Below are 144,179 nucleotides of genomic sequence, written 5' to 3'. Positions count from 1 at the left end.
TCCTGTATATCCTGTATATATCCTATATTTGATTCTGACTCCAATTCTGGATGGGCTAAAGTTGTAAAACCTATAAAGTGCTTTTCACATTGCTGAGCTGAACAGAGCTGCACTCACAGCACTGTCTCTGTGAATAGGCTGGTGGAAAATGAGTCTTAAAGCTAGTCACAACCTAAAGAAAAAAATCACACCTTTGACGATTAACATACTGTGATGTGTTTACACCTAGCGAGTATAACTGAAAAGCACACGCATACATCCAGGGCAACATACCTTATTAGTCAAGAAGGCGTGAGATAGTAACAATTGGACATCAATTGGCATCACTCTCGGGAACGTACATATTCACAAGTGATACTCACATGTTGCTGGTTAGAATGAAGCTCCTCACCCAAATTTCGTAAATAAATAGTTTGGGTAACACTTTGTGAATGTTGAAAATGTCATCATGTTTAACAACCTTCATATTTTAACATTATTCATAAGGAACCTTCAAAATAAGTTTTTTTTTTCATTACAGTAATTTATTAAGTTATTATTAAGTTAAGTTGAAATAATCTGGTCTGAGTGAACAGTATTGTTGCTGGTGTCACTGACTGGATTAGTCCTGTGCACCACAAGGCTGTATTAGTCTTTGCTGAGCTAAATCCACTGCATAAGCTTCTGGCTCGATGGGGTTTATGTCAGTATCAGTAAAGCAACTCCTGACCACCGCTGATGTAAAAAGTGCTTTATAAATTAAATGTGATTGATTGATTTGATTGGAGCTAATACATATCTTCAGGTATCAGGAAAAGTTACTCAACACGTTACAATGCCATCAACTGCTCTGACCTGGGTTCAAATAGTATTGAGCCTGTCTGGAGTGAGTGCCAGAGGGGCCAACGTATTGGGATCAGACAGTGAGGTATTGGAGGGGGTCAGGCCACACCTCCTTGTTCTTCTCTCTGTACACTGTGACACATGGCATACAAGAACACTGCTGCACATCAACACTGTGTTCTTTTGGGACTACGACAATAGTTTCATTGTGCCAGGCAAGCTAAATCATCAACTACAGCTAGTTAAAGTATTTGAAATATACTATTTACAGCCAGTTCTGGTTCCAACCCTTTTGCCCTTGTGGCCTTGAGCAAGGCACATAAACCCTTAAACTGCTACCTGGGTATTGCTCTGAGGCTTACCTGGTGCTTCCAGACTGTTGTGTGAATAGTGTGTCAGAGGGTTGGGTACTTTGACAAAAGAAATAAACATGTTTGTTGTACTGATAAAGAAATAGCTTTTCGAGGGGACTTATATTTAGCATATTCCTCAAGAATGATGTTGAATAAATGTGTCATAGTTGTTATGAATGATACTGGAACACTCATCAAGGTGTTATGTATACCCCGCTTTGTTTTAGATTAGCTAATACAACATTGGGATGCAGAAGATTCCCCTTAGTTGAGATTCCTGAAGAAAAAGAGGAACTCCCTGGGAAAGACAGGAAAACTGTGCATCAAGGTTTAACCCTGAATAAAGTGATACTGACAGTCAGCTGGAGAGGGAAAACCTGCATACTTCAGATGCACATTAGTGTTGCCATGAACCTTGCAGACGTTAAATATGCACCCAGAAATAGGTCAATACTGTTATGAAACTGCATTCAGATGCACTGTAATTCTTTTACAAAAAGGTAGTGATCTGAGCTTACATCTTCAATCTAGCAGGTCTACAAATATTTCACTCTGTAACGGCGTTCGTCGGAAGAAGGGGACCAAAGTGCAGCGTGGTAAGTGCTCATGATTTTATTTAACTATGAAACACACAAACAAAACAAAAAGCCAAACCGTTCCATCAGGTAGCGAATACAAAACAGAAAACACCTACCCACAAACACAGGTGGGAAAAAGGCTGCCTAAGTATGATTCCCAATCAGAGACAAAGAGAAACAGCTGCCTCTGATTGGAAACCATACTCGGCCAAAACAAAGAAATAGAATACATAGAATGCCCACCCCACACCCTGACCTAACCAAATACAGAAAAAACACGGCTCTCTAAGGTCAGGGCGTGACACACTCTATAAAATGAATAGGGTTGGTAAGATTGAGATGCAATTAGCTGTGCAGGTGTTACAAAAATAAATTGATAATCATGACAACCTTAACTTTTTGATAGCTTTAATAAAGATTTCAGTTCTTAGACCCTGAGTCCTTAAAGGGGCAATCTGGGATTCAAACAACAACAAAGCAGACACCCCCCCCACCACTTTAGTAAACTTAACCACTCTCAAATTCATAGATGTAACTATGAATGTAAGGACTGACCATCATGATATCAAAATGATGAGGACCAAGGCACCCTTCAAAATACTGAAACACTATTGTAGGTTCATGTTAATGTGAAATAGAAAAGATTTTAAAAACCTGAACACATTTCATTATTATAGAGAGATACAAGTCCTTAAATACAAAGTTTTTTTAATTCAGCCACAAGATACACATTTTTATTCATTTCTCCAAAATATATTAACTGTGAAGTCCGATATGGATAATAATTCCTTCAAATTAAAGCTGACAATCTGCTCTAACCTCATAGTCATTGTATCATTTCATATCCAATGTGCTGTAGTACAGAGCCAAAACAACAAAATTGTCACTGTCCCAATAGTTTTGTACCTCACTGTATAGGCCCGGTCCAAATACTTTGAAAAGGCATTCTAACATGTCTGAATTGATGAAAGCTAGCATTAAAAGTTTTCAAAGGGCCATTATGTACCATTATGTAGAGTTAGTGCTTGCAATGCCACGGTTGTCGTTGGTTTGGTTCCCACTGGGGTCAGCCACGCAAAAATGCATGCATGCTCTACTGTATGTTGCTTTGATAAAAGCATCTACTAAATTATAATATAAACTAAGCACTAACACCATCTCCATGTCATACCATGGCATTCAAACATATAACAAGGAGGATGTTCCTTGTTATGGATGTAGAGGTATGTTCAATAGAACAGATTCTAAAAGAAACTCGAACACCTTTCAACGTCATACGAGACGTCAGGGAGACGTCAGGGAGTGATACAACTCTTTAAAAAAACATGCCATCTTATCATATGTCATCTAATGACAAACCAGACCAGTGTTTAATCAACCATGATCTCTTAGGGTGTGGCTAGTCACAGAACAGTGTAGTTATTGGTGGACGGCAACACCAAAGACAACAATAAATCATCAGAAACACAGTTCAAACATCCAAATAGGGTCAAGTGTAAGAGTAAGTTGTACAATTCACATCTGATAAATATAAGTTGTTAAGATTGGGTCAATGCAAATCGTTAGTTGGGATATGTGCCAAAAAAAATCACTGATCAAAACACTGACATGGGAAGCAACTTGCCAACACTTTCTGACTGGAGATTTTTGCCTCTGCAAGATGACAATAAGTTTTCTCTAAACTGAATACATTTATACCAATACATGTGTTAGTTTCGTTGACTATAGCAAGTAGCCAATATATTAACAGGATGGAGTTCTATGGAAATAATTCACTTCACAGAGGTGTAACGGAACGCATCATGCCAATTTTGTTAGTTGAATAGTATAAATAAAGGTTATAAATGCACCTGACTGGTTAAGTTTAAGGAAAAATCCTTTATATCCTGTATATATCATATATTTTTTGGATTCTTACTCCAATTCTGGATGGGCTTTTCACATTGCTGAGCTGAACAGAGCCGCATTCACACCACTGTCTCTGTGAATAGGCTGGTGGAAAATGAGTCTTAAAGCTAGTCACACACTAAAGAAGAAAATCACACTTTTGACGATAAACATACTCTCTAAAACCTGTGATGTGTTTACACCTAGCAGTTATAACTGAAAAGCGCATGCATACATTCATGGCAGTCAGTGGTTATTATTCAAGAAAGCGTAAGATAGTAACAATAGGTCATGTTGAGTCAGGCATCACACCGAGGAATGTACATGTTCACAAGTGATACCCACATGTTGCTGGTTAGAAATAAGCTCCTCGCACAAGTTGCGTAAATAAATAGTTTGGGTAACACTTTGTGAATGTTAAAAGTATCATCATGCATAACAACCTTAATATTTTAACATCATTCACAAGGAACCTTCATTAGTTATTTTTTAATTCCAGTAAGTTATTATTAAGTTAAGTAAAATTATTTTAAACCAGTATTGTGAACAGTATTGTTGCTGGTGTTACTGACTGGATTAGTCCTGTGCACCACAAGGCTGTATTAGTCTTTGCTGAGCTAAATCCAAGCCATAAGCTTCTGACTCGATGGGGTTTATGTCAGTATCAGCAAAGCGATTCCTGACCACCGCTGATGTAAAAAGGGCTTTATAAAGTAAATGTGATTGATTGATTTGATTGGAGCTAATGCATGTCTTCAGGTATCAGGAAAAGTTACTCAACACGTTACAATGCCATAAATTGCTCTGACCTGGGTTCAAATAGTATTGGGCCTGTCTGGATTGAGTACCAGAAAGATGGGGTTTGCTCTTATGGGACTACGACAACATTTCCATTGTGCCGGTCAAGCTCAATCACCGACCACAGTCCCTTAGAGTATTTGAAATATAGTATTTACAGCCAGGTCTGGTTCCAAACCTTCTGGCCTTGTTGTCTTGAGCAAGGCACATAAACCCCTAAACTGCTACCTGGGTACTGCTCTGAGACTTACCTGGTGCTTCCAGACTGAATCGTATGTCAGAGGGTTGGGTACTGTGCCAGGAGAAATAAACATGTTGTTGTACTGATAAATAAATATCTTTTCGAGGGGACTTATATTTAACATATTCCTCAAGAATGATGTTGAATAAATGTGTCATAGTTGTTATGAATGATACTGGAACACTCATCAAGGTGTTATGTATACCCCCCTTTGTTTTAGATTAGCTAATAAAACATTGGGATGCAGAAGATTCCCCTTAGTTGAGATTCCTGAAGAAAAAGAGGAACACCCTGGGGAAGACAGGAAAACTGTGCATCATGGTTTAACCCTGAATAAAGTGATACTGACAGTCAGCTGGAGAAGGAAAACCTGCATACTTCAGAAAAGTCAATTAAGTACAATGAAGCACGTTTCTGATTAATTGTATTTGTCACCTAATCAGTTTTCAATAAAATAAGGTCAGTACATAACTGTTATAATACTCTCAAACAGATTCTTTGCCCCTCCCTTTCTTTCAATAATTTCTTGTCCATCACAAATCTTTTGCCAGAACACCAAACCAGTTTTCCATACCACGTCAGTACCTGGGGATATTTTTTTTTTAAGCTACGTACCTCTCACATGCATTCCTCTGTCCCTCCCTTTTTCATCACCTTTATCTTGTTAACTTTGGTGCCTCCCAAAATATTACGTCACCTGAAATATAGTAATAGAAGCTAGAAATACATTTTCATGACAGTATGCCTACTGTATCAACAATTGTAAGCTACCTCATCCCCATATTGTTATTTATATATATATATATTTATTTTTTATTTTTTTTGTTGCTCTTTTGCACCCCATTATCTCTACTTGCACATCGTCATCTGCACATCTATCACTCCAGTGTTAATGCTAAATTGTAGTTATTTCGCCTCTATGGCCTATTTATTGCCTTACCTACCTAATCTTACTACATTTGCACACACTGTATATAGATTTTTCTATTGTGTTATTGATTATCAGTTTGTTTATTCCATGTGCAACTCTGTTGTTGTTTTTGTCGCACTGCTTTGATTTATCTTGACCAGGTCGCAGTTGTAAATGAGAACTTGTTCTCAACTAGCCTACCTGGTTAAATTAAGGTGAAATAAAAAAATATATATAAAAAAAAGCTTGAAATAGTTAACAGAAAAAGAAAGATAATGAGATTTTAGAGTAGATAAGGTAGATATTGTGATTGTTTATTGTCTTCACCAAGACCTTCCTCAATTGCTATTTGGAGAAATTACAGAAATAGGAGGCTGGCATTGAAGTGTTTGCTGTAGGAAAGTAATAACCTTTACTGTATAATGGAATATATACATGGAAAAGCTTTGATACATTTAAAAAAGAAACTGCACACAGTACAAAAAAAAGAAATACATACAAATATAACAAGGTAAAATGGTCTCATACTTTCTCCTTTTTGAAGTAACAGTTACATGATTTACAGTGCCTTCAGAAAGTATTGATACCTCTTGACTTATTCCACATTTTGTTGTGTTACAGCCTGAATTCAAAATTGATTAAATGAGAGATTTTACAACATTCTCAAACAGAGAATTAGTGAACATAAAAGTTCAATCAGGAGAAACAACAGGGATTATCCAGTCGCAGTACATTTTAATGATCTACCTTTACATTTTGAGGCATAGAGAAAGTCAAGATATCAGACCAGGGAGTTGATATAAATAATACTCTGAGCAAAAGAGAATGTTTTGGGATTTTCACCCTCCAGACATGATGAAATGCCCATGCATGTTATGTAAATGTAAACATGAGTTAATGCCGCCACTTCAGATCACTCTGACGTTTTTTCTTGTACAGTACCCATTGATTTATGAAAACTTACTTGATAGGTCGATGTCCTCATTGTGGTTTCACTGTCTTGTTTAATACGTTTTATGTATACACTTTATTAGAATTATAAGAATACTTATGAAATGCACATTGTTATGTTTGGTAACATATGCTTGTTTTCCTTATACTCCAATCCCATTCAATGCATTGAACAGATGTGGGTGGAGCAATGTCTACATAAGGGTTCAAATTAAAAATCTCTGACGAAGGCCTCGAGGCCTATATGTAAAGCTTAATACAGAGCAGTGATATTATCAAGAGCAGTGTGTGGGTTTCTTATTTTTTATCATCTTTTGAAGAATATAGAAATTGGATTGGTAAACTTTTGATAGCCAAGATTAAATACTTATGTTTTTTAAGCAGTAAAATGCTGATTTCTCCTGAAAAATTGCAACGCTAATGTGGATTATAATATATTATTTTATGTATTATATTTTATATTACAAAAAATATCCACTTTTGATGAACTACACGAATTACTTTCACAGAATATGTATAGAATTCAGAATGAATTGCTGGGCGGTGGCAGACCATTTGAAAATTTGAAATTACTTTTCCTCTTTTATGAAGTAACATGATTGACGTGATGCAGTAATAGGCTGATTTCTCATGGAAAAAATGCAATGCTGATCTGGATTTTACTGTGTAATTTCACTACGGTGTATAAATCCATGTTCACAGCAGTTATAGTGCCTATTGTGAAATTATTCACACCCTTGAAAACTTATTCACCGAGATGTCTAGCATGCGTAGTTATTCACACCTCTTGATCTGGCACACATAAATGAGTTCAAATCCATTTAGTTGCTTAAAAAGTTACAGATAAAGTTGAAAAGTGTCTACCGTTGCACATTAATAGTGGTTCAAATTACCTGTCAATAAAATTGATATTTTTCTTTCCATTCAGAAAACTGCATCAACTGAGTCCAAAAAAAGACACAGAAAATGACAGCTACTTTTTTTTTTACCATGGTTAAGTAGTACACTGAATTTCATTCTGTGTTTATGTTTCTAACTCATTTTTTACTAAGTGCAAACATCATGCCAACTCGTGTATTAATCCTGAATCAAAATATTAGCAACCAAAAATGCTAGATGGTGACAGAATAGACCATATACATTTGGATAATGTAATCATAATAATGAGCAATGATGTACATATTCTTTGCATATGATGTTACAATGCCTATGATTTTTTTTAAATATGTTTATTCTGACATTTCATTGGGGCAATTTTACATTTTGCCTTGTCTACTGTCAAAAGTCTCACCTCGAATTAAATACATTTGCAAAATACAAAAAAGGAAAATGACTAAGTTGTTAGCGGTATTGTCAGGCGGTGGGTGTAGCTGGTGCATGAAGTCAGGCGCAGAAGAGCAGAGATGAGTGAACAACGCACTTTACTTGAGAAAACAGCACAAAGTAACAATACCAATGTGCGAACAATAACGGTTGCCATAAAACACGGGCGTTACGAATCCCTTTGGCCCAGCAGTCTAGGGGGGATGGATACGAGACCCGTAACATAAATCATGCAAATTATAGTGATAAAGAACAGTGAGAACCAAAAACCACAGACAACTGAAATCTACTGTCAAACTCAAAAGGTTTATTTTAAACACACGGTAAAGGGGTGTGAGAAAAGGGGCTGAGCTGGACCCAAGCAAAGAAACAATAATCAAAAACACCCCTAAGCTAGACTAGCCTATTTCCACAACAGCTAGCTAACTAACAGGATACACACCACACACAAATACAGGATACACACTACCTGTATCCGTAACAACGGGTGAAAACAGCACCCGGAAAAAAACAGCCGGAAACGTACCAACCTTAACAATAAACAATCACACACAAAGACATGGGGGAAACAGAGGGTTAAATACATGACCAGTAATTGGGAAATGAAAACAAAGGTGTGTGGGAAACAAAGACAAAACCAATGGAAAATGAAAAGTGGATCGGCGATGGCTAGAAGACCGGCGACGTCGACCGCCGAGCGCCGCCCGGACAAGGAGAGGAACCAACTTCGGCGGAAGTCGTGACAGGTAAACATTATCACACTGCTGTAACGTCTATTAGTTGAATTATATTACTGTTAAAAAAATACAACTCAGGTGTGGTAATCTCAAAAAGGTATTATAGGTAACATTATTAACAATCAAGGGAATTATTTATGTAGCTATAAATTATAATTGTTTATTGTATATAATAAAGATGTCAAAAACTGCACCATGTTGATGAAAGGTAATCTTGGAAATAATGATATTGTGCGCAATGAACATATTAACCATTCATCTCATAAACCACAGTGTTTTTATGGTGGATTGTCCTTGGAGTTCCGACCACAACTGCAGTTTACACAACTGCAGCTCCTACTACAATGACCACAACTGAAGCTCCTACGACAACTGTAGCTACAACTACAACAACAACTATAGCTCCTACTACAACAACTATAGCTCTTATGACAACCACAACAACACCTTCTACAACAACCACTGCAGATCCTACTACAACAACGGTAGCTCCAATGACCACTATGAATACAGTACCTACTATGACAACTACAACTGCAGCTCCGGCGACAACGACAACTGCAGGACCTACAATGACAACTGCAGGTCCTACAATGACAACTGCAGGTCCTACAATGACAACTGCAGCTCCTACAACAACTACAACTGCAGCATCTACTACGACCACTACAACTTCAGCATGTACAACAACAACTGTAGCTCTTACTACTACAATGACAACTGTAGCTCCTACGACTTCTCCAACTGAATCACTTACCACGACAACTGCAACTTTAGCTCCTATGGCAACCACAACTGTAGCTCCTTTTACAACAACTTTAAATCCTACGACCACGAAAACAGAAGCACCTACAACGCCATCTGTAGCTCATACGGCCACTACAACTGCAGCACCTACGTCAACAACCACTGCAGCTCCTACGACCACACAAACAGTAGGCCCTACAATGACAACTACAAGTGAAAATCCTACGACAACCACAACTGCCACACCTGCTACGAAAACTAGAACTGAAGCTCAAACGACCACTACAACATCAGCACCTACTCCTACAATGATAACTGTGGCTCCGACAACAACTACAACTGCAGTACCTACTACAACCACTAAAACTGCAGCACCTACTACTACAATGACAACTATAGCTCCTTCAACAACTACAACTGCAGCACCTACAATGGCCACTACAACTGCAGCACCTACAACAACAACTGTAGCTCCTACTACTACAATGAAAACTGTAGCTCCTACGACTTCTACAAATGAATCACCTACTACGACAACTGCAACTTCAGCTCCTACAACAACCACAACTGCAGCTTCTTTTACAACAACTTTTAATCCAACGACAACTGTAGCTCGTACAACAACCGCTGAAGCTCCTACGACCACTACAACTTCGTCACCTACTTCAACAACCAGTGCAGCTCCTACGACCACTACAACAGTAGGACCTACAATGACAACTACAAGTGAAAATCCTATGACAACCACAACCGCCGCACCTGCTACGAAAACTAGAACTGTAGCTCCTACAACAACTAGAACTGTAGCTCCTACGACAAGAACTGTAGATACTACGACAACTACAACTGCAGCACCTACTTCAACAACCACTGCAGCACCTACTACTACAATGAGAACTGCAGCTCCTCCTACAACAACTTTAGATCCTAAAACCACTACAACCAAAGCAGTTACAACGACAACTGTAGCTCATACGACAACAAATATAGCTACTACTACAACAACCATAGCTCTTACGACCACTACGACTGTAGCACCTACTACGACAACTACAAATGTAGCTCCTACGACAACCGCAATTTTGGCTGAAGCTACAACCACAACTATAGCTCTTACTACAACCACAACAGCAGCACCTACATCAACCACTGCAGCTCTGACTACAACAACTGTAGGTACTACGACAACTACAACCACTGCAGCTACTTCGACCACCACTACAGCTTCTAATACAACAACTGCAGCTCCTATGACAACCGTAACTGCAGCTCCGACTATAACAACTGTAGCTCCTACGTCAACTGTTGTGCCTATGACCACTACATCTACCGTACCTACAACAACTACAGCTCTTACTACAATAACTGTAGCTCCTACAACCAGCACAACAACAGCTGCTATGACAATCAATGAATCTCTTACTACAACAACTGTAGGTCCTAATACTGCTACAACTGCAGAATCTACTATGACAACTACAACTGCAGCTCTTACGACAATCACAATTGCAGCTCCTATGATAACTACAGCTCTTACATCTGTAGCTCCTTTGACAATAAGTGCATTTCCTGCGACAACCACAACAGCAGCTTCTACGACAACCAAAACTGCAGCTCCTACGACAACATACAACTGCAGCTCTGACGATGACAATAACTGCAGCTTCTGCAACTACCACAGCTCCTACTACAACAACCACATTATCATCCCTTGTGGCATCGCTATCATTCTGGTACCCCTGTGGAACCTGCTATGTGTTCGTATAGGCATGTGTTCACTTGCGTACTGTGTATACTGTTTACATATTTTACAGTGTATTTATTTAAAAAATATGCTAAATCTCTGCAATGATTTGATTTTACATGTGCATCATACTTCTCCATCTTTGTTCTGCAGTGCATTTTATGTGGCTGCTGTGCAGCTTTAAGGAAACGCTGGCACAGACGCAGATCTTACAATGTACAGTACACCAGAAGAAACGGTCTCTTCTGAGGTGACAATGCTAACATCTGTGGCCAATTGTAATCACAAGAACAGCCAATCATCTATATCTGCTAATCACGGGACTTTAATGCATGGAAAATCACTTGACTACATAGGACTGCATCTGAGAAGATCAAGTGAAAATTGATAATAGGCTTAAAAGGCCACATGTTTTTGTGCAATGTACTACTTTTTATATTATGCATCTGATTGTTAATCAAAGTTACAGCTGAGCTGAAAAAAGTATTTTTTTATATTTATAAGTTATGTCATTTGTGGTTTCAAGCTGTGCTGTCCACTTACTAAAACAGTTATCATTTATTTATTTCATGTATAATAAGCTTCATTCCAATATTTATTTTTTGTTTGTTATTTCCTCTCTTGATTAACTATGAACTAATTTATTTTAAACTTCAATACAGTACATGTTTCTTCAACTTATAGTTTGACAAATGTAATGAAAATACAAACCAGTATTACGATCAAATTTTATGAAAAGGTTTGACTCCAGGGTGATTATAGACAGCACATCTACACATCAAAAGTAGTCAAAATTGTTCGACCTGGCACCTTGAAAATCTATTTAAAGCCCCAGGGCTATCTTCTATTGCCCCACCCCTACCTTGTCACAAGACAACAGATTGGCTCAAACGCATTAAGAAGGAAAGATCTTCCACAATTTAACTTTTTACAAGGCACACCTGTTAATTGAAATGCATTCCAGGTGACTATATCATGAATCTGGTGGAGAGAATGCCAAGAGTTTTTAAAGCTGTCATCAAGGCAAAGGGTGGCTTCTTTGAAGAATTTCAATTATACGTTTTTGGTTACCACATGATTCCATATGTGTTATTTCATAGTTGTGATGTCTTCACTATTAGTCTACAATGTAGAAAATAGTAAAAATAAAGAAAACCCGGGAATGAGTAGATTCTGTATATTACTGTTCTGTACTTTGTCATGTATATGTACATTTTATGTGGACCCCAGGAAGAGTAGCTTCTGCATGCGCAGTAGCTAATGGGGATCCTTATAAAGTAAACCAAGAAGACAGTGAATATTCCTGAGTGGTCAAGTGACTTAAATCTGCTTGAAAATCCATGGAAAGACCTGAAAGTGGTTGTCTAATAGTGATCAACAATCAATTTGACAGAGTTTGAAACATTTAGAAAATAATCAAGGGCAAATGTTGCACAATCCAGGTGTGGAAAGCTCTTAGACTTACCCAAGACTCACAGCTGTGATCGCTGCTGCCAAATGTGATTCTAATGTATTGACTCAGGGGGTTGAATACTTATGTAATCAAGATATAATTGTGTTTTATTTTTCATACCATATAGAGTATTTTGGTAGATATTTCACAAAAAATGACATTTGAATCCATTTGAATTCCAATATGTAAGACAATAAAATGTGGAAAAAGTCAAAACTGACACATTTTGATGGGGATTTTTTTGTAGTGTAACTTATTTTGACGGACTGGTGCATCAACTGACTCTAGAGGTTAACTATTTAGCAGTCTTATGGATAGGGGGTAGAAGCTGATCAGGGTCCGGTTGGTACAGACTTGGTGCATCGGTACCGCTTGCTGTCAGGTAGAGGAGAAAATAGTCTCTGACTTGGGTGGCTTCAGTCTTTGACAATCTTTAGGGCCTTCCACTGTTCTGACACCGCCTTTTTGTAGAGGTCCTGGATGGCAGGGAGTTTGGCTCCAGTGTTGTACTGGGCCGTACGCACTACCCTCTGTAGCGCCTTGTTGTCGGATGCCAAGCAGGTACTATATCAAGCTGTGATGCAGCCAGTCAAAATGCTCTCAGTGGTACAGCTGTAGAACCTTTTGAGGATCTGCCAAATATTTTTGAGGGGGAAGAGGCACTGCCATGCCATCTTCATGACTGCGTTGGTGTGTGTGGACCACATTAATTCTTCAGTGATGTGGACACTGAGGAACTTGAAGCTCTCAACCCATTCCACTACAGCCCTGTCGATGTGGATGGAGTCATGCCTGGCCCTCCGCTTCGTGTAGTCCACGATCAGCACCCCTTGTCTTGCTGAAGTTGAGGGAGAGGTTGTTGTCCTGGCACCACACTGCCAAATCACTGACCTCCTTTTTATAAGCGGTCTCATTGTCTTTGGTGATTAGTTACTAATGGGTAAAAAGTATACAAGAAGGACCAAAGTAAGAATCTATTTAAAGTAAAGAAAACTGTGGCTCTGCCACTTGGTAAATAGCTGAGGGGTGAGGGAAATGTAACCTCTCTCAGGCATTTTGTCTAGTGCAAGGACTGACAGTCCAAAGATGAAAATTATATTTAACTGGTTTAAGATATCAATTATTTACAAACAATGGAGTTAAACAAGCTTCATTTGAAGTGTAATGAAGACAATAGTGAATATAGCAGAATGTTTATTAGTGATGCAAACTATATCATAATATATATAAATATGGGTCTTTTATATTTATATTTTCAAAAATATTTCGGACAAACGTTGAAAAAAGCTGTGAGTTTGTGAGATTATGTTAGCTTCAAATGTCATGACGAAGTTGTTTATTTCTCTCAGACATAACAAAATGTAGTGTAAACTAAATATCCAATCTGTATCCAGCTATCAATCCAAAACGATTTGGATCGGACTCTACAATGCATTCTTTCACACAGGATTGTGACATTTTTAACTCAAGTGATGCATTTCTCTTCAGAGGGGAATATCTTTCTCTGTGAGAGGTACAATCACACTGTTTTACATCATGAATGCTTATAGATTTAAGAGAGTCACTGAATATTTTTACGATGTCTAAAATCCCTGATGTAATTCTGGATTGGAAGACCAAGCTTTAACTTCCTGACTGATGTTTTGAGATGTTGCTTCAATATATCCACATCATTTTCCTACCTCATCATGCCATCTAGTTTGTGAAGTGCACCAGTCCCTCCTGCAGCAAAGCACCCCCACAACATGATGCTGCCACCCCCATGCTTCACAGTTGGGATGGTGATCTTCGGCTTGCAAGCCTCCCCCTTTTTCCCCCAAACATAACGATGGTTATTATGGCCATAAAGTTCTATTTATGTTTCATCAGACCAGAGGACATTTCTCCAAAAAGTCCGATCATTGTTCACATGTGCAGTTGCAAACCGTAGTCTGGCTTTTTTTATGGCAGTTTTGGAGCAGTGGCTTCTTCCTTGCTAAGCAGCCTTTCAGGTTATGTCGATATAGGACTAATTTTACTGTGGATATAGATACTTTTGTACCTGTTTCCTCCAGCATCTTCACAAGGTCCTTTGCTGTTGTTCTGGGATTGATTTGCACTTTTCGCACCAAAGTACGTTCATCTCTAGGAGACAGAACGCATCTCCTTCCTGAGCAGTATGACGGCTGCGTGGTCCCATGGTGTTTTACACTTGCGTACTATTGTTCGTACAGATGAACATGGTACTTTCAGGCGTTTGTAAATTGCTCCCAAGGATGAACCAGACTTGTGGAGGTCTACAATTATTTTTCTGAGGTCTTGGCTGATTTCTTTAGATTTTCCCATGATGTCAAGCAAAGAGGCACTGAGTTTGAAGGTAGGCCTTGAAATACATCCACAGGTACACCTCCAATTGACTCAAATGATGTCAATTAACCTATCAGATGCTTCTAAAGCCATAACATCATTTTCGGGAATTTTCCAAGCTGTTTAAAGGCGCAGTCAACATAGTGTATGTAAACTTCTGACCCACTGGAATTGTGATACAGTGAATTATAAGTGAAATAATCTGTCTGTAAACAATTGTTGGAAATTCCTGATTTGGAGGTATCTGAAAAAATGTGTTGTTGGCATGTTAAACTTACCCTGTAATTATTGAAATGAAGCTAAATAACCATCAATGTATAAGTTACCAATTGTTGTGAGCCCCTTCTCCCTCCACTGTGAAAACACCATATCATCCAATACAGGGTGAAAAGCATGATTCAGGCAAATCGGGCTGTCAATGTATATAGTGGGTATGTTAAGAAAATACCTAATCTGTTTCTAGATCCTAAGAGTATGAGAAATGACTGGTTTAGAGTCATACGTGGCTTTTTTCACATATGCTAGACTATTAACAAGTGCAGGGAGTGAGGAACGTTGACAGGAGGCCTGCTCAATCAAAAGCCATGAAGGCATATCATTCTGTCGCATCCCAGGTAAACTTTCCCTCCAGAAAGACACAATGTTCAGATTAGCAGCCCAATAATACAGTTTAAAGTGAGGAAGGCCAAAGCCCCCCCTCTATCTTGTACTTGCATAAATGCTTTTTTGAAATTCTGGCTGCCTTGTTATCCCATAAAAATGGAATTACTATTGAATCCAGTTTCTTAAAATAGCTTTGTGGTATGAAATTGGGTTGATATTGGAAGAGGTAAAGAAACCTGGGTAGGACAACCATTTTAATAGCGTTTATACGACCAACCAAGGAGATAGGCAGAGTATTCCAAAAATCTATATTTTGTTTAAGCTGATAAATGTTCATTTCCAAATTCGCTTTCAATAGCTGATCAAGTTCTCTTGTCACCGCAATGCCAAGGCTTGTGAACTTGTCCATCACTGTTTTAAATGGGGTAGATTGCAGAAATTGCATATCCACAGTCCGTGATATCGGCATCAATTCAGTTTTTTGTCCCTCTTTGTTTCTTGGGACCTAGAACAAGCATCTCAGTTTTCTCTGAGTTTAAAAGTCGAAAATTTGCCGCCATCTACTTCCTTGTCTGAAACACAGGCTTCCAGGGAGGGCAATTTTGGGGCTTCACCATGTTTCATCGACATGTACAGCTGGGTGTCATCCACATAGTAATGAAAGTTAACATTATGTTTCTGAATGACATCACCAAGAGGTAAAATATATAGTGAAAACAAGAGTGGTCCTAAAACTGAGCCTTAAAGGACCACCTGAAATTTACAGTTGATTTGAGGACAAACCATCTATAGAGACAAACTGATATCTTTCCGACAGATAAGATCTAAACCAGGCCAGAACTTGTCCGTGTAGACCAATTTGGGTTTCCAATCTCTCCAAAAGAATGTGGTGTTAAGAAGACATCACCATGGAATGTCTACAGTGAGGGAAAAAAGTATTTGATCACCTGCTGATTTTGTACATTTGCCCACTGACAAAGAAATGATCAGTCTATAATTTTAATGGTAGGTTTATTTGAACAGTGAGAGACAGAATAACAACAAAAAATCCAGAAAAACGCATGTCAAAAACATTATAAAATGAGCTGTGAGCTGTGAGGGGAACGGCACCTCCGTACCTTCAGGCTCTGATCAGGCCCTACACCCAAACAAGGGCACTGCGTTCATCCACCTCTGGCCTGCTCGCCTCCCTACCTCTGAGGAAGCACAGCTCCCGCTCAGCCCAGTCAAAACTGTTCGCTGCTCTGGCACCCCAATGGTGGAACAAGCTCCCACACGACACCAGGACAGCGGAGTCAATCACCACCTTCTGGAGACACCTGAAACCCCACCTCTTTAAGGAATACCTAGGATAGGAAAAAGTAATCCTTCTAACCCCCCCCCCCCTTAAAAGATTTAGATGCACTATTGTAAAGTGGTTGTTCCACTGGATATCATAAGGTGAATGCACCAATTTGTAAGTCGCTGGATAAGAGCGTCTGCTAAATGACTTAAATGTAAATGTAAATGTTATTAGTCAAGGCGGCATGAGATAGTAACAATTAGACTTTTTTATTTTACCTTTATTTAACTAGGCAAGTCAGTTAAGAACAAATTCTTATTTTCAATGACGGCCTATGACATGTTGAGTCAGGCATCACACTCCAAATCTACATGTTCACAAGTGATACCCACATGTTGCTGGTTAGAATGAAGCTCCTCGCCCAAAATGCTAAATAAGTAGTTTGGGTAACACTTTGTCAATGTTAAAAGTATCATGCATAACAACCTTCATATTTTAACATCATTCGTAAGGAACCTTCAAAATAAGTTTTTTTTTCATTACAGAAAGTTATTAAGATATTATGAAGTTAAATTATTTTAGTTTAAATAATCTGGTCTGAGTGAACAGTATTGTTGGTGGTGTTACTGACTGGGTTAGTCCTGTGCACCACAAGGCTGTATTAGTCTTTGCTGAGCTAAAGCCAAGGCATAAGCTTCTGGCTCGATGGGGTTTATGTCGGTATCAGTAAAGCAATTCCTGACCAACACTAATTTATAAAGCTCTTTTTACATCAAATGTGATTGATTGATTTGATCTAATACATGTTTTCAGATATCAGGCAAAGTTACTCAACACGTTACATTGCCATCAATTGCTCTGACCTGGGTTCAAATACTATTGAGCCTGTCTGGAGTGACTGCCAGAAAGATGGGGTTTGCTATTTTGGGACTACTGCAATGGTTCCATTGTGCCAGGCAAGCTAAATCATCGACCACAGCTCTTCTGGCCTTGAGAAAGTTACATAACCCCTAATCTGCTACCTGGGTACTGCTCTGAGGTTTACCTGGTGCTCCCAGATTGTTGTGTGATTAGTATGTCAGAGGGTTGGGTACTTTGACAGAATAAATAAAATATTTATCAAATTCCTCATGAATGACGTTGAATAAATGTGTTCTAAAAGTTGTTATGAATGATACTGGAACACTCATCAAGATTTTATGTATACCCCCCATTTGTTTTAGATCAACTAATGCAACATTGGCATGCAGAATATTCCCCTTGGTTGACAGGAACTCCCTGAGGAAGACAGGAAAACTGTGCATCAATGTTTAACCTTAAATAAAGTGATACTGACAGTCAGCTGGAGAGGGAAAACCTGCATACTTCAGATGCACGTTTGTGTTGCCATGAACCTTGCAGAGGTTAAATATGCGCCCAGAAATAGGTCAATACTATTATGCATTTACTTTTTGATAGCTTTAATAAAGATTTTAGTCCTTAGACCCTGAGTCTTTAAAGGGGAAATCTGGGATTCAAACAACAACAAAGCAGACACCCCACCACTTAAGTAAACGTAACCACTCTCAAATTCATAGATGTAGCTATGGATGCAAGGACTGACCATCCATGATATCAAAATGATGAGGACCAAGGCACTCTTCAAAATACTGAAACACTATTGTAGAAAATATTTAAAAATAACTTTAACAGTCTTAAAATATGTATTTTTTTTTTATCCAGCCACAAGATACACATTTTTATAAATTTCTCCAAATATATCAACTGTAGTCCAAAAAATATAAGGTATTTCGCACATAATATTTTATCAGAAATTTATTTTTTGTTATATTGTTAAACATTTATTTATTGCTTTTCAGCAGGTACACACATATGTTTAGGTGTCAACATTCTTCATTGTAAGCAATCATTTTTGTAAAATTATTTTAGCATCTGGAAAATGCTCCCCATAAAAGCAGAAATCCAAGATGATTTCCTCCATTGTTGGGCTCACCATGTGGGGTCATTGTGACCCTCAATCATATTTACCAGCTGATTACAACCTATCTTGACACCACTTTTGTTAGAGATTCATAAACTGAATCTACTGTTAAAAGAAATAAAATAAAATGTATTTATATAGCCCTTCTTACATCAGCTGATATCTCAAAGTGCTGTACAGAAACCCAGCCTAAAACCCCAAACAGCAAGCAATGCAGGTGTAGAAGCACGGTGGCTAGGAAAAACTCCCTAGAAAGGCCAAAACCTAGGAAAAAACCTAGAGAGGAACCAGGCTATGAGGGGTGGCCAGTCCTCTTCTGGCTGTGCCGGGTGGAGATTATAACAGAACATGGCCAAAATGTTCAAATGTTCATAAATGACCAGCATGGTCAAATAATAATAATCACAGTAGTTGTCGAAGGTGCAACTAGTCAGCACCTCAAGAGTAAATGTCAGTTGGCTTTTCATAGCCGATCATTGAGAGTATCTCTACCGCTCCTGCTGTCTTTAGAGAGTTGAAAACAGCAGGTCTGGGACAGGTAGCACGTCCGGTGACCAGGTCAGGGTTCCATAGCCGCAGGCAGAACAGTTGAAACTGGAGCAGCAGCACGGCCAGGTGGACGGGGGAGAGCAAGGAGTCATCATGTCAGGTAGTCCTGAGGCATGGTCCTAGGGCTCAGGTCCTCCGAGAGAGAGAAAGAAAGAAAGAAAGAAAGAAAGAAAGAAAGAAAGAAAGAAAGAAAGAAAGAAAGAGAGAATTAGAGAGAGCATACTTAAATTCACACAGGACACCGGATGAGACAGGAGAAATACTCCAGATATAACAGACTGACCATAGCCCCCCGACACATAAACTACTGCAGCATAAATACTGGAGGCTGAGACAGGAGGGGTCAGGAGACACTGTGGCCCCATCCGATGATACCCCCGGACAGGGCCAAACAGGAAGGATATAATCCCACCCACTTTGCCAAAGCACAGCCTCCACACCACTTGAGGGATATCTTCATCCACCAACTTACCATCCTGAGACAAGGCCGAGTATAGCCCACAAAGATTAAATAAGGAAACAACAATGTTTTTAAAAAGATATGGGAAGTAGCACATGTGTGAATGTAGAACTGTTAAATAGAAAAAGGCTGACTGCTTACTTTAGGCCACTGACTAAATTAAATGAATGGCTCCAAAGTTAAGTCAATTAAGCACAATTATACAAGTTTCTAGCTACAGAAAATCTTTTACAAAATGTATTTGTCACCTAAACAGTTTACAATAAATTAAGGTCAGTACATAACTGTTATTATACTCTCAAACAGATTCTTTGCCCCTCCCTATTTAAAAAAAAAAAATTGTCCACCCCAAATTGTTTGTCCCGAACACCTAACCAGTTTCCTATACCACGTCAGTACCTGGGGGAAAAAATGAAAGCATTATTAGGCTAAGAACCTTCCACTTGCATTCCTCTGTCCCTCCCTTTTTCGTCACCTTTATCTTATTATCTTTGGTGCCTCCCAAAATATTACGTCACCTGAAAGACAGACTATTTGGCATCAAACCAGCCCTATAGTAATATAAATACAGACTAGGAATACATTGGCATGACAGTATACACAGGAACAGTTCAATTGTAAGCTTGAAATGGTTAACAGAACTAGACAGATAATGAGATTTTAGAGTTGATATAAGCTAGATATTGTGATTGTTTATTGTCATTAACCAAGACCTTCATCAATTGATATTGGGAGAAATTACAGAAATAGGTGGCTGGCATTGAGGTGTTTGCTGTAGGTAAGTAATAACCTTTACTGTATAATGGAATATATAAATGGAAAATATTTGATACATTTTTTTCAAATAAATTGCACACAGCACAAAAAATGTAAATACATACAAATATAACAAGGTAAAATGGTCTTATAAGAAAAGATCAAAATCCAAAATGGATAATGTAAAGCAAAAACATTGAAACTATGAAGATGATGGTTATTATGTACACGTTATATGTAAACACCCATACACTTTTGATTAACTACTAAGCTGTCACAGAATATGTATAGGAACATGTAGTTAATTGCTGGCAGACCATTTGAAAACTTTAAATTTACATAATTTACAGTGCCTTCAGAAAGTATTAATGCTTCTTGATTTATTCCACATTTTGTTGTGTTACAGCCTGGTCTTAATGATGAAATGCCCATGCATGTTATGTAAATGTGAACATGAGTTAATGCCGCCACTTCAGATCACTCTGACGTTTTTTGTACCCAATGATTTATGACAACTTCCTTGATAGGTCAAGGAAAGTGTGTACATAAAATGTTTTATGTACACACTTTATTATAATTATTATGAAATGCACATTGTTATATTATAGGGGTGTCAGGTAGCCTAGTGGTTAGAATATTGGGCCAGTAACCAAAAGGTTGCTAGATTGAATCCCTGAGCTGAGAAGGTAAAAATCTGTTGTTTTGCCCCTGAACAAGGCAGTTAACCCAATGTTCCTAGGCTGTCATTGTAAGTAAGAATTTGTTCTTAACTGACTTGCTTAGTTAAAGGAAGGTTAAATAAAAAATATAAATATTTGTAACATATGCTTGTTTTCCTTATACTCCAGGATTTTGTGAGTGTTTTTATTTTGCACACTTATGTAGACATTGCTCCAGCCACATCCGTTCAACGTGTTTAATGCTTGAGGCCTATATGTGAAGCTTAATAGAGCACTGATATTAGCAAGAGCAGTGTGCAGGTTTCCTATTTTTCTCATCTTTTTAAGAATATAGAAAATGGATTGGTCAACTTTTGATAGCCAAGTTTAAATACTTGTGTTTTTTAAGCAGCAAAATGCGGATTTCTCCTGAAAAATTGCAACGCTAATGTGGATTTTACTATTTCATGTATTATATTTTATATTTGAAAAAACATCCACTTTTGATGAACTACGCCGATTACTTTCACAGAATATGTGTGAATTGCTGGTCGCTGGCAGACCATTTGCAAATTTGAAATGCCCATTCCTCTTTTATGAAGTAACATGATTGGTGGGATGAGGTAATAGGCTGATTTCTCATGGGAAAAAATGCAATGCTAATCTGGATTTTACTGTGTAATTTCACTAAAGTATATAAATCCATGTTCACAGCAGTTATAGTGACTGTTGTGAAATTATTCACACCCTTGCAAAAGTTTTCACATTTTGTTTCCTTATTTTTAACAATATTCTTCACAAGCTACTTTTATTCACAGAGATGTCTTGAATTAATAATTATTCACACCTCTTGATCTGGCACACCTAAATGAGTTGCATAAATTTGCTTAACAAGTTGCAGATTAAGTTGATAAGTGTCCACCGCTGCACATTAATAGTGGTTTATGACCTGTCAATAAAATGTATATATTTTTCTTTCTATTCAGAAAACAACTGCATCAACTAAGTCCAAAATGAAGACACAGAAACTGACAGCTACATTTTTTACCATGGGTATGTAGTACACTGAATTTTAATCCGTGATCATGTTTCTAACTAATTATTTACTATTTGCTAACTTCATGCCAACTCGTGTATTAATCCTGAATCAAAATATTAACAACCAAAAAGGCAAGATGGTGACAAAATAGACCATATACATGTAGATCATGTAATTATAATAATGAGTAATTATGTACATAGTCTTTGCATATGATGTTACAATGCTTATGATTTTTTTCTAAATATGTTTATTTTGACATTTCATGGGGGCAATTTTACATTTTGCCTAGTCTAATGTCAAATGTCTCACCTCGATTAAATACATTTCAAAATATAAAAAGGAAAATGACTCAATTGTAAGCGCTAAATATTATCACACTGCTGTATCCTCTATTACTTGAATTATATTACCACACTACTGTAATGAAAAATGTACCATCTTTTCAACAACAAAAAAATGCAACTCAAGTAGCTCCTAATCTCAATAAGGTATTATAGGTAATATTATTAACAATCAAGGGAATCATTTCCGTATTTAATTAATGTAGCTATAAATTATAATTGAATATTGTATATAATAAAGATGTCAAAAACTGCACCATGCTGATGAAGGGAAATCTTGGAAATGTTGATAGTGTGCGCAATAAACATATTAACCATTCATCTCATAAACCACAGTGTTTTTATGCTGGAATATCCATGGAGTTCCGACCACAACTGCAGTTAACACAACTGAAGCTCCTACGACAACTGCAGCTCCTACGACAACTGCAGCTCCTACGACAACAACTGTAGCTCCTATAACAATAACTGCAGCTCCTACTACAACAACTGTAGCTCCTATGACAATAACTGTAGCTCCTACTACAACTGTAGCTCTTACAACCACTACAACTGCAGCACCTACTTCAACAACTACAACTGAAGCTCCTACGATAACCACAACTGCAGCACCTGCTTCGACAACTACAAGTGAAGCTGCTACGACAACCACAACTTCAGCGCCTACAACGACAACTACAACGACAACTACAACACCTACTACGACAACTACAACACCAACTACGACAACCACAACACCTACTACAACAACCACAGCTGTATCTCCTACGACAACATCTGTAGCTCCTATGACGACTACAACTGCAGCACCTACTTCAACAACCACTGCAGCTCTTACAACCACTACATATGCAGTTCCTACAACAACGACAACTGAAGCTCCTACGACAACCACAACGGCAGCTCTAACTACAACATCTGTAGCTCCTACGTCCACTACAACAGCAGCACCTACTACAACAACTACAAATGCAGCTCCTACGACAACCACAACTGCAGCTCCTACTACAACTTTAGATCACACGACCATTACAACAGAAGCACCCACTACGACCACTACAAACGCAGCTCTTACGAGAACCGCAACTGATACTCCTACTACAACTTTAGATACTACGACCACTACAACAGCAGCACCTACAACGACAACTGTAGCTCCAACGACAACCACAACTGTAGCTCCAAGTACAACTGTAGCTCCTACCACCACAACTACACCGCATACTTCGACAACCGTAGCACCTACGACCACAACTACACCACCTACTTCGACAACCGCTGCATCTGCTAAAATAACTACAACTGACGCTCCTACAACACCATCTGTAGCTCTTACAACCACTACAACTTCAGCACCTACTTCAACAACTACAACTGAAGCTCCTACGATAACCACAACTGCAGCACCTGCTACGACAACTACAACTGAAGCTGCTACGACAACCACAACTTCAGCGCCTACTACGACAACTACAACACCTACTACGACAACACCTACTACGACAACCACAACTGTAGCACCTACGACAACATCTGTAGCTCCTATGACCACTACAACTGCAGCACCTACTTCTACAACCACTGCAGCTCTTACAACCACTACATCAGCAGCACCTACTTCGACAACTACAAATGCAGTTCTTACAACAACGACAACTGAAGCTCGTACGACAAGCACAACTGCAGCTCCAACTACAACATCTGTAGCTCCTACGACCACTACAAAAGCAGCACCTACTACAACAACTACAAATGCAGCTCCTACGATAACCACAACTGCAGCACCTGCTACGACAACTACAACTGAAGCTGCTACGACAACCACAACTTCAGCGCCTACTACGACAACTACAATACCTACCACGACAACTACAACACCTACTACGACAACCACAACTGTAGCTCCTACGACAACATCTGAAGCTCCTATGACCACTACAACTGTAGCACCTACTTCAACAACCACTGCAGCTCTTACAACCACTACATCAGCAGCACCTACTTCGACAACTACAAATGCAGTTCCTACAACAACGACAACTGAAGCTCCTACGACAACCACAACTGTAGCTCCAAGTACAACCGTAGCACCTACGACCACAACTACACCATCTACTTTGACAACCGCTGCATCTGCTAAAATAACTACAACTGACGCACCTACAACACCATCTGTAGCTCTTACAACCACTACAACTGCAGCACCTACTTCAACAACTACAACTGAAGCTTCTACGATAACCACAACTGCAGCACCTGCTACGACAACTACAACTGAAGCTGCTACGACAACCACAACTTCAGCGCCTACTACGACAACTACAACACCTACTACGACAACTACAACACCTACTACGACAACCACAACTGTAGCTCCTACGACAACATCTGTAGCTCCTATGACCACTACAACTGCAGCATCTACTTCAACAACCACTGCAGCTCTTACAACCCCTACATCAGCAGCACCTACTTCAACAACTACAAATGCAGTTCCTACAACAACGACAACTGAAGCTCCTATGACAACCACAACTGCAGCTCCAACTGCAACATCTGTAGCTCCTACGACCACTACAACAGCAGCATCTACTACAACAACTACAAATGCAGCTCCTACGACAACCACAACTGCAGCTCCTACTACAACTTTAGATCCCACGACCATTACAACAGAAGCACCCACTACGACCACTACAAACGCAGCTCTTACGACAACCGCAACTGATACTCCTACTACAACTTTAGATACTACGACCACTACAACAGCAGCACCTACAACGACAACTGTAGCTCCTACGACAACCACAACTGTAGCTCCAAGTACAACTGTAGCTCCTACCACCACAACTACACCACCTACTTCAACAACTACAACTGAAGCTCCTACGATAACCACAACTGCAGCACCTGCTACGACAACTACAACTGAAGCTGCTACGACAACCACAACTTCAGTGCCTACTACGACAACTACAACACCTACTACAACACCTACTACGACAACTACAACACCTACTACGACAACTACAACACCTACTATGACAACCACAACTGTAGCTCCTACGACATCATCTGTAGCTCCTTTGACCACTACAACTGCAGCACCTACTTCAACAACCACTGCAGCTCTTACAACCACTACATCAGCAGCACCTACTTCGACAACTACAAATGCAGTTCCTACAACAACGACAACTGAAGCTCCTACGACAACCACAACTGCAGCTCCAACTACAATATCTGTAGCTCCTACGTCCACTACAACAGCAGGATCTACTACAACAACTACAAATGCAGCTCCTACGACAACCACAACTGCAGCTCTTACTACAACTTTAGATCCCACGACCATTACAACAGAAGCACCCACGACGACCATTACAAACACAGCTCCTACGACAACCGCAACTGATACTCCTACTGCAACTTTAGATACTACGACCACTACAACAGCAGCACCTACAACGACAACTGTAAATCCTACGACAACCACAACTGTAGCTCCAAGTACAACTGTAGCTCCTACCACCACAACTACACCACCTACTTCAACAACTACAACTGAAGCTCCTACGATAACCACAACTGCAGCACCTGCTACGACAACTACAACTGAAGCTGCTACGACAACCACAACTTCAGTGCCTACTACGACAACTACAACACCTACTACGACAACACCTACTACGACAACCACAACTGTAGCTCCTACGACACCATCTGTAGCTCCTATGACCACTACAACTGCAGCACCTACTTCAACAACCACTGCAGCTCTTACAACCACTACATCAGCAGCACCTACTTCGACAACTACAAATGCAGTTCCTACAACAACGACAACTGAAGCTCCTATGACAACCACAACGGCAGCTCTAACTACAACATCTGTAGCTCCTACGACCACAACAGCAGCATCTACTACAACAAATACAAATGCAGCTCCTACGACAACCACAACTGCAGCTCCTACTACAACTTTAGATCCCACGACCATTACAACAGAAGCACCCACTACGACCACTACAAACGCAGCTACTACGACAACCTCAACTGATACTCCTACTGCAACTTTAGATACTACGACCACTACAACAGCAGCACCTACAACGACAACTGTAGCTCCTACGACAACCACAACTGTAGCTCCAAGTACAACTGTAGCTCCTACCACCACAACTACACCACCTACTTCGACAACCGTAGCAACTACGACCACAACTACACCACCTACTTCGACAACCGCTGCATCTGCTAAAATAACTACAACTGACGCTCCTACAACACCATCTGTAGCTCTTACAACCACTACAACTGCAGCACCTACTTCAACAACTACAACTGAAGCTCCTACGATAACCACAACTGCAGCACCTGCTACAAAAACTACAACTGAAGCTGCTATGACAACCACAACTTCAGCGCCTACTACGACAACTACAACACCTACTACGACACCTACTACGACAACCACAACTGAAGCTCCTACGACATCATCTGTAGCTCCTATGACCACTACAACTGCAGCACCTACTTCAACAACCACTGCAGCTCTTACAACAACTACATCAGCAGTTCCTACAACAACGACAACTGAAGCTCCTACGACAACCACAACTGCAGCTCCAACTACAACATCTGTAGCTCCTACAACCACTACAACAGCAGCACCTACTACAACAACTACAAATGCAGCTCCTACGACAACCACATCTGCAGCTCCTACTACAACTTTAGATCCCACGACCATTACAACAGAAGCACCCACGACGACCATTACAAACGCAGCTCCTACGACAACCGCAACTGATACTCCTACTACAACTTTAGATACTACGACCACTACAACAGCAGCACCTACAACGACAACCACAACAGCAGCACCTACAACAACAACTGTAGCTTTTACGACAACAAATATGTCCCCAACCACTACAACGTCAGCAGCTACAGCGAAAATCACTTCAGCTCCTACTACAACAACTGTAGCTCTTACAGCCACTACGACTGCAGCACATACTACAACAACTACAACTGAAGCGCCTATGATAACCACAACTGCAGCACCTACTACGACAATTATAACTGAAGCTGCTACGACAACCACAATTGCAGCACCTATTACGACAACTGCAGCACCTACTACGACAACTGCAGCACCTACTATGACAACCACACCACCTACTACGACAACCACAACACCTACTACGACAACCACAACACCTACTACGACAACCACAACTGTAGCTCCTACGACAACCACAACTGTAGCTCCAAGTGCAACAACTGTAGCTCCTACGACCACAACTACACCACCTACTTCGACAACCGCTGCAGCATCTGCTAAAATAACTGCAACTGACGCTCCTACACCATATGTAGCTCTTACAACCACTACAACTGCAGCACCTACTTTAACAACTACAACTGAAGCTCCTACGATAACCACAACTGCAGCACCTACAACAACAACTGTAGCTTCTATGACAACAAATATATCCCCAACCACTACAACGTCAGCAGCTACAGCAAAAATCACTTCAGCTCCTACTACAACAACTGTAGCTCTTACAACCACTACGACTGCAACACATTCTACAACTACAACTAAAGCTACTACGACAACCACAACTGCAGCACCTACTACGACAACGACAACTGCAGCACCTACTACGACAATGACAAATGCAGTTCCTATGACAACCACAACTGCAGCTCCTACTACAACAACTTTAGATCGTACGACCACAACAACAGAAGCACCTACAACGACAACTGAAGGTCCTACGATAACCACAACAACATCTGTAGCTCCTTCGCCAACAACTGTAGCTCCTACGACCACTACAACTGCATCATCTACTTTGACAACCACTGCAGCACCTGCTACAATAACTACAACTGAAGCCCCTATGACAACCACAACACCTACTATGGCCATTACAACAGCAGCACCCATAACAAGAACTGTAGCTCCTATGATCAATACAACTTCAGCACCTACTTCGACAACCACTGCAGCACCTGCTACAATAACTACAACTGCAGCTCTTACAACAACCACAACTGCAGCTAAAGCTACAACCATAACTGCACCTCCTACTATAACATTTTTAGCTCTTATGACCCCTACATCAGCCGCACCTACAATGAAATCTGTTGCTCCTACAGCAACTGTTGCGCCTACAACCACTACATCTACCATACCTACAACAACAACTAAAGCTCTTACTCCAATAACTGTAGCTCCTTCAACCAGCACCACAAAAGCTGCTATGACAATCAATTCAGCTCTTACTAAAACAACCATTGGTCCTACCACCCCTACAACTGCAGCATCTACTACGACAACAACTACAGCTCTTACAACAACCACAATTGCAGCTACTATGATAACTGCAGCTCCTACAAGTGCAACTGCAGCTCCTACAGATGCAACTGCAGCTCCTACAGCTGCAACTCTTACAACTGCATCTGCAGCTCCTACAACTGCAGATGATAATGCTGCATTAATTAAAACAGCTGTAGCTCCTACAACCACTACAATGGCAGGTCCTTCAACAACCACAACTCCAGCTCCTTCGACAACCACAACGAAAGCTGCTACAACAACCACAAATATAGCTGCTACAACCACCACAACAGCAGCACCCACAACGACAACTGTAGAAGCTACCACACCACCTCCTACTCTTTTGCTGACCACTCCTTTCAATACCACAAGTGGAGGTTTTCCTGGCTGGGCTCTGGCCATTATCATCCCTTGTGGCATCGCTATCATTCTGGTACCCCTGTGGATCCTGCTATGTGTACGTATAGGCTTGTGTTCACTTGTGTACTGTTTACATATTTATTCAAAAAATATGCTAAATCTCTGCAATGATTTAATTTTACATGTGAATCATACTTCTCCATCTTGTTTTGCAGTGCATTTTATGTGGCGGATGTGTAGCTATAAGGAGACGCTGGCACAGACGCAGATCTTACAATGTACAGTACAGCAGAAGAAACGGTCTCTTCTGAGGTGACAACGCTAACATCTCTGGCCTATTGTAATCACAAGAACAGCCAATCATCTATATCTGCTAATCATGGCACTTTAATGCATGGAAAAATTACTTGACTACACAGCATTGCATCTGAGAAGATCAAGTGAAAATGTATAATAGGCTTAAAAGGCCACATGTTTTTTGTGCAATGTACTACTTTATATATTATGCATCTGAATGTTAATCAAAGTTACAGCTGAGCTGAACATAGTATGTTAATATATTTATTAGTTATGTCATTTGTGGTTTCAAGCTGTGCTGTCCACTTACTAAAACAGTTATCATTTATTTATTTCATGTATAATAAGCTTCATTCCAATATTTATTTTTTGTTTGTTATTTCCTCTCTTGATTAACTATGAACTAATTTATTTTAAACTTCAATACAGTACATGTTTCTTCAACTTATAGTTTGACAAATGTAATGAAAATACAAACCAGTATTATGATCAAATTTTATGTAAAGGTTTGACTGCAGGGTGATTATAGACAGCACATGTACACATCAAAAGTAGTCAAAATTGTCCGACCTGGCACCTTAATCTATGCAAAACTTATTAAAGACCAAGTTCAGTCAAAAAACGTGATTTTCTTATGTTTTGTATTCAGTGCCTTCAAAACGTATTCACACCCCTTGACTTAAAAATAATAATAATTGTGTTACAGCCTGAATTTGAAATGGATTAAATTGAGATTTTGTGACAATGGCCTACACACAATACCCCATACTGTCAAAGTGGTATTATGTTTTTAGAATTTTTTACAAATTAATTTAAAAAGTAAATATGTATTCAACCCTTTTGTTATGGCAAGCTTACAAAAGTTCACATAACAAGTCACATAATAAGTTGCATGGACAATCTGTGTTAAAAAGTAGAATTTAACATGATTTTGGAATGACTTCCTCATCTCTGTACAACCACAAACACCAGGGAGGTTTTCCAATGCCTCGCAAAGAAGGGCACTTATTGGTAGATGGGTTAAAGAAAAAAAACAGACATTGAATAGCCCTTTGAGCATGGTTAAGTTATGAATTACACTTTATGTGGTGTATCAGTGCACCCAGTCACTACCAAGATACTGCTTCCTAACTCAGTTGCTACAGTGGAAGGAAACCGCTCAGGAATTTCACCATGAGGCCAATGGTGACTTTAAATCAGTTACAAAGTTTATTGGCTGTGATAGGAGAAAACTTAGGGTGGACCAACAACATTGCAGTTATTCCACAACACTAACTAAGAGTGAAAAGAGTGAAAAGAAGAATGCCCATATAAAATGTAGCAAAGGCATTCACCTTTTGTCCTAAATACAAGGTGTTATGTTTTGGGCAAATCCAATACAACACATTACGCCAAGGACTTGGGAGTTTTTCAGGATAAAACATAAATGGAATGGAGCTAAGCACAGGTAAAATCCTAGAGGAAAACCTGGTTCAGTCTGCTTTCCACCAGACATTGGGAGATGAATTCACCTTTCTACAGGACAATAACCGAAAACACAAGGCCAAATCTACACTGTCTCTTGGTGTCTTTCACACATACATAAACATATACATATGTATTTAAACGCAGCAAAAAAGAAACGTCCCTTTTCAGGACCCTGTCTTTCAAAGATCATTCGTAAAAATCCAAATAACTTCATAGATCTTCATTGTAAAGGGTTTAAACACTGTTGCCCATGCTTGTTCAATGAACGATAAACAATTAGCTTCTCTAGGGTAGGGGCAGTATTCGGAATTGTGGATGAAAGGTGTGCCCAAATTAAACTGCCTGTTACTCGGGCCCAGAAGTTAGGATATGCATATTATTAGTAGATTTGGATAGAAAACACGCTGAAGTTTCTAAAACTGTTTGAATGATGTCTGTGAGTATAACTCATATGGCAGGCAAAAATGGAGAAAAATCCAACCAGGAAGTGTGGAAATCTGAGGTTGTAGTTTTACTGGCCTATCCTGGCCTATCCAGTATACAGTGACTTAGGGTTCATTTTGCACTTCCTAAGGCTTCCACTAGATGTCAACAGTCTTTAGAATGTTGTTTGAGGCTTCTACAGTGAATCTTGAGCAAACAAGAGCTCCTGGAAGTTGACTCAGAAAATGACATGAGTTCAGTGGCGCGCATTCACGTGAGCGTTAGCTGTGTTCCAGTTCATTTTGAAGACATTTGAATCATCCGGTTGGAATATTAATGAAGATTTATGTTATACATCGTTTGAATTGTTTCTACGAACGTAAATATAACTTTCTTTTACTTTTCGTCGTGACATTTCGGCGCGTTTCCTAGATTTGGAGTAGTGGACTGAATGCACGAACAAAAAGGAGGTATTTGGACATAAATTATGGACTTTATCGAACAAAACAAACATTTATTGTGGACCTGGGATTCCTGGGAGTGCATTCTGATGAAGATCATCAAAGGTAAGTGAATATTTATAATGCTATTTATGATTTTATTATCTGTATTGTTTGATGTTGTTGTCTGAGCGCAGTACTCAGATTATTGCAAAGTGTGCTTTTGCCATAAAGCTTTTTTGAAATCTGACATAGCGGTTGCATTAAGGAGAAGTTTATCTATAATTCTTTGAATAACAGTTTAATATTTTATCAACGTTTACGATGAGTATTTCTGTAAATTCATGTGCTCATTCACCGGAGGTTTTTGGAGGCAAAATATTTCGGAACATTATTGGCCAATGTAAAATGTTTTTTTTGGATATAAATATGAACTTTATCGAGCAAAACATACATGTATTGTGTAACATGAAGTCCTATGAGTGCCATCTGATGAAGATCAAAGATTAGTGCTTAATTTTAGCTGTATTTCTGTTTTTTGTGACGCCTCTCCTTGCTTCGAAAATGGCTGTGTGGTTTTTCTTGTTTCTGCGCTGTCCTAACATAATCTAACTTTATGCTTTCGCCATAAAGACTTTTTGAAATCGGACAATGTGGTTGGATTAACGAGAAGTGTATCTTTAAAATGGGTTATAATTGTTGTATGTTTGAGAAATATGAATTATGAGGTTTCTGTTGTTTTGAATTTGGCGCCCTGTTATTTCCCTGGCTGTTGAATAGTGTGTCCCGCAGGTGGGACGGTAGCGTCCCACATACCCCAGAGAGGTTGAACATGCAGCAGTGGAATGGTCGTTACGACACTAACAGCTTACAGACAGTAGGCAATTAAGGTCACAGTTATGAAAACTTAGGACACTAAAGAGGCCTTTCTACTGACTCTGAAAAACACCAAAAGAGATGCCCAGGGTCCCTGCTCATCTGCGTGAATGTGCCTTAGGCATAATGCAAGGAGACATGGGGACTGCAGATGTGGCCAGGACTGGCAAAAAGTGCTCTTCACTGATGAGTCGCGGTTTTGTCTCACCGGGGTGATGGTCGGATTCGTGTTTATCGTCGAAGGAATTAGCGTTACACCGAGGCCTGTACTCTGGAGAGGGATCGATTTGGAGGTGGAAGGTCCGTCATGGTCTGGAGTGGTGTGTCACAGCATCATCGGACTGAGCTTGTTGTCACTGCAGGCAATCTCAATGCTGTGCGTTACAGGGAAGACGTCCTCCTACATCATGTGGTGCCCTTCCTGCAGGCTCATACTTACATGACCCTCCAGCATGACAATGCCACCAGCCATACTGCTCGTTCTGTGCGTGATTTCCTTCAAGACAGGAATGTCAGTGTTCTGCCATGGCCAGCGAAGAGCCTGGATCTCAATCCCATTGAGCATGTCTGGGACCTGTTGGATTAGAGGGTGAGGGCTAGGGCCATTCCCCCCAGAAATGTCAGGGAACTTGCAGGTGCCTTGGTGGAAGAGTGGGGTAACATCTCACAGCATGAACTGGCAAATCTGGTGCAGTCCGTGAGGAGGAGATGCACTGCAGTACTTAATGCAGCTGGTGGCCACACCAGATACTGACTGTTACTTTTGATGTTGACCCCCCTTTGTTCAGGGAAACATTATTCCATTTATGTTAGTCACATGTCTGTGGAACATGTTCAGTTTATGTCTGTTGTTGAATCTTATGTTCGCTGAAAATAAATGCACTTGACAGTGAGAGAACATTTCTTTTTTTAATGAGTTTATATAGATGGGCAAAAGAACACAGACACTGGATAGAAGAACTCTGCCTAGGTCAGCATCCCGGAGTTGCCTCTTCACTGTTGACGTTGAGACTAATATATATATATATATATATATATATATATATATATATATATATATATATATATATATATATATATATTATATGACATTGAGACCATTTACAGTTGAAGTCGGAAGTTTACATACACCTTAGCCAAATAGTCGTGGCCAAAAGTTTTGAGAATGACACAAATATTATTTTTCACAAAGTCTGCTGCCTCAGTTTATATGATGGCAATTTGCATATACTCCAGAATGTTATGAAGAGTGATCAGATGAATTGCAATTAATTGCAAAGTCCCTCTTTGCCATGCAAATGAACTGAATTCCCCCAAAAAACATTTCAGCCCTACCACAAAAGGCCAGCTGACATCATGTCAGTAATTTTCTCGCTAACACAGGTATGAGTGCTGACGAGGACAAGGCTGGAGATCACTCTGTCATGCTGATTGAGTTCAAATAACAGACCAGAAGCTTCAAAAGGAGGGTGGGTGCTTGGAATCATTGTTCTTCCTCTGTCAACCATGTTTACCTGCAAGGAAACACGTGCCGTCATCATTGCTTTGCACAAAAAGCGCTTCACAGGCAAGGATATTGCTGCCAGTAAGATTGCACCTAAATCAACCATTTATCGGATCATCAAGAACTTCAAGGAGAGCGGTTCAATTGTTGTGAAGAAGGCTTCAGGGCGCCCAAGAAAGTCCAGCAAGCGCCAGGACCGTCTCCTAAAGTTGATTCAACTGCGGGATCGGGGCACCACAAGTACAGAGCTTGCTCAGGAATGGCAGCAGGCAGGTGTGAGTGCATCTGCACGCACAGTGAGGCGAACACTTTTGGAGGATGGCCTGGTGTCAAGAATGGCAGCAAAGAAGCCACTTCTCTCCAGGAAAAACATCAGGGACAGACTGATATTCTGCAAAAGGTACAGGGATTGGACTGCTGAGGACTGGGGTAAAGTCATTTTCTCTGATGAATCCCCTTTCCGATTGTTTGGGGAATCCAGAAAAAAGCTTGTCCGGAGAAGACAAGGTGAGCGCTACCATCAGTCCTGTGTCATGCCAACATTAAAGCATCCTGAGACCATTCATGTGTGGGGTTGCTTCTCAGCCAAGGGAGTGGGCTCACTCACAATGTTGCCTAAGAACACAGCCATGAATAAAGAATGGTATCAACACATCCTCCAAGAGCAACTTCTCCCAACCATCCAGGAACAGTTTGGTGACGAACAATGCCTTTTCCAGCATGATGGAGCACCTTGCCATAAGGCAAAAGTGATAACTAAGTGGCTCAGGGAACAAAACATCAATATTTTGGGTCCATGGCCAGGAAACTCCCCAGACCTTAATCCCATTGAGAACGTGTGGTCAATCCTCAAGAGGCGGGTGGACAAACAAAAACCCACAAATTCTGACAAACTCTAAGCATTGATTATGCAAGAATGGGCTGCCATCAGTCAGGATGGGCACAGAAGTATTGACTCTTTGCATCAACTTCATGTAATTGTCAATAAAATCCTTTGACACTTATGAAATGCTTATAATTGTACTTCAGTATTCCATAGTAACATCTGACAAAAATATCTAAAGACACTGAGGCAGCAAATTCTGTGGAAATTAATATTTGTGTCATTCTCAAAACTTTTGGCCACGAATGTACATTTAAACTCAGTTTTTCACAATTCCTGAAATGTAATTCTAGTAACAATTCCCTGTCTTAGGTCAGTTAGGATTCACCACTTTATTTTAAGAATGCAAAAAGGTCAGAATGATAGTAGAGAGAATGATTTATTTGAGCTTTTATTTCTTTCATCACATTCCCAGTGGGTCAGAAGTTTACATACACTCAATTAGTATTTGGTAGCATTGCCTTTAAGCAAGGCCTTGAAATACACCCACAGGTACACCTCCAATTGACTCAAATGATGTCAATTAGCCCATCAAAAGCTTCTAAAACAATGACATCATTTTCTGGAATTTTCTAAGCTCTTTAAAGGCGCAGTCAACTTAGTGTATGTAAACTTCTGACCCACTGGAATTGTGATACAGTGAATGATAAGTGAAATAATCTGTCTGTAAACAATTGTTGGAAAAATGACTTGTGTCATGCACAAAGTAGATGTCCTAACCGACTTGCCAAAACTATAGTTTGTTAAAAAGACATTTGTGGAGTGGTTGAAAACATTGTTTTAATGAAGTTTATGTAAACTTCCGACTTCAACTGTATATATAGTCTCAACGTCAACAGTGAAGAGGCGACTCCGGGATGCTGACCTTCCAGGCAGAGTTCCTCTATCCAGTGTCTGTGTTCTTTTGCCCATCTTAATCATTTATTTTTATTGGCCAGTCTGAGATATAGCTTTTTCTTTGCAACTCTGCCTAGAAGGCCAGCATCCCGGAGTTGCCTCTTCACTGTTCACTTTGAGACTGGTGTTTTGATTTGATGACAACATTTGTTATTTGAAGATAAACAATGTAGACAGCATTTGATGAGAATCTGTGCCTCCATGTCTTAATGATGGTTCCATCACAACTTTCAGAAATTAACAACAATTACACATAAAAATTATAATGAAGATGCAGGACAATTTATTGATCAACACCAAAACCCATTGTCACATACAGGGCGATTTCGGCTTGGGCTTGAGACTGTGTCATCCCTAGTCTCTCTATACAGACTGGTTGATTCAGGCAATGTACCAATACTCCAGTTTAACATGTGTGTAGATGTTCCTGCCTCAGTTGGGACAAAGGTGACAAGTCTGAAATGGGAAGCACATCATCGGTAACGTCGCTGCCGGATCCGCTTCTTGCCCTAGCTAAACATGAGCAGAATTCTTGCCTGCATTTTGACCCCTGCCTATCCAAACTCTTGATTTGTTGAGAGTTATCTGTCTGAAGAAGATCCTCCCCTAAAATCATATGTTTTCCACATTTCGAAATGTCAGAGAGCAGCCGACATCCTCCCCAGACCTTCTGCCGTTACCTAGTTTAAGTTGCCTGACGAATTTCTACTGCTCTATCTATTGCAACATACATTCTACATTCAGTCTCAACCTGCTATCCTAGAAGTCATTTTGAATATGAGCCTTACAAACTAAAGCTGTCACACCCTAAAAAATGACAGCCTAAAAAAAACTAACATGTTCCCTTCGTCTAGCAGGTACACCAGAATTGCACACTTTACATCCATGGCATCGTTCCTTATTAGCCAAGAAGGCTCTGATTTGAACAATTAGACGGGTTGAGTCAGCCATCCCTCTCAGGGAGCATGTAGAAGTTCAGAAGTGATACATGTTGCTGGTTAGAAAGTTGAACAAAATCATTTGTTTTTAGATCAACTATTGTATTGATCACTTTTGGGCATAGTGCCCAGCTAAAGGGCACAATCTTCAAAAGCTACTGCTCCATTTTTTCCCAAGCTCAATGAACATAAGTTAGCGTTGGTTGAAAGGTATTTCTGTAGCTGTATTGAGACCACACATTCAAGGATCTTTGATAGAAAGAGCAGGTTGAAAATTAGTCTGTAATTGCGTTGGGTGTTGGGGTCAAGTCCAGGTTTTTTCAAGGTTGGTGTAATGGAGACAGTTTTCAGGGAATTAGGCACAGTACCTGAATTAAGATAGTAATTTATGATTTTGGTTATAGTTGGACTGAGAAGAGTGAGGCTGGATTTAATAAGTACTGTGGGACAGAGATGGGCATGAGTAATTTGAGTACTCGAACTAAAGTCAAAACTCCATCTAAAACCAGAGATCACATTTTCTTAAAATACTGTTAAACTATTTGGTCTAAATTTGCTTCGACTGTAGTGTTTCATTTGTAAAATATACCAAGCCAAGCCTCCCACTGTTCTGCTCCCTAAATTCCCTTTCCCCTCAGCACTAGCGGTTCTGGAGGGGGGGGGGGGGGGCCGCAGTGCCCCTGTGAAAACAATTTTGGACCCCCTTGTGGCCCCCCTAAATGTGGAGTATGAAATAATTTTTACATAACAAATTTTTGCTATCGTTCTTTTTTTACATCCGTTATTAGACAGTGGCAACGCGGAACACTCATTTAACCCACACATTTTCTAGAGGGATGGCTTTAGGCGGAACACAACAGTATCGTACCACATGCAAAACGATATGACAACAATAAAGTCTAATGTAACTGGCCCCTCTAACACTGGCCCCAGCTTGCCCCCCCCCCCCCCCCCCCCCCCCAGTGTCCCACTCAATTGAGTGGGACACTGGGGGGGGGGGGGGGCAACCGCCACTGCCCCTCAGTGTCCCACTCAATTGAATTTCAACAAGCTACATTCCTTGCCAAATAATGACCGTTTTATCACACATTCTAAATGGACTGGTTCACTGAAGTAGAGAAATATGTGTTCTAACAATGAGCTACAGTTTTGGATTGATTGCGTCATTTTCCGCGTAGGCTACTTTGCGGTTGTCACTAGTTAACACAGCCATAAAGTCAAAATTGGCTATACCTTAATAAACATTAAATTAGCTTTTTGTTCTTAATTTAAGGTTAGGCTTAAGGTTAACAGTCTAGTTAAGGTTATGGTAAAAGTGGAACTGACAGAATTTTAGCAAAATTAAATCTTATTAAAATCTGTTCATATACCCACCCCCAGAAAGAATATGACACTTCTTTTTACATTTGCTGACAAGCACTTAGATATGGTAATTTTCACGTTTTCATAAATTCTTAGAATGTTTGCAAATTACGTATACTAAAGCATTTGTGAAAATTCTATAGCAATATAGAGTGGGAAAGGGGCTGTGCGTTTGGACAAATAATAGACCCTGAGGTAAAAAAAAACTAATAAAACATCTGTCTTTTCCAGGACCAGACTCTATGCAGACCAGTGCGCCATAGCCAATCAGAGCTATGGTAAGCCATTATGCAAACAAGCCATTTGCCACACAGGCCTGCCATCATTCACTTTGAACTGGACTGTGTGTTTACAGGCAGTTGCAACAGCGCGACTGATCCAAAAATCACAAAATACACCTGAATGGAGTTCCGCAAATATGTCAAATACCATGGGAGTCCTCTTACATTTGGACTTTACAATCTTATTGATCAAACCAACATGAAAAGCTAGGCTCTCTCTCCCTCAATTATGCACATCAACAGCCAGATCAACAACTAATGTCAGCCAGAGCAAGATGAGCTAGATAAACCTTCTTAAACTTTTTCAGCAGTTGACTGTCAAAATTGCACTAATAAACAGTGGGGAATAGTAGCCTACTCGTCCTTCTGCAGCTTGCCTTGTCCCAACAAAGCACCCAAGCCAACTGGCTAAAGTTGGCTAGCTTGCTATCTAGCGACTTCCAGGCACAAATCAGAGAACACCTCACTGACCATTTTACTCGCCCTAGCAGAGCTGGTTAGGCTGTTTACATGTTATCCAGAGCGTTCGTGACAACTATTCCTTTTTTTGCCTACGTTTATTGACTAGAGGTCGACCGATTATGATTTTTCACCGCCGATACCAATACCGATTATTGGGGGCCCAAAAAGCCGATACCGATTAATCGGCCGATTTATTTATTTATTTGTAATAATGACAATTACAACAATACTGAATGAACACTTATTTTAACTTAATACATCAATGAAATCAATCTAGCCTCAAATACATGTCACCCCGCTCCTCCGCTCTCTCCACTGGCTTCCAGTTGAAGCTCGCATCCGCTACAAGACCATGGTGATTGCCTACGGAGCTGTGAAGGGAACGGCACCTCCATACCTTCAGGCTCTGATCAGGCCCTACACCCAAACAAGGGCACTGCGTTCATCCACCACTGGCCTGCTGGCCCCCCTACCTCTGAGGAAGCACAGTTCCCGCTCAGCCCAGTCAAAACTGTTCGCTGCTCTGGCACCCCAATGGTGGAACAAGCTCCCTCACGACGCCAGGACAGCGGAGTCAATCACCACCTTCCGGAGACACCTGAAACCCCACCTCTTTAAGGAATACCTAGGATAGGATAAAGTAATCCTTCTAACCCCCCCCCCCCCCCTTAAAAGATTTAGATGCACTATTGTAAAGTGGTTGTTCCACTGGATATCATAAGGTGAATGCACCATTTTGTAAGTCGCTCTGGATAAGAGCGTCTGCTAAATGACTTAAATGTAAATGTTAAATGTAAATGTAAATAAATAATGAAACATGTTCAGTTTGGTTTAAATAATGCAAAAACAAAGTGTTGGAGAAGAAAGTAAAAGTGCAATATGTGCCATGTAAAAAAGCTAACGTTTAAGTTCCTTGCTCAGAACATGAGAACATATGAAAGCTGGTGGTTCCTTTTAACATGAGTCTTCAATATTCCCAGGTAAGATGTTTTAGGTTGTAGTTATTATAGGAATTATAGGACTATTTCTCTCTATACGATTTGTATTTCATATACCTTTGACTATTGGATGTTCTTATAGGCACTTTAGTATTGCCAGTGTAACAGTATAGCTTCCGTCCCGAGCCTCGCTCCTACCTGGGCTCGAACCAGGAACACATCGACAACAGCCACCCTCGAAGCAGCGTTACCCATGAGAGGAAAGGGAACAACTACTCCAAGTCTCAGAGCGAGTGACGTTTGAAACGCTATTAGCGCGCACCCGCTAACTAGCTAGCCATTTCACATCGGTTACACCAGCCTAATCTTGGGAGTTGAAGGCTTGAAGTCATAAACAGCGCAATGCATTGCGAAGGGCTGTTTGAATGAATGCTTACGAGCGTGCTGCTGCCTACCATCGCTCAGTCAGACTGCTCTATCAAATCATAGACTTAATTATAACATAATAACACACAGAAATACAAGCCTTAGGTCATTAATATGGTCGAATCCGGAAACTATCATCTCGAAAACAAAACATTATTCCTGTTACATTGCACAACCTTCAATGTTATGTCATAATTACGTAAAATTCTGGCTAATTAGTTCGCAATGAGCCAGGCGGCCAAAACTGTTGCATATACCCTGACTGCATGCAATGAATGCAAAATGACACAATTTCACCTGGTTAATATTGCCTGCTAACCTGGATTTCTTTTAGCTAAATATGCAGGTTTAAAAATATATACTTCTGTGTATTGATTTTAAGAAAGGCATTGATGTTTATGGTTAGGTACAGTCGTGCAACGATTGTGCTTTTTTCACAAATGCGCTTTTGTTAAATCATCACCCGTTTGGCGAAGTCGGCTGTATTTGTTAGGAAGAAATAGTCTTCACAGTTCGCAACGAGCCAAGCGGCCCAAACTGCTGCATATACCCTGACTCTGTTTGCAAGAGAAGTGACACATTTTCCCTAGTTAAAAGAAATTCATGTTAGCAGGCAATATTAACTAAATATGCAGGTTTAAAGATATATACTTGTGTATTGATTTTAAGAAAGGCATTGATGTTTATGGTTGGAGCAACGTGTACCTAAGCGATTATATGCAACACAGGACAGGCTAGATAAACTAGTAATATCATCAACCATGTGTAGTTAACTAGTGATTATGATTGATTGATTGTTTTTTATAAGATAAGTTTAATGCTAGCTAGCAACTTACCTTGGCTTCTTACTGCATTCGTGTAACAGGCAGGCTCCACGTGGAGTGCAATGTAAAGCAGGTGGTTAGAGCGTTGGACTAGTTAACCGTAAGGTTGCAAGATTGAATCCCTGAGCTGACAAGGTAAAAATCTGTCGTTCTGCCCCTGAACAAGGCAGTTAACCCACCGTTCCTAGGCCGTCATTGAAAATAAGAATGTGTTCTTAACTGACTTGCCTAGGTAAATAAAGGTCAAAAAATATATATATATAATAAAAATAATAATAATAAATAAAAATCGGCCAAATCGGCGTCCAAAAAGATCAATTTCCGATAGTTATGAAAACTTGAAATCGGCCCTAATTAATCGCCCATTCCGATTTAATCGGTCGACCTCTATTGTTGACACCGGCCATATTCAGCAAATGTTGTGCATTTGCTGAATTTGCGAAAGCAAGAGATATGCTAACTGTATAACAGTCATTCAAGTTCTTGCTAGCTAACCAAATGACACTTGCATCGCTAGTGGTGTACAGCCACCGAAAAATGATATTAGGGAAAAGTCAGTCACTCATCCTCCAAGCACCTACGTAGCTAACGTTAGGATCTGTGTTTTTAGCTTGTCACTTAAATAGATACACTAGCCTATTAGCCACATTATGACTGACTTGTGATCATTGCCCTTGCTAGTTTGATTGTATTGACATTCCCCGCCTTAGTTGCATTAATCCAGGTTTGTCCAAAATATTGAGTCATTGAAACAGAAACAGTGCATCCCAAATGGAGTCAGCAAACAATGTATCAGGCCAGCTGTGATTTACAACCTGATAGCAATATTTTTTGGACTAACAAGAAATGTATTGGTGAATTTTATGAATCATTCATTGAACTGCATCCATCTATTTGTGCCAACAATGCCTTAGTGTACGTCATGGAATGTTGAGTCATATAGAACCTATTTATAAACCTCTTATGAAGTTTGTTTTGTAGCATGAACTAGGAATTGTATATTTTTTTACTGATATTATGATTTTTCTGTTTGTTTCATATCTGCAAAGTATTTAAAACGCTGCCAGTTCCACGGGTTAGGTTTGGTTTATAATCTGATTTTAAGGAGCAAAATTGCAGAAACAGGCAGGGTTTATGACTTTGTGACTGTGGCAACTAATGTTATGATGATCATACTTTGCAAACTGCCAGTGGCATTTAAAGTTAGCCTAGGTTATTACCCCCTAAACATAGACAGGACCCACACTGAAAATATACTAATACATCAGTTTGATGATGACAAAGAGCGTATTTTCATCAGGATCATTAAGCTTATGGCGACTCCCCAAACAGATGTTGTGGCCATAACTAATCCCCATGCGGTGTTCACTGTAGAATTGTTAATCAGTTTCCAAAAGGAACAAGCAAATTAAATTGAACGTCTGTATATCGAAAAGAAGACACATTTCAAATGAAATCAAATTGTATTAGTCACATGTAAAATAACAATAGCGAGACTATATACAGGGGGTACCAGTACAGGTCAATGTGCGGGGGCACCGGTTAGTCGAGGTAATTGAGGTAATATGGACATGTAGGTAGAGTTATTAAAGTGACTATGCATAGTTAATAACAGAGAGTAGCAGCAGCGTAAAAGAGGGGGTGGGGGGGTGGGCAATGCAAATAGTCTGGGTAGCCATATGATTAGATATTCAGGAGTCTTATGGCTTGGGGGTAGAAGCTGTTTAGAAGCATCTTGGACCGAGATTAGGCGCTCCGGTACCGCTTGTCGTACGGTAGCAGAGAGAACAGTCTATGACTAAGGTGGCTGGAGTCTTTGACAATTTTTAGGGCCTTCCTCTGACACCGCCTGGTATAGAGGTGCTGGATTGCAGGAAGCTTGGCCCCAGTGATGTCCTGGGACATACGCACTACCCTCTGAAGTGTCTTGTAGTCAGAGGCCAAACAGTTGCCATACCAGGCAGTGCTGCAACCAGTCAGGATGCTCTCGATGGTGCAGCTGTAGAACCTTTTGAAGATCTGAGGAACAAAAAAACAAATCTTTTCAGTCTCTTGACGGGGAAATGGTTTTGTTGTGCCCTCTTCACGACTGTCTTGGTGTGCTTGGACCATGTTAGTTTGTTGGTGATGTGGATACCTAGGAACTTGAAGCTCTCAACATGCTCCACTACAGCCCCGTCGATGAGAATGGGGGCTTGCTCCGTCCTCCTTTTCCTGTAGTCCACAATCTTCTCCTTTGTCTTGATCACGCTGAGGGAGAGGTCGTTGTCCTGGCACCACACGGCAGGGTCTCTGACCTCCTCGCTATAGGCTGTCTCGTCGTTGTCGGTGATCAGGCCTACCATTGTTGTGTCATCGGAAAACTTAATGATGGGGTTGGAGTTGTGCCTGGCCGTGTCTGGCCCTACGGCCTTGTGAATGTTGACCTGTTTAAAGGTCTTACTCACATCGGCTGCGGAGAGTGTGATCACACAGTCATCCAGAACAGCTGGTGCTCTCATGCATGCTTCAGTGTTGCATGCTTCGAAGCGCGCATTAAAGTAATTTAGCTCATCTGGTGGGCTTGTGTGACTGGGCAGCTCACGGCTGGGCTTCCCTTTGTAGTTCGTAACAGTTTGCAAGCCTTGCCACATCCGACAAGTGTCGGAGCCGGTGTAGTAGGATTCAATCTTAGTCCTGTATAGGCACTTTGCCTGTTTGATGGTTCATCGGAAGGCATAGCGGTATTTGTTATAAGCGTCCAGGTTAGAGTCCCGCTCCTTGAAAGCGGCAGCTCTACCCTTTAGCTCAGTGTGGATGTTGCCTGTAATCCATGGCTTCTGGTTGGGGTATGTACGTACGGTCACTGTGGGAACGACATCATCGATACACTTATTGATAAAGCTGGTGACTGATGTGGTGTACTCCTCAATGCCATCAGATGAATCCCGGAACATATTCCAGTCTGTGCTAGCAAAACAGTCCTGGAGCTTAGCATCTGCATCATCTGTCCACTTCCGTATTGAGCAAGTCACTGGTACTTCCTGCTTCAGATTTTGCTTGTAAGCAGGAACAGGATAGAATTATGGTCAGATTTGCCAAATGGAGGGCGAGGATGAGTGCTTTGTATGCGTCTCTGTGTGTGGAGTAAAGGTAATCTGTAGTTTTTTTCCCCTCTGGTTGCACATGTAACATGCTGGTAGAAATGAGGTAGAACTGATTTATGTTTCCCTGCATTAAAGTCCCCGGCCTCTGGATGAGCATTTTCTTTCTTTCTTTTTTTTTAGGGGGTGGTCAGCTTTAATATTTCGGATAGATTGTTGCTTCCATCAATGTAATTTTCTGCATCATTTCCAATTCCCCATATATTTTGAGGGGTAAATGTATATATCTACATACATACATACATACATACATACATACATACATACATACATACATACATACATACATACATACATACATACATGTTGTCAGGCGGTGGGTGTAGTTGGTGCATGAAGTCAGGCGCAGGAGAGCAGGGATGAGTGAACAACGCACTTTACTTCAGAAATAGCACACAGTAAACATACCAATGTGCGAACAATAACAGATGAAAACAGCACCCGGAAAAAAACAGCCGGCTAGAAGCCCGGCGATGTCGACTGCCGAGCGCCACCCGAACAAGGAGAGGAACCGACTTTGAAGAAGCGCACCCCGTGCATTGACTCAATCGCTGGGGCGATGAGCGGCAGCGGGTAACTGTACCTCACCGTGATCTGGTTGAGACCTCGATAGTCAATACACGGGCGCAGACCTACCTCCTCCTTCTTTACAAAAAATAAACTTGAGGAGGCAGGTGAAGTGGAAGACCGAATGTACCCCTGACGTAGGGATTCGGAGACATATGTCTCCATAGTCGCCGTCTCCGCTTGTGACGGGATACACGTGACTCCTGGGAAGTGCGGCTGTCACGTCCTGACCAGTATAAGGGTTAATTGTTATTGTAGTTTGGTCAGGACGTGGCAGAGGGTATTTGTTTGATGTGGTTCGGGGTGGTGGTTGATTTAGTAGGGCATTTGATTTATGTATTCCGGGGGTTTTGGGCACTGTGTTATGTTTATGTATTTCTATGTTTAGTCTAGTGAATCTGTTTCTATGTTTAGTTAACCTGTTGGGGCTAGGGGGCAGTATTTTCACGGCTAGATAAAAAAACGTACCCGATTTAATCTGGTTACTAATCCTACCCAGTAACTAGAATATGCATATACTTATTATATATGGATAGAAAACACCCTAAAGTTTCTAAAACTGTTTGAATGGTGTCTGTGAGTATAACAGAACTCATTTGGCAGGCAACACCCTGAGACATTTTCTGACAGGAAGTGGATACCTGATGTGTTGAATTACCTTTAAGCCTATGCCATTGAAACACACAGGGGTTGATTAATGTTTTGGCACTTCCTATTGCTTCCACTAGATGTCACCAGCCTTTACAAAGTGTTTTGAGTCTTTTACTGTGAGATCTGACCGAACAAGAGCCATGGAACGGTGATGGCCGATTAGACTCTGGCGCGCGAGTTCATGTTGGGTACCCTCGTTCCAATACGTTATAAAAGAGAATGCATTCGTCCACCTTGAATATTATTCATGTTCTGGTTAAAAAAGGCACTAATGATTTATGCTATACAACGTTTGACATGTTTGAACGAACGTAAATATATTTTTTCCCCTCGTTCATGACGAGAAGTCCGGCTGGCTTAGATCATGTGCTAACAACACGGAGCTTTTTGGATATAAATGATGAGCTTTTTTGAACAAAACTACATTCGTTATGGACCTGGGATTCCTGGAAGTGACATCTGATGAAGAGAATCAAAGGTAATGGATTATTTACATAGTATTTTCGATTTTAGATCTCTCCAACATGGCCGTTTGTCTGTATAGCAAAGCATATTTTTCTGGGCGCAGTGCTCAGATTATTGCAAAGTGTGATTTCCCAGTAAGGTTATTTTTAAATCTGGCAAGTTGATTGCGTTCAAGAGATGTAAATCTATAATTCTTTAAATGACAATATAATATTTTACCAATGTTTTCTAATTTTAATTATTTAATTTGTGGTGCTGACTTGACTGCCGGTTATTGGAGGGAAACGATTTCCTCAACATCAATGCCATAGTAAAACACTGTTTTTGGATATAAATATGAACTTGATAGAACTAAAAATGCATGCATTGTCTAACATAATGTCCTAGGAGTGTCATCTGATGGAGATTGTAAAAGGTTAGTGCATCATTTTAGCTGGTTTTATGGTTTTGGTGACCCTGTCTTTGAATTGACAAAACATTACACACAGCTATTGTCAATGTACTCTCCTAACATAATCTAACTTTATGCTTTCGCCGTAAAACCTTTTTGAAATCGGACAACGTGGTTAGATTAAGGAGATGTTTATCTTTCAAAGGGTGTAAGATAGTTGTATGTTTGAAAAATTAGAATTTTGACATTTATTTGGTTTCAAATTTGCCGCTCTTGAAATGCACCTGCTGTTGATAGGGTGCACCACAGGTGGCACGCTAGCGTCCCACATAGTCCCAAGAAGTTAATTGGGGTAGGGACTCTCAATTGAAGGCAGGTGTTGTCTATTTGCCTTTGATTGAGAGTCCTATATATTAGGGTGTGTTTGTGTTTGTAGTTGTGGGAGATTGTTTCTTGTTTAGCGTGTGTGAGCCTGACAAGACTGTTTTGTTGATCGTGAGTTCGTTGTGTTTATTATTTTGGTGTTCACTTTTGAGTTAAAATAAACTTCAAGATGAGCATCCTCAATCCTGCTGCATTTTGGTCCTCCTTTCCCGACGACAACCGTGACAGCGGCGTCTACCAGGAGATTTATCGCACATTCCCCCTGTCGATGGGGTGGTAATTGAGTCGCCTTCTTCTTACAGAAGGCGAGAGCCAAATCGGCATATTCAGGGGGAATGCGCACGGTGGAGACCTGGTCTGGACCATAGTAGCACCAACGGAAACCCCTAAACACCTCCCCGAGCACTCTCGTGACCACCCCGTGAGAGCCCTCCGTTGCCACGAAACAGTGGGATCATGACAGACTAACCAGGGTAGGCTGGTTGGTGCTACAAATGATCTGTCAATGAAACTCCCAGCTGCTTCCCGAATCGACGAGCGCCTTATGCTGGGAATGCGGGAAAACTCAGGAAAAGTAATGTTCAAAAACTTGTGGACAACAGAGAGCTATGGGTGAGCATGGTGCCGGCTCACCTGGGGTGACACGAGAGTGCCCTGCCTGCTGCCTCGACTCCCAGAGGAACCTCCCCAGCATTGACCGGCAGTGTGCCCTCTGCGGCCACAGATGGTGCATGAAACGGAACCTCCTCCGGTCTCCCTAAGCGCAGCACCTCCCAGCTCCATGGGCGTCGGAGCGGTGGTGCTAGGGGATGGAACCGACAGACCCCGATCTGGATGTCCGCGGGTAGCCAGCAGGTTATCCAACCGAATGGACAGGTCCACCAACTGGTCGAAAGTGAGGGTGGTGTCCCTGCAGGCCAACTCCCGACGGACGTCCTCTCGCAAACAGCAACGATAGTGGTCATTCAGGGCCTTGTCGTTCCATCCCACGCCAGCGGCCAGGGTCCGGAAGTCCAGAGCGAACTCCTTGGCGCTCCTCGTCCCCTGCCTCAGATGTACGAGGCGTTCTCTCGCTCTACCCTCAGGCGGGTGGTCGAAGACTGCCCGGAAGCGGCGGGTGAAATCTTCGAAGTGGTCCATCGCCACATCTCCTACCCCCCACACGGCGTTGGCCCACTCCAGGGCTCTCCCTGAGAGGCATGAGATGAGGGCGGACACGCTCTCTCGGTCCCGTAGGCGCCAGGTGGACGGTTGCTAGGTAGAGCTCCAGCTGTAATAGGAAACCTTGACATTGTGCAGCCGTCCCATCATACTCCCTAGGAGGGCAAGACGAATCCCACTGGGACCGGGTGAAAGAGGGGCGAGTAGTGGAGACCTTGGTGGAGCTGGCGGAGGCGCTGGAGGACCTCCCTTTCTCTCCCAGTGATCCATAGTCTGTATGACGCGGTCCATGGTGGCGCCGAGATGATGGAGCATCGCCTCTTGATCCTGGACGCGCTCCTCGACCCCAATAACAGGGGTACCTGCTCCTGCTGAGTCTATGACGTTTCTTGGTGTGTGATTCTGTCAGGCGGTGGGTGTAGCTGGTGCATGAAGTCAGGCGCAGGAAAGCAGACATGAGTGAAAAACGCACTTTACTTCAGAAATCGCACACAGTAAACAAACCAATGTGCGAACAATAACGGTTGCCACAAAACACGGGTGAAAACAGCACCCGGAAGAAAACATCCGTAAACGTACCGACCTGAACAATAAACAATCACACACAAAGACATGGGGGAAACAGAGGGTTAAATACATGACCAGTAATTGGGAAATGAAAACCAGGTGTGTGGGAAACAAAGACAAAACCAATGGAAAATGAAAAGGATCGGCGATGGCTAGATGACCGTCGACGTCGACCGCCGAGCACCGCCCGAACAAGGAGAGGAACCGACTTTGGCGGAAGTCGTGACACGTCACACTTTTTTTAGAATATGCCTTCATTATTCCCCGTAAACCCAACCACCCCACCCCTAATTGGAGTAAACTAATAAACAATAACACTTAGGCTTCTACCTTCAGTTTATACATGCTATACACATTTTACAGACACAATATATTTTACAATAGTTATATTTTGTTTGTTTTTAGTCCTGGCCTTCCTCTATTTCTGATGTCCATCCAGTTTGATTTGTAACTTCAATTTCACAAAATTTCTGAACCTATATACATTTTACAGACCCAACATGTTTTACATTTCTTATCTTGTTGTTATTAGTCCCAATCTTCAGCTCCATTCAACCCATCCCATCTATCTCTTAACACCATACATTTTGGATTTCTATTTGCCATATATTTTTCAACTGTGCTGTGATGCTTCACAAAAGTATTGAATCTTTCTATTCTCATAGCTTCTATAGATTGTAAATGAAAGAAACATTTTTGCTAAAACAATTATTATATTATTGATCGATTGACTATCACTTTTCAAATCATCCAGTTTTGCTATCTGCAGTGTTAGTTCTAGGTAAATGTTGCAATTCTTCAACCATTCTGTTAGGTATACGTAAATGGCTGTAAGGGAGTCAGGCGCAGGAGAGCAGTTATTGGGTAGCAAACGGAGCCTTTTTTAGGTGAACCAAAAACACACGGCACAACGAACACGAAATACAATACGGGTTGACATAACCCAGCGCAACCAGCCTATCGTGCACATACATGAAACAATAAACAATCCCACACAAAGACATGGGGGGAACAGAGGGTTAAATACACAACAAGTGATTGAGGGGATTGTAACCAGGTGTGAGGAAAACAAGACAAAACAAATGGAAAATGAAAAGTGGATCGATGATGGCTAGAAGACCGGCACCGCCGAGCGCCACCCGAACAAGGAGAGGATCCAACTTCGGCGGAAGTCGTGACACATTCCTGGACCTGTGACCAAAAAGGAGCTACACATGGACAGTACCAAAATAAATGTTCCTCGCAGCAACATCTGCAGAGCTGGGAAGATTGTATCCCCCATATATATAACATTCTATTGGTTGCAAATTCAAAGTTTTGAAGCACTTTCTTGTTTTCTTCTGGCCTTGTACAGTCTTTGTCCAGTTCGAGGTGAGCAATCATTTTTCTGATATCCAGAATCTCTTTTCGGTCATAATAGAGCTCGTAAGAAGCCCGTAAAATGGCAGCCATCTCCTCCGGCGTGTGATAGCTGCACTTTGTTTCGTTTTACCTTTTTCAACCGACATTTCTTTGTATATATCCATAAAAATATTCCAGCTGATTCATGATTTAGACTGGCTGAGAAATGCTTCCTGTCTGTCTCCTCCCAACAAGTTCATTACTATCGGACAGCTGGAGATTGAATTTGAATATTGAAACAAGGTTGCAAATGTCGGAGAGACAGACAGCAAGGTTTATACAAATCTCCGCTGTTGAAAAGTGATATAATGTCTAGATGCTTCTTATAGTGGAGATTATAAAAGTTTATAAAATGTTTGGCTGGGCTGATGACAGTGGATTGCGCAGTCAGATGGAACAGAGTAAATAGGCATTTTAATGTCATATATTTAACTTGTGGAATAGACACTGGCTGGAATGCGGTTTTAACCAATCAGCATTCAGGATTAGAACCACCCATTATATAAAGTTAACTCTAATGAGGACCCGTTAAAATTCAATTGTGTATTAAAGTGGTAAAAGGTTAAGTATTTGGTCCCATATTTGGTCCCATGCAATGATTACATCAGGCTTGTGACTACAAATTTGTTGGATGCATTTTCTGTTTGTTTTGGCTGTGTTTTAGATTATTTGTTGCCCAATAGAAATTCATGGTAAATAATGCATTGTGTAATTAGAGTCACTTTTATTGTAAATAAGAATAGAATAATAGAAAAAGCTTGATGTAGTCATTGCGTGCTATGAATATGGGACCAAATATTAACTTTTTCCTAGTTAATACACAAGTGAATTTGGCCCAATAACAATGGTTCCCTAAAATGGGGGGACTATGTACAAAAAGTGGTTCACCTGATATGGATAAATATACCCTCAAATTAAAGCTGACAATTTGCCCTAACCTCATAGTCATTGTATCATTTCATATCCAAAGTGCTGGAGTACAGAGCCAAAAGAACTAAATTGTCACTGTCCCAATGACTATCCTACTGATCCTTGACTTCGGCGATGTCATTTACAAAATAGCCTCCAAAACTCTACTCAGCAAATTGGATGCAGTCTATCACAGTGCCGTCCGTTTTGTCACCAAAGCCCCATATACTACCCACCACTGCGAACTGTATGCTCTCGTTAGCTGGCCCTCGCTTCATATTTGTCGCCAAACCCACTGGCTACAGATCATCTATAAGTCTTTGTTAGGTAAAGCCCCTCCTTATCTGAGCTCACTAGTCACCATAGCAGCACCCACCCGTAGCACGCGCTCCAGCAGGTATATTTCACTGGTCACCCCCAAAGCCAATTCCTCAGTTGGTCGCCTTTCCTTCCAGGTCCCTGCTGCCAATGACTGGAACGAATTGCAAAAATCCCTGAAGCTGGAGACTCATATCTCCCTCTCTAACTTTAAGCACCAGCTGTCAGAGCAGCTCACAGATCACTGCACCTGTACATAGCCTATCTTTGCAGCCCAGTATCTCTACTTGCACATTCATCTTCTGCACATCTATCACTCCTGTGTTTAATTGCTAAATTGTAATTATTTCGCCACTATGGCCTATTTATTGCCTTACCTCCCTTATCTTACCTCATTTGAATACACTGTATATAGACTTTTCTATTGTGTTATTGACTGTATGTTTGTTTATTCCATGTGTAACTCTGCGTTGTTGTTTGTTTCGCACTGCTTTGCTTTATCTTGGCCAGGTCTCAGTTGTAAATAAGAACTTGTTCTCAACTGGCCTGCCTGGTTAAATAAAGGTAAAAAAAATCTATATATAAAAAAAAAAGAATACTTTTGGAGCTCACTGTATAGGCCCAGGACCAATTACTAAGATAATGCATTCTTACATGTCTGAATTGATGAAAATTAACATTACATGTTTTGTCCATTGTGTACCATTATGTAGAGTGTAACGCTTGCAATGTCACGGTTGTCGTTGGTTTGGTTCCCGCTGGGGTCAGCCACGCAAAAATGTATGCATTCTCTACTGTATGTTGCTTTGATAAAAGCATCTACTAAATGATAATATAAACTAAGCACTAAAACCATCTCCATGTCATACCATGGCATTCAAACATATAACAAGGAGGATGTTCCTTGTTATGGATGTAGAGGTATGTTCAATAGAACAGATTCTAAAAGAAACTCAAACACCTTTCAACGTCATACGAGACGTCAGGGAGACGTCAGGGAGTGATACAACTCTTTAAAAAAACATGCCATCTTATGATATGTCATCTGATGACAAACCAGACCGGTGTTTAATCAACCATGATCTCTTAGGGTGTGGCTAGTCACAGAACAGTGTAGTTATTGGTGGACAACAACACCAAAGACAACAATAAATCATCAGAAACACAGTTCAAACATCCAAATAGGGTCAAGTGTAAGAGTAAGTTGTACAATTCACATCTGATAAATATAAGTTGTTATGATTGGGTCAATGCAAATCTTTAGTTGGAATGTGTCAAAGAATCCCTGGTCAAAACAGTGACACTCGAGGCATCTTGCCAAAATGCTCTGACTGGTGATTCTGCCCTCTGCAAGATGACCTTAAGTTTTCTCTAAACTGAATACATTTGTACCAGTACATGTCTTAGTTTAGTTTACAATGGCAAGTAGCCATTGAATAAGCAGGATGGAGTTCTATGGAAATAATTCACTTCACAGAGGTGTAAAGGAATGCATCAGGCCAAGTTTGATATTTGAATAGTATAAATAAAGGTAATAAATGCACCTGATTGGTTAAGTTTAAGGAAGAATCCTGTATATCCTGTATATATCCTATATTTGATTCTGACTCCAATTCTGGATGGGCTAAAGTTGTAAAACCTATAAAGTGCTTTTCACATTGCTGAGCTGAACAGAGCTGCACTCACAGCACTGTCTCTGTGAATAGGCTGGTGGAAAATGAGTCTTAAAGCTAGTCACAACCTAAAGAAAAAAATCACACCTTTGACGATTAACATACTGTGATGTGTTTACACCTAGCGAGTATAACTGAAAAGCACACGCATACATCCAGGGCAACATACCTTATTAGTCAAGAAGGCGTGAGATAGTAACAATTGGACATCAATTGGCATCACTCTTGGGAACGTACATATTCACAAGTGATACTCACATGTTGCTGGTTAGAATGAAGCTCCTCACCCAAATTTCGTAAATAAATAGTTTGGGTAACACTTTGTGAATGTTGAAAATGTCATCATGTTTAACAACCTTCATATTTTAACATTATTCATAAGGAACCTTCAAAATAAGTTTTTTTTTTCATTACAGTAATTTATTAAGTTATTATTAAGTTAAGTTGAAATAATCTGGTCTGAGTGAACAGTATTGTTGCTGGTGTCACTGACTGGATTAGTCCTGTGCACCACAAGGCTGTATTAGTCTTTGCTGAGCTAAATCCACTGCATAAGCTTCTGGCTCGATGGGGTTTATGTCAGTATCAGTAAAGCAACTCCTGACCACCGCTGATGTAAAAAGTGCTTTATAAATTAAATGTGATTGATTGATTTGATTGGAGCTAATACATATCTTCAGGTATCAGGAAAAGTTACTCAACACGTTACAATGCCATCAACTTCTCTGACCTGGGTTCAAATAGTATTGAGCCTGTCTGGAGTGAGTGCCAGAGGGGCCAACGTATTGGGATCAGACAGTGAGGTATTGGAGGGGGTCAGGCCACACCTCCTTGTTCTTCTCTCTGTACACTGTGACACATGGCATACAAGAACACTGCTGCACATCAACACTGTGTTCTTTTGGGACTACGACAATAGTTTCTTTGTGCCAGGCAAGCTAAATCATCAACTACAGCTAGTTAAAGTATTTGAAATATACTATTTACAGCCAGTTCTGGTTCCAACCCTTTTGCCCTTGTGGCCTTGAGCAAGGCACATAAACCCTTAAACTGCTACCTGGGTATTGCTCTGAGGCTTACCTGGTGCTTCCAGACTGTTGTGTGAATAGTGTGTCAGAGGGTTGGGTACTTTGACAAAAGAAATAAACATGTTTGTTGTACTGATAAAGAAATAGCTTTTCGAGGGGACTTATATTTAGCATATTCCTCAAGAATGATGTTGAATAAATGTGTCATAGTTGTTATGAATGATACTGGAACACTCATCAAGGTGTTATGTATACCCCGCTTTGTTTTAGATTAGCTAATACAACATTGGGATGCAGAAGATTCCCCTTAGTTGAGATTCCTGAAGAAAAAGAGGAACTCCCTGGGAAAGACAGGAAAACTGTGCATCAAGGTTTAACCCTGAATAAAGTGATACTGACAGTCAGCTGGAGAGGGAAAACCTGCATACTTCAGATGCACATTAGTGTTGCCATGAACCTTGCAGACGTTAAATATGCACCCAGAAATAGGTCAATACTATTATGAAACTGCATTCAGATGCACTGTAATTCTTTTACAAAAAGGTAGTGATCTGAGCTTACATCTTCAATCTAGCAGGTCTACAAATATTTCACTCTGTAACGGCGTTCGTCGGAAGAAGGGGACCAAAGTGCAGCGTGGTAAGTGCTCATGATTTTATTTAACTATGAAACACACAAACAAAACAAAAAGCCAAACCGTTCCATCAGGTAGCGAATACAAAACAGAAAACACCTACCCACAAACACAGGTGGGAAAAAGGCTGCCTAAGTATGATTCCCAATCAGAGACAAAGAGAAACAGCTGCCTCTGATTGGAAACCATACTCGGCCAAAACAAAGAAATAGAATGCATAGAATGCCCACCCCACACCCTGACCTAACCAAATACAGAAAAAACACGGCTCTCTAAGGTCAGGGCGTGACACACTCTATAAAATGAATAGGGTTGGTAAGATTGAGATGCAATTAGCTGTGCAGGTGTTACAAAAATAAATTGATAATCATGACAACCTTAACTTTTTGATAGCTTTAATAAAGATTTCAGTTCTTAGACCCTGAGTCCTTAAAGGGGCAATCTGGGATTCAAACAACAACAAAGCAGACACCCCCCCCACCACTTTAGTAAACTTAACCACTCTCAAATTCATAGATGTAACTATGAATGTAAGGACTGACCATCATGATATCAAAATGATGAGGACCAAGGCACCCTTCAAAATACTGAAACACTATTGTAGGTTCATGTTAATGTGAAGTAGAAAAGATTTTAAAAACCTGAACACATTTCATTATTATAGAGAGATACAAGTCCTTAAATACAAAGTTTTTTTAATTCAGCCACAAGATACACATTTTTATTCATTTCTCCAAAATATATTAACTGTGAAGTCCGATATGGATAATAATTCCTTCAAATTAAAGCTGACAATCTGCTCTAACCTCATAGTCATTGTATCATTTCATATCCAATGTGCTGTAGTACAGAGCCAAAACAACAAAATTGTCACTGTCCCAATAGTTTTGTACCTCACTGTATAGGCCCGGTCCAAATACTTTGAAAAGGCATTCTAACATGTCTGAATTGATGAAAGCTAGCATTAAAAGTTTTCAAAGGGCCATTATGTACCATTATGTAGAGTTAGTGCTTGCAATGCCACGGTTGTCGTTGGTTTGGTTCCCACTGGGGTCAGCCACGCAAAAATGCATGCATGCTCTACTGTATGTTGCTTTGATAAAAGCATCTACTAAATTATAATATAAACTAAGCACTAACACCATCTCCATGTCATACCATGGCATTCAAACATATAACAAGGAGGATGTTCCTTGTTATGGATGTAGAGGTATGTTCAATAGAACAGATTCTAAAAGAAACTCGAACACCTTTCAACGTCATACGAGACGTCAGGGAGACGTCAGGGAGTGATACAACTCTTTAAAAAAACATGCCATCTTATCATATGTCATCTAATGACAAACCAGACCAGTGTTTAATCAACCATGATCTCTTAGGGTGTGGCTAGTCACAGAACAGTGTAGTTATTGGTGGACGGCAACACCAAAGACAACAATAAATCATCAGAAACACAGTTCAAACATCCAAATAGGGTCAAGTGTAAGAGTAAGTTGTACAATTCACATCTGATAAATATAAGTTGTTAAGATTGGGTCAATGCAAATCGTTAGTTGGGATATGTGCCAAAAAAAATCACTGATCAAAACACTGACATGGGAAGCAACTTGCCAACACTTTCTGACTGGGGATTTTTGCCTCTGCAAGATGACAATAAGTTTTCTCTAAACTGAATACATTTATACCAATACATGTGTTAGTTTAGTTGACTATAGCAAGTAGCCAATATATTAACAGGATGGAGTTCTATGGAAATAATTCACTTCACAGAGGTGTAACGGAACGCATCATGCCAATTTTGTTAGTTGAATAGTATAAATAAAGGTTATAAATGCACCTGACTGATTAAGTTTAAGGAAAAATCCTTTATATCCTGTATATATCATATATTTTTTTGATTCTTACTCCAATTCTGGATGGGCTTTTCACATTGCTGAGCTGAACAGAGCCGCATTCACACCACTGTCTCTGTGAATAGGCTGGTGGAAAATGAGTCTTAAAGCTAGTCACACACTAAAGAAGAAAATCACACTTTTGACGATAAACATACTCTCTAAAACCTGTGATGTGTTTACACCTAGCAGTTATAACTGAAAAGCGCATGCATACGTTCATGGCAGTCAGTGGTTATTATTCAAGAAAGCGTAAGATAGTAACAATAGGTCATGTTGAGTCAGGCATCACACCGAGGAATGTACATGTTCACAAGTGATACCCACATGTTGCTGGTTAGAAATAAGCTCCTCGCACAAGTTGCGTAAATAAATAGTTTGGGTAACACTTTGTGAATGTTAAAAGTATCATCATGCATAACAACCTTAATATTTTAACATCATTCACAAGGAACCTTCATTAGTTATTTTTTAATTCCAGTAAGTTATTATTAAGTTAAGTAAAATTATTTTAAACCAGTATTGTGAACAGTATTGTTGCTGGTGTTACTGACTGGATTAGTCCTGTGCACCACAAGGCTGTATTAGTCTTTGCTGAGCTAAATCCAAGCCATAAGCTTCTGACTCGATGGGGTTTATGTCGGTATCAGCAAAGCGATTCCTGACCACCGCTGATGTAAAAAGGGCTTTATAAAGTAAATGTGATTGATTGATTTGATTGGAGCTAATGCATGTCTTCAGGTATCAAGAAAAGTTACTCAACACGTTACAATGCCATAAATTGCTCTGACCTGGGTTCAAATAGTATTGGGCCTGTCTGGATTGAGTACCAGAAAGATGGGGTTTGCTCTTATGGGACTACGACAACATTTCCATTGTGCCGGTCAAGCTCAATCACCGACCACAGTCCCTTAGAGTATTTGAAATATAGTATTTACAGCCAGGTCTGGTTCCAAACCTTCTGGCCTTGTTGTCTTGAGCAAGGCACATAAACCCCTAAACTGCTACCTGGGTACTGCTCTGAGACTTACCTGGTGCTTCCAGACTGAATCGTATGTCAGAGGGTTGGGTACTGTGCCAGGAGAAATAAACATGTTGTTGTACTGATAAATAAATATCTTTTCGAGGGGACTTATATTTAACATATTCCTCAAGAATGATGTTGAATAAATGTGTCATAGTTGTTATGAATGATACTGGAACACTCATCAAGGTGTTATGTATACCCCCTTTTGTTTTAGATTAGCTAATAAAACATTGGGATGCAGAAGATTCCCCTTAGTTGAGATTCCTGAAGAAAAAGAGGAACACCCTGGGGAAGACAGGAAAACTGTGCATCATGGTTTAACCCTGAATAAAGTGATACTGACAGTCAGCTGGAGAAGGAAAACCTGCATACTTCAGAAAAGTCAATTAAGTACAATGAAGCACGTTTCTGATTAATTGTATTTGTCACCTAATCAGTTTTCAATAAAATAAGGTCAGTACATAACTGTTATAATACTCTCAAACAGATTCTTTGCCCCTCCCTTTCTTTCAATAATTTCTTGTCCATCACAAATCTTTTGCCAGAACACCAAACCAGTTTTCCATACCACGTCAGTACCTGGGGATATTTTTTTTTTAAGCTACGTACCTCTCACATGCATTCCTCTGTCCCTCCCTTTTTCATCACCTTTATCTTGTTAACTTTGGTGCCTCCCAAAATATTACGTCACCTGAAATATAGTAATAGAAGCTAGAAATACATTTTCATGACAGTATGCCTACTGTATCAACAATTGTAAGCTACCTCATCCCCATATTGTTATTTATATATATATATTTATTTTTATTTTTTTTGTTGCTCTTTTGCACCCCATTATCTCTACTTGCACATCGTCATCTGCACATCTATCACTCCAGTGTTAATGCTAAATTGTAGTTATTTCGCCTCTATGGCCTATTTATTGCCTTACCTACCTAATCTTACTACATTTGCACACACTGTATATAGATTTTTCTATTGTGTTATTGATTATCAGTTTGTTTATTCCATGTGCAACTCTGTTGTTGTTTTTGTCGCACTGCTTTGATTTATCTTGACCAGGTCGCAGTTGTAAATGAGAACTTGTTCTCAACTAGCCTACCTGGTTAAATTAAGGTGAAATAAAAAAATATATATATAAAAAAAGCTTGAAATAGTTAACAGAAAAAGAAAGATAATGAGATTTTAGAGTAGATAAGGTAGATATTGTGATTGTTTATTGTCTTCACCAAGACCTTCCTCAATTGCTATTTGGAGAAATTACAGAAATAGGAGGCTGGCATTGAAGTGTTTGCTGTAGGAAAGTAATAACCTTTACTGTATAATGGAATATATACATGGAAAAGCTTTGATACATTTAAAAAAGAAACTGCACACAGTACAAAAAAAAGAAATACATACAAATATAACAAGGTAAAATGGTCTCATACTTTCTCCTTTTTGAAGTAACAGTTACATGATTTACAGTGCCTTCAGAAAGTATTGATACCTCTTGACTTATTCCACATTTTGTTGTGTTACAGCCTGAATTCAAAATTGATTAAATAAGAGATTTTACAACATTCTCAAACAGAGAATTAGTGAACATAAAAGTTCAATCAGGAGAAACAACAGGGATTATCCAGTCGCAGTACATTTTAATGATCTACCTTTACATTTTGAGGCATAGAGAAAGTCAAGATATCAGACCAGGGAGTTGATATAAATAATACTCTGAGCAAAAGAGAATGTTTTGGGATTTTCACCCTCCAGACATGATGAAATGCCCATGCATGTTATGTAAATGTAAACATGAGTTAATGCCGCCACTTCAGATCACTCTGACGTTTTTTCTTGTACAGTACCCATTGATTTATGAAAACTTACTTGATAGGTCGATGTCCTCATTGTGGTTTCACTGTCTTGTTTAATACGTTTTATGTATACACTTTATTAGAATTATAAGAATACTTATGAAATGCACATTGTTATGTTTGGTAACATATGCTTGTTTTCCTTATACTCCAATCCCATTCAATGCATTGAACGGATGTGGGTGGAGCAATGTCTACATAAGGGTTCAAATCAAAAATCTCTGACGAAGGCCTCGAGGCCTATATGTAAAGCTTAATACAGAGCAGTGATATTATCAAGAGCAGTGTGTGGGTTTCTTATTTTTTATCATCTTTTGAAGAATATAGAAATTGGATTGGTAAACTTTTGATAGCCAAGATTAAATACTTATGTTTTTTAAGCAGTAAAATGCTGATTTCTCCTGAAAAATTGCAACGCTAATGTGGATTATAATATATTATTTTATGTATTATATTTTATATTACAAAAAATATCCACTTTTGATGAACTACACGAATTACTTTCACAGAATATGTATAGAATTCAGAATGAATTGCTGGGCTGTGGCAGACCATTTGAAAATTTGAAATTACTTTTCCTCTTTTATGAAGTAACATGATTGACGTGATGCAGTAATAGGCTGATTTCTCATGGAAAAAATGCAATGCTGATCTGGATTTTACTGTGTAATTTCACTACGGTGTATAAATCCATGTTCACAGCAGTTATAGTGCCTATTGCGAAATTATTCACACCCTTGAAACCTTATTCACCGAGATGTCTAGCATGCGTAGTTATTCACACCTCTTGATCTGGCACACATAAATGAGTTCAAATCCATTTAGTTGCTTAAAAAGTTACAGATAAAGTTGAAAAGTGTCTACCGTTGCACATTAATAGTGGTTCAAATTACCTGTCAATAAAATTGATATTTTTCTTTCCATTCAGAAAACTGCATCAACTGAGTCCAAAAAAAGACACAGAAAATGACAGCTACTTTTTTTTTTACCATGGTTAAGTAGTACACTGAATTTCATTCTGTGTTTATGTTTCTAACTCATTTTTTACTAAGTGCAAACATCATGCCAACTCGTGTATTAATCCTGAATCAAAATATTAGCAACCAAAAATGCTAGATGGTGACAGAATAGACCATATACATTTGGATAATGTAATCATAATAATGAGCAATGATGTACATATTCTTTGCATATGATGTTACAATGCCTATGATTTTTTTTAAATATGTTTATTCTGACATTTCATTGGGGCAATTTTACATTTTGCCTTGTCTACTGTCAAAAGTCTCACCTCGATTAAATACATTTGCAAAATACAAAAAAGGAAAATGACTAAGTTGTTAGCGGTATTGTCAGGCGGTGGGTGTAGCTGGTGCATGAAGTCAGGCGCAGAAGAGCAGAGATGAGTGAACAACGCACTTTACTTGAGAAAACAGCACAAAGTAACAATACCAATGTGCGAACAATAACGGTTGCCATAAAACACGGGCGTTACGAATCCCTTTGGCCCAGCAGTCTAGGGGGGATGGATACGAGACCCGTAACATAAATCATGCAAATTATAGTGATAAAGAACAGTGAGAACCAAAAACCACAGACAACTGAAATCTACTGTCAAACTCAAAAGGTTTATTTTAAACACACGGTAAAGGGGTGTGAGAAAAGGGGCTGAGCTGGACCCAAGCAAAGAAACAATAATCAAAAACACCCCTAAGCTAGACTAGCCTATTTCCACAACAGCTAGCTAACTAACAGGATACACACCACACACAAATACAGGATACACACTACCTGTATCCGTAACAACGGGTGAAAACAGCACCCGGAAAAAAACAGCCGGAAACGTACCAACCTTAACAATAAACAATCACACACAAAGACATGGGGGAAACAGAGGGTTAAATACATGACCAGTAATTGGGAAATGAAAACAAAGGTGTGTGGGAAACAAAGACAAAACCAATGGAAAATGAAAAGTGGATCGGCGATGGCTAGAAGACCGGCGGCGTCGACCGCCGAGCGCCGCCCGGGCAAGGAGAGGAACCAACTTCGGCGGAAGTCGTGACAGGTAAACATTATCACACTGCTGTAACGTCTATTAGTTGAATTATATTACTGTAAAAAAAATACAACTCAGGTGTGGTAATCTCAAAAAGGTATTATAGGTAACATTATTAACAATCAAGGGAATTATTTATGTAGCTATAAATTATAATTGTTTATTGTATATAATAAAGATGTCAAAAACTGCACCATGTTGATGAAAGGTAATCTTGGAAATAATGATATTGTGCGCAATGAACATATTAACCATTCATCTCATAAACCACAGTGTTTTTATGGTGGATTGTCCTTGGAGTTCCGACCACAACTGCAGTTTACACAACTGCAGCTCCTACTACAATGACCACAACTGAAGCTCCTACGACAACTGTAGCTACAACTACAACAACAACTATAGCTCCTACTACAACAACTATAGCTCTTATGACAACCACAACAACACCTTCTACAACAACCACTGCAGATCCTACTACAACAACGGTAGCTCCAATGACCACTATGAATACAGTACCTACTATGACAACTACAACTGCAGCTCCGGCGACAACGACAACTGCAGGACCTACAATGACAACTGCAGGTCCTACAATGACAACTGCAGGTCCTACAATGACAACTGCAGCTCCTACAACAACTACAACTGCAGCACCTACTACGACCACTACAACTTCAGCATGTACAACAACAACTGTAGCTCTTACTACTACAATGACAACTGTAGCTCCTACGACTTCTCCAACTGAATCACTTACCACGACAACTGCAACTTTAGCTCCTATGGCAACCACAACTGTAGCTCCTTTTACAACAACTTTAAATCCTACGACCACGAAAACAGAAGCACCTACAACGCCATCTGTAGCTCATACGGCCACTACAACTGCAGCACCTACGTCAACAACCACTGCAGCTCCTACGACCACACAAACAGTAGGCCCTACAATGACAACTACAAGTGAAAATCCTACGACAACCACAACTGCCACACCTGCTACGAAAACTAGAACTGAAGCTCAAACGACCACTACAACATCAGCACCTACTCCTACAATGATAACTGTGGCTCCGACAACAACTACAACTGCAGTACCTACTACAACCACTAAAACTGCAGCACCTACTACTACAATGACAACTATAGCTCCTTCAACAACTACAACTGCAGCACCTACAATGGCCACTACAACTGCAGCACCTACAACAACAACTGTAGCTCCTACTACTACAATGAAAACTGTAGCTCCTACGACTTCTACAAATGAATCACCTACTACGACAACTGCAACTTCAGCTCCTACAACAACCACAACTGCAGCTTCTTTTACAACAACTTTTAATCCAACGACAACTGTAGCTCGTACAACAACCGCTGAAGCTCCTACGACCACTACAACTTCGTCACCTACTTCAACAACCAGTGCAGCTCCTACGACCACTACAACAGTAGGACCTACAATGACAACTACAAGTGAAAATCCTATGACAACCACAACCGCCGCACCTGCTACGAAAACTAGAACTGTAGCTCCTACAACAACTACAACTGTAGCTCCTACGACAAGAACTGTAGATACTACGACAACTACAACTGCAGCACCTACTTCAACAACCACTGCAGCACCTACTACTACAATGAGAACTGCAGCTCCTCCTACAACAACTTTAGATCCTAAAACCACTACAACCAAAGCAGTTACAACGACAACTGTAGCTCATACGACAACAAATATAGCTACTACTACAACAACCATAGCTCTTACGACCACTACGACTGTAGCACCTACTACGACAACTACAAATGTAGCTCCTACGACAACCGCAATTTTGGCTGAAGCTACAACCACAACTATAGCTCTTACTACAACCACAACAGCAGCACCTACATCAACCACTGCAGCTCTGACTACAACAACTGTAGGTACTACGACAACTACAACCACTGCAGCTACTTCGACCACCACTACAGCTTCTAATACAACAACTGCAGCTCCTATGACAACCGTAACTGCAGCTCCGACTATAACAACTGTAGCTCCTACGTCAACTGTTGTGCCTATGACCACTACATCTACCGTACCTACAACAACTACAGCTCTTACTACAATAACTGTAGCTCCTACAACCAGCACAACAACAGCTGCTATGACAATCAATGAATCTCTTACTACAACAACTGTAGGTCCTAATACTGCTACAACTGCAGAATCTACTATGACAACTACAACTGCAGCTCTTACGACAATCACAATTGCAGCTCCTATGATAACTACAGCTCTTACATCTGTAGCTCCTTTGACAATAAGTGCATTTCCTGCGACAACCACAACAGCAGCTTCTACGACAACCAAAACTGCAGCTCCTACGACAACATACAACTGCAGCTCTGACGATGACAATAACTGCAGCTTCTGCAACTACCACAGCTCCTACTACAACAACCACATTATCATCCCTTGTGGCATCGCTATCATTCTGGTACCCCTGTGGAACCTGCTATGTGTTCGTATAGGCATGTGTTCACTTGCGTACTGTGTATACTGTTTACATATTTTACAGTGTATTTATTAAAAAAATATGCTAAATCTCTGCAATGATTTGATTTTACATGTGCATCATACTTCTCCATCTTTGTTCTGCAGTGCATTTTATGTGGCTGCTGTGCAGCTTTAAGGAAACGCTGGCACAGACGCAGATCTTACAATGTACAGTACACCAGAAGAAACGGTCTCTTCTGAGGTGACAATGCTAACATCTGTGGCCAATTGTAATCACAAGAACAGCCAATCATCTATATCTGCTAATCACGGGACTTTAATGCATGGAAAATCACTTGACTACATAGGACTGCATCTGAGAAGATCAAGTGAAAATTGATAATAGGCTTAAAAGGCCACATGTTTTTGTGCAATGTACTACTTTTTATATTATGCATCTGATTGTTAATCAAAGTTACAGCTGAGCTGAAAAAAGTATTTTTTTATATTTATAAGTTATGTCATTTGTGGTTTCAAGCTGTGCTGTCCACTTACTAAAACAGTTATCATTTATTTATTTCATGTATAATAAGCTTCATTCCAATATTTATTTTTTGTTTGTTATTTCCTCTCTTGATTAACTATGAACTAATTTATTTTAAACTTCAATACAGTACATGTTTCTTCAACTTATAGTTTGACAAATGTAATGAAAATACAAACCAGTATTACGATCAAATTTTATGAAAAGGTTTGACTCCAGGGTGATTATAGACAGCACATCTACACATCAAAAGTAGTCAAAATTGTTCGACCTGGCACCTTGAAAATCTATTTAAAGCCCCAGGGCTATCTTCTATTTACCACCCCTACCTTGTCACAAGACAACAGATTGGCTCAAACGCATTAAGAAGGAAAGATCTTCCACAATTTAACTTTTTACAAGGCACACCTGTTAATTGAAATGCATTCCAGGTGACTATATCATGAATCTGGTGGAGAGAATGCCAAGAGTTTTTAAAGCTGTCATCAAGGCAAAGGGTGGCTTCTTTGAAGAATTTCAATTATACGTTTTTGGTTACCACATGATTCCATATGTGTTATTTCATAGTTGTGATGTCTTCACTATTAGTCTACAATGTAGAAAATAGTAAAAATAAAGAAAACCCGGGAATGAGTAGATTCTGTATATTACTGTTCTGTACTTTGTCATGTATATGTACATTTTATGTGGACCCCAGGAAGAGTAGCTTCTGCATGCGCAGTAGCTAATGGGGATCCTTATAAACTAAACCAAGAAGACAGTGAATATTCCTGAGTGGTCAAGTGACTTAAATCTGCTTGAAAATCCATGGAAAGACCTGAAAGTGGTTGTCTAATAGTGATCAACAATCAATTTGACAGAGTTTGAAACATTTAGAAAATAATCAAGGGCAAATGTTGCACAATCCAGGTGTGGAAAGCTCTTAGACTTACCCAAGACTCACAGCTGTGATCGCTGCTGCCAAATGTGATTCTAATGTATTGACTCAGGGGGTTGAATACTTATGTAATCAAGATATAATTGTGTTTTATTTTTCATACCATATAGAGTATTTTGGTAGATATTTCACAAAAAATGACATTTGAATCCATTTGAATTCCAATATGTAAGACAATAAAATGTGGAAAAAGTCAAAACTGACACATTTTGATGGGGATTTTTTTGTAGTGTAACTTATTTTGACGGACTGGTGCATCAACTGACTCTAGAGGTTAACTATTTAGCAGTCTTATGGATAGGGGGTAGAAGCTGATCAGGGTCCGGTTGGTACAGACTTGGTGCATCGGTACCGCTTGCTGTCAGGTAGAGGAGAAAATAGTCTCTGACTTGGGTGGCTTCAGTCTTTGACAATCTTTAGGGCCTTCCACTGTTCTGACACCGCCTTTTTGTAGAGGTCCTGGATGGCAGGGAGTTTGGCTCCAGTGTTGTACTGGGCCGTACGCACTACCCTCTGTAGCGCCTTGTTGTCGGATGCCAAGCAGGTACTATATCAAGCTGTGATGCAGCCAGTCAAAATGCTCTCAGTGGTACAGCTGTAGAACCTTTTGAGGATCTGCCAAATATTTTTGAGGGGGAAGAGGCACTGCCATGCCATCTTCATGACTGCGTTGGTGTGTGTGGACCACATTAATTCTTCAGTGATGTGGACACTGAGGAACTTGAAGCTCTCAACCCATTCCACTACAGCCCTGTCGATGTGGATGGAGTCATGCCTGGCCCTCCGCTTCGTGTAGTCCACGATCAGCACCCCTTGTCTTGCTGAAGTTGAGGGAGAGGTTGTTGTCCTGGCACCACACTGCCAAATCACTGACCTCCTTTTTATAAGCGGTCTCATTGTCTTTGGTGATTAGTTACTAATGGGTAAAAAGTATACAAGAAGGACCAAAGTAAGAATCTATTTAAAGTAAAGAAAACTGTGGCTCTGCCACTTGGTAAATAGCTGAGGGGTGAGGGAAATGTAACCTCTCTCAGGCATTTTGTCTAGTGCAAGGACTGACAGTCCAAAGATGAAAATTATATTTAACTGGTTTAAGATATCAATTATTTACAAACAATGGAGTTAAACAAGCTTCATTTGAAGTGTAATGAAGACAATAGTGAATATAGCAGAATGTTTATTAGTGATGCAAACTATATCATAATATATATAAATATGGGTCTTTTATATTTATATTTTCAAAAATATTTCGGACAAACGTTGAAAAAAGCTGTGAGTTTGTGAGATTATGTTAGCTTCAAATGTCATGACGAAGTTGTTTATTTCTCTCAGACATAACAAAATGTAGTGTAAACTAAATATCCAATCTGTATCCAGCTATCAATCCAAAACGATTTGGATCGGACTCTACAATGCATTCTTTCACACAGGATTGTGACATTTTTAACTCAAGTGATGCATTTCTCTTCAGAGGGGAATATCTTTCTCTGTGAGAGGTACAATCACACTGTTTTACATCATGAATGCTTATAGATTTAAGAGAGTCACTGAATATTTTTACGATGTCTAAAATCCCTGATGTAATTCTGGATTGGAAGACCAAGCTTTAACTTCCTGACTGATGTTTTGAGATGTTGCTTCAATATATCCACATCATTTTCCTACCTCATCATGCCATCTAGTTTGTGAAGTGCACCAGTCCCTCCTGCAGCAAAGCACCCCCACAACATGATGCTGCCACCCCCATGCTTCACAGTTGGGATGGTGATCTTCGGCTTGCAAGCCTCCCCCTTTTTCCCCCAAACATAACGATGGTTATTATGGCCATAAAGTTCTATTTATGTTTCATCAGACCAGAGGACATTTCTCCAAAAAGTCCGATCATTGTTCACATGTGCAGTTGCAAACCGTAGTCTGGCTTTTTTTATGGCAGTTTTGGAGCAGTGGCTTCTTCCTTGCTAAGCAGCCTTTCAGGTTATGTCGATATAGGACTAATTTTACTGTGGATATAGATACTTTTGTACCTGTTTCCTCCAGCATCTTCACAAGGTCCTTTGCTGTTGTTCTGGGATTGATTTGCACTTTTCGCACCAAAGTACGTTCATCTCTAGGAGACAGAACGCATCTCCTTCCTGAGCGGTATGACGGCTGCGTGGTCCCATGGTGTTTTACACTTGCGTACTATTGTTCGTACAGATGAACATGGTACTTTCAGGCGTTTGTAAATTGCTCCCAAGGATGAACCAGACTTGTGGAGGTCTACAATTATTTTTCTGAGGTCTTGGCTGATTTCTTTAGATTTTCCCATGATGTCAAGCAAAGAGGCACTGAGTTTGAAGGTAGGCCTTGAAATACATCCACAGGTACACCTCCAATTGACTCAAATGATGTCAATTAACCTATCAGATGCTTCTAAAGCCATAACATCATTTTCGGGAATTTTCCAAGCTGTTTAAAGGCGCAGTCAACATAGTGTATGTAAACTTCTGACCCACTGGAATTGTGATACAGTGAATTATAAGTGAAATAATCTGTCTGTAAACAATTGTTGGAAATTCCTGATTTGGAGGTATCTGAAAAAATGTGTTGTTGGCATGTTAAACTTACCCTGTAATTATTGAAATGAAGCTAAATAACCATCAATGTATAAGTTACCAATTGTTGTGAGCCCCTTCTCCCTCCACTGTGAAAACACCATATCATCCAATACAGGGTGAAAAGCATGATTCAGGCAAATCGGGCTGTCAATGTATATAGTGGGTATGTTAAGAAAATACCTAATCTGTTTCTAGATCCTAAGAGTATGAGAAATGACTGGTTTAGAGTCATACGTGGCTTTTTTCACATATGCTAGACTATTAACAAGTGCAGGGAGTGAGGAACGTTGACAGGAGGCCTGCTCAATCAAAAGCCATGAAGGCATATCATTCTGTCGCATCCCAGGTAAACTTTCCCTCCAGAAAGACACAATGTTCAGATTAGCAGCCCAATAATACAGTTTAAAGTGAGGAAGGCCAAAGCCCCCCCTCTATCTTGTACTTGCATAAATGCTTTTTTGAAATTCTGGCTGCCTTGTTATCCCATAAAAATGGAATTACTATTGAATCCAGTTTCTTAAAATAGCTTTGTGGTATGAAATTGGGTTGATATTGGAAGAGGTAAAGAAACCTGGGTAGGACAACCATTTTAATAGCGTTTATACGACCAACCAAGGAGATAGGCAGAGTATTCCAAAAATCTATATTTTGTTTAAGCTGATAAATGTTCATTTCCAAATTCGCTTTCAATAGCTGATCAAGTTCTCTTGTCACCGCAATGCCAAGGCTTGTGAACTTGTCCATCACTGTTTTAAATGGGGTAGATTGCAGAAATTGCATATCCACAGTCCGTGATATCGGCATCAATTCAGTTTTTTGTCCCTCTTTGTTTCTTGGGACCTAGAACAAGCATCTCAGTTTTCTCTGAGTTTAAAAGTCGAAAATTTGCCGCCATCTACTTCCTTGTCTGAAACACAGGCTTCCAGGGAGGGCAATTTTGGGGCTTCACCATGTTTCATCGACATGTACAGCTGGGTGTCATCCACATAGTAATGAAAGTTAACATTATGTTTCTGAATGACATCACCAAGAGGTAAAATATATAGTGAAAACAAGAGTGGTCCTAAAACTGAGCCTTAAAGGACCACCTGAAATTTACAGTTGATTTGAGGACAAACCATCTATAGAGAAAAACTGATATCTTTCCGACAGATAAGATCTAAACCAGGCCAGAACTTGTCCGTGTAGACCAATTTGGGTTTCCAATCTCTCCAAAAGAATGTGGTGTTAAGAAGACATCACCATGGAATGTCTACAGTGAGGGAAAAAAGTATTTGATCACCTGCTGATTTTGTACATTTGCCCACTGACAAAGAAATGATCAGTCTATAATTTTAATGGTAGGTTTATTTGAACAGTGAGAGACAGAATAACAACAAAAAATCCAGAAAAACGCATGTCAAAAACGTTATAAAATGAGCTGTGAGCTGTGAGGGGAACGGCACCTCCGTACCTTCAGGCTCTGATCAGGCCCTACACCCAAACAAGGGCACTGCGTTCATCCACCTCTGGCCTGCTCGCCTCCCTACCTCTGAGGAAGCACAGCTCCCGCTCAGCCCAGTCAAAACTGTTCGCTGCTCTGGCACCCCAATGGTGGAACAAGCTCCCACACGACACCAGGACAGCGGAGTCAATCACCACCTTCTGGAGACACCTGAAACCCCACCTCTTTAAGGAATACCTAGGATAGGAAAAAGTAATCCTTCTAACCCCCCCCCCCCCTTAAAAGATTTAGATGCACTATTGTAAAGTGGTTGTTCCACTGGATATCATAAGGTGAATGCACCAATTTGTAAGTCGCTGGATAAGAGCGTCTGCTAAATGACTTAAATGTAAATGTAAATGTTATTAGTCAAGGCGGCATGAGATAGTAACAATTAGACTTTTTTATTTTACCTTTATTTAACTAGGCAAGTCAGTTAAGAACAAATTCTTATTTTCAATGACGGCCTAGGACATGTTGAGTCAGGCATCACACTCCAAATCTACATGTTCACAAGTGATACCCACATGTTGCTGGTTAGAATGAGGCTCCTCGCCCAAAATGCTAAATAAGTAGTTTGGGTAACACTTTGTCAATGTTAAAAGTATCATGCATAACAACCTTCATATTTTAACATCATTCGTAAGGAACCTTCAAAATAAGTTTTTTTTTCATTACAGAAAGTTATTAAGATATTATGAAGTTAAATTATTTTAGTTTAAATAATCTGGTCTGAGTGAACAGTATTGTTGCTGGTGTTACTGACTGGGTTAGTCCTGTGCACCACAAGGCTGTATTAGTCTTTGCTGAGCTAAAGCCAAGGCATAAGCTTCTGGCTCGATGGGGTTTATGTCGGTATCAGTAAAGCAATTCCTGACCAACACTAATTTATAAAGCTCTTTTTACATCAAATGTGATTGATTGATTTGATCTAATACATGTTTTCAGATATCAGGCAAAGTTACTCAACACGTTACATTGCCATCAATTGCTCTGACCTGGGTTCAAATACTATTGAGCCTGTCTGGAGTGACTGCCAGAAAGATGGGGTTTGCTATTTTGGGACTACTGCAATGGTTCCATTGTGCCAGGCAAGCTAAATCATCGACCACAGCTCTTCTGGCCTTGAGAAAGTTACATAACCCCTAATCTGCTACCTGGGTACTGCTCTGAGGTTTACCTGGTGCTCCCAGATTGTTGTGTGATTAGTATGTCAGAGGGTTGGGTACTTTGACAGAATAAATAAAATATTTATCAAATTCCTCATGAATGACGTTGAATAAATGTGTTCTAAAAGTTGTTATGAATGATACTGGAACACTCATCAAGATTTTATGTATACCCCCCATTTGTTTTAGATCAACTAATGCAACATTGGCATGCAGAATATTCCCCTTGGTTGACAGGAACTCCCTGAGGAAGACAGGAAAACTGTGCATCAATGTTTAACCTTAAATAAAGTGATACTGACAGTCAGCTGGAGAGGGAAAACCTGCATACTTCAGATGCACGTTTGTGTTGCCATGAACCTTGCAGAGGTTAAATATGCGCCCAGAAATAGGTCAATACTATTATGCATTTACTTTTTAATAGCTTTAATAAAGATTTTAGTCCTTAGACCCTGAGTCTTTAAAGGGGAAATCTGGGATTCAAACAACAACAAAGCAGACACCCCACCACTTAAGTAAACGTAACCACTCTCAAATTCATAGATGTAGCTATGGATGCAAGGACTGACCATCCATGATATCAAAATGATGAGGACCAAGGCACTCTTCAAAATACTGAAACACTATTGTAGAAAATATTTAAAAATAACTTTAACAGTCTTAAAATATGTATTTTTTTTTTATCCAGCCACAAGATACACATTTTTATACATTTCTCCAAATATATCAACTGTAGTCCAAAAAATATAAGGTATTTCGCACATAATATTTTATCAGAAATTAATTTTTTGTTATATTGTTAAACATTTATTTATTGCTTTTCAGCAGGTACACACATATGTTTAGGTGTCAACATTCTTCATTGTAAGCAATCATTTTTGTAAAATTATTTTAGCATCTGGAAAATGCTCCCCATAAAAGCAGAAATCCAAGATGATTTCCTCCATTGTTGGGCTCACCATGTGGGGTCATTGTGACCCTCAATCATATTTACCAGCTGATTACAACCTATCTTGACACCACCTTTGTTAGAGATTCATAAACTGAATCTACTGTTAAAAGAAATAAAATAAAATGTATTTATATAGCCCTTCTTACATCAGCTGATATCTCAAAGTGCTGTACAGAAACCCAGCCTAAAACCCCAAACAGCAAGCAATGCAGGTGTAGAAGCACGGTGGCTAGGAAAAACTCCCTAGAAAGGCCAAAACCTAGGAAAAAACCTAGAGAGGAACCAGGCTATGAGGGGTGGCCAGTCCTCTTCTGGCTGTGCCGGGTGGAGATTATAACAGAACATGGCCAAAATGTTCAAATGTTCATAAATGACCAGCATGGTCAAATAATAATAATCACAGTAGTTGTCGAAGGTGCAACTAGTCAGCACCTCAAGAGTAAATGTCAGTTGGCTTTTCATAGCCGATCATTGAGAGTATCTCTACCGCTCCTGCTGTCTTTAGAGAGTTGAAAACAGCAGGTCTGGGACAGGTAGCACGTCCGGTGACCAGGTCAGGGTTCCATAGCCGCAGGCAGAACAGTTGAAACTGGAGCAGCAGCACGGCCAGGTGGACGGGGGACAGCAAGGAGTCATCATGTCAGGTAGTCCTGAGGCATGGTCCTAGGGCTCAGGTCCTCCGAGAGAGAGAGAGAAAGAAAGAAAGAAAGAAAGAAAGAAAGAAAGAAAGAGAGAATTAGAGAGAGCATACTTAAATTCACACAGGACACCGGATGAGACAGGAGAAATACTCCAGATATAACAGACTGACCATAGCCCCCCGACACATAAACTACTGCAGCATAAATACTGGAGGCTGAGACAGGAGGGGTCAGGAGACACTGTGGCCCCATCCGATGATACCCCCGGACAGGGCCAAACAGGAAGGATATAATCCCACCCACTTTGCCAAAGCACAGCCTCCACACCACTTGAGGGATATCTTCATCCACCAACTTACCATCCTGAGACAAGGCCGAGTATAGCCCACAAAGATTAAATAAGGAAACAACAATGTTTTTAAAAAGATATGGGAAGTAGCACATGTGTGAATGTAGAACTGTTAAATAGAAAAAGGCTGACTGCTTACTTTAGGCCACTGACTAAATTAAATGAATGGCTCCAAAGTTAAGTCAATTAAGCACAATTATATAAGTTTCTAGCTACAGAAAATCTTTTACAAAATGTATTTGTCACCTAAACAGTTTACAATAAATTAAGGTCAGTACATAACTGTTATTATACTCTCAAACAGATGCTTTGCCCCTCCCTATTTTTCAAAAAAAAATTGTCCACCCCAAATTGTTTGTCCCGAACACCTAACCAGTTTCCTATACCACGTCAGTACCTGGGGGAAAAAATGAAAGCATTATTAGGCTAAGAACCTTCCACTTGCATTCCTCTGTCCCTCCCTTTTTCGTCACCTTTATCTTATTATCTTTGGTGCCTCCCAAAATATTACGTCACCTGAAAGACAGACTATTTGGCATCAAACCAGCCCTATAGTAATATAAATACAGACTAGGAATACATTGGCATGACAGTATACACAGGAACAGTTCAATTGTAAGCTTGAAATGGTTAACAGAACTAGACAGATAATGAGATTTTAGAGTTGATATAAGCTAGATATTGTGATTGTTTATTGTCATTAACCAAGACCTTCATCAATTGATATTGGGAGAAATTACAGAAATAGGTGGCTGGCATTGAGGTGTTTGCTGTAGGTAAGTAATAACCTTTACTGTATAATGGAATATATAAATGGAAAATATTTGATACATTTTTTTCAAATAAATTGCACACAGCACAAAAAATGTAAATACATACAAATATAACAAGGTAAAATGGTCTTATAAGAAAAGATCAAAATCCAAAATGGATAATGTAAAGCAAAAACATTGAAACTATGAAGATGATGGTTATTATGTACATGTTATATGTAAACACCCATACACTTTTGATTAACTACTAAGCTGTCACAGAATATGTATAGGAACATGTAGTTAATTGCTGGCAGACCATTTGAAAACTTTAAATTTACATAATTTACAGTGCCTTCAGAAAGTATTCATGCTTCTTGATTTATTCCACATTTTGTTGTGTTACAGCCTGGTCTTAATGATGAAATGCCCATGCATGTTATGTAAATGTGAACATGAGTTAATGCCGCCACTTCAGATCACTCTGACGTTTTTTGTTGTACAGTACCCAATGATTTATGACAACTTCCTTGATAGGTCAATGTCCTCATTGTGGTTTCACTGTCTTGTTTAAAATGTTTTATGTACACACTTTATTATAATTATTATGAAATGCACATTGTTATATTATAGGGGTGTCAGGTAGCCTAGTGGTTAGAATATTGGGCCAGTAACCAAAAGGTTGCTAGATTGAATCCCTGAGCTGAGAAGGTAAAAATCTGTTGTTTTGCCCCTGAACAAGGCAGTTAACCCAATGTTCCTAGGCTGTCATTGTAAGTAAGAATTTGTTCTTAACTGACTTGCCTAGTTAAAGGAAGGTTAAATAAAAAATATAAATATTTGTAACATATGCTTGTTTTCCTTATACTCCAGGATTTTGTGAGTGTTTTTATTTTGCACACTTATGTAGACATTGCTCCAGCCACATCCGTTCAACGTGTTTAATGCTTGAGGCCTATATGTGAAGCTTAATAGAGCACTGATATTAGCAAGAGCAGTGTGCAGGTTTCCTATTTCTCTCATCTTTTTAAGAATATAGAAAATGGATTGGTCAACTTTTGATAGCCAAGTTTAAATACTTGTGTTTTTTAAGCAGCAAAATGCGGATTTCTCCTGAAAAATTGCAACGCTAATGTGGATTTTACTATTTCATGTATTATATTTTATATTTGAAAAAACATCCACTTTTGATGAACTACGCCGATTACTTTCACAGAATATGTGTGAATTGCTGGTCGCTGGCAGACCATTTGCAAATTTGAAATGCCCATTCCTCTTTTATGAAGTAACATGATTGGTGGGATGAGGTAATAGGCTGATTTCTCATGGGAAAAAATGCAATGCTAATCTGGATTTTACTGTGTAATTTCACTAAAGTATATAAATCCATGTTCACAGCAGTTATAGTGACTGTTGTGAAATTATTCACACCCTTGCAAAAGTTTTCACATTTTGTTTCCTTATTTTTAACATTATTCTTCACAAGCTACTTTTATTCACAGAGATGTCTTGAATTAATAATTATTCACACCTCTTGATCTGGCACACCTAAATGAGTTGCATAAATTTGCTTAACAAGTTGCAGATTAAGTTGATAAGTGTCCACCGCTGCACATTAATAGTGGTTTATGACCTGTCAATAAAATGTATATATTTTTCTTTCTATTCAGAAAACAACTGCATCAACTAAGTCCAAAATGAAGACACAGAAACTGACAGCTACATTTTTTACCATGGGTATGTAGTACACTGAATTTTAATCCGTGATCATGTTTCTAACTAATTATTTACTATTTGCTAACTTCATGCCAACTCGTGTATTAATCCTGAATCAAAATATTAACAACCAAAAAGGCAAGATGGTGACAAAATAGACCATATACATGTAGATCATGTAATTATAATAATGAGTAATTATGTACATAGTCTTTGCATATGATGTTACAATGCTTATGATTTTTTTCTAAATATGTTTATTTTGACATTTCATGGGGGCAATTTTACATTTTGCCTAGTCTAATGTCAAATGTCTCACCTCGATTAAATACATTTCAAAATATAAAAAGGAAAATGACTCAATTGTAAGCGCTAAATATTATCACACTGCTGTATCCTCTATTACTTGAATTATATTACCACACTACTGTAATGAAAAATGTACCATCTTTTCAACAACAAAAAAATGCAACTCAAGTAGCTCCTAATCTCAATAAGGTATTATAGGTAATATTATTAACAATCAAGGGAATCATTTCCGTATTTAATTAATGTAGCTATAAATTATAATTGAATATTGTATATAATAAAGATGTCAAAAACTGCACCATGCTGATGAAGGGAAATCTTGGAAATGTTGATAGTGTGCGCAATAAACATATTAACCATTCATCTCATAAACCACAGTGTTTTTATGCTGGAATATCCATGGAGTTCCGACCACAACTGCAGTTAACACAACTGAAGCTCCTACGACAACTGCAGCTCCTACGACAACTGCAGCTCCTACGACAACAACTGTAGCTCCTATAACAATAACTGCAGCTCCTACTACAACAACTGTAGCTCCTATGACAATAACTGTAGCTCCTACTACAACTGTAGCTCTTACAACCACTACAACTGCAGCACCTACTTCAACAACTACAACTGAAGCTCCTACGATAACCACAACTGCAGCACCTGCTTCGACAACTACAAGTGAAGCTGCTACGACAACCACAACTTCAGCGCCTACAACGACAACTACAACGACAACTACAACACCTACTACGACAACTACAACACCAACTACGACAACCACAACACCTACTACAACAACCACAGCTGTATCTCCTACGACAACATCTGTAGCTCCTATGACGACTACAACTGCAGCACCTACTTCAACAACCACTGCAGCTCTTACAACCACTACATATGCAGTTCCTACAACAACGACAACTGAAGCTCCTACGACAACCACAACGGCAGCTCTAACTACAACATCTGTAGCTCCTACGTCCACTACAACAGCAGCACCTACTACAACAACTACAAATGCAGCTCCTACGACAACCACAACAAGAGCTCCTACTACAACTTTAGATCCCACGACCATTACAACAGAAGCACCCACTACGACCACTACAAACGCAGCTCTTACGACAACCGCAACTGATACTCCTACTACAACTTTAGATACTACGACCACTACAACAGCAGCACCTACAACGACAACTGTAGCTCCAACGACAACCACAACTGTAGCTCCAAGTACAACTGTAGCTCCTACCACCACAACTACACCGCATACTTCGACAACCGTAGCACCTACGACCACAACTACACCACCTACTTCGACAACCGCTGCATCTGCTAAAATAACTACAACTGACGCTCCTACAACACCATCTGTAGCTCTTACAACCACTACAACTTCAGCACCTACTTCAACAACTACAACTGAAATCCTACGATAACCACAACTGCAGCACCTGCTACGACAACTACAACTGAAGCTGCTACGACAACCACAACTTCAGCGCCTACTACGACAACTACAACACCTACTACGACAACACCTACTACGACAACCACAACTGTAGCACCTACGACAACATCTGTAGCTCCTATGACCACTACAACTGCAGCACCTACTTCGACAACTACAAATGCAGTTCCTACAACAACGACAACTGAAGCTCCTACGACAACCACAACTGCAGCTCCAACTACAACATCTGTAGCTCCTACGACCACTACAAAAGCAGCACCTACTACAACAACTACAAATGCAGCTCCTACGATAACCACAACTGCAGCACCTGCTACGACAACTACAACTGAAGCTGCTACGACAACCACAACTTCAGCGCCTACTACGACAACTACAATACCTACCACGACAACTACAACACCTACTACGACAACCACAACTGTAGCTCCTACGACAACATCTGAAGCTCCTATGACCACTACAACTGCAGCAGCTACTTCAACAACCACTGCAGCTCTTACAACCACTACATCAGCAGTACCTACTTCGACAACTACAAATGCAGTTCCTACAACAACGACAACTGAAGCTCCTACGACAACCACAACTGTAGCTCCAAGTACAACCGTAGCACCTACGACCACAACTACACCATCTACTTCGACAACCGCTGCATCTGCTAAAATAACTACAACTGACGCACCTACAACACCATCTGTAGCTCTTACAACCACTACAACTGCAGCACCTACTTCAACAACTACAACTGAAGCTTCTACGATAACCACAACTGCAGCTCCAACTACAACATCTGTAGCTCCTACGACCACTACAAAAGCAGCACCTACTACAACAACTACAAATGCAGCTCCTACGATAACCACAACTGCAGCACCTGCTACGACAACTACAACTGAAGCTGCTACGACAACCACAACTTCAGCGCCTACTACGACAACTACAATACCTACCACGACAACTACAACACCTACTACGACAACCACAACTGTAGCTCCTACGACAACATCTGAAGCTCCTATGACCACTACAACTGCAGCACCTACTTCAACAACCACTGCAGCTCTTACAACCACTACATCAGCAGCACCTACTTCGACAACTACAAATGCAGTTCCTACAACAACGACAACTGAAGCTCCTACGACAACCACAACTGTAGCTCCAAGTACAACCGTAGCACCTACGACCACAACTACACCATCTACTTCGACAACCGCTGCATCTGCTAAAATAACTACAACTGACGCACCTACAACACCATCTGTAGCTCTTACAACCACTACAACTGCAGCACCTACTTCAACAACTACAACTGAAGCTTCTACGATAACCACAACTGCAGCACCTGCTACGACAACTACAACTGAAGCTGCTACGACAACCACAACTTCAGCGCCTACTACGACAACTACAACACCTACTACGACAACTACAACACCTACTACGACAACCACAACTGTAGCTCCTACGACAACATCTGTAGCTCCTATGACCACTACAACTGCAGCATCTACTTCAACAACCACTGCAGCTCTTACAACCCCTACATCAGCAGCACCTACTTCAACAACTACAAATGCAGTTCCTACAACAACGACAACTGAAGCTCCTATGACAACCACAACTGCAGCTCCAACTGCAACATCTGTAGCTCCTACGACCACTACAACAGCAGCATCTACTACAACAACTACAAATGCAGCTCCTACGACAACCACAACTGCAGCTCCTACTACAACTTTAGATCCCACGACCATTACAACAGAAGCACCCACTACGACCACTACAAACGCAGCTCTTACGACAACCGCAACTGATACTCCTACTACAACTTTAGATACTACGACCACTACAACAGCAGCACCTACAACGACAACTGTAGCTCCTACGACAACCACAACTGTAGCTCCAAGTACAACTGTAGCTCCTACCACCACAACTACACCACCTACTTCAACAACTACAACTGAAGCTCCTACGATAACCACAACTGCAGCACCTGCTACGACAACTACAACTGAAGCTGCTACGACAACCACAACTTCAGTGCCTACTACGACAACTACAACACCTACTACAACACCTACTACGACAACTACAACACCTACTACGACAACTACAACACCTACTATGACAACCACAACTGTAGCTCCTACGACATCATCTGTAGCTCCTTTGACCACTACAACTGCAGCACCTACTTCAACAACCACTGCAGCTCTTACAACCACTACATCAGCAGCACCTACTTCGACAACTACAAATGCAGTTCCTACAACAACGACAACTGAAGCTCCTACGACAACCACAACTGCAGCTCCAACTACAATATCTGTAGCTCCTACGTCCACTACAACAGCAGGATCTACTACAACAACTACAAATGCAGCTCCTACGACAACCACAACTGCAGCTCTTACTACAACTTTAGATCCCACGACCATTACAACAGAAGCACCCACGACGACCATTACAAACACAGCTCCTACGACAACCGCAACTGATACTCCTACTAAAACTTTAGATACTACGACCACTACAACAGTAGCACCTACAACGACAACTGTAGCTCCTACGACAACCACAACTGTAGCTCCAAGTACAACTGTAGCTCCTACCACCACAACTACACCACCTACTTCAACAACTACAACTGAAGCTCCTACGATAACCACAACTGCAGCACCTGCTACGACAACTACAACTGAAGCTGCTACGACAACCACAACTTCAGTGCCTACTACGACAACTACAACACCTACTACGACAACACCTACTACGACAACCACAACTGTAGCTCCTACGACACCATCTGTAGCTCCTATGACCACTACAACTGCAGCACCTACTTCAACAACCACTGCAGCTCTTACAACCACTACATCAGCAGCACCTACTTCGACAACTACAAATGCAGTTCCTACAACAACGACAACTGAAGCTCCTATGACAACCACAACGGCAGCTCTAACTACAACATCTGTAGCTCCTACGACCACAACAGCAGCATCTACTACAACAAATACAAATGCAGCTCCTACGACAACCACAACTGCAGCTCCTACTACAACTTTAGATCCCACGACCATTACAACAGAAGCACCCACTACGACCACTACAAACGCAGCTACTACGACAACCGCAACTGATACTCCTACTAAAACTTTAGATACTACGACCACTACAACAGTAGCACCTACAACGACAACTGTAGCTCCTACGACAACCACAACTGTAGCTCCAAGTACAACTGTAGCTCCTACCACCACAACTACAACACCTACTTCAACAACTACAACTGAAGCTCCTACGATAACCACAACTGCAGCACCTGCTACGACAACTACAACTGAAGCTGCTACGACAACCACAACTTCAGTGCCTACTACGACAACTACAACACCTACTACAACACCTACTACGACAACTACAACACCTACTACGACAACTACAACACCTACTATGACAACCACAACTGTAGCTCCTACGACATCATCTGTAGCTCCTTTGACCACTACAACTGCAGCACCTACTTCAACAACCACTGCAGCTCTTACAACCACTACATCAGCAGCACCTACTTCGACAACTACAAATGCAGTTCCTACAACAACGACAACTGAAGCTCCTATGACAACCACAACGGCAGCTCTAACTACAACATCTGTAGCTCCTACGACCACAACAGCAGCATCTACTACAACAAATACAAATGCAGCTCCTACGACAACCACAACTGCAGCTCCTACTACAACTTTAGATCCCACGACCATTACAACAGAAGCACCCACTACGACCACTACAAACGCAGCTACTACGACAACCTCAACTGATACTCCTACTACAACTTTAGATACTACGACCACTACAACAGCAGCACCTACAACGACAACTGTAGCTCCTACGACAACCACAACTGTAGCTCCAAGTACAACTGTAGCTCCTACCACCACAACTACACCACCTACTTCGACAACCGTAGCAACTACGACCACAACTACACCACCTACTTCGACAACCGCTGCATCTGCTAAAATAACTACAACTGATGCTCCTACAACACCATCTGTAGCTCTTACAACCACTACAACTGCAGCACCTACTTCAACAACTACAACTGAAGCTCCTACGATAACCACAACTGCAGCACCTGCTACAAAAACTACAACTGAAGCAGCTATGACAACCACAACTTCAGCGCCTACTACGACAACTACAACACCTACTACGACACCTACTACGACAACCACAACTGTAGCTCCTACGACAACATCTGTAGCTCCTATGACCACTACAACTGCAGCATCTACTTCAACAACCACTGCAGCTCTTACAACCCCTACATCAGCAGCACCTACTTCAACAACTACAAATGCAGTTCCTACAACAACGACAACTGAAGCTCCTATGACAACCACAACTGCAGCTCCAACTGCAACATCTGTAGCTCCTACGACCACTACAACAGCAGCATCTACTACAACAACTACAAATGCAGCTCCTACGACAACCACAACTGCAGCTCCTACTACAACTTTAGATCCCACGACCATTACAACAGAAGCACCCACTACGACCACTACAAACGCAGCTCTTACGACAACCGCAACTGATACTCCTACTACAACTTTAGATACTACGACCACTACAACAGCAGCACCTACAACGACAACTGTAGCTCCTACGACAACCACAACTGTAGCTCCAAGTACAACTGTAGCTCCTACCACCACAACTACACCACCTACTTCAACAACTACAACAGAAGCTCCTACGATAACCACAACTGCAGCACCTGCTACGACAACTACAACTGAAGCTGCTACGACAACCACAACTTCAGTGCCTACTACGACAACTACAACACCTACTACAACACCTACTACGACAACTACAACACCTACTACGACAACTACAACACCTACTATGACAACCACAACTGTAGCTCCTACGACATCATCTGTAGCTCCTTTGACCACTACAACTGCAGCACCTACTTCAACAACCACTGCAGCTCTTACAACCACTACATCAGCAGCACCTACTTCGACAACTACAAATGCAGTTCCTACAACAACGACAACTGAAGCTCCTACGACAACCACAACTGCAGCTCCAACTACAATATCTGTAGCTCCTACGTCCACTACAACAGCAGGATCTACTACAACAACTACAAATGCAGCTCCTACGACAACCACAACTGCAGCTCTTACTACAACTTTAGATCCCACGACCATTACAACAGAAGCACCCACGACGACCATTACAAACACAGCTCCTACGACAACCGCAACTGATACTCCTACTAAAACTTTAGATACTACGACCACTACAACAGTAGCACCTACAACGACAACTGTAGCTCCTACGACAACCACAACTGTAGCTCCAAGTACAACTGTAGCTCCTACCACCACAACTACACCACCTACTTCAACAACTACAACTGAAGCTCCTACGATAACCACAACTGCAGCACCTGCTACGACAACTACAACTGAAGCTGCTACGACAACCACAACTTCAGTGCCTACTACGACAACTACAACACCTACTACGACAACACCTACTACGACAACCACAACTGTAGCTCCTACGACACCATCTGTAGCTCCTATGACCACTACAACTGCAGCACCTACTTCAACAACCACTGCAGCTCTTACAACCACTACATCAGCAGCACCTACTTCGACAACTACAAATGCAGTTCCTACAACAACGACAACTGAAGCTCCTATGACAACCACAACGGCAGCTCTAACTACAACATCTGTAGCTCCTACGACCACAACAGCAGCATCTACTACAACAAATACAAATGCAGCTCCTACGACAACCACAACTGCAGCTCCTACTACAACTTTAGATCCCACGACCATTACAACAGAAGCACCCACTACGACCACTACAAACGCAGCTACTACGACAACCTCAACTGATACTCCTATTGCAACTTTAGATACTACGACCACTACAACAGCAGCACCTACAACGACAACTGTAGCTCCTACGACAACCACAACTGTAGCTCCAAGTACAACTGTAGCTCCTACCACCACAACTACACCACCTACTTCGACAACCGTAGCAACTACGACCACAACTACACCACCTACTTCGACAACCGCTGCATCTGCTAAAATAACTACAACTGACGCTCCTACAACACCATCTGTAGCTCTTACAACCACTACAACTGCAGCACCTACTTCAACAACTACAACTGAAGCTCCTACGATAACCACAACTGCAGCACCTGCTACAAAAACTACAACTGAAGCTGCTATGACAACCACAACTTCAGCGCCTACTACGACAACTACAACACCTACTACGACACCTACTACGACAACCACAACTGAAGCTCCTACGACATCATCTGTAGCTCCTATGACCACTACAACTGCAGCACCTACTTCAACAACCACTGCAGCTCTTACAACAACTACATCAGCAGTTCCTACAACAACGACAACTGAAGCTCCTACGACAACCACAACTGCAGCTCCAACTACAACATCTGTAGCTCCTACAACCACTACAACAGCAGCACCTACTACAACAACTACAAATGCAGCTCCTACGACAACCACATCTGCAGCTCCTACTACAACTTTAGATCCCACGACCATTACAACAGAAGCACCCACGACGACCATTACAAACGCAGCTCCTACGACAACCGCAACTGATACTCCTACTACAACTTTAGATACTACGACCACTACAACAGCAGCACCTACAACGACAACCACAACAGCAGCACCTACAACAACAACTGTAGCTTTTACGACAACAAATATGTCCCCAACCACTACAACGTCAGCAGCTACAGCGAAAATCACTTCAGCTCCTACTACAACAACTGTAGCTCTTACAACCACTACGACTGCAGCACATACTACAACAACTACAACTGAAGCGCCTATGATAACCACAACTGCAGCACCTACTACGACAATTATAACTGAAGCTGCTACGACAACCACAATTGCAGCACCTATTACGACAACTGCAGCACCTACTACGACAACTGCAGCACCTACTACGACAACCACACCACCTACTACGACAACCACAACACCTACTACGACAACCACAACACCTACTACGACAACCACAACTGTAGCTCCTACGACAACCACAACTGTAGCTCCTACGACAACCACAACTGTAGCTCCAAGTGCAACAACTGTAGCTCCTACGACCACAACTACACCACCTACTTCGACAACCGCTGCAGCATCTGCTAAAATAACTGCAACTGACGCTCCTACACCATATGTAGCTCTTACAACCACTACAACTGCAGCACCTACTTTAACAACTACAACTGAAGCTCCTACGATAACCACAACTGCAGCACCTACAACAACAACTGTAGCTTCTATGACAACAAATATATCCCCAACCACTACAACGTCAGCAGCTACAGCAAAAATCACTTCAGCTCCTACTACAACAACTGTAGCTCTTACAACCACTACGACTGCAACACATTCTACAACTACAACTAAAGCTACTACGACAACCACAACTGCAGCACCTACTACGACAACGACAACTGCAGCACCTACTACGACAATGACAAATGCAGTTCCTATGACAACCACAACTGCAGCTCCTACTACAACAACTTTAGATCGTACGACCACAACAACAGAAGCACCTACAACGACAACTGAAGGTCCTACGATAACCACAACAACATCTGTAGCTCCTTCGCCAACAACTGTAGCTCCTACGACCACTACAACTGCATCATCTACTTTGACAACCACTGCAGCACCTGCTACAATAACTACAACTGAAGCCCCTATGACAACCACAACACCTACTATGGCCATTACAACAGCAGCACCCATAACAAGAACTGTAGCTCCTATGATCAATACAACTTCAGCACCTACTTCGACAACCACTGCAGCACCTGCTACAATAACTACAACTGCAGCTCTTACAACAACCACAACTGCAGCTAAAGCTACAACCATAACTGCACCTCCTACTATAACATTTTTAGCTCTTATGACCCCTACATCAGCCGCACCTACAATGAAATCTGTTGCTCCTACAGCAACTGTTGCGCCTACAACCACTACATCTACCATACCTACAACAACAACTAAAGCTCTTACTCCAATAACTGTAGCTCCTTCAACCAGCACCACAAAAGCTGCTATGACAATCAATTCAGCTCTTACTAAAACAACCATTGGTCCTACCACCCCTACAACTGCAGCATCTACTACGACAACAACTACAGCTCTTACAACAACCACAATTGCAGCTACTATGATAACTGCAGCTCCTACAAGTGCAACTGCAGCTCCTACAGATGCAACTGCAGCTCCTACAGCTGCAACTCTTACAACTGCATCTGCAGCTCCTACAACTGCAGATGATAATGCTGCATTAATTAAAACAGCTGTAGCTCCTACAACCACTACAATGGCAGGTCCTTCAACAACCACAACTCCAGCTCCTTCGACAACCACAACGAAAGCTGCTACAACAACCACAAATATAGCTGCTACAACCACCACAACAGCAGCACCCACAACGACAACTGTAGAAGCTACCACACCACCTCCTACTCTTTTGCTGACCACTCCTTTCAATACCACAAGTGGAGGTTTTCCTGGCTGGGCTCTGGCCATTATCATCCCTTGTGGCATCGCTATCATTCTGGTACCCCTGTGGATCCTGCTATGTGTACGTATAGGCTTGTGTTCACTTGTGTACTGTTTACATATTTATTCAAAAAATATGCTAAATCTCTGCAATGATTTAATTTTACATGTGAATCATACTTCTCCATCTTGTTTTGCAGTGCATTTTATGTGGCGGATGTGTAGCTATAAGGAGACGCTGGCACAGACGCAGATCTTACAATGTACAGTACAGCAGAAGAAACGGTCTCTTCTGAGGTGACAACGCTAACATCTCTGGCCTATTGTAATCACAAGAACAGCCAATCATCTATATCTGCTAATCATGGCACTTTAATGCATGGAAAAATTACTTGACTACACAGCATTGCATCTGAGAAGATCAAGTGAAAATGTATAATAGGCTTAAAAGGCCACATGTTTTTTGTGCAATGTACTACTTTATATATTATGCATCTGAATGTTAATCAAAGTTACAGCTGAGCTGAACATAGTATGTTAATATATTTATTAGTTATGTCATTTGTGGTTTCAAGCTGTGCTGTCCACTTACTAAAACAGTTATCATTTATTTATTTCATGTATAATAAGCTTCATTCCAATATTTATTTTTTGTTTGTTATTTCCTCACTTGATTAACTATGAACTAATTTATTTTAAACTTCAATACAGTACATGTTTCTTCAACTTATAGTTTGACAAATGTAATGAAAATACAAACCAGTATTATGATCAAATTTTATGTAAAGGTTTGACTGCAGGGTGATTATAGACAGCACATGTACACATCAAAAGTAGTCAAAATTGTCCGACCTGGCACCTTAATCTATGCAAAACTTATTAAAGACCAAGTTCAGTCAAAAAACGTGATTTTCTTATGTTTTGTATTCAGTGCCTTCAAAACGTATTCACACCCCTTGACTTAAAAATAATAATAATTGTGTTACAGCCTGAATTTGAAATGGATTAAATTGAGATTTTGTGACAATGGCCTACACACAATACCCCATACTGTCAAAGTGGTATTATGTTTTTAGAATTTTTTACAAATTAATTTAAAAAGTAAATATGTATTCAACCCTTTTGTTATGGCAAGCTTACAAAAGTTCACATAACAAGTCACATAATAAGTTGCATGGACAATCTGTGTTAAAAAGTAGAATTTAACATGATTTTGGAATGACTTCCTCATCTCTGTACAACCACAAACACCAGGGAGGTTTTCCAATGCCTCGCAAAGAAGGGCACTTATTGGTAGATGGGTTAAAGAAAAAAAACAGACATTGAATAGCCCTTTGAGCATGGTTAAGTTATGAATTACACTTTATGTGGTGTATCAGTGCACCCAGTCACTACCAAGATACTGCTTCCTAACTCAGTTGCTACAGTGGAAGGAAACCGCTCAGGAATTTCACCATGAGGCCAATGGTGACTTTAAATCAGTTACAAAGTTTATTGGCTGTGATAGGAGAAAACTTAGGGTGGACCAACAACATTGCAGTTATTCCACAACACTAACTAAGAGTGAAAAGAGTGAAAAGAAGAATGCCCATATAAAATGTAGCAAAGGCATTCACCTTTTGTCCTAAATACAAGGTGTTATGTTTTGGGCAAATCCAATACAACACATTACGCCAAGGACTTGGGAGTTTTTCAGGATAAAACATAAATGGAATGGAGCTAAGCACAGGTAAAATCCTAGAGGAAAACCTGGTTCAGTCTGCTTTCCACCAGACATTGGGAGATGAATTCACCTTTCTACAGGACAATAACCGAAAACACAAGGCCAAATCTACACTGTCTCTTGGTGTCTTTCACACATACATAAACATATACATATGTATTTAAACGCAGCAAAAAAGAAACGTCCCTTTTCAGGACCCTGTCTTTCAAAGATCATTCGTAAAAATCCAAATAACTTCATAGATCTTCATTGTAAAGGGTTTAAACACTGTTGCCCATGCTTGTTCAATGAACGATAAACAATTAGCTTCTCTAGGGTAGGGGCAGTATTCGGAATTGTGGATGAAAGGTGTGCCCAAATTAAACTGCCTGTTACTCGGGCCCAGAAGTTAGGATATGCATATTATTAGTAGATTTGGATAGAAAACACGCTGAAGTTTCTAAAACTGTTTGAATGATGTCTGTGAGTATAACTCATATGGCAGGCAAAAATGGAGAAAAATCCAACCAGGAAGTGTGGAAATCTGAGGTTGTAGTTTTACTGGCCTATCCTGGCCTATCCAGTATACAGTGACTTAGGGTTCATTTTGCACTTCCTAAGGCTTCCACTAGATGTCAACAGTCTTTAGAATGTTGTTTGAGGCTTCTACAGTGAATCTTGAGCAAACAAGAGCTCCTGGAAGTTGACTCAGAAAATGACATGAGTTCAGTGGCGCGCATTCACGTGAGCGTTAGCTGTGTTCCAGTTCATTTTGAAGACATTTGAATCATCCGGTTGGAATATTAATGAAGATTTATGTTATACATCGTTTGAATTGTTTCTACGAACGTAAATATAACTTTCTTTTACTTTTCGTCGTGACATTTCGGCGCGCTTCCTAGATTTGGAGTAGTGGACTGAATGCACGAACAAAAAGGAGGTATTTGGACATAAATTATGGACTTTATCGAACAAAACAAACATTTATTGTGGACCTGGGATTCCTGGGAGTGCATTCTGATGAAGATCATCAAAGGTAAGTGAATATTTATAATGCTATTTATGATTTTATTATCTGTATTGTTTGATGTTGTTGTCTGAGCGCAGTACTCAGATTATTGCAAAGTGTGCTTTTGCCATAAAGCTTTTTTGAAATCTGACATAGCGGTTGCATTAAGGAGAAGTTTATCTATAATTCTTTGAATAACAGTTTAATATTTTATCAACGTTTACGATGAGTATTTCTGTAAATTCATGTGCTCATTCACCGGAGGTTTTTGGAGGCAAAATATTTCGGAACATTATTGGCCAATGTAAAATGTTTTTTTTGGATATAAATATGAACTTTATCGAGCAAAACATACATGTATTGTGTAACATGAAGTCCTATGAGTGCCATCTGATGAAGATCAAAGATTAGTGCTTAATTTTAGCTGTATTTCTGTTTTTTGTGACGCCTCTCCTTGCTTCGAAAATGGCTGTGTGGTTTTTCTTGTTTCTGCGCTGTCCTAACATAATCTAACTTTATGCTTTCGCCATAAAGACTTTTTGAAATCGGACAATGTGGTTGGATTAACGAGAAGTGTATCTTTAAAATGGGTTATAATTGTTGTATGTTTGAGAAATATGAATTATGAGGTTTCTGTTGTTTTGAATTTGGCGCCCTGTTATTTCCCTGGCTGTTGAATAGTGTGTCCCGCAGGTGGGACGGTAGCGTCCCACATACCCCAGAGAGGTTGAACATGCAGCAGTGGAATGGTCGTTACGACACTAACAGCTTACAGACAGTAGGCAATTAAGGTCACAGTTATGAAAACTTAGGACACTAAAGAGGCCTTTCTACTGACTCTGAAAAACACCAAAAGAGATGCCCAGGGTCCCTGCTCATCTGCGTGAATGTGCCTTAGGCATAATGCAAGGAGACATGGGGACTGCAGATGTGGCCAGGACTGGCAAAAAGTGCTCTTCACTGATGAGTCGCGGTTTTGTCTCACCGGGGTGATGGTCGGATTCGTGTTTATCGTCGAAGGAATTAGCGTTACACCGAGGCCTGTACTCTGGAGAGGGATCGATTTGGAGGTGGAAGGTCCGTCATGGTCTGGAGTGGTGTGTCACAGCATCATCGGACTGAGCTTGTTGTCACTGCAGGCAATCTCAATGCTGTGCGTTACAGGGAAGACGTCCTCCTACATCATGTGGTGCCCTTCCTGCAGGCTCATACTTACATGACCCTCCAGCATGACAATGCCACCAGCCATACTGCTCGTTCTGTGCGTGATTTCCTTCAAGACAGGAATGTCAGTGTTCTGCCATGGCCAGCGAAGAGCCTGGATCTCAATCCCATTGAGCATGTCTGGGACCTGTTGGATTAGAGGGTGAGGGCTAGGGCCATTCCCCCCAGAAATGTCAGGGAACTTGCAGGTGCCTTGGTGGAAGAGTGGGGTAACATCTCACAGCATGAACTGGCAAATCTGGTGCAGTCCGTGAGGAGGAGATGCACTGCAGTACTTAATGCAGCTGGTGGCCACACCAGATACTGACTGTTACTTTTGATGTTGACCCCCCTTTGTTCAGGGAAACATTATTCCATTTATGTTAGTCACATGTCTGTGGAACATGTTCAGTTTATGTCTGTTGTTGAATCTTATGTTCGCTGAAAATAAATGCACTTGACAGTGAGAGAACATTTCTTTTTTTAATGAGTTTATATAGATGGGCAAAAGAACACAGACACTGGATAGAAGAACTCTGCCTAGGTCAGCATCCCGGAGTTGCCTCTTCACTGTTGACGTTGAGACTAATATATATATATATATATATATATATATATATATATATATATATATATATATTATATGACATTGAGACCATTTACAGTTGAAGTCGGAAGTTTACATACACCTTAGCCAAATAGTCGTGGCCAAAAGTTTTGAGAATGACACAAATATTATTTTTCACAAAGTCTGCTGCCTCAGTTTATATGATGGCAATTTGCATATACTCCAGAATGTTATGAAGAGTGATCAGATGAATTGCAATTAATTGCAAAGTCCCTCTTTGCCATGCAAATGAACTGAATTCCCCCAAAAAACATTTCAGCCCTACCACAAAAGGCCAGCTGACATCATGTCAGTAATTTTCTCGCTAACACAGGTATGAGTGCTGACGAGGACAAGGCTGGAGATCACTCTGTCATGCTGATTGAGTTCAAATAACAGACCAGAAGCTTCAAAAGGAGGGTGGGTGCTTGGAATCATTGTTCTTCCTCTGTCAACCATGTTTACCTGCAAGGAAACACGTGCCGTCATCATTGCTTTGCACAAAAAGCGCTTCACAGGCAAGGATATTGCTGCCAGTAAGATTGCACCTAAATCAACCATTTATCGGATCATCAAGAACTTCAAGGAGAGCGGTTCAATTGTTGTGAAGAAGGCTTCAGGGCGCCCAAGAAAGTCCAGCAAGCGCCAGGACCGTCTCCTAAAGTTGATTCAACTGCGGGATCGGGGCACCACAAGTACAGAGCTTGCTCAGGAATGGCAGCAGGCAGGTGTGAGTGCATCTGCACGCACAGTGAGGCGAACACTTTTGGAGGATGGCCTGGTGTCAAGAATGGCAGCAAAGAAGCCACTTCTCTCCAGGAAAAACATCAGGGACAGACTGATATTCTGCAAAAGGTACAGGGATTGGACTGCTGAGGACTGGGGTAAAGTCATTTTCTCTGATGAATCCCCTTTCCGATTGTTTGGGGAATCCAGAAAAAAGCTTGTCCGGAGAAGACAAGGTGAGCGCTACCATCAGTCCTGTGTCATGCCAACATTAAAGCATCCTGAGACCATTCATGTGTGGGGTTGCTTCTCAGCCAAGGGAGTGGGCTCACTCACAATGTTGCCTAAGAACACAGCCATGAATAAAGAATGGTATCAACACATCCTCCAAGAGCAACTTCTCCCAACCATCCAGGAACAGTTTGGTGACGAACAATGCCTTTTCCAGCATGATGGAGCACCTTGCCATAAGGCAAAAGTGATAACTAAGTGGCTCAGGGAACAAAACATCAATATTTTGGGTCCATGGCCAGGAAACTCCCCAGACCTTAATCCCATTGAGAACGTGTGGTCAATCCTCAAGAGGCGGGTGGACAAACAAACACCCACAAATTCTGACAAACTCTAAGCATTGATTATGCAAGAATGGGCTGCCATCAGTCAGGATGGGCACAGAAGTATTGACTCTTTGCATCAACTTCATGTAATTGTCAATAAAATCCTTTGACACTTATGAAATGCTTATAATTGTACTTCAGTATTCCATAGTAACATCTGACAAAAATATCTAAAGACACTGAGGCAGCAAATTCTGTGGAAATTAATATTTGTGTCATTCTCAAAACTTTTGGCCACGAATGTACATTTAAACTCAGTTTTTCACAATTCCTGAAATGTAATTCTAGTAACAATTCCCTGTCTTAGGTCAGTTAGGATTCACCACTTTATTTTAAGAATGCAAAAAGGTCAGAATGATAGTAGAGAGAATGATTTATTTGAGCTTTTATTTCTTTCATCACATTCCCAGTGGGTCAGAAGTTTACATACACTCAATTAGTATTTGGTAGCATTGCCTTTAAGCAAGGCCTTGAAATACACCCACAGGTACACCTCCAATTGACTCAAATGATGTCAATTAGCCCATCAAAAGCTTCTAAAACAATGACATCATTTTCTGGAATTTTCTAAGCTCTTTAAAGGCGCAGTCAACTTAGTGTATGTAAACTTCTGACCCACTGGAATTGTGATACAGTGAATGATAAGTGAAATAATCTGTCTGTAAACAATTGTTGGAAAAATGACTTGTGTCATGCACAAAGTAGATGTCCTAACCGACTTGCCAAAACTATAGTTTGTTAAAAAGACATTTGTGGAGTGGTTGAAAACATTGTTTTAATGAAGTTTATGTAAACTTCCGACTTCAACTGTATATATAGTCTCAACGTCAACAGTGAAGAGGCGACTCCGGGATGCTGACCTTCCAGGCAGAGTTCCTCTATCCAGTGTCTGTGTTCTTTTGCCCATCTTAATCATTTATTTTTATTGGCCAGTCTGAGATATAGCTTTTTCTTTGCAACTCTGCCTAGAAGGCCAGCATCCCGGAGTTGCCTCTTCACTGTTCACTTTGAGACTGGTGTTTTGATTTGATGACAACATTTGTTATTTGAAGATAAACAATGTAGACAGCATTTGATGAGAATCTGTGCCTCCATGTCTTAATGATGGTTCCATCACAACTTTCAGAAATTAACAACAATTACACATAAAAATTATAATGAAGATGCAGGACAATTTATTGATCAACACCAAAACCCATTGTCACATACAGGGCGATTTCGGCTTGGGCTTGAGACTGTGTCATCCCTAGTCTCTCTATACAGACTGGTTGATTCAGGCAATGTACCAATACTCCAGTTTAACATGTGTGTAGATGTTCCTGCCTCAGTTGGGACAAAGGTGACAAGTCTGAAATGGGAAGCACATCATCGGTAACGTCGCTGCCGGATCCGCTTCTTGCCCTAGCTAAACATGAGCAGAATTCTTGCCTGCATTTTGACCCCTGCCTATCCAAACTCTTGATTTGTTGAGAGTTATCTGTCTGAAGAAGATCCTCCCCTAAAATCATATGTTTTCCACATTTCGAAATGTCAGAGAGCAGCCGACATCCTCCCCAGACCTTCTGCCGTTACCTAGTTTAAGTTGCCTGACGAATTTCTACTGCTCTATCTATTGCAACATACATTCTACATTCAGTCTCAACCTGCTATCCTAGAAGTCATTTTGAATATGAGCCTTACAAACTAAAGCTGTCACACCCTAAAAAATGACAGCCTAAAAAAAACTAACATGTTCCCTTCGTCTAGCAGGTACACCAGAATTGCACACTTTACATCCATGGCATCGTTCCTTATTAGCCAAGAAGGCTCTGATTTGAACAATTAGACGGGTTGAGTCAGCCATCCCTCTCAGGGAGCATGTAGAAGTTCAGAAGTGATACATGTTGCTGGTTAGAAAGTTGAACAAAATCATTTGTTTTTAGATCAACTATTGTATTGATCACTTTTGGGCATAGTGCCCAGCTAAAGGGCACAATCTTCAAAAGCTACTGCTCCATTTTTTCCCAAGCTCAATGAACATAAGTTAGCGTTGGTTGAAAGGTATTTCTGTAGCTGTATTGAGACCACACATTCAAGGATCTTTGATAGAAAGAGCAGGTTGAAAATTAGTCTGTAATTGCGTTGGGTGTTGGGGTCAAGTCCAGGTTTTTTCAAGGTTGGTGTAATGGAGACAGTTTTCAGGGAATTAGGCACAGTACCTGAATTAAGATAGTAATTTATGATTTTGGTTATAGTTGGACTGAGAAGAGTGAGGCTGGATTTAATAAGTACTGTGGGACAGAGATGGGCATGAGTAATTTGAGTACTCGAACTAAAGTCAAAACTCCATCTAAAACCAGAGATCACATTTTCTTAAAATACTGTTAAACTATTTGGTCTAAATTTGCTTCGACTGTAGTGTTTCATTTGTAAAATATACCAAGCCAAGCCTCCCACTGTTCTGCTCCCTAAATTCCCTTTCCCCTCAGCACTAGCGGTTCTGGAGGGGGGGGGGGGGGGCCGCAGTGCCCCTGTGAAAACAATTTTGGACCCCCTTGTGGCCCCCCTAAATGTGGAGTATGAAATAATTTTTACATAACAAATTTTTGCTATCGTTCTTTTTTTACATCCGTTATTAGACAGTGGCAACGCGGAACACTCATTTAACCCACACATTTTCTAGAGGGATGGCTTTAGGCGGAACACAACAGTATCGTACCACATGCAAAACGATATGACAACAATAAAGTCTAATGTAACTGGCCCCTCTAACACTGGCCCCAGCTTGCCCCCCCCCCCCCCCAGTTGAAATAGTCTAGAACCGCCACTGCCCCTCAGTGTCCCACTCAATTGAATTTCAACAAGCTACATTCCTTGCCAAATAATGACAGTTTTATCACACATTCTAAATGGACTGGTTCACTGAAGTAGAGAAATATGTGTTCTAACAATGAGCTACAGTTTTGGATTGATTGCGTCATTTTCCGCGTAGGCTACTTTGCGGTTGTCACTAGTTAACACAGCCATAAAGTCAAAATTGGCTATACCTTAATAAACATTAAATTAGCTTTTTGTTCTTAATTTAAGGTTAGGCTTAAGGTTAACAGTCTAGTTAAGGTTATGGTAAAAGTGGAACTGACAGAATTTTAGCAAAATTAAATCTTATTAAAATCTGTTCATATACCCACCCCCAGAAAGAATATGACACTTCTTTTTACATTTGCTGACAAGCACTTAGATATGGTAATTTTCACGTTTTCATAAATTCTTAGAATGTTTGCAAATTACGTATACTAAAGCATTTGTGAAAATTCTATAGCAATATAGAGTGGGAAAGGGGCTGTGCGTTTGGACAAATAATAGACCCTGAGGTAAAAAAAAAACTAATAAAACATCTGTCTTTTCCAGGACCAGACTCTATGCAGACCAGTGCGCCATAGCCAATCAGAGCTATGGTAAGCCATTATGCAAACAAGCCATTTGCCACACAGGCCTGCCATCATTCACTTTGAACTGGACTGTGTGTTTACAGGCAGTTGCAACAGCGCGACTGATCCAAAAATCACAAAATACACCTGAATGGAGTTCCGCAAATATGTCAAATACCATGGGAGTCCTCTTACATTTGGACTTTACAATCTTATTGATCAAACCAACATGAAAAGCTAGGCTCTCTCTCCCTCAATTATGCACATCAACAGCCAGATCAACAACTAATGTCAGCCAGAGCAAGATGAGCTAGATAAACCTTCTTAAACTTTTTCAGCAGTTGACTGTCAAAATTGCACTAATAAACAGTGGGGAATAGTAGCCTACTCGTCCTTCTGCAGCTTGCCTTGTCCCAACAAAGCACCCAAGCCAACTGGCTAAAGTTGGCTAGCTTGCTATCTAGCGACTTCCAGGCACAAATCAGAGAACACCTCACTGACCATTTTACTCGCCCTAGCAGAGCTGGTTAGGCTGTTTACATGTTATCCAGAGCGTTCGTGACAACTATTCCTTTTTTTGCCTACGTTTATTGACTAGAGGTCGACCGATTATGATTTTTCACCGCCGATACCAATACCGATTATTGGGGCCCCAAAAAGCCGATACCGATTAATCGGCCGATTTATTTATTTATTTGTAATAATGACAATTACAACAATACTGAATGAACACTTATTTTAACTTAATACATCAATGAAATCAATCTAGCCTCAAATACATGTCACCCCGCTCCTCCGCTCTCTCCACTGGCTTCCAGTTGAAGCTCGCATCCGCTACAAGACCATGGTGATTGCCTACGGAGCTGTGAAGGGAACGGCACCTCCATACCTTCAGGCTCTGATCAGGCCCTACACCCAAACAAGGGCACTGCGTTCATCCACCACTGGCCTGCTGGCCCCCCTACCTCTGAGGAAGCACAGTTCCCGCTCAGCCCAGTCAAAACTGTTCGCTGCTCTGGCACCCCAATGGTGGAACAAGCTCCCTCACGACGCCAGGACAGCGGAGTCAATCACCACCTTCCGGAGACACCTGAAACCCCACCTCTTTAAGGAATACCTAGGATAGGATAAAGTAATCCTTCTAACCCCCCCCCCCCCCCTTAAAAGATTTAGATGGACTATTGTAAAGTGGTTGTTCCACTGGATATCATAAGGTGAATGCACCATTTTGTAAGTCGCTCTGGATAAGAGCGTCTGTTAAATGACTTAAATGTAAATGTTAAATGTAAATGTAAATAAATAATGAAACATGTTCAGTTTGGTTTAAATAATGCAAAAACAAAGTGTTGGAGAAGAAAGTAAAAGTGCAATATGTGCCATGTAAAAAAGCTAACGTTTAAGTTCCTTGCTCAGAACATGAGAACATATGAAAGCTGGTGGTTCCTTTTAACATGAGTCTTCAATATTCCCAGGTAAGATGTTTTAGGTTGTAGTTATTATAGGAATTATAGGACTATTTCTCTCTATACGATTTGTATTTCATATACCTTTGACTATTGGATGTTCTTATAGGCACTTTAGTATTGCCAGTGTAACAGTATAGCTTCCGTCCCGAGCCTCGCTCCTACCTGGGCTCGAACCAGGAACACATCGACAACAGCCACCCTCGAAGCAGCGTTACCCATGAGAGGAAAGGGAACAACTACTCCAAGTCTCAGAGCGAGTGACGTTTGAAACGCTATTAGCGCGCACCCGCTAACTAGCTAGCCATTTCACATCGGTTACACCAGCCTAATCTTGGGAGTTGAAGGCTTGAAGTCATAAACAGCGCAATGCATTGCGAAGGGCTGTTTGAATGAATGCTTACGAGCGTGCTGCTGCCTACCATCGCTCAGTCAGACTGCTCTATCAAATCATAGACTTAATTATAACATAATAACACACAGAAATACAAGCCTTAGGTCATTAATATGGTCGAATCCGGAAACTATCATCTCGAAAACAAAACATTATTCCTGTTACATTGCACAACCTTCAATGTTATGTCATAATTACGTAAAATTCTGGCTAATTAGTTCGCAATGAGCCAGGCGGCCAAAACTGTTGCATATACCCTGACTGCATGCAATGAATGCAAAATGACACAATTTCACCTGGTTAATATTGCCTGCTAACCTGGATTTCTTTTAGCTAAATATGCAGGTTTAAAAATATATACTTCTGTGTATTGATTTTAAGAAAGGCATTGATGTTTATGGTTAGGTACAGTCGTGCAACGATTGTGCTTTTTTCACAAATGCGCTTTTGTTAAATCATCACCCGTTTGGCGAAGTCGGCTGTATTTGTTAGGAAGAAATAGTCTTCACAGTTCGCAACGAGCCAAGCGGCCCAAACTGCTGCATATACCCTGACTCTGTTTGCAAGAGAAGTGACACATTTTCCCTAGTTAAAAGAAATTCATGTTAGCAGGCAATATTAACTAAATATGCAGGTTTAAAGATATATACTTGTGTATTGATTTTAAGAAAGGCATTGATGTTTATGGTTGGAGCAACGTGTACCTAAGCGATTATATGCAACACAGGACAGGCTAGATAAACTAGTAATATCATCAACCATGTGTAGTTAACTAGTGATTATGATTGATTGATTGTTTTTTATAAGATAAGTTTAATGCTAGCTAGCAACTTACCTTGGCTTCTTACTGCATTCGTGTAACAGGCAGGCTCCACGTGGAGTGCAATGTAAAGCAGGTGGTTAGAGCGTTGGACTAGTTAACCGTAAGGTTGCAAGATTGAATCCCTGAGCTGACAAGGTAAAAATCTGTCGTTCTGCCCCTGAACAAGGCAGTTAACCCACCGTTCCTAGGCCGTCATTGAAAATAAGAATGTGTTCTTAACTGACTTGCCTAGGTAAATAAAGGTCAAAAAATATATATATATAATAAAAATAATAATAATAAATAAAAATCGGCCAAATCGGCGTCCAAAAAGATCAATTTCCGATAGTTATGAAAACTTGAAATCGGCCCTAATTAATCGCCCATTCCGATTTAATCGGTCGACCTCTATTGTTGACACCGGCCATATTCAGCAAATGTTGTGCGTTTGCTGAATTTGCGAAAGCAAGAGATATGCTAACTGTATAACAGTCATTCAAGTTCTTGCTAGCTAACCAAATGACATTTGCATCGCTAGTGGTGTACAGCCACCGAAAAATGATATTAGGGAAAAGTCAGTCACTCATCCTCCAAGCACCTACGTAGCTAACGTTAGGATCTGTGTTTTTAGCTTGTCACTTAAATAGATACACTAGCCTATTAGCCACATTATGACTGACTTGTGATCATTGCCCTTGCTAGTTTGATTGTATTGACATTCCCCGCCTTAGTTGCATTAATCCAGGTTTGTCCAAAATATTGAGTCATTGAAACAGAAACAGTGCATCCCAAATGGAGTCAGCAAACAATGTATCAGGCCAGCTGTGATTTACAACCTGATAGCAATATTTTTTGGACTAACAAGAAATGTATTGGTGAATTTTATGAATCATTCATTGAACTGCATCCATCTATTTGTGCCGACAATGCCTTAGTGTACATCATGGAATGTTGAGTCATATAGAACCTATTTATAAACCTCTTATGAAGTTTGTTTTGTAGCATGAACTAGGAATTGTATATTTTTTTACTGATATTATGATTTTTCTGTTTGTTTCATATCTGCAAAGTATTTAAAACGCTGCCAGTTCCACGGGTTAGGTTTGGTTTATAATCTGATTTTAAGGAGCAAAATTGCAGAAACAGGCAGGGTTTATGACTTTGTGACTGTGGCAACTAATGTTATGATGATCATACTTTGCAAACTGCCAGTGGCATTTAAAGTTAGCCTAGGTTATTACCCCCTAAACATAGACAGGACCCACACTGAAAATATACTAATACATCAGTTTGATGATGACAAAGAGCGTATTTTCATCAGGATCATTAAGCTTATGGCGACTCCCCAAACAGATGTTGTGGCCATAACTAATCCCCATGCGGTGTTCACTGTAGAATTGTTAATCAGTTTCCAAAAGGAACAAGCAAATTAAATTGAACGTCTGTATATCGAAAAGAAGACACATTTCAAATGAAATCAAATTGTATTAGTCACATGTAAAATAACAATAGCGAGACTATATACAGGGGGTACCAGTACAGGTCAATGTGCGGGGGCACCGGTTAGTCGAGGTAATTGAGGTAATATGGACATGTAGGTAGAGTTATTAAAGTGACTATGCATAGTTAATAACAGAGAGTAGCAGCAGCGTAAAAGAGGGGGTGGGGGGGTGGGCAATGCAAATAGTCTGGGTAGCCATATGATTAGATATTCAGGAGTCTTATGGCTTGGGGGTAGAAGCTGTTTAGAAGCATCTTGGACCGAGATTAGGCGCTCCGGTACCGCTTTTCGTACGGTAGCAGAGAGAACAGTCTATGACTAAGGTGGCTGGAGTCTTTGACAATTTTTATGGCCTTCCTCTGACACCGCCTGGTATAGAGGTGCTGGATTGCAGGAAGCTTGGCCCCAGTGATGTCCTGGGACATACGCACTACCCTCTGAAGTGTCTTGCAGTCAGAGGCCAAACAGTTGCCATACCAGGCAGTGCTGCAACCAGTCAGGATGCTCTCGATGGTGCAGCTGTAGAACCTTTTGAAGATCTGAGGAACAAAAAAACAAATCTTTTCAGTCTCTTGACGGGGAAATGGTTTTGTTGTGCCCTCTTCACGACTGTCTTGGTGTGCTTGGACCATGTTAGTTTGTTGGTGATGTGGATACCTAGGAACTTGAAGCTCTCAACATGCTCCACTACAGCCCCGTCGATGAGAATGGGGGCTTGCTCCGTCCTCCTTTTCCTGTAGTCCACAATCATCTCCTTTGTCTTGATCACGCTGAGGGAGAGGTCGTTGTCCTGGCACCACACGGCAGGGTCTCTGACCTCCTCGCTATAGGCTGTCTCGTCGTTGTCGGTGATCAGGCCTACCATTGTTGTGTCATCGGAAAACTTAACCTCTCTGGGCTAGGCGGGACGAAATCGTCCCACCAACGCAACAGCCAGTGTAATCCCTTGGCGCGATTTTCAAATACCTTAGAAATGCTATTACTTCAATTTCTCAAACATATGACTATTTTACACCATTTTAAAGACAAGACTCTCGTTAATCTAACCACACTGTCTGATTTCAAAAAGGCTTTACAACGAAAGCAAAACATTAGATTATGTCAGCAGAGTACCCAGCCAGAAATAATCAGACACCCATTTTTCAAGCTAGCATATAATGTCACAAAAACCCAGAAGACAGCTAAATGCAGCACTAACCTTTGATGATCTTCATCAGATGACACACCTAGGACATTATGTTATACAATACATGCATGTTTTGTTCAATCAAGTTCATATTTATATCAAAAACCAGCTTTTTACATTAGCATGTGACGTTCAGAACTAGCATACCCCCCGCAAACCTCCGGTGAATTTGCTAAATTACTCACGATAAACGTTCACAAAAAACATAACAATCATTTTAAGAATTATAGATACAGAACTCCTCTATGCACTCGATATGTCCGATTTTAAAATAGGTTTTCGGTGAAAACACATTTTGCAATATTCTCAGTAGATAGCCCAGCCATCACGGCTAGCTATTTAGACACCCACCAAGTTTAGCCCTGACCAAAGTCAGATTTACTATTACAAAAGTTTGATTACCTTTGATGTTCTTCGTCAGAATGCACTCCCAGGACTGCTACTTCAATAACAAATGTTGGTTTGGTCCAAAATAATCCATCGTTATATCCAAATAGCGGTGTTTTGTTCGTGCGTTCAAGACACTATCCGAAGTGTAAATAAGGGTCACGAGCATGGCGCAATTCGTGACAAAAAAATTCTAAATATTCCATTACCGTACTTCGAAGCATGTCAACCGCTGTTTAAAATCAATTTTTATGCCATTTTTCTCGTAAAAAAGCGATAATATTCCGACCGGGAATCTGCGTTTAGGTAAACAGAGGAAAGAAAACAAAGCATTCGGTCGACGCGGGCACGCGCCTGAGTCTCCCAGTACTGTGACCAGCCACTACCCAAACGCGCTACTTTTTTTCAGCCAGAGCCTGCAAAGCCACGATTCAGCTTTTTGCCGCCTTCTGGGAGCCCATGGGAGCCGTAGGAAGTGTCACGTTATAGCAGAGATCCTCAGTCTTCAATAAACAGAGGCAAGAAGAACGACACCTTGTCAGACAGGCCACTTCCTGCATGAAATCTTCTCAGGTTTTTGCCTGCCATATGAGTTCTGTTATACTCACAGACACCATTCAAACAGTTTTAGAAACTTTAGGGTGTTTTCTATCAAAGCCAATAATTATATGCATATTCTAGTTACTGGGCAGGAGTAGTAACCAGATTAAATCGGGTAAATTTTTTATCCAGCCATGTCAACACTGCCCCCTAGCCCTAACAGGTTAATGATGGGGTTGGAGTTGTGCCTGGCCGTGTCTGGCCCTACGGCCTTGTGAATGTTGACCTGTTTAAAGGTCTTACTCACATCGGCTGCGGAGAGTGTGATCACACAGTCATCCAGAACAGCTGGTGCTCTCATGCATGCTTCAGTGTTGCATGCTTCGAAGCGCGCATTAAAGTAATTTAGCTCATCTGGTGGGCTTGTGTGACTGGGCAGCTCACGGCTGGGCTTCCCTTTGTAGTTCGTAACAGTTTGCAAGCCTTGCCACATCCGACAAGTGTCGGAGCCGGTGTAGTAGGATTCAATCTTAGTCCTGTATAGGCACTTTGCCTGTTTGATGGTTCATCGGAAGGCATAGCGGTATTTGTTATAAGCGTCCAGGTTAGAGTCCCGCTCCTTGAAAGCGGCAGCTCTACCCTTTAGCTCAGTGTGGATGTTGCCTGTAATCCATGGCTTCTGGTTGGGGTATGTACGTACGGTCACTGTGGGAACGACATCATCGATACACTTATTGATAAAGCTGGTGACTGATGTGGTGTACTCCTCAATGCCATCAGATGAATCCCGGAACATATTCCAGTCTGTGCTAGCAAAACAGTCCTGGAGCTTAGCATCTGCATCATCTGTCCACTTCCGTATTGAGCAAGTCACTGGTACTTCCTGCTTCAGATTTTGCTTGTAAGCAGGAACAGGATAGAATTATGGTCAGATTTGCCAAATGGAGGGCGAGGATGAGTGCTTTGTATGCGTCTCTGTGTGTGGAGTAAAGGTAATCTGTAGTTTTTTTCCCCTCTGGTTGCACATGTAACATGCTGGTAGAAATGAGGTAGAACTGATTTATGTTTCCCTGCATTAAAGTCCCCGGCCTCTGGATGAGCATTTTCTTTCTTTCTTTTTTTTTAGGGGGTGGTCAGCTTTAATATTTCGGATAGATTGTTGCTTCCATCAATGTAATTTTCTGCATCATTTCCAATTCCCCATATATTTTGAGGGGTAAATGTATATATCTACATACATACATACATACATACATACATACATACATACATACATACATACATACATACATACATACATACATACATACATACATACATACATACATACATACATGTTGTCAGGCGGTGGGTGTAGTTGGTGCATGAAGTCAGGCGCAGGAGAGCAGGGATGAGTGAACAACGCACTTTACTTCAGAAATAGCACACAGTAAACATACCAATGTGCGAACAATAACAGATGAAAACAGCACCCGGAAAAAAACAGCCGGCTAGAAGCCCGGCGATGTCGACTGCCGAGCGCCACCCGAACAAGGAGAGGAACCGACTTTGAAGAAGCGCACCCCGTGCATTGACTCAATCGCTGGGGCGATGAGCGGCAGCGGGTAACTGTACCTCACCGTGATCTGGTTGAGACCTCGATAGTCAATACACGGGCGCAGACCTACCTCCTCCTTCTTTACAAAAAATAAACTTGAGGAGGCAGGTGAAGTGGAAGACCGAATGTACCCCTGACGTAGGGATTCGGAGACATATGTCTCCATAGTCGCCGTCTCCGCTTGTGACGGGATACACGTGACTCCTGGGAAGTGCGGCTGTCACGTCCTGACCAGTATAAGGGTTAATTGTTATTGTAGTTTGGTCAGGACGTGGCAGAGGGTATTTGTTTGATGTGGTTCGGGGTGGTGGTTGATTTAGTAGGGCATTTGATTTATGTATTCCGGGGGTTTTGGGCACTGTGTTATGTTTATGTATTTCTATGTTTAGTCTAGTGAATCTGTTTCTATGTTTAGTTAACCTGTTGGGGCTAGGGGGCAGTATTTTCACGGCTGGATAAAAAAACGTACCCGATTTAATCTGGTTACTAATCCTACCCAGTAACTAGAATATGCATATACTTATTATATATGGATAGAAAACACCCTAAAGTTTCTAAAACTGTTTGAATGGTGTCTGTGAGTATAACAGAACTCATTTGGCAGGCAACACCCTGAGACATTTTCTGACAGGAAGTGGATACCTGATGTGTTGAATTACCTTTAAGCCTATGCCATTGAAACACACAGGGGTTGATTAATGTTTTGGCACTTCCTATTGCTTCCACTAGATGTCACCAGCCTTTACAAAGTGTTTTGAGTCTTTTACTGTGAGATCTGACCGAACAAGAGCCATGGAACGGTGATGGCCGATTAGACTCTGGCGCGCGAGTTCATGTTGGGTACCCTCGTTCCAATACGTTATAAAAGAGAATGCATTCGTCCACCTTGAATATTATTCATGTTCTGGTTAAAAAAGGCACTAATGATTTATGCTATACAACGTTTGACATGTTTGAACGAACGTAAATATATTTTTTCCCCTCGTTCATGACGAGAAGTCCGGCTGGCTTAGATCATGTGCTAACAACACGGAGCTTTTTGGATATAAATGATGAGCTTTTTTGAACAAAACTACATTCGTTATGGACCTGGGATTCCTGGAAGTGACATCTGATGAAGAGAATCAAAGGTAATGGATTATTTACATAGTATTTTCGATTTTAGATCTCTCCAACATGGCCGTTTGTCTGTATAGCAAAGCATATTTTTCTGGGCGCAGTGCTCAGATTATTGCAAAGTGTGATTTCCCAGTAAGGTTATTTTTAAATCTGGCAAGTTGATTGCGTTCAAGAGATGTAAATCTATAATTCTTTAAATGACAATATAATATTTTACCAATGTTTTCTAATTTTAAATATTTAATTTGTGGTGCTGACTTGACTGCCGGTTATTGGAGGGAAACGATTTCCTCAACATCAATGCCATAGTAAAACACTGTTTTTGGATATAAATATGAACTTGATAGAACTAAAAATGCATGCATTGTCTAACATAATGTCCTAGGAGTGTCATCTGATGGAGATTGTAAAAGGTTAGTGCATCATTTTAGCTGGTTTTATGGTTTTGGTGACCCTGTCTTTGAATTGACAAAACATTACACACAGCTATTGTCAATGTACTCTCCTAACATAATCTAACTTTATGCTTTCGCCGTAAAACCTTTTTGAAATCGGACAACGTGGTTAGATTAAGGAGATGTTTATCTTTCAAAGGGTGTAAGATAGTTGTATGTTTGAAAAATTTGAATTTTGACATTTATTTGGTTTCAAATTTGCCGCTCTTGAAATGCACCTGCTGTTGATAGGGTGCACCACAGGTGGCACGCTAGCGTCCCACATAGTCCCAAGAAGTTAATTGGGGTAGGGACTCTCAATTGAAGGCAGGTGTTGTCTATTTGCCTTTGATTGAGAGTCCTATATATTAGGGTGTGTTTGTGTTTGTAGTTGTGGGAGATTGTTTCTTGTTTAGCGTGTGTGAGCCTGACAAGACTGTTTTGTTGATCGTGAGTTCGTTGTGTTTATTATTTTGGTGTTCACTTTTGAGTTAAAATAAACTTCAAGATGAGCATCCTCAATCCTGCTGCATTTTGGTCCTCCTTTCCCGACGACAACCGTGACAGCGGCGTCTACCAGGAGATTTATCGCACATTCCCCCTGTCGATGGGGTGGTAATTGAGTCGCCTTCTTCTTACAGAAGGCGAGAGCCAAATCGGCATATTCAGGGGGAATGCGCACGGTGGAGACCTGGTCTGGACCATAGTAGCACCAACGGAAACCCCTAAACACCTCCCCGAGCACTCTCGTGACCACCCCGTGAGAGCCCTCCGTTGCCACGAAACAGTGGGATCATGACAGACTAACCAGGGTAGGCCTAGCACCACGGGAAATGCAGGAGAATCAATAAGGAAGAGACTGATTCTCTCCTTATGAACCTCCTGCGTCACCATGCCCAGGGGCGCGGTGACCTCCGTAATCAACCCGGACCCTAATGGTCGACTGTCTAGGGCGTGAACTGGGAACGGCATATCTACAGGAACAATGGGGATCCCTAATTTATGAGCAAATGATCTGTCAATGAAACTCCCAGCTGCTTCCCGAATCGACGAGCGCCTTATGCTGGGAATGCGGGAAAACTCAGGAAAAGTAATGTTCAAAAACTTGTGGACAACAGAGAGCTATGGGTGAGCATGGTGCCGGCTCACCTGGGGTGACACGAGAGTGCCCTGCCTGCTGCCTCGACTCCCAGAGGAACCTCCCCAGCATTGACCGGCAGTGTGCCCTCTGCGGCCACAGATGGTGCATGAAACGGAACCTCCTCCGGTCTCCCTAAGCGCAGCACCTCCCAGCTCCATGGGCGTCGGAGCGGTGGTGCTAGGGGATGGAACCGACAGACCCCGATCTGGATGTCCGCGGGTAGCCAGCAGGTTATCCAACCGAATGGACAGGTCCACCAACTGGTCGAAAGTGAGGGTGGTGTCCCTGCAGGCCAACTCCCGACGGACGTCCTCTCGCAAACAGCAACGATAGTGGTCATTCAGGGCCTTGTCGTTCCATCCCACGCCAGCGGCCAGGGTCCGGAAGTCCAGAGCGAACTCCTTGGCGCTCCTCGTCCCCTGCCTCAGATGTACGAGGCGTTCTCTCGCTCTACCCTCAGGCGGGTGGTCGAAGACTGCCCGGAAGCGGCGGGTGAAATCTTCGAAGTGGTCCATCGCCACATCTCCTACCCCCCACACGGCGTTGGCCCACTCCAGGGCTCTCCCTGAGAGGCATGAGATGAGGGCGGACACGCTCTCTCGGTCCCGTAGGCGCCAGGTGGACGGTTGCTAGGTAGAGCTCCAGCTGTAATAGGAAACCTTGACATTGTGCAGCCGTCCCATCATACTCCCTAGGAGGGCAAGACGAATCCCACTGGGACCGGGTGAAAGAGGGGCGAGTAGTGGAGACCTTGGTGGAGCTGGCGGAGGCGCTGGAGGACCTCCCTTTCTCTCCCAGTGATCCATAGTCTGTATGACGCGGTCCATGGTGGCGCCGAGATGATGGAGCATCGCCTCTTGATCCTGGACGCGCTCCTCGACCCCAATAACAGGGGTACCTGCTCCTGCTGAGTCTATGACGTTTCTTGGTGTGTGATTCTGTCAGGCGGTGGGTGTAGCTGGTGCATGAAGTCAGGCGCAGGAAAGCAGACATGAGTGAAAAACGCACTTTACTTCAGAAATCGCACACAGTAAACAAACCAATGTGCGAACAATAACGGTTGCCACAAAACACGGGTGAAAACAGCACCCGGAAGAAAACATCCGTAAACGTACCGACCTGAACAATAAACAATCACACACAAAGACATGGGGGAAACAGAGGGTTAAATACATGACCAGTAATTGGGAAATGAAAACCAGGTGTGTGGGAAACAAAGACAAAACCAATGGAAAATGAAAAGGATCGGCGATGGCTAGATGACCGTCGACGTCGACCGCCGAGCACCGCCCGAACAAGGAGAGGAACCGACTTTGGCGGAAGTCGTGACACGTCACACTTTTTTTAGAATATGCCTTCATTATTCCCCGTAAACCCAACCACCCCACCCCTAATTGGAGTAAACTAATAAACAATAACACTTAGGCTTCTACCTTCAGTTTATACATGCTATACACATTTTACAGACACAATATATTTTACAATAGTTATATTTTGTTTGTTTTTAGTCCTGGCCTTCCTCTATTTCTGATGTCCATCCAGTTTGATTTGTAACTTCAATTTCACAAAATTTCTGAACCTATATACATTTTACAGACCCAACATGTTTTACATTTCTTATCTTGTTGTTATTAGTCCCAATCTTCAGCTCCATTCAACCCATCCCATCTATCTCTTAACACCATACATTTTGGATTTCTATTTGCCATATATTTTTCAACTGTGCTGTGATGCTTCACAAAAGTATTGAATCTTTCTATTCTCATAGCTTCTATAGATTGTAAATGAAAGAAACATTTTTGCTAAAACAATTATTATATTATTGATCGATTGACTATCACTTTTCAAATCATCCAGTTTTGCTATCTGCAGTGTTAGTTCTAGGTAAATGTTGCAATTCTTCAACCATTCTGTTAGGTATACGTAAATGGCTGTAAGGGAGTCAGGCGCAGGAGAGCAGTTATTGGGTAGCAAACGGAGCCTTTTTTAGGTGAACCAAAAACACACGGCACAACGAACACGAAATACAATACGGGTTGACATAACCCAGCGCAACCAGCCTATCGTGCACATACATGAAACAATAAACAATCCCACACAAAGACATGGGGGGAACAGAGGGTTAAATACACAACAAGTGATTGAGGGGATTGTAACCAGGTGTGAGGAAAACAAGACAAAACAAATGGAAAATGAAAAGTGGATCGATGATGGCTAGAAGACCGGCACCGCCGAGCGCCACCCGAACAAGGAGAGGATCCAACTTCGGCGGAAGTCGTGACACATTCCTGGACCTGTGACCAAAAAGGAGCTACACATGGACAGTACCAAAATAAATGTTCCTCGCAGCAACATCTGCAGAGCTGGGAAGATTGTATCCCCCATATATATAACATTCTATTGGTTGCAAATTCAAAGTTTTGAAGCACTTTCTTGTTTTCTTCTGGCCTTGTACAGTCTTTGTCCAGTTCGAGGTGAGCAATCATTTTTCTGATATCCAGAATCTCTTTTCGGTCATAATAGAGCTCGTAAGAAGCCCGTAAAATGGCAGCCATCTCCTCCGGCGTGTGATAGCTGCACTTTGTTTCGTTTTACCTTTTTCAACCGACATTTCTTTGTATATATCCATAAAAATATTCCAGCTGATTCATGATTTAGACTGGCTGAGAAATGCTTCCTGTCTGTCTCCTCCCAACAAGTTCATTACTATCGGACAGCTGGAGATTGAATTTGAATATTGAAACAAGGTTGCAAATGTCGGAGAGACAGACAGCAAGGTTTATACAAATCTCCGCTGTTGAAAAGTGATATAATGTCTAGATGCTTCTTATAGTGGAGATTATAAAAGTTTATAAAATGTTTGGCTGGGCTGATGACAGTGGATTGCGCAGTCAGATGGAACAGAGTAAATAGGCATTTTAATGTCATATATTTAACTTGTGGAATAGACACTGGCTGGAATGCGGTTTTAACCAATCAGCATTCAGGATTAGAACCACCCATTATATAAAGTTAACTCTAATGAGGACCCGTTAAAATTCAATTGTGTATTAAAGTGGTAAAAGGTTAAGTATTTGGTCCCATATTTGGTCCCATGCAATGATTACATCAGGCTTGTGACTACAAATTTGTTGGATGCATTTTCTGTTTGTTTTGGCTGTGTTTTAGATTATTTGTTGCCCAATAGAAATTCATGGTAAATAATGCATTGTGTAATTAGAGTCACTTTTATTGTAAATAAGAATAGAATAATAGAAAAAGCTTGATGTAGTCATTGCGTGCTATGAATATGGGACCAAATATTAACTTTTTCCTAGTTAATACACAAGTGAATTTGGCCCAATAACAATGGTTCCCTAAAATGGGGGGACTATGTACAAAAAGTGGTTCACCTGATATGGATAAATATACCCTCAAATTAAAGCTGACAATTTGCCCTAACCTCATAGTCATTGTATCATTTCATATCCAAAGTGCTGGAGTACAGAGCCAAAAGAACTAAATTGTCACTGTCCCAATGACTATCCTACTGATCCTTGACTTCGGCGATGTCATTTACAAAATAGCCTCCAAAACTCTACTCAGCAAATTGGATGCAGTCTATCACAGTGCCGTCCGTTTTGTCACCAAAGCCCCATATACTACCCACCACTGCGAACTGTATGCTCTCGTTAGCTGGCCCTCGCTTCATATTTGTCGCCAAACCCACTGGCTACAGATCATCTATAAGTCTTTGTTAGGTAAAGCCCCTCCTTATCTGAGCTCACTGGTCACCATAGCAGCACCCACCCGTAGCACGCGCTCCAGCAGGTATATTTCACTGGTCACCCCCAAAGCCAATTCCTCAGTTGGTCGCCTTTCCTTCCAGGTCCCTGCTGCCAATGACTGGAACGAATTGCAAAAATCCCTGAAGCTGGAGACTCATATCTCCCTCTCTAACTTTAAGCACCAGCTGTCAGAGCAGCTCACAGATCACTGCACCTGTACATAGCCTATCTTTGCAGCCCAGTATCTCTACTTGCACATTCATCTTCTGCACATCTATCACTCCTGTGTTTAATTGCTAAATTGTAATTATTTCGCCACTATGGCCTATTTATTGCCTTACCTCCCTTATCTTACCTCATTTGAATACACTGTATATAGACTTTTCTATTGTGTTATTGACTGTATGTTTGTTTATTCCATGTGTAACTCTGCGTTGTTGTTTGTTTCGCACTGCTTTGCTTTATCTTGGCCAGGTCTCAGTTGTAAATAAGAACTTGTTCTCAACTGGCCTGCCTGGTTAAATAAAGGTAAAAAAAATCTATATATAAAAAAAAAAGAATACTTTTGGAGCTCACTGTATAGGCCCAGGACCAATTACTAAGATAATGCATTCTTACATGTCTGAATTGATGAAAATTAACATTACATGTTTTGTCCATTGTGTACCATTATGTAGAGTGTAACGCTTGCAATGTCACGGTTGTCGTTGGTTTGGTTCCCGCTGGGGTCAGCCACGCAAAAATGTATGCATTCTCTACTGTATGTTGCTTTGATAAAAGCATCTACTAAATGATAATATAAACTAAGCACTAAAACCATCTCCATGTCATACCATGGCATTCAAACATATAACAAGGAGGATGTTCCTTGTTATGGATGTAGAGGTATGTTCAATAGAACAGATTCTAAAAGAAACTCAAACACCTTTCAACGTCATACGAGACGTCAGGGAGACGTCAGGGAGTGATACAACTCTTTAAAAAAACATGCCATCTTATGATATGTCATCTGATGACAAACCAGACCGGTGTTTAATCAACCATGATCTCTTAGGGTGTGGCTAGTCACAGAACAGTGTAGTTATTGGTGGACAACAACACCAAAGACAACAATAAATCATCAGAAACACAGTTCAAACATCCAAATAGGGTCAAGTGTAAGAGTAAGTTGTACAATTCACATCTGATAAATATAAGTTGTTATGATTGGGTCAATGCAAATCTTTAGTTGGAATGTGTCAAAGAATCCCTGGTCAAAACAGTGACACTCGAGGCATCTTGCCAAAATGCTCTGACTGGTGATTCTGCCCTCTGCAAGATGACCTTAAGTTTTCTCTAAACTGAATACATTTGTACCAGTACATGTCTTAGTTTAGTTTACAATGGCAAGTAGCCATTGAATAAGCAGGATGGAGTTCTATGGAAATAATTCACTTCACAGAGGTGTAAAGGAATGCATCAGGCCAAGTTTGATATTTGAATAGTATAAATAAAGGTAATAAATGCACCTGATTGGTTAAGTTTAAGGAAGAATCCTGTATATCCTGTATATATCCTATATTTGATTCTGACTCCAATTCTGGATGGGCTAAAGTTGTAAAACCTATAAAGTGCTTTTCACATTGCTGAGCTGAACAGAGCTGCACTCACAGCACTGTCTCTGTGAATAGGCTGGTGGAAAATGAGTCTTAAAGCTAGTCACAACCTAAAGAAAAAAATCACACCTTTGACGATTAACATACTGTGATGTGTTTACACCTAGCGAGTATAACTGAAAAGCACACGCATACATCCAGGGCAACATACCTTATTAGTCAAGAAGGCGTGAGATAGTAACAATTGGACATCAATTGGCATCACTCTTGGGAACGTACATATTCACAAGTGATACTCACATGTTGCTGGTTAGAATGAAGCTCCTCACCCAAATTTCGTAAATAAATAGTTTGGGTAACACTTTGTGAATGTTGAAAATGTCATCATGTTTAACAACCTTCATATTTTAACATTATTCATAAGGAACCTTCAAAATAAGTTTTTTTTTTCATTACAGTAATTTATTAAGTTATTATTAAGTTAAGTTGAAATAATCTGGTCTGAGTGAACAGTATTGTTGCTGGTGTCACTGACTGGATTAGTCCTGTGCACCACAAGGCTGTATTAGTCTTTGCTGAGCTAAATCCACTGCATAAGCTTCTGGCTCGATGGGGTTTATGTCAGTATCAGTAAAGCAACTCCTGACCACCGCTGATGTAAAAAGTGCTTTATAAATTAAATGTGATTGATTGATTTGATTGGAGCTAATACATATCTTCAGGTATCAGGAAAAGTTACTCAACACGTTACAATGCCATCAACTTCTCTGACCTGGGTTCAAATAGTATTGAGCCTGTCTGGAGTGAGTGCCAGAGGGGCCAACGTATTGGGATCAGACAGTGAGGTATTGGAGGGGGTCAGGCCACACCTCCTTGTTCTTCTCTCTGTACACTGTGACACATGGCATACAAGAACACTGCTGCACATCAACACTGTGTTCTTTTGGGACTACGACAATAGTTTCTTTGTGCCAGGCAAGCTAAATCATCAACTACAGCTAGTTAAAGTATTTGAAATATACTATTTACAGCCAGTTCTGGTTCCAACCCTTTTGCCCTTGTGGCCTTGAGCAAGGCACATAAACCCTTAAACTGCTACCTGGGTATTGCTCTGAGGCTTACCTGGTGCTTCCAGACTGTTGTGTGAATAGTGTGTCAGAGGGTTGGGTACTTTGACAAAAGAAATAAACATGTTTGTTGTACTGATAAAGAAATAGCTTTTCGAGGGGACTTATATTTAGCATATTCCTCAAGAATGATGTTGAATAAATGTGTCATAGTTGTTATGAATGATACTGGAACACTCATCAAGGTGTTATGTATACCCCGCTTTGTTTTAGATTAGCTAATACAACATTGGGATGCAGAAGATTCCCCTTAGTTGAGATTCCTGAAGAAAAAGAGGAACTCCCTGGGAAAGACAGGAAAACTGTGCATCAAGGTTTAACCCTGAATAAAGTGATACTGACAGTCAGCTGGAGAGGGAAAACCTGCATACTTCAGATGCACATTAGTGTTGCCATGAACCTTGCAGACGTTAAATATGCACCCAGAAATAGGTCAATACTATTATGAAACTGCATTCAGATGCACTGTAATTCTTTTACAAAAAGGTAGTGATCTGAGCTTACATCTTCAATCTAGCAGGTCTACAAATATTTCACTCTGTAACGGCGTTCGTCGGAAGAAGGGGACCAAAGTGCAGCGTGGTAAGTGCTCATGATTTTATTTAACTATGAAACACACAAACAAAACAAAAAGCCAAACCGTTCCATCAGGTAGCGAATACAAAACAGAAAACACCTACCCACAAACACAGGTGGGAAAAAGGCTGCCTAAGTATGATTCCCAATCAGAGACAAAGAGAAACAGCTGCCTCTGATTGGAAACCATACTCGGCCAAAACAAAGAAATAGAATGCATAGAATGCCCACCCCACACCCTGACCTAACCAAATACAGAAAAAACACGGCTCTCTAAGGTCAGGGCGTGACACACTCTATAAAATGAATAGGGTTGGTAAGATTGAGATGCAATTAGCTGTGCAGGTGTTACAAAAATAAATTGATAATCATGACAACCTTAACTTTTTGATAGCTTTAATAAAGATTTCAGTTCTTAGACCCTGAGTCCTTAAAGGGGCAATCTGGGATTCAAACAACAACAAAGCAGACACCCCCCCCACCACTTTAGTAAACTTAACCACTCTCAAATTCATAGATGTAACTATGAATGTAAGGACTGACCATCATGATATCAAAATGATGAGGACCAAGGCACCCTTCAAAATACTGAAACACTATTGTAGGTTCATGTTAATGTGAAGTAGAAAAGATTTTAAAAACCTGAACACATTTCATTATTATAGAGAGATACAAGTCCTTAAATACAAAGTTTTTTTAATTCAGCCACAAGATACACATTTTTATTCATTTCTCCAAAATATATTAACTGTGAAGTCCGATATGGATAATAATTCCTTTAAAGCTGACAATCTGCTCTAACCTCATAGTCATTGTATCATTTCATATCCAATGTGCTGTAGTACAGAGCCAAAACAACAAAATTGTCACTGTCCCAATAGTTTTGTACCTCACTGTATAGGCCCGGTCCAAATACTTTGAAAAGGCATTCTAACATGTCTGAATTGATGAAAGCTAGCATTAAAAGTTTTCAAAGGGCCATTATGTACCATTATGTAGAGTTAGTGCTTGCAATGCCACGGTTGTCGTTGGTTTGGTTCCCACTGGGGTCAGCCACGCAAAAATGCATGCATGCTCTACTGTATGTTGCTTTGATAAAAGCATCTACTAAATTATAATATAAACTAAGCACTAACACCATCTCCATGTCATACCATGGCATTCAAACATATAACAAGGAGGATGTTCCTTGTTATGGATGTAGAGGTATGTTCAATAGAACAGATTCTAAAAGAAACTCGAACACCTTTCAACGTCATACGAGACGTCAGGGAGACGTCAGGGAGTGATACAACTCTTTAAAAAAACATGCCATCTTATCATATGTCATCTAATGACAAACCAGACCAGTGTTTAATCAACCATGATCTCTTAGGGTGTGGCTAGTCACAGAACAGTGTAGTTATTGGTGGACGGCAACACCAAAGACAACAATAAATCATCAGAAACACAGTTCAAACATCCAAATAGGGTCAAGTGTAAGAGTAAGTTGTACAATTCACATCTGATAAATATAAGTTGTTAAGATTGGGTCAATGCAAATCGTTAGTTGGGATATGTGCCAAAAAAAATCACTGATCAAAACACTGACATGGGAAGCAACTTGCCAACACTTTCTGACTGGGGATTTTTGCCTCTGCAAGATGACAATAAGTTTTCTCTAAACTGAATACATTTATACCAATACATGTGTTAGTTTAGTTGACTATAGCAAGTAGCCAATATATTAACAGGATGGAGTTCTATGGAAATAATTCACTTCACAGAGGTGTAACGGAACGCATCATGCCAATTTTGTTAGTTGAATAGTATAAATAAAGGTTATAAATGCACCTGACTGATTAAGTTTAAGGAAAAATCCTTTATATCCTGTATATATCATATATTTTTTTGATTCTTACTCCAATTCTGGATGGGCTTTTCACATTGCTGAGCTGAACAGAGCCGCATTCACACCACTGTCTCTGTGAATAGGCTGGTGGAAAATGAGTCTTAAAGCTAGTCACACACTAAAGAAGAAAATCACACTTTTGACGATAAACATACTCTCTAAAACCTGTGATGTGTTTACACCTAGCAGTTATAACTGAAAAGCGCATGCATACGTTCATGGCAGTCAGTGGTTATTATTCAAGAAAGCGTAAGATAGTAACAATAGGTCATGTTGAGTCAGGCATCACACCGAGGAATGTACATGTTCACAAGTGATACCCACATGTTGCTGGTTAGAAATAAGCTCCTCGCACAAGTTGCGTAAATAAATAGTTTGGGTAACACTTTGTGAATGTTAAAAGTATCATCATGCATAACAACCTTAATATTTTAACATCATTCACAAGGAACCTTCATTAGTTATTTTTTAATTCCAGTAAGTTATTATTAAGTTAAGTAAAATTATTTTAAACCAGTATTGTGAACAGTATTGTTGCTGGTGTTACTGACTGGATTAGTCCTGTGCACCACAAGGCTGTATTAGTCTTTGCTGAGCTAAATCCAAGCCATAAGCTTCTGACTCGATGGGGTTTATGTCGGTATCAGCAAAGCGATTCCTGACCACCGCTGATGTAAAAAGGGCTTTATAAAGTAAATGTGATTGATTGATTTGATTGGAGCTAATGCATGTCTTCAGGTATCAAGAAAAGTTACTCAACACGTTACAATGCCATAAATTGCTCTGACCTGGGTTCAAATAGTATTGGGCCTGTCTGGATTGAGTACCAGAAAGATGGGGTTTGCTCTTATGGGACTACGACAACATTTCCATTGTGCCGGTCAAGCTCAATCACCGACCACAGTCCCTTAGAGTATTTGAAATATAGTATTTACAGCCAGGTCTGGTTCCAAACCTTCTGGCCTTGTTGTCTTGAGCAAGGCACATAAACCCCTAAACTGCTACCTGGGTACTGCTCTGAGACTTACCTGGTGCTTCCAGACTGAATCGTATGTCAGAGGGTTGGGTACTGTGCCAGGAGAAATAAACATGTTGTTGTACTGATAAATAAATATCTTTTCGAGGGGACTTATATTTAACATATTCCTCAAGAATGATGTTGAATAAATGTGTCATAGTTGTTATGAATGATACTGGAACACTCATCAAGGTGTTATGTATACCCCCCTTTGTTTTAGATTAGCTAATAAAACATTGGGATGCAGAAGATTCCCCTTAGTTGAGATTCCTGAAGAAAAAGAGGAACACCCTGGGGAAGACAGGAAAACTGTGCATCATGGTTTAACCCTGAATAAAGTGATACTGACAGTCAGCTGGAGAAGGAAAACCTGCATACTTCAGAAAAGTCAATTAAGTACAATGAAGCACGTTTCTGATTAATTGTATTTGTCACCTAATCAGTTTTCAATAAAATAAGGTCAGTACATAACTGTTATAATACTCTCAAACAGATTCTTTGCCCCTCCCTTTCTTTCAATAATTTCTTGTCCATCACAAATCTTTTGCCAGAACACCAAACCAGTTTTCCATACCACGTCAGTACCTGGGGATATTTTTTTTTTAAGCTACGTACCTCTCACATGCATTCCTCTGTCCCTCCCTTTTTCATCACCTTTATCTTGTTAACTTTGGTGCCTCCCAAAATATTACGTCACCTGAAATATAGTAATAGAAGCTAGAAATACATTTTCATGACAGTATGCCTACTGTATCAACAATTGTAAGCTACCTCATCCCCATATTGTTATTTATATATATATATATTTTTTTTTATTTTTTTTGTTGCTCTTTTGCACCCCATTATCTCTACTTGCACATCGTCATCTGCACATCTATCACTCCAGTGTTAATGCTAAATTGTAGTTATTTCGCCTCTATGGCCTATTTATTGCCTTACCTACCTAATCTTACTACATTTGCACACACTGTATATAGATTTTTCTATTGTGTTATTGATTATCAGTTTGTTTATTCCATGTGCAACTCTGTTGTTGTTTTTGTCGCACTGCTTTGATTTATCTTGACCAGGTCGCAGTTGTAAATGAGAACTTGTTCTCAACTAGCCTACCTGGTTAAATTAAGGTGAAATAAAAAAATATATATAAAAAAAAGCTTGAAATAGTTAACAGAAAAAGAAAGATAATGAGATTTTAGAGTAGATAAGGTAGATATTGTGATTGTTTATTGTCTTCACCAAGACCTTCCTCAATTGCTATTTGGAGAAATTACAGAAATAGGAGGCTGGCATTGAAGTGTTTGCTGTAGGAAAGTAATAACCTTTACTGTATAATGGAATATATACATGGAAAAGCTTTGATACATTTAAAAAAGAAACTGCACACAGTACAAAAAAAAGAAATACATACAAATATAACAAGGTAAAATGGTCTCATACTTTCTCCTTTTTGAAGTAACAGTTACATGATTTACAGTGCCTTCAGAAAGTATTGATACCTCTTGACTTATTCCACATTTTGTTGTGTTACAGCCTGAATTCAAAATTGATTAAATAAGAGATTTTACAACATTCTCAAACAGAGAATTAGTGAACATAAAAGTTCAATCAGGAGAAACAACAGGGATTATCCAGTCGCAGTACATTTTAATGATCTACCTTTACATTTTGAGGCATAGAGAAAGTCAAGATATCAGACCAGGGAGTTGATATAAATAATACTCTGAGCAAAAGAGAATGTTTTGGGATTTTCACCCTCCAGACATGATGAAATGCCCATGCATGTTATGTAAATGTAAACATGAGTTAATGCCGCCACTTCAGATCACTCTGACGTTTTTTCTTGTACAGTACCCATTGATTTATGAAAACTTACTTGATAGGTCGATGTCCTCATTGTGGTTTCACTGTCTTGTTTAATACGTTTTATGTATACACTTTATTAGAATTATAAGAATACTTATGAAATGCACATTGTTATGTTTGGTAACATATGCTTGTTTTCCTTATACTCCAATCCCATTCAATGCATTGAACGGATGTGGGTGGAGCAATGTCTACATAAGGGTTCAAATCAAAAATCTCTGACGAAGGCCTCGAGGCCTATATGTAAAGCTTAATACAGAGCAGTGATATTATCAAGAGCAGTGTGTGGGTTTCTTATTTTTTATCATCTTTTGAAGAATATAGAAATTGGATTGGTAAACTTTTGATAGCCAAGATTAAATACTTATGTTTTTTAAGCAGTAAAATGCTGATTTCTCCTGAAAAATTGCAACGCTAATGTGGATTATAATATATTATTTTATGTATTATATTTTATATTACAAAAAATATCCACTTTTGATGAACTACACGAATTACTTTCACAGAATATGTATAGAATTCAGAATGAATTGCTGGGCTGTGGCAGACCATTTGAAAATTTGAAATTACTTTTCCTCTTTTATGAAGTAACATGATTGACGTGATGCAGTAATAGGCTGATTTCTCATGGAAAAAATGCAATGCTGATCTGGATTTTACTGTGTAATTTCACTACGGTGTATAAATCCATGTTCACAGCAGTTATAGTGCCTATTGCGAAATTATTCACACCCTTGAAACCTTATTCACCGAGATGTCTAGCATGCGTAGTTATTCACACCTCTTGATCTGGCACACATAAATGAGTTCAAATCCATTTAGTTGCTTAAAAAGTTACAGATAAAGTTGAAAAGTGTCTACCGTTGCACATTAATAGTGGTTCAAATTACCTGTCAATAAAATTGATATTTTTCTTTCCATTCAGAAAACTGCATCAACTGAGTCCAAAAAAAGACACAGAAAATGACAGCTACTTTTTTTTTTACCATGGTTAAGTAGTACACTGAATTTCATTCTGTGTTTATGTTTCTAACTCATTTTTTACTAAGTGCAAACATCATGCCAACTCGTGTATTAATCCTGAATCAAAATATTAGCAACCAAAAATGCTAGATGGTGACAGAATAGACCATATACATTTGGATAATGTAATCATAATAATGAGCAATGATGTACATATTCTTTGCATATGATGTTACAATGCCTATGATTTTTTTTAAATATGTTTATTCTGACATTTCATTGGGGCAATTTTACATTTTGCCTTGTCTACTGTCAAAAGTCTCACCTCGATTAAATACATTTGCAAAATACAAAAAAGGAAAATGACTAAGTTGTTAGCGGTATTGTCAGGCGGTGGGTGTAGCTGGTGCATGAAGTCAGGCGCAGAAGAGCAGAGATGAGTGAACAACGCACTTTACTTGAGAAAACAGCACAAAGTAACAATACCAATGTGCGAACAATAACGGTTGCCATAAAACACGGGCGTTACGAATCCCTTTGGCCCAGCAGTCTAGGGGGGATGGATACGAGACCCGTAACATAAATCATGCAAATTATAGTGATAAAGAACAGTGAGAACCAAAAACCACAGACAACTGAAATCTACTGTCAAACTCAAAAGGTTTATTTTAAACACACGGTAAAGGGGTGTGAGAAAAGGGGCTGAGCTGGACCCAAGCAAAGAAACAATAATCAAAAACACCCCTAAGCTAGACTAGCCTATTTCCACAACAGCTAGCTAACTAACAGGATACACACCACACACAAATACAGGATACACACTACCTGTATCCGTAACAACGGGTGAAAACAGCACCCGGAAAAAAACAGCCGGAAACGTACCAACCTTAACAATAAACAATCACACACAAAGACATGGGGGAAACAGAGGGTTAAATACATGACCAGTAATTGGGAAATGAAAACAAAGGTGTGTGGGAAACAAAGACAAAACCAATGGAAAATGAAAAGTGGATCGGCGATGGCTAGAAGACCGGCGGCGTCGACCGCCGAGCGCCGCCCGGGCAAGGAGAGGAACCAACTTCGGCGGAAGTCGTGACAGGTAAACATTATCACACTGCTGTAACGTCTATTAGTTGAATTATATTACTGTAAAAAAAATACAACTCAGGTGTGGTAATCTCAAAAAGGTATTATAGGTAACATTATTAACAATCAAGGGAATTATTTATGTAGCTATAAATTATAATTGTTTATTGTATATAATAAAGATGTCAAAAACTGCACCATGTTGATGAAAGGTAATCTTGGAAATAATGATATTGTGCGCAATGAACATATTAACCATTCATCTCATAAACCACAGTGTTTTTATGGTGGATTGTCCTTGGAGTTCCGACCACAACTGCAGTTTACACAACTGCAGCTCCTACTACAATGACCACAACTGAAGCTCCTACGACAACTGTAGCTACAACTACAACAACAACTATAGCTCCTACTACAACAACTATAGCTCTTATGACAACCACAACAACACCTTCTACAACAACCACTGCAGATCCTACTACAACAACGGTAGCTCCAATGACCACTATGAATACAGTACCTACTATGACAACTACAACTGCAGCTCCGGCGACAACGACAACTGCAGGACCTACAATGACAACTGCAGGTCCTACAATGACAACTGCAGGTCCTACAATGACAACTGCAGCTCCTACAACAACTACAACTGCAGCACCTACTACGACCACTACAACTTCAGCATGTACAACAACAACTGTAGCTCTTACTACTACAATGACAACTGTAGCTCCTACGACTTCTCCAACTGAATCACTTACCACGACAACTGCAACTTTAGCTCCTATGGCAACCACAACTGTAGCTCCTTTTACAACAACTTTAAATCCTACGACCACGAAAACAGAAGCACCTACAACGCCATCTGTAGCTCATACGGCCACTACAACTGCAGCACCTACGTCAACAACCACTGCAGCTCCTACGACCACACAAACAGTAGGCCCTACAATGACAACTACAAGTGAAAATCCTACGACAACCACAACTGCCACACCTGCTACGAAAACTAGAACTGAAGCTCAAACGACCACTACAACATCAGCACCTACTCCTACAATGATAACTGTGGCTCCGACAACAACTACAACTGCAGTACCTACTACAACCACTAAAACTGCAGCACCTACTACTACAATGACAACTATAGCTCCTTCAACAACTACAACTGCAGCACCTACAATGGCCACTACAACTGCAGCACCTACAACAACAACTGTAGCTCCTACTACTACAATGAAAACTGTAGCTCCTACGACTTCTACAAATGAATCACCTACTACGACAACTGCAACTTCAGCTCCTACAACAACCACAACTGCAGCTTCTTTTACAACAACTTTTAATCCAACGACAACTGTAGCTCGTACAACAACCGCTGAAGCTCCTACGACCACTACAACTTCGTCACCTACTTCAACAACCAGTGCAGCTCCTACGACCACTACAACAGTAGGACCTACAATGACAACTACAAGTGAAAATCCTATGACAACCACAACCGCCGCACCTGCTACGAAAACTAGAACTGTAGCTCCTACAACAACTACAACTGTAGCTCCTACGACAAGAACTGTAGATACTACGACAACTACAACTGCAGCACCTACTTCAACAACCACTGCAGCACCTACTACTACAATGAGAACTGCAGCTCCTCCTACAACAACTTTAGATCCTAAAACCACTACAACCAAAGCAGTTACAACGACAACTGTAGCTCATACGACAACAAATATAGCTACTACTACAACAACCATAGCTCTTACGACCACTACGACTGTAGCACCTACTACGACAACTACAAATGTAGCTCCTACGACAACCGCAATTTTGGCTGAAGCTACAACCACAACTATAGCTCTTACTACAACCACAACAGCAGCACCTACATCAACCACTGCAGCTCTGACTACAACAACTGTAGGTACTACGACAACTACAACCACTGCAGCTACTTCGACCACCACTACAGCTTCTAATACAACAACTGCAGCTCCTATGACAACCGTAACTGCAGCTCCGACTATAACAACTGTAGCTCCTACGTCAACTGTTGTGCCTATGACCACTACATCTACCGTACCTACAACAACTACAGCTCTTACTACAATAACTGTAGCTCCTACAACCAGCACAACAACAGCTGCTATGACAATCAATGAATCTCTTACTACAACAACTGTAGGTCCTAATACTGCTACAACTGCAGAATCTACTATGACAACTACAACTGCAGCTCTTACGACAATCACAATTGCAGCTCCTATGATAACTACAGCTCTTACATCTGTAGCTCCTTTGACAATAAGTGCATTTCCTGCGACAACCACAACAGCAGCTTCTACGACAACCAAAACTGCAGCTCCTACGACAACATACAACTGCAGCTCTGACGATGACAATAACTGCAGCTTCTGCAACTACCACAGCTCCTACTACAACAACCACATTATCATCCCTTGTGGCATCGCTATCATTCTGGTACCCCTGTGGAACCTGCTATGTGTTCGTATAGGCATGTGTTCACTTGCGTACTGTGTATACTGTTTACATATTTTACAGTGTATTTATTAAAAAAATATGCTAAATCTCTGCAATGATTTGATTTTACATGTGCATCATACTTCTCCATCTTTGTTCTGCAGTGCATTTTATGTGGCTGCTGTGCAGCTTTAAGGAAACGCTGGCACAGACGCAGATCTTACAATGTACAGTACACCAGAAGAAACGGTCTCTTCTGAGGTGACAATGCTAACATCTGTGGCCAATTGTAATCACAAGAACAGCCAATCATCTATATCTGCTAATCACGGGACTTTAATGCATGGAAAATCACTTGACTACATAGGACTGCATCTGAGAAGATCAAGTGAAAATTGATAATAGGCTTAAAAGGCCACATGTTTTTGTGCAATGTACTACTTTTTATATTATGCATCTGATTGTTAATCAAAGTTACAGCTGAGCTGAAAAAAGTATTTTTTTATATTTATAAGTTATGTCATTTGTGGTTTCAAGCTGTGCTGTCCACTTACTAAAACAGTTATCATTTATTTATTTCATGTATAATAAGCTTCATTCCAATATTTATTTTTTGTTTGTTATTTCCTCTCTTGATTAACTATGAACTAATTTATTTTAAACTTCAATACAGTACATGTTTCTTCAACTTATAGTTTGACAAATGTAATGAAAATACAAACCAGTATTACGATCAAATTTTATGAAAAGGTTTGACTCCAGGGTGATTATAGACAGCACATCTACACATCAAAAGTAGTCAAAATTGTTCGACCTGGCACCTTGAAAATCTATTTAAAGCCCCAGGGCTATCTTCTATTTACCACCCCTACCTTGTCACAAGACAACAGATTGGCTCAAACGCATTAAGAAGGAAAGATCTTCCACAATTTAACTTTTTACAAGGCACACCTGTTAATTGAAATGCATTCCAGGTGACTATATCATGAATCTGGTGGAGAGAATGCCAAGAGTTTTTAAAGCTGTCATCAAGGCAAAGGGTGGCTTCTTTGAAGAATTTCAATTATACGTTTTTGGTTACCACATGATTCCATATGTGTTATTTCATAGTTGTGATGTCTTCACTATTAGTCTACAATGTAGAAAATAGTAAAAATAAAGAAAACCCGGGAATGAGTAGATTCTGTATATTACTGTTCTGTACTTTGTCATGTATATGTACATTTTATGTGGACCCCAGGAAGAGTAGCTTCTGCATGCGCAGTAGCTAATGGGGATCCTTATAAACTAAACCAAGAAGACAGTGAATATTCCTGAGTGGTCAAGTGACTTAAATCTGCTTGAAAATCCATGGCAAGACCTGAAAGTGGTTGTCTAATAGTGATCAACAATCAATTTGACAGAGTTTGAAACATTTAGAAAATAATCAAGGGCAAATGTTGCACAATCCAGGTGTGGAAAGCTCTTAGACTTACCCAAGACTCACAGCTGTGATCGCTGCTGCCAAATGTGATTCTAATGTATTGACTCAGGGGGTTGAATACTTATGTAATCAAGATATAATTGTGTTTTATTTTTCATACCATATAGAGTATTTTGGTAGATATTTCACAAAAAATGACATTTGAATCCATTTGAATTCCAATATGTAAGACAATAAAATGTGGAAAAAGTCAAAACTGACACATTTTGATGGGGATTTTTTTGTAGTGTAACTTATTTTGACGGACTGGTGCATCAACTGACTCTAGAGGTTAACTATTTAGCAGTCTTATGGATAGGGGGTAGAAGCTGATCAGGGTCCGGTTGGTACAGACTTGGTGCATCGGTACCGCTTGCTGTCAGGTAGAGGAGAAAATAGTCTCTGACTTGGGTGGCTTCAGTCTTTGACAATCTTTAGGGCCTTCCACTGTTCTGACACCGCCTTTTTGTAGAGGTCCTGGATGGCAGGGAGTTTGGCTCCAGTGTTGTACTGGGCCGTACGCACTACCCTCTGTAGCGCCTTGTTGTCGGATGCCAAGCAGGTACTATATCAAGCTGTGATGCAGCCAGTCAAAATGCTCTCAGTGGTACAGCTGTAGAACCTTTTGAGGATCTGCCAAATATTTTTGAGGGGGAAGAGGCACTGCCATGCCATCTTCATGACTGCGTTGGTGTGTGTGGACCACATTAATTCTTCAGTGATGTGGACACTGAGGAACTTGAAGCTCTCAACCCATTCCACTACAGCCCTGTCGATGTGGATGGAGTCATGCCTGGCCCTCCGCTTCGTGTAGTCCACGATCAGCACCCCTTGTCTTGCTGAAGTTGAGGGAGAGGTTGTTGTCCTGGCACCACACTGCCAAATCACTGACCTCCTTTTTATAAGCGGTCTCATTGTCTTTGGTGATTAGTTACTAATGGGTAAAAAGTATACAAGAAGGACCAAAGTAAGAATCTATTTAAAGTAAAGAAAACTGTGGCTCTGCCACTTGGTAAATAGCTGAGGGGTGAGGGAAATGTAACCTCTCTCAGGCATTTTGTCTAGTGCAAGGACTGACAGTCCAAAGATGAAAATTATATTTAACTGGTTTAAGATATCAATTATTTACAAACAATGGAGTTAAACAAGCTTCATTTGAAGTGTAATGAAGACAATAGTGAATATAGCAGAATGTTTATTAGTGATGCAAACTATATCATAATATATATAAATATGGGTCTTTTATATTTATATTTTCAAAAATATTTCGGACAAACGTTGAAAAAAGCTGTGAGTTTGTGAGATTATGTTAGCTTCAAATGTCATGACGAAGTTGTTTATTTCTCTCAGACATAACAAAATGTAGTGTAAACTAAATATCCAATCTGTATCCAGCTATCAATCCAAAACGATTTGGATCGGACTCTACAATGCATTCTTTCACACAGGATTGTGACATTTTTAACTCAAGTGATGCATTTCTCTTCAGAGGGGAATATCTTTCTCTGTGAGAGGTACAATCACACTGTTTTACATCATGAATGCTTATAGATTTAAGAGAGTCACTGAATATTTTTACGATGTCTAAAATCCCTGATGTAATTCTGGATTGGAAGACCAAGCTTTAACTTCCTGACTGATGTTTTGAGATGTTGCTTCAATATATCCACATCATTTTCCTACCTCATCATGCCATCTAGTTTGTGAAGTGCACCAGTCCCTCCTGCAGCAAAGCACCCCCACAACATGATGCTGCCACCCCCATGCTTCACAGTTGGGATGGTGATCTTCGGCTTGCAAGCCTCCCCCTTTTTCCCCCAAACATAACGATGGTTATTATGGCCATAAAGTTCTATTTATGTTTCATCAGACCAGAGGACATTTCTCCAAAAAGTCCGATCATTGTTCACATGTGCAGTTGCAAACCGTAGTCTGGCTTTTTTTATGGCAGTTTTGGAGCAGTGGCTTCTTCCTTGCTAAGCAGCCTTTCAGGTTATGTCGATATAGGACTAATTTTACTGTGGATATAGATACTTTTGTACCTGTTTCCTCCAGCATCTTCACAAGGTCCTTTGCTGTTGTTCTGGGATTGATTTGCACTTTTCGCACCAAAGTACGTTCATCTCTAGGAGACAGAACGCATCTCCTTCCTGAGCGGTATGACGGCTGCGTGGTCCCATGGTGTTTTACACTTGCGTACTATTGTTCGTACAGATGAACATGGTACTTTCAGGCGTTTGTAAATTGCTCCCAAGGATGAACCAGACTTGTGGAGGTCTACAATTATTTTTCTGAGGTCTTGGCTGATTTCTTTAGATTTTCCCATGATGTCAAGCAAAGAGGCACTGAGTTTGAAGGTAGGCCTTGAAATACATCCACAGGTACACCTCCAATTGACTCAAATGATGTCAATTAACCTATCAGATGCTTCTAAAGCCATAACATCATTTTCGGGAATTTTCCAAGCTGTTTAAAGGCGCAGTCAACATAGTGTATGTAAACTTCTGACCCACTGGAATTGTGATACAGTGAATTATAAGTGAAATAATCTGTCTGTAAACAATTGTTGGAAATTCCTGATTTGGAGGTATCTGAAAAAATGTGTTGTTGGCATGTTAAACTTACCCTGTAATTATTGAAATGAAGCTAAATAACCATCAATGTATAAGTTACCAATTGTTGTGAGCCCCTTCTCCCTCCACTGTGAAAACACCATATCATCCAATACAGGGTGAAAAGCATGATTCAGGCAAATCGGGCTGTCAATGTATATAGTGGGTATGTTAAGAAAATACCTAATCTGTTTCTAGATCCTAAGAGTATGAGAAATGACTGGTTTAGAGTCATACGTGGCTTTTTTCACATATGCTAGACTATTAACAAGTGCAGGGAGTGAGGAACGTTGACAGGAGGCCTGCTCAATCAAAAGCCATGAAGGCATATCATTCTGTCGCATCCCAGGTAAACTTTCCCTCCAGAAAGACACAATGTTCAGATTAGCAGCCCAATAATACAGTTTAAAGTGAGGAAGGCCAAAGCCCCCCCTCTATCTTGTACTTGCATAAATGCTTTTTTGAAATTCTGGCTGCCTTGTTATCCCATAAAAATGGAATTACTATTGAATCCAGTTTCTTAAAATAGCTTTGTGGTATGAAATTGGGTTGATATTGGAAGAGGTAAAGAAACCTGGGTAGGACAACCATTTTAATAGCGTTTATACGACCAACCAAGGAGATAGGCAGAGTATTCCAAAAATCTATATTTTGTTTAAGCTGATAAATGTTCATTTCCAAATTCGCTTTCAATAGCTGATCAAGTTCTCTTGTCACCGCAATGCCAAGGCTTGTGAACTTGTCCATCACTGTTTTAAATGGGGTAGATTGCAGAAATTGCATATCCACAGTCCGTGATATCGGCATCAATTCAGTTTTTTGTCCCTCTTTGTTTCTTGGGACCTAGAACAAGCATCTCAGTTTTCTCTGAGTTTAAAAGTCGAAAATTTGCCGCCATCTACTTCCTTGTCTGAAACACAGGCTTCCAGGGAGGGCAATTTTGGGGCTTCACCATGTTTCATCGACATGTACAGCTGGGTGTCATCCACATAGTAATGAAAGTTAACATTATGTTTCTGAATGACATCACCAAGAGGTAAAATATATAGTGAAAACAAGAGTGGTCCTAAAACTGAGCCTTAAAGGACCACCTGAAATTTACAGTTGATTTGAGGACAAACCATCTATAGAGACAAACTGATATCTTTCCGACAGATAAGATCTAAACCAGGCCAGAACTTGTCCGTGTAGACCAATTTGGGTTTCCAATCTCTCCAAAAGAATGTGGTGTTAAGAAGACATCACCATGGAATGTCTACAGTGAGGGAAAAAAGTATTTGATCACCTGCTGATTTTGTACATTTGCCCACTGACAAAGAAATGATCAGTCTATAATTTTAATGGTAGGTTTATTTGAACAGTGAGAGACAGAATAACAACAAAAAATCCAGAAAAACGCATGTCAAAAACGTTATAAAATGAGCTGTGAGCTGTGAGGGGAACGGCACCTCCGTACCTTCAGGCTCTGATCAGGCCCTACACCCAAACAAGGGCACTGCGTTCATCCACCTCTGGCCTGCTCGCCTCCCTACCTCTGAGGAAGCACAGCTCCCGCTCAGCCCAGTCAAAACTGTTCGCTGCTCTGGCACCCCAATGGTGGAACAAGCTCCCACACGACACCAGGACAGCGGAGTCAATCACCACCTTCTGGAGACACCTGAAACCCCACCTCTTTAAGGAATACCTAGGATAGGAAAAAGTAATCCTTCTAACCCCCCCCCCCCCCTTAAAAGATTTAGATGCACTATTGTAAAGTGGTTGTTCCACTGGATATCATAAGGTGAATGCACCAATTTGTAAGTCGCTGGATAAGAGCGTCTGCTAAATGACTTAAATGTAAATGTAAATGTTATTAGTCAAGGCGGCATGAGATAGTAACAATTAGACTTTTTTATTTTACCTTTATTTAACTAGGCAAGTCAGTTAAGAACAAATTCTTATTTTCAATGACGGCCTAGGACATGTTGAGTCAGGCATCACACTCCAAATCTACATGTTCACAAGTGATACCCACATGTTGCTGGTTAGAATGAAGCTCCTCGCCCAAAATGCTAAATAAGTAGTTTGGGTAACACTTTGTCAATGTTAAAAGTATCATGCATAACAACCTTCATATTTTAACATCATTCGTAAGGAACCTTCAAAATAAGTTTTTTTTTCATTACAGAAAGTTATTAAGATATTATGAAGTTAAATTATTTTAGTTTAAATAATCTGGTCTGAGTGAACAGTATTGTTGCTGGTGTTACTGACTGGGTTAGTCCTGTGCACCACAAGGCTGTATTAGTCTTTGCTGAGCTAAAGCCAAGGCATAAGCTTCTGGCTCGATGGGGTTTATGTCGGTATCAGTAAAGCAATTCCTGACCAACACTAATTTATAAAGCTCTTTTTACATCAAATGTGATTGATTGATTTGATCTAATACATGTTTTCAGATATCAGGCAAAGTTACTCAACACGTTACATTGCCATCAATTGCTCTGACCTGGGTTCAAATACTATTGAGCCTGTCTGGAGTGACTGCCAGAAAGATGGGGTTTGCTATTTTGGGACTACTGCAATGGTTCCATTGTGCCAGGCAAGCTAAATCATCGACCACAGCTCTTCTGGCCTTGAGAAAGTTACATAACCCCTAATCTGCTACCTGGGTACTGCTCTGAGGTTTACCTGGTGCTCCCAGATTGTTGTGTGATTAGTATGTCAGAGGGTTGGGTACTTTGACAGAATAAATAAAATATTTATCAAATTCCTCATGAATGACGTTGAATAAATGTGTTCTAAAAGTTGTTATGAATGATACTGGAACACTCATCAAGATTTTATGTATACCCCCCATTTGTTTTAGATCAACTAATGCAACATTGGCATGCAGAATATTCCCCTTGGTTGACAGGAACTCCCTGAGGAAGACAGGAAAACTGTGCATCAATGTTTAACCTTAAATAAAGTGATACTGACAGTCAGCTGGAGAGGGAAAACCTGCATACTTCAGATGCACGTTTGTGTTGCCATGAACCTTGCAGAGGTTAAATATGCGCCCAGAAATAGGTCAATACTATTATGCATTTACTTTTTAATAGCTTTAATAAAGATTTTAGTCCTTAGACCCTGAGTCTTTAAAGGGGAAATCTGGGATTCAAACAACAACAAAGCAGACACCCCACCACTTAAGTAAACGTAACCACTCTCAAATTCATAGATGTAGCTATGGATGCAAGGACTGACCATCCATGATATCAAAATGATGAGGACCAAGGCACTCTTCAAAATACTGAAACACTATTGTAGAAAATATTTAAAAATAACTTTAACAGTCTTAAAATATGTAATTTTTTTTTATCCAGCCACAAGATACACATTTTTATACATTTCTCCAAATATATCAACTGTAGTCCAAAAAATATAAGGTATTTCGCACATAATATTTTATCAGAAATTAATTTTTTGTTATATTGTTAAACATTTATTTATTGCTTTTCAGCAGGTACACACATATGTTTAGGTGTCAACATTCTTCATTGTAAGCAATCATTTTTGTAAAATTATTTTAGCATCTGGAAAATGCTCCCCATAAAAGCAGAAATCCAAGATGATTTCCTCCATTGTTGGGCTCACCATGTGGGGTCATTGTGACCCTCAATCATATTTACCAGCTGATTACAACCTATCTTGACACCACCTTTGTTAGAGATTCATAAACTGAATCTACTGTTAAAAGAAATAAAATAAAATGTATTTATATAGCCCTTCTTACATCAGCTGATATCTCAAAGTGCTGTACAGAAACCCAGCCTAAAACCCCAAACAGCAAGCAATGCAGGTGTAGAAGCACGGTGGCTAGGAAAAACTCCCTAGAAAGGCCAAAACCTAGGAAAAAACCTAGAGAGGAACCAGGCTATGAGGGGTGGCCAGTCCTCTTCTGGCTGTGCCGGGTGGAGATTATAACAGAACATGGCCAAAATGTTCAAATGTTCATAAATGACCAGCATGGTCAAATAATAATAATCACAGTAGTTGTCGAAGGTGCAACTAGTCAGCACCTCAAGAGTAAATGTCAGTTGGCTTTTCATAGCCGATCATTGAGAGTATCTCTACCGCTCCTGCTGTCTTTAGAGAGTTGAAAACAGCAGGTCTGGGACAGGTAGCACGTCCGGTGACCAGGTCAGGGTTCCATAGCCGCAGGCAGAACAGTTGAAACTGGAGCAGCAGCACGGCCAGGTGGACGGGGGACAGCAAGGAGTCATCATGTCAGGTAGTCCTGAGGCATGGTCCTAGGGCTCAGGTCCTCCGAGAGAGAGAGAGAAAGAAAGAAAGAAAGAAAGAAAGAAAGAAAGAAAGAAAGAAAGAGAGAATTAGAGAGAGCATACTTAAATTCACACAGGACACCGGATGAGACAGGAGAAATACTCCAGATATAACAGACTGACCATAGCCCCCCGACACATAAACTACTGCAGCATAAATACTGGAGGCTGAGACAGGAGGGGTCAGGAGACACTGTGGCCCCATCCGATGATACCCCCGGACAGGGCCAAACAGGAAGGATATAATCCCACCCACTTTGCCAAAGCACAGCCTCCACACCACTTGAGGGATATCTTCATCCACCAACTTACCATCCTGAGACAAGGCCGAGTATAGCCCACAAAGATTAAATAAGGAAACAACAATGTTTTTAAAAAGATATGGGAAGTAGCACATGTGTGAATGTAGAACTGTTAAATAGAAAAAGGCTGACTGCTTACTTTAGGCCACTGACTAAATTAAATGAATGGCTCCAAAGTTAAGTCAATTAAGCACAATTATATAAGTTTCTAGCTACAGAAAATCTTTTACAAAATGTATTTGTCACCTAAACAGTTTACAATAAATTAAGGTCAGTACATAACTGTTATTATACTCTCAAACAGATGCTTTGCCCCTCCCTATTTTTCAAAAAAAAATTGTCCACCCCAAATTGTTTGTCCCGAACACCTAACCAGTTTCCTATACCACGTCAGTACCTGGGGGAAAAAATGAAAGCATTATTAGGCTAAGAACCTTCCACTTGCATTCCTCTGTCCCTCCCTTTTTCGTCACCTTTATCTTATTATCTTTGGTGCCTCCCAAAATATTACGTCACCTGAAAGACAGACTATTTGGCATCAAACCAGCCCTATAGTAATATAAATACAGACTAGGAATACATTGGCATGACAGTATACACAGGAACAGTTCAATTGTAAGCTTGAAATGGTTAACAGAACTAGACAGATAATGAGATTTTAGAGTTGATATAAGCTAGATATTGTGATTGTTTATTGTCATTAACCAAGACCTTCATCAATTGATATTGGGAGAAATTACAGAAATAGGTGGCTGGCATTGAGGTGTTTGCTGTAGGTAAGTAATAACCTTTACTGTATAATGGAATATATAAATGGAAAATATTTGATACATTTTTTTCAAATAAATTGCACACAGCACAAAAAATGTAAATACATACAAATATAACAAGGTAAAATGGTCTTATAAGAAAAGATCAAAATCCAAAATGGATAATGTAAAGCAAAAACATTGAAACTATGAAGATGATGGTTATTATGTACATGTTATATGTAAACACCCATACACTTTTGATTAACTACTAAGCTGTCACAGAATATGTATAGGAACATGTAGTTAATTGCTGGCAGACCATTTGAAAACTTTAAATTTACATAATTTACAGTGCCTTCAGAAAGTATTCATGCTTCTTGATTTATTCCACATTTTGTTGTGTTACAGCCTGGTCTTAATGATGAAATGCCCATGCATGTTATGTAAATGTGAACATGAGTTAATGCCGCCACTTCAGATCACTCTGACGTTTTTTGTTGTACAGTACCCAATGATTTATGACAACTTCCTTGATAGGTCAATGTCCTCATTGTGGTTTCACTGTCTTGTTTAAAATGTTTTATGTACACACTTTATTATAATTATTATGAAATGCACATTGTTATATTATAGGGGTGTCAGGTAGCCTAGTGGTTAGAATATTGGGCCAGTAACCAAAAGGTTGCTAGATTGAATCCCTGAGCTGAGAAGGTAAAAATCTGTTGTTTTGCCCCTGAACAAGGCAGTTAACCCAATGTTCCTAGGCTGTCATTGTAAGTAAGAATTTGTTCTTAACTGACTTGCCTAGTTAAAGGAAGGTTAAATAAAAAATATAAATATTTGTAACATATGCTTGTTTTCCTTATACTCCAGGATTTTGTGAGTGTTTTTATTTTGCACACTTATGTAGACATTGCTCCAGCCACATCCGTTCAACGTGTTTAATGCTTGAGGCCTATATGTGAAGCTTAATAGAGCACTGATATTAGCAAGAGCAGTGTGCAGGTTTCCTATTTCTCTCATCTTTTTAAGAATATAGAAAATGGATTGGTCAACTTTTGATAGCCAAGTTTAAATACTTGTGTTTTTTAAGCAGCAAAATGCGGATTTCTCCTGAAAAATTGCAACGCTAATGTGGATTTTACTATTTCATGTATTATATTTTATATTTGAAAAAACATCCACTTTTGATGAACTACGCCGATTACTTTCACAGAATATGTGTGAATTGCTGGTCGCTGGCAGACCATTTGCAAATTTGAAATGCCCATTCCTCTTTTATGAAGTAACATGATTGGTGGGATGAGGTAATAGGCTGATTTCTCATGGGAAAAAATGCAATGCTAATCTGGATTTTACTGTGTAATTTCACTAAAGTATATAAATCCATGTTCACAGCAGTTATAGTGACTGTTGTGAAATTATTCACACCCTTGCAAAAGTTTTCACATTTTGTTTCCTTATTTTTAACATTATTCTTCACAAGCTACTTTTATTCACAGAGATGTCTTGAATTAATAATTATTCACACCTCTTGATCTGGCACACCTAAATGAGTTGCATAAATTTGCTTAACAAGTTGCAGATTAAGTTGATAAGTGTCCACCGCTGCACATTAATAGTGGTTTATGACCTGTCAATAAAATGTATATATTTTTCTTTCTATTCAGAAAACAACTGCATCAACTAAGTCCAAAATGAAGACACAGAAACTGACAGCTACATTTTTTACCATGGGTATGTAGTACACTGAATTTTAATCCGTGATCATGTTTCTAACTAATTATTTACTATTTGCTAACTTCATGCCAACTCGTGTATTAATCCCGAATCAAAATATTAACAACCAAAAAGGCAAGATGGTGACAAAATAGACCATATACATGTAGATCATGTAATTATAATAATGAGTAATTATGTACATAGTCTTTGCATATGATGTTACAATGCTTATGATTTTTTTCTAAATATGTTTATTTTGACATTTCATGGGGGCAATTTTACATTTTGCCTAGTCTAATGTCAAATGTCTCACCTCGATTAAATACATTTCAAAATATAAAAAGGAAAATGACTCAATTGTAAGCGCTAAATATTATCACACTGCTGTATCCTCTATTACTTGAATTATATTACCACACTACTGTAATGAAAAATGTACCATCTTTTCAACAACAAAAAAATGCAACTCAAGTAGCTCCTAATCTCAATAAGGTATTATAGGTAACATTATTAACAATCAAGGGAATCATTTCCGTATTTAATTAATGTAGCTATAAATTATAATTGAATATTGTATATAATAAAGATGTCAAAAACTGCACCATGCTGATGAAGGGAAATCTTGGAAATGTTGATAGTGTGCGCAATAAACATATTAACCATTCATCTCATAAACCACAGTGTTTTTATGCTGGAATATCCATGGAGTTCCGACCACAACTGCAGTTAACACAACTGAAGCTCCTACGACAACTGCAGCTCCTACGACAACTGCAGCTCCTACGACAACAACTGTAGCTCCTATAACAATAACTGCAGCTCCTACTACAACAACTGTAGCTCCTATGACAATAACTGTAGCTCCTACTACAACTGTAGCTCTTACAACCACTACAACTGCAGCACCTACTTCAACAACTACAACTGAAGCTCCTACGATAACCACAACTGCAGCACCTGCTTCGACAACTACAAGTGAAGCTGCTACGACAACCACAACTTCAGCGCCTACAACGACAACTACAACGACAACTACAACACCTACTACGACAACTACAACACCAACTACGACAACCACAACACCTACTACAACAACCACAGCTGTATCTCCTACGACAACATCTGTAGCTCCTATGACGACTACAACTGCAGCACCTACTTCAACAACCACTGCAGCTCTTACAACCACTACATATGCAGTTCCTACAACAACGACAACTGAAGCTCCTACGACAACCACAACGGCAGCTCTAACTACAACATCTGTAGCTCCTACGTCCACTACAACAGCAGCACCTACTACAACAACTACAAATGCAGCTCCTACGACAACCACAACAAGAGCTCCTACTACAACTTTAGATCCCACGACCATTACAACAGAAGCACCCACTACGACCACTACAAACGCAGCTCTTACGACAACCGCAACTGATACTCCTACTACAACTTTAGATACTACGACCACTACAACAGCAGCACCTACAACGACAACTGTAGCTCCAACGACAACCACAACTGTAGCTCCAAGTACAACTGTAGCTCCTACCACCACAACTACACCGCATACTTCGACAACCGTAGCACCTACGACCACAACTACACCACCTACTTCGACAACCGCTGCATCTGCTAAAATAACTACAACTGACGCTCCTACAACACCATCTGTAGCTCTTACAACCACTACAACTTCAGCACCTACTTCAACAACTACAACTGAAGCTCCTACGATAACCACAACTGCAGCACCTGCTACGACAACTACAACTGAAGCTGCTACGACAACCACAACTTCAGCGCCTACTACGACAACTACAACACCTACTACGACAACACCTACTACGACAACCACAACTGTAGCACCTACGACAACATCTGTAGCTCCTATGACCACTACAACTGCAGCACCTACTTCGACAACTACAAATGCAGTTCCTACAACAACGACAACTGAAGCTCCTACGACAACCACAACTGCAGCTCCAACTACAACATCTGTAGCTCCTACGACCACTACAAAAGCAGCACCTACTACAACAACTACAAATGCAGCTCCTACGATAACCACAACTGCAGCACCTGCTACGACAACTACAACTGAAGCTGCTACGACAACCACAACTTCAGCGCCTACTACGACAACTACAATACCTACCACGACAACTACAACACCTACTACGACAACCACAACTGTAGCTCCTACGACAACATCTGAAGCTCCTATGACCACTACAACTGCAGCACCTACTTCAACAACCACTGCAGCTCTTACAACCACTACATCAGCAGCACCTACTTCGACAACTACAAATGCAGTTCCTACAACAACGACAACTGAAGCTCCTACGACAACCACAACTGTAGCTCCAAGTACAACCGTAGCACCTACGACCACAACTACACCATCTACTTCGACAACCGCTGCATCTGCTAAAATAACTACAACTGACGCACCTACAACACCATCTGTAGCTCTTACAACCACTACAACTGCAGCACCTACTTCAACAACTACAACTGAAGCTTCTACGATAACCACAACTGCAGCACCTGCTACGACAACTACAACTGAAGCTGCTACGACAACCACAACTTCAGCGCCTACTACGACAACTACAACACCTACTACGACAACTACAACACCTACTACGACAACCACAACTGTAGCTCCTACGACAACATCTGTAGCTCCTATGACCACTACAACTGCAGCATCTACTTCAACAACCACTGCAGCTCTTACAACCCCTACATCAGCAGCACCTACTTCAACAACTACAAATGCAGTTCCTACAACAACGACAACTGAAGCTCCTATGACAACCACAACTGCAGCTCCAACTGCAACATCTGTAGCTCCTACGACCACTACAACAGCAGCATCTACTACAACAACTACAAATGCAGCTCCTACGACAACCACAACTGCAGCTCCTACTACAACTTTAGATCCCACGACCATTACAACAGAAGCACCCACTACGACCACTACAAACGCAGCTCTTACGACAACCGCAACTGATACTCCTACTACAACTTTAGATACTACGACCACTACAACAGCAGCACCTACAACGACAACTGTAGCTCCTACGACAACCACAACTGTAGCTCCAAGTACAACTGTAGCTCCTACCACCACAACTACACCACCTACTTCAACAACTACAACTGAAGCTCCTACGATAACCACAACTGCAGCACCTGCTACGACAACTACAACTGAAGCTGCTACGACAACCACAACTTCAGTGCCTACTACGACAACTACAACACCTACTACAACACCTACTACGACAACTACAACACCTACTACGACAACTACAACACCTACTATGACAACCACAACTGTAGCTCCTACGACATCATCTGTAGCTCCTTTGACCACTACAACTGCAGCACCTACTTCAACAACCACTGCAGCTCTTACAACCACTACATCAGCAGCACCTACTTCGACAACTACAAATGCAGTTCCTACAACAACGACAACTGAAGCTCCTACGACAACCACAACTGCAGCTCCAACTACAATATCTGTAGCTCCTACGTCCACTACAACAGCAGGATCTACTACAACAACTACAAATGCAGCTCCTACGACAACCACAACTGCAGCTCTTACTACAACTTTAGATCCCACGACCATTACAACAGAAGCACCCACGACGACCATTACAAACACAGCTCCTACGACAACCGCAACTGATACTCCTACTAAAACTTTAGATACTACGACCACTACAACAGTAGCACCTACAACGACAACTGTAGCTCCTACGACAACCACAACTGTAGCTCCAAGTACAACTGTAGCTCCTACCACCACAACTACACCACCTACTTCAACAACTACAACTGAAGCTCCTACGATAACCACAACTGCAGCACCTGCTACGACAACTACAACTGAAGCTGCTACGACAACCACAACTTCAGTGCCTACTACGACAACTACAACACCTACTACGACAACACCTACTACGACAACCACAACTGTAGCTCCTACGACACCATCTGTAGCTCCTATGACCACTACAACTGCAGCACCTACTTCAACAACCACTGCAGCTCTTACAACCACTACATCAGCAGCACCTACTTCGACAACTACAAATGCAGTTCCTACAACAACGACAACTGAAGCTCCTATGACAACCACAACGGCAGCTCTAACTACAACATCTGTAGCTCCTACGACCACAACAGCAGCATCTACTACAACAAATACAAATGCAGCTCCTACGACAACCACAACTGCAGCTCCTACTACAACTTTAGATCCCACGACCATTACAACAGAAGCACCCACTACGACCACTACAAACGCAGCTACTACGACAACCTCAACTGATACTCCTACTGCAACTTTAGATACTACGACCACTACAACAGCAGCACCTACAACGACAACTGTAGCTCCTACGACAACCACAACTGTAGCTCCAAGTACAACTGTAGCTCCTACCACCACAACTACACCACCTACTTCGACAACCGTAGCAACTACGACCACAACTACACCACCTACTTCGACAACCGCTGCATCTGCTAAAATAACTACAACTGACGCTCCTACAACACCATCTGTAGCTCTTACAACCACTACAACTGCAGCACCTACTTCAACAACTACAACTGAAGCTCCTACGATAACCACAACTGCAGCACCTGCTACAAAAACTACAACTGAAGCAGCTATGACAACCACAACTTCAGCGCCTACTACGACAACTACAACACCTACTACGACACCTACTACGACAACCACAACTGAAGCTCCTACGACATCATCTGTAGCTCCTATGACCACTACAACTGCAGCACCTACTTCAACAACCACTGCAGCTCTTACAACAACTACATCAGCAGTTCCTACAACAACGACAACTGAAGCTCCTACGACAACCACAACTGCAGCTCCAACTACAACATCTGTAGCTCCTACAACCACTACAACAGCAGCACCTACTACAACAACTACAAATGCAGCTCCTACGACAACCACATCTGCAGCTCCTACTACAACTTTAGATCCCACGACCATTACAACAGAAGCACCCACGACGACCATTACAAACGCAGCTCCTACGACAACCGCAACTGATACTCCTACTACAACTTTAGATACTACGACCACTACAACAGCAGCACCTACAACGACAACCACAACAGCAGCACCTACAACAACAACTGTAGCTTTTACGACAACAAATATGTCCCCAACCACTACAACGTCAGCAGCTACAGCGAAAATCACTTCAGCTCCTACTACAACAACTGTAGCTCTTACAACCACTACGACTGCAGCACATACTACAACAACTACAACTGAAGCGCCTATGATAACCACAACTGCAGCACCTACTACGACAATTATAACTGAAGCTGCTACGACAACCACAATTGCAGCACCTATTACGACAACTGCAGCACCTACTACGACAACTGCAGCACCTACTACGACAACCACACCACCTACTACGACAACCACAACACCTACTACGACAACCACAACACCTACTACGACAACCACAACTGTAGCTCCTACGACAACCACAACTGTAGCTCCAAGTGCAACAACTGTAGCTCCTACGACCACAACTACACCACCTACTTCGACAACCGCTGCAGCATCTGCTAAAATAACTGCAACTGACGCTCCTACACCATATGTAGCTCTTACAACCACTACAACTGCAGCACCTACTTTAACAACTACAACTGAAGCTCCTACGATAACCACAACTGCAGCACCTACAACAACAACTGTAGCTTCTATGACAACAAATATATCCCCAACCACTACAACGTCAGCAGCTACAGCAAAAATCACTTCAGCTCCTACTACAACAACTGTAGCTCTTACAACCACTACGACTGCAACACATTCTACAACTACAACTAAAGCTACTACGACAACCACAACTGCAGCACCTACTACGACAACGACAACTGCAGCACCTACTACGACAATGACAAATGCAGTTCCTATGACAACCACAACTGCAGCTCCTACTACAACAACTTTAGATCGTACGACCACAACAACAGAAGCACCTACAACGACAACTGAAGGTCCTACGATAACCACAACAACATCTGTAGCTCCTTCGCCAACAACTGTAGCTCCTACGACCACTACAACTGCATCATCTATTTTGACAACCACTGCAGCACCTGCTACAATAACTACAACTGAAGCCCCTATGACAACCACAACACCTACTATGGCCATTACAACAGCAGCACCCATAACAAGAACTGTAGCTCCTATGATCAATACAACTTCAGCACCTACTTCGACAACCACTGCAGCACCTGCTACAATAACTACAACTGCAGCTCTTACAACAACCACAACTGCAGCTAAAGCTACAACCATAACTGCACCTCCTACTATAACATTTTTAGCTCTTATGACCCCTACATCAGCCGCACCTACAATGAAATCTGTTGCTCCTACAGCAACTGTTGCGCCTACAACCACTACATCTACCATACCTACAACAACAACTAAAGCTCTTACTCCAATAACTGTAGCTCCTTCAACCAGCACCACAAAAGCTGCTATGACAATCAATTCAGCTCTTACTAAAACAACCATTGGTCCTACCACCCCTACAACTGCAGCATCTACTACGACAACAACTACAGCTCTTACAACAACCACAATTGCAGCTACTATGATAACTGCAGCTCCTACAAGTGCAACTGCAGCTCCTACAGATGCAACTGCAGCTCCTACAGCTGCAACTCTTACAACTGCATCTGCAGCTCCTACAACTGCAGATGATAATGCTGCATTAATTAAAACAGCTGTAGCTCCTACAACCACTACAATGGCAGGTCCTTCAACAACCACAACTCCAGCTCCTTCGACAACCACAACGAAAGCTGCTACAACAACCACAAATATAGCTGCTACAACCACCACAACAGCAGCACCCACAACGACAACTGTAGAAGCTACCACACCACCTCCTACTCTTTTGCTGACCACTCCTTTCAATACCACAAGTGGAGGTTTTCCTGGCTGGGCTCTGGCCATTATCATCCCTTGTGGCATCGCTATCATTCTGGTACCCCTGTGGATCCTGCTATGTGTACGTATAGGCTTGTGTTCACTTGTGTACTGTTTACATATTTATTCAAAAAATATGCTAAATCTCTGCAATGATTTAATTTTACATGTGAATCATACTTCTCCATCTTGTTTTGCAGTGCATTTTATGTGGCGGATGTGTAGCTATAAGGAGACGCTGGCACAGACGCAGATCTTACAATGTACAGTACAGCAGAAGAAACGGTCTCTTCTGAGGTGACAACGCTAACATCTCTGGCCTATTGTAATCACAAGAACAGCCAATCATCTATATCTGCTAATCATGGCACTTTAATGCATGGAAAAATTACTTGACTACACAGCATTGCATCTGAGAAGATCAAGTGAAAATGTATAATAGGCTTAAAAGGCCACATGTTTTTTGTGCAATGTACTACTTTATATATTATGCATCTGAATGTTAATCAAAGTTACAGCTGAGCTGAACATAGTATGTTAATATATTTATTAGTTATGTCATTTGTGGTTTCAAGCTGTGCTGTCCACTTACTAAAACAGTTATCATTTATTTATTTCATGTATAATAAGCTTCATTCCAATATTTATTTTTTGTTTGTTATTTCCTCTCTTGATTAACTATGAACTAATTTATTTTAAACTTCAATACAGTACATGTTTCTTCAACTTATAGTTTGACAAATGTAATGAAAATACAAACCAGTATTATGATCAAATTTTATGTAAAGGTTTGACTGCAGGGTGATTATAGACAGCACATGTACACATCAAAAGTAGTCAAAATTGTCCGACCTGGCACCTTAATCTATGCAAAACTTATTAAAGACCAAGTTCAGTCAAAAAACGTGATTTTCTTATGTTTTGTATTCAGTGCCTTCAAAACGTATTCACACCCCTTGACTTAAAAATAATAATAATTGTGTTACAGCCTGAATTTGAAATGGATTAAATTGAGATTTTGTGACAATGGCCTACACACAATACCCCATACTGTCAAAGTGGTATTATGTTTTTAGAATTTTTTACAAATTAATTTAAAAAGTAAATATGTATTCAACCCTTTTGTTATGGCAAGCTTACAAAAGTTCACATAACAAGTCACATAATAAGTTGCATGGACAATCTGTGTTAAAAAGTAGAATTTAACATGATTTTGGAATGACTTCCTCATCTCTGTACAACCACAAACACCAGGGAGGTTTTCCAATGCCTCGCAAAGAAGGGCACTTATTGGTAGATGGGTTAAAGAAAAAAAACAGACATTGAATAGCCCTTTGAGCATGGTTAAGTTATGAATTACACTTTATGTGGTGTATCAGTGCACCCAGTCACTACCAAGATACTGCTTCCTAACTCAGTTGCTACAGTGGAAGGAAACCGCTCAGGAATTTCACCATGAGGCCAATGGTGACTTTAAATCAGTTACAAAGTTTATTGGCTGTGATAGGAGAAAACTTAGGGTGGACCAACAACATTGCAGTTATTCCACAACACTAACTAAGAGTGAAAAGAGTGAAAAGAAGAATGCCCATATAAAATGTAGCAAAGGCATTCACCTTTTGTCCTAAATACAAGGTGTTATGTTTTGGGCAAATCCAATACAACACATTACGCCAAGGACTTGGGAGTTTTTCAGGATAAAACATAAATGGAATGGAGCTAAGCACAGGTAAAATCCTAGAGGAAAACCTGGTTCAGTCTGCTTTCCACCAGACATTGGGAGATGAATTCACCTTTCTACAGGACAATAACCGAAAACACAAGGCCAAATCTACACTGTCTCTTGGTGTCTTTCACACATACATAAACATATACATATGTATTTAAACGCAGCAAAAAAGAAACGTCCCTTTTCAGGACCCTGTCTTTCAAAGATCATTCGTAAAAATCCAAATAACTTCATAGATCTTCATTGTAAAGGGTTTAAACACTGTTGCCCATGCTTGTTCAATGAACGATAAACAATTAGCTTCTCTAGGGTAGGGGCAGTATTCGGAATTGTGGATGAAAGGTGTGCCCAAATTAAACTGCCTGTTACTCGGGCCCAGAAGTTAGGATATGCATATTATTAGTAGATTTGGATAGAAAACACGCTGAAGTTTCTAAAACTGTTTGAATGATGTCTGTGAGTATAACTCATATGGCAGGCAAAAATGGAGAAAAATCCAACCAGGAAGTGTGGAAATCTGAGGTTGTAGTTTTACTGGCCTATCCTGGCCTATCCAGTATACAGTGACTTAGGGTTCATTTTGCACTTCCTAAGGCTTCCACTAGATGTCAACAGTCTTTAGAATGTTGTTTGAGGCTTCTACAGTGAATCTTGAGCAAACAAGAGCTCCTGGAAGTTGACTCAGAAAATGACATGAGTTCAGTGGCGCGCATTCACGTGAGCGTTAGCTGTGTTCCAGTTCATTTTGAAGACATTTGAATCATCCGGTTGGAATATTAATGAAGATTTATGTTATACATCGTTTGAATTGTTTCTACGAACGTAAATATAACTTTCTTTTACTTTTCGTCGTGACATTTCGGCGCGCTTCCTAGATTTGGAGTAGTGGACTGAATGCACGAACAAAAAGGAGGTATTTGGACATAAATTATGGACTTTATCGAACAAAACAAACATTTATTGTGGACCTGGGATTCCTGGGAGTGCATTCTGATGAAGATCATCAAAGGTAAGTGAATATTTATAATGCTATTTATGATTTTATTATCTGTATTGTTTGATGTTGTTGTCTGAGCGCAGTACTCAGATTATTGCAAAGTGTGCTTTTGCCATAAAGCTTTTTTGAAATCTGACATAGCGGTTGCATTAAGGAGAAGTTTATCTATAATTCTTTGAATAACAGTTTAATATTTTATCAACGTTTACGATGAGTATTTCTGTAAATTCATGTGCTCATTCACCGGAGGTTTTTGGAGGCAAAATATTTCGGAACATTATTGGCCAATGTAAAATGTTTTTTTTGGATATAAATATGAACTTTATCGAGCAAAACATACATGTATTGTGTAACATGAAGTCCTATGAGTGCCATCTGATGAAGATCAAAGATTAGTGCTTAATTTTAGCTGTATTTCTGTTTTTTGTGACGCCTCTCCTTGCTTCGAAAATGGCTGTGTGGTTTTTCTTGTTTCTGCGCTGTCCTAACATAATCTAACTTTATGCTTTCGCCATAAAGACTTTTTGAAATCGGACAATGTGGTTGGATTAACGAGAAGTGTATCTTTAAAATGGGTTATAATTGTTGTATGTTTGAGAAATATGAATTATGAGGTTTCTGTTGTTTTGAATTTGGCGCCCTGTTATTTCCCTGGCTGTTGAATAGTGTGTCCCGCAGGTGGGACGGTAGCGTCCCACATACCCCAGAGAGGTTGAACATGCAGCAGTGGAATGGTCGTTACGACACTAACAGCTTACAGACAGTAGGCAATTAAGGTCACAGTTATGAAAACTTAGGACACTAAAGAGGCCTTTCTACTGACTCTGAAAAACACCAAAAGAGATGCCCAGGGTCCCTGCTCATCTGCGTGAATGTGCCTTAGGCATAATGCAAGGAGACATGGGGACTGCAGATGTGGCCAGGACTGGCAAAAAGTGCTCTTCACTGATGAGTCGCGGTTTTGTCTCACCGGGGTGATGGTCGGATTCGTGTTTATCGTCGAAGGAATTAGCGTTACACCGAGGCCTGTACTCTGGAGAGGGATCGATTTGGAGGTGGAAGGTCCGTCATGGTCTGGAGTGGTGTGTCACAGCATCATCGGACTGAGCTTGTTGTCACTGCAGGCAATCTCAATGCTGTGCGTTACAGGGAAGACGTCCTCCTACATCATGTGGTGCCCTTCCTGCAGGCTCATACTTACATGACCCTCCAGCATGACAATGCCACCAGCCATACTGCTCGTTCTGTGCGTGATTTCCTTCAAGACAGGAATGTCAGTGTTCTGCCATGGCCAGCGAAGAGCCTGGATCTCAATCCCATTGAGCATGTCTGGGACCTGTTGGATTAGAGGGTGAGGGCTAGGGCCATTCCCCCCAGAAATGTCAGGGAACTTGCAGGTGCCTTGGTGGAAGAGTGGGGTAACATCTCACAGCATGAACTGGCAAATCTGGTGCAGTCCGTGAGGAGGAGATGCACTGCAGTACTTAATGCAGCTGGTGGCCACACCAGATACTGACTGTTACTTTTGATGTTGACCCCCCTTTGTTCAGGGAAACATTATTCCATTTATGTTAGTCACATGTCTGTGGAACATGTTCAGTTTATGT

At 40.5% G+C, this 144,179-nt stretch overlaps 2 protein-coding genes across 2 annotated transcripts; both read left to right on the top strand.

Annotated features, from left to right (window-relative positions):
* The first annotated feature begins 63,635 nt into the window (after positions 1–63,635).
* On the top strand, positions 63,636–120,863 carry LOC106599179 (uncharacterized). The gene is made up of 12 exons (XM_082970118.1): positions 63,636–63,927; positions 77,123–77,278; positions 77,411–77,541; positions 78,283–80,007; positions 80,140–80,694; positions 80,776–81,519; positions 81,604–82,798; positions 82,913–85,539; positions 85,658–85,725; positions 119,654–119,791; positions 119,987–120,145; positions 120,740–120,863. Exons 1-12 carry the CDS (start codon positions 63,636–63,638, stop codon positions 120,861–120,863), a joined length of 7,914 nt encoding a protein of 2,637 aa, XP_082826244.1.
* Positions 120,864–121,401: 538 nt separating this feature from the next.
* Positions 121,402–140,142, top strand: LOC145864371 (uncharacterized). Its single transcript, XM_082970116.1, has 5 exons — positions 121,402–121,693; positions 134,494–135,062; positions 135,492–136,261; positions 138,533–139,928; positions 140,047–140,142. The coding sequence occupies exons 1-5, from the start codon at positions 121,402–121,404 to the stop codon at positions 140,140–140,142; spliced, it is 3,123 nt and encodes a 1,040-aa protein (XP_082826242.1).
* The last annotated feature ends 4,037 nt before the right edge of the window (positions 140,143–144,179 follow it).

The sequence above is a fragment of the Salmo salar genome, chromosome 27, assembly GCF_965601325.2.
Source record: "Salmo salar chromosome 27, fSalSal1, whole genome shotgun sequence".
Taxonomy (NCBI): Eukaryota; Metazoa; Chordata; class Actinopteri; order Salmoniformes; family Salmonidae; genus Salmo; species Salmo salar.
The sequence above is the reverse complement of the archived record's forward strand: the minus strand, read 5'-3'. Positions and strand labels throughout refer to the sequence as shown.

Excerpts from the sequence above, each read along its gene's own strand:
- LOC145864371 (XM_082970116.1), top strand. The coding sequence starts at position 121,402 with ATGACAACTACAACTGCAGCTCTTACGACAATCACAATTGCAGCTCCT. Across the intron at positions 121,694-134,493 it reads GTGGAACCTGCTATGTGTTC|CTCTTACAACCACTACAACT; the intron begins GTATAGGCATGT and ends CACCATCTGTAG. Across the intron at positions 135,063-135,491 it reads CTATGACCACTACAACTGCA|CCTACGACAACATCTGTAGC; the intron begins GCACCTACTTCA and ends ACAACTGTAGCT.
- LOC106599179 (XM_082970118.1), top strand. The coding sequence starts at position 63,636 with ATGACAACTACAACTGCAGCTCTTACGACAATCACAATTGCAGCTCCT. Across the intron at positions 81,520-81,603 it reads CTACGACAACCACAACTGTA|ACTGCAGCACCTGCTACGAC; the intron begins GCTCCAAGTACA and ends ACGATAACCACA. Across the intron at positions 85,540-85,657 it reads CCCTGTGGATCCTGCTATGT|TGCATTTTATGTGGCGGATG; the intron begins GTACGTATAGGC and ends CTTGTTTTGCAG.